Here is a 128287-nt window from a genome sequence, read left to right on the forward strand (position 1 = left end):
ATCAAGGGGTGAAAAGGGGCCAAAGGGCAGGATGCAGGGAAGGGGCATGTCTGGTGGGATGGCTTAGAGAGGATGGCAGCTGCTCTGTGATGTAAAAACACCCTCTCCCCCCGCCAAGGGAGCCTCAGTAAGACATCATTCCCAGCAATGCATGGGAAGGGGAGTGTTCTGAGAAACGAGAACTGAGGGGAAGGGAAGAGGCAGCCCCAGAAGGGAGGCCCTGTCTGGGGTTCTAGCCTCACACACATCTGGACCCAGTGGCCATGTGCCTCCCCACCTCCTGCCATTCCAGGGCCCTCCCCTGGCGAGTTCTCTGCACAGGTCTCCCAGGAGGCCCAGCATCTGCACCAAGAAGGGCCGTGGCGGGAGCCCGCCGGCTGCGGTGGCTCCTCCAGAGTTTTCTTTCTCCCTTTGGCAAAAGGGCGGAGTTGCAGCCCCAAGCTCCAGATCAAAGCCTTCTCCTATTGCATTATCCCACTTCTTATACTTAGGAACTTGGGGTAAAAACAAAATTCCTTTCTAATGGGCCGAGGGCCTTTGGACTGCCTTTAGGCAGAGGAAAATCATTCAGTAGGCATTTACCATATTTCCTTCAAATGAGTGTGATCACAAAGTGCTTGGCCATGTTAGCATAATGTAATATTTTATCTTTAAAAACTAAAGTTTTAAAATTTGAATTACTTTTTAATTTAATTTAATTTCAATAATTTTAATAATTATTTTTAAATAGTATTTTATGGTGAAATAGGTGGTATCCCCTTGACTCTGAACACGCAAAGCTACACACGCAGTGGGGGAGCAGTGGGAGCCTAGGGTGGCGTCCTGCACTTGCTCAGCTGCAGTGGCCTGGGCTGGCTGTGGTGTGGGTCCCCGGGCTCCAGCAGGTTGGGGAGGGAACGGGGAGGGTCTCAGGTGGCTGGCGTCAGTGAACACAAATCCTGTGGAGCAAAAGCTCGTGCTATCTGTAGGGGTTGCGGCAGCTGTGTGGCCTTTAGTTTCTTCAGTGGTGAAATCTGCTGGGTTTCTCTGCAGAGCAGGTTGCTGTGAGCTGGGAGTGCCCTCACTCTATGGCTGCTAATAATCGCTCCTGCTTTTCTTCTTTGTTCCTACTGTCTGTCATACAAAGGAACACACATAAGGCTATCAGCAGATTTCTCAGCAGAGGCCTTGCAGGCCAGGAGAGAATGAGATGATATAGTCAAAGTGCTGAAAGAAAGAAATTGGCAGCCAAGAACACTTAACCCAGCAAAGTTGTCCTTCAGAAATGAAGGGGAGATAAAGACTTCCCCTTACAAATAAAAGCTGAGGAAGTTCATCACCACTAGACTTGCCTTACAAGAAAGGCTAAAAGCAGTTACTTAAGCCGAAATGAAAAGAAGCTAATTAGTAACGTGAAAATATACAACACTGGTAAAGGTAAACATATAATCAGATTCAGAATACTCTAACACTATAGATGTAAATGTAAATATGGTGATGTGTTAATCACTTAACTCTAGTATAAAGGTTAAAGGACAAAAGTATTAAAAATAGCTACAACTACAATAATTTGTTAATGCATATACAATATAAAAGTGGTAAATTGTGACATCAAAAACATAAAAGAGGGGAGTAAAAGGGTAGAGTTTTGTACGAGGTCAAAGTTAAATTGTCAGCAGTGTAAAATAGACTGTAATGTCTTTAAGATGTTTCATGTGAGCCTCATTGTAACCACAAAGCAAAAACCTACAGTAGATTCTCAAAAGATAAACAGAAAGGAATCTAAGCATACCACCACTGAGAATCATCAATTCACAAAGGAAGGCAGCAAGAGAGGGAGAAAGGAATGAGGGAACTACAAAACAGCCAGAAAACGATTAGTAAGATGGCATTAGTAAGTCCTCACCTATCAATTATTACTCTAAATGTAAATGGATTAAATTCTCCACTCGAAAGACGTAGAGTAGCTGGATGAATAAGAAAGCAAGACCCAACTATATGCTGCCTACAAGAGACTCACTTCAACTCTAAGGACACATGTAGGCTCAAAGTGAAGAGAAGGAAATAGATATTCCATGCAAGTGGAAACCAAAAGAGAGCAGGGGTAGCTATATTTATATCAGACAAAATAGACTGTAGGCCAAAAACAGTAACAAGAGACAAAGAAGGTCATTATATAATGATAAAGAGGTCAATTCCTCAAGAAGATGTAACAATCATAAATATACATGCACTTGACATCGAAGGACCTAAATATGTTAAGCAAATGCTAACAAATTTGAAGGGACAAATAGACAACAATATAACAATAGCAGGGGATGTAGCCAGCCTGGTGGCGTAGTGCTCCACTTTGGTGGCCCAGGGTTCGTAGTGGATCCCGGGCACAGACCTACACACCACTCTTCAAGCCATGCTGTGGCAGCATCCCGCATACAAAATAGAAGAAGTTTGGCACAGATGTTAGCTCAGTGACAATCTTCCTCAAGCAAAAAGAGGAAGATTAGCAACAAATGTTAGCTCAAGGCCAATCTTCCTCATAAAAAAAAAAGAAAAAAACGTACACAATCTTATATGTCAATTATATCTCAATAAAACTGGAGGAAAATTTTTTTGAAAAAGGAGGAGGAGATTAGGACACAGACACACAGAGGAAGACCATGCAAAGACAGAGAGAAGACAGCCATCTACAAGCCAAGGAGAGAGGCCTTAGAAGAAACCAACCCTGTGGACACCTTGATCTCAGACTTTCTAGCTTCCAGAAGGTGGCTGGAGAAATAAATTTTCTAAGTGTGAGAAATAAATTTCTGTTGTTTAAGTCATTCAGGCATAGTCTTTTGTTATGGCAGCCTGAGAAGACTAATACACAATCCAAACTAATACCTCACCCTCTCAGCCTGGGCTTCCTCATCTGTAAAATGGAAATAATCACAAAACCCACCTCACAGAACTGTTGTGAAGATTTCTCTAAACTATGTATAAAGCCATACACAGACGAAAGTAATTATTATTTAAGACAGTAAAAACAGGTTTTAACTCAGAATCTTGAAAAACAGTTTTCAGTTTGGAGCATCAATTTGCCTATCCAAAAAGAAATCTCCACGATTCGGGAGCTGCTGCCAGTCATGAATCCTGACAATGTATGATGATAAGTTTGCAATCGTTTTACACAGTTCTTTAAAATAAAATATCATCTGATCTGATTTCCAATTTACAGGGTTCGTTACTAAGCAACAAGCAGTAGCTTTAAGAAATATTGACAAGAACGGAGAGAACCAGGCTTTGGAGAGGGGATTTTGCATATGTTGAGGGGGTTGTGCTGGGTGAGCCTGTGCACCTGCCTCCATCACCACTGGGTCCTCTCTCTTGGGGACACCTTCTGCTCTTCTTCGGGGAGGCAGTGGACTCCCGAGGCAGGACCCCAGCACTGGTGGACCATTTGCTTAATATCTGGGCCCCAATAGGAAAGTCATCCCATGTCCCCAGTGCCCCAAGACCCTGGGGCCACCTTGGATGCCCTGCCCCAGGCCCGACGTGGCCCTCTAGCTCCCAGCCATTGCTCCTGTTTCCAAACCACCAAGCTCTCAAAGACCACACTCTTACTCAGGGCTGGGAATGCAGTTTCTGTAGTGCCACCTCAAGCTGGTTGAACTCTGGTGTGTCGGGGTCCATGGGTGAGCTGCCCTCCTCTCCCTGCCCTGGGGGGCTCCCCCAGCAACAGCCCTCTCTGCTCTAAGATCCACGCCCCTGCCCAAACTAAGCTGCCCTTGTGAGACCTCCTGGTTGTCATGTGCCATGGTCCCCCTGGCATGTCATGTACCTTTCCCCTCCCCCCACCCAGCACCTTAGGATCTCGCCCCTTCCCCATGCCCGTGGGTGCCGAGTAGGTTCCCACGCAGTCCTCACTCCTCCCTTTTCAGTGGGCTGAGACCCATATTTTCAGTCTTCTTCCTCCATGGAAGCTCATCATACGTGAAGCCAACAAGACCCCACTGGGTCGCTGCTGAAGTCAACAACGGGTTCCATCAGTTTAAAAAATTAGATTAAATGAGGATGGGCCAGTCCCCTGGGTTAGACGGATCCCTCTCTTTTGCTGCCTTGCCACGTACACCAATGTGTTTATTTTCCGCTCCTGCAAAGATTAGATCCTTGAGAGCTGAGATGGCTATCCTAGCTGAAGCACTTTATCTGAAAAAGTGAGATGCTGTTCTTGGCTTCATGATGCATCTTGGATTTATTCTTTGTCACCACCACCCAAGGACTGAAGTTGGGAGAATTTCTCTTTCAAAGACGATTTGTGGAGCTCACTCTTCTTCTGTATGGCTGCACTCCATTATCAAATCTGGCACACACAGCTGAAGGATACGATAAAATGTCCCAAGTGTGATGAAACTCAAGGTGGCCCCCAATGTCCCCCATGACCACCCACACACATGCTGCCCGTACTTGGCCTTGCTCCCTCCTCTCTTTTGTCTTTTCTTCATTTCTTCCTTTATCAAACATTTATGACATGGGATTGCCATACCCAAAGCCTGGACTAAGCTTGTCTCCCACAAGATGAAAAGGTTGCACATCTCCTCAAAGATGCTTCAGAAAGGAGAACAAAACAGGTGCAGAACTCTAATAGAAAGCAGGAAAGAATCAGTGTCATATGAAGCCTAGTTCAAATCAAAACCACTTGGGTGGGAGAGGACTTATTGAAACGGCAGATTCCTAGGCCCTGCCCAGGTTGACTGAATCAAAACGTCAGAGATGGGTATTGGGATCTACATTTTAAGCAAGACCCTTGTGTAATTTTTTTGCCTGTGGTTGCACAGCACATAGTTTGAGAAAAGATCTGTCAATATTTAGAAACAAGCACTCATATAAATAGGGAGCTACTCTGGCAGCTGGTGTAGAATGCATTAAATAGAAGAGGGGTGCCGGACTGCTGGAGGAGGTGAAGAAGGTAGGAGCCCTTGCAATAATCCAAGTGTGAGGTCATGAGCGGGGAGCAGGGAATGCAAAAGAGTGGGACAGATATAAGAGATATGCAGAGAGAAGGGGCTGAAACTCCCCTCTCAATTCAGGTCTCATGGAAGCAGAGCCTGAGACAGGGATGTGGTGCCCATGGCTTGAGGGAGGGCTCAGGAGAAAGAGAGGGAGAGAGGCAGAAGAGGGCCAGGGAAATACCTGAGAAGGGATGTTAGCCTCAGCCTGGCCCCTAGGGTGCATGAGCTGTGCCATAGGCTGATCCTACTTGGAGACACGGGTACCATCGTAGCATGTTGGTTATGCCAGCCAACATGCACAGCAGCTGGGGTGTGGGACAGTGACCAGTGAAAGGACTCACGCAGGGCACCAGCAGTGTCTACCACCAGGGCTTTCAGACCTACCCACAGGCCCAGTTATGAGCCAAGATACACTCCCCAAGAGGGTGCTAATGCTGGCTGAGCGAGGCACTATCGGTGTTAGAAGGAGAAAAGGAATCAACCTCCGGAGAAGACGCTGCTTTTTCCGAGAACTGATGGTTTTGTTTCGATGGTTTTTCTTTGGTGTTTTTTCCTAAGCAAAGTATACTGGAAAATTCCACGAGAGACTTGAAAGGGACTGGAGAAGGAAGAAGAGAGAGGTGACCAATGCAATGTTTTAGACATGATTGGGAAGATAAAGGTGTCATTAACAGAAATGGAACACACACATCTTTTTTCTGTTTCTCAGATGCTCCCTAAAGCCATATCTGGCCTGTTAAGGCCCTTCTCCCAGGGACCCAATCCCTGGTGCATCAATTCACACTTCCCACCCAACAGCCTCATCAAAATCCATCACAATAGAATGCTGACCCAACCCCCATTACTTCCCATTACAAATCTTAAAATATATACAATTCAACCTCTTCATTTCTATACAGGAACTTCCAGATCTTAAATCTCATCTTCTTTGGATAAAGGTGAGCTATTTGTTGATATTTGTACAAACCTGTGCTTAGCAGAAAATTTCTAAACAATTTCTAAAGAATCATTCAAATACAATGCCAGACTCAGGAAGAGAGATTCATTTCACCAGGAGTGGATTTTCTACTTTCTTATAAACACCAACAATGTCTCCATCAACCATCCAGCCACACTCGTCCAGGCGCGTCCCCTTTTGGTTTGGAACTGGTCAAGTGAGCAATGTGAAGGCAGGACAGGTTGTTTCAGGTGACGGAAGGCCATGCATGCAGCCTGGCATAGGCAGGTGGGCTCTGATCTTTCTCCCTGTTGGGCCCATGATGGACACAAGAACAGCATAGCTGCTCATGTACCTGGTTTCCACCCAGGTAACAAATAATGTTTCATAGACAGGCTTTCTCTGGGAACTCCTCTTGCGCATTGCCCACTTATAAAACATGATCCTTTTGTTCAGTTGGTTTAGATTGGTCGGTGGTTGGTGGTCAACAAGAAAGGCATCAGCCCATCATCATCTAACTAGTCCTGGAGGGTTTTAATTAAAGTTATTAATTACTACCCACTATTATAAACAACATCAGTATTACCTGAATAAATACTGCCTTTATAACCCTTGGTTTCCATTTTATAGTTTTTATTGTAAGTTTTTCAAACCCTTCCTACATGGACTCAACTTATAAGAGCTATGATCAATGAAAAACAACCAACACATATGAATAAAGACAAATAAATCATCCAGAACCCAGCTGTCACTTGTCTTCGCCTCTGTCCTATGCCAGCTTGTTACCAAACCAAGTGGGCTCACCTCCTGGTGAGTAAAATAAGACTCTACACCATTGAGAGTTGTCTCACAGAGTAAACTGTATTTGCAGCAAATAGGAGGCCATGAGGAATCATTTCCAAAGTCACGGTGTCCTCAAACAAAGGGAAGCAGGAACTTTTATTTGGTTGGGGATTGAATATTCAAAAGGGAGAGGCGGGTATTCGCTTGCGCAGGCTCAGTTGGAGAACATGCTTCCACATAATGAGGCCTAAGCTCCTCCTGGAGAGATCTTAGCATTAAAGGTAAGGTAAAGGTCATGGGCATAGCTCTTGTGGTGAGGCTTGGTCAGTTTCAGGATGGTTGGTGGTTACATCTCCCTTGAGTTTCTCAAGGCACCTAATCGGTGACAAGCTGAGTCTCATTTTTTTGTCTTCATTTCCCTGCTAACTAAGCCTCCTCCGCCTGCTGGAGGGAGGCACATACAAATGAATAATCTGAACCTCCCATCTCATCTGTCCTCCCCTTCATGAAAACAGATGCCCTTTAGTCTTCCAACGACTCCTGGTTAAATAACATTACCACCCTTAATGCCTTCCTTCTTCAGACTCCACTTGGGGGACAGCCTGCCACACTCTCATCTGGCAGAAGTGCTGGGGTCCCCGTGTAACCTGTTTGCCTTTCCCTGCAGGCTTATTTTATCCACTACTTGATGAAAACTGTGGCTGATGGGCCTACAGAGAACTGCTTCAGAAAAGGTACAGGATGGCCATCTACGAAGGGCTGCAGAACTTCCGGGCTGAGGGCTAAGGAGCCGTTCCAGCCAGGGAAGCCCAGGCAGCCCCGCCAGGTTCCTCCCGTGCCCTCTCAGGTCTGAGGCTGGCCCCTTGGTTGCTATAGCAACAGAATCAGCACTTCATCCCATCTCTCAAGAGGCTTCAGGATGACTTCTTTTTGGGGTGTGAGGAGTCTGGAAGAGGAAAAGGTCCCGACTGCTGCCCTTTTCTGGAACTGCAAGTAAAGCCCCTTCCCCTTACATCCTTCCAAACAACCCTTACCTCTCCCCAGTGATTTTCCTCCACGAATCAGCCACATGTTCTGTACCTGCAGGTACTTACATCATTTAAGTGTCCCCAGGTGACTGTGTGAGCTCCGATTCATCACACCTCTGCATTCCTTCCTGAGCTCAATTTACTCTGAAAATAGCTCTATTTTTCCACCTGATTTGCCATTTCCATTTTTCTCTCCTACCAGAAGTATAATAAATTCTAATATTCAGCAGATACAGAAGAACCTACGGAAAGAGCAAACTACAACTAATACATTGGCTGATGCAAACGACACACGAGACCCTCAGAAACACACACGTGATATGATAATGATGGCTGCCACTTATTAACAGCTTCCTCTATGCCCGGTGCATCCCAAACTGGCCCCTTGTACTCAATTGTGCCTGCACCCCGAAACAACGTCAGGCAGGCCAGCCACGCCTGTGGCTCTGCAGCCACTTCCACTGAACTTTCGGGAAGGACCTCTCCTTACGCCACGTTTGGCTTGTTCCTGCTGTGCTGTGGGCTCAGGACAAACTTCCCTCAGAAGCTGACCACAGATTAGCCACTGGCCACCAAAGTGACACTGGCCGGCAGGGGTCAGGAGCTGATCCAGAGAGACGTTGGTGACAAAAGGAGGCCAGCTAGATGCTCCCTGTCTATCACTTCACCCCTAAAGCCAGGCGGGGTGTGGGCCACGTTCAAAGGGCTCTCAGTTTCTATCTCCTCTACATTGAAGAGACTTTTCCAGGAGAACTGAGTTGGGCCAAGGGCAGCTCCGGCAGCGTTTCTTGAAGCCCTTTGTTCTCCAGGATCAAATCTATTGATGAGCAGCCACACATGCAAGTGGTCCAGACCATCACATACTTCACAGTTGCCCCAACACCCTCGGATCCTGCCACCGAGGGTGCCGTGAACCTTCCCAGGCAGGGTCCTTGCAGGATCCACACTCTGCGAGTGCCTCCAGAGTGCTGTGACCCCGCACAGCAGCCTCTTCCCAGGAGAGGATCCTCGACTCGTCCTTATTACCCCACACCAGGCTCCCTGCCAGGCTGGCCGGTAGGGCCATGGGCTGTGTGTCCTCCCCAAAGCCTCTGCTGTCCACAGGCAGGCAGGGAGACCCCTGCAAACATGGCACCAGTGGGCCACACATCAAATACAGCAGCCCCACGTAATCTCAGCCTCAAGGTCTTCGCTTTCTCTCACTTGGTAATTCTCCCACCCAAATTCAGCCCCGTTGCCAGATCCTGCAGAGTTGCCCATTTTCACAGGCCACAAAGCCCTTTCCGGGACATTCGTCTTCCTTGGTGCCCCAGGGTGGCTTCAGCTTGGCCTGCCTGCCACGCAGCCCAGCCCTTATCCGGGATCTGAGCTGATTCCGTGGGTCACAGGGGTGAGCGCGAGACTGGCCCGAGCCCAGCAGATTACTCCGCGCTTTGTCACAGCTGAGTGCTCGTGGCAGTTACTCTGATTAACAAATTAGCCCAAAAGTTAGTGGCGGTGTAACGGAACTCAAGGGTTCGCCTTTCGGTGAGTGCAGAGCTGAAAAGCACAACCAAGACTGAAGCAGGTGAAGAAAAGGTTTGTTGCTTGCACAAGCAAGGGAGAACACTGGAGATATTTCCCGAAAGCAGTGTCTCCCGGAGCTAAGCACTGGTGGAGACTTTATACACAAGAGTGCAGAGAATAACAGGTTTGTTACAACTGTGTAACAGCTGTTAATCAGCGGGCAATCAGCGCCTGTTAATCAGCGGGCAATCAGCGCGCAGGTGTAGCAGGTAAGCAGGCCATGACGAGTTCAAGGGAACTTGTGGCGGCTTGCGGCTGGAGCGTTTTGCAGGGGTTTTGCTGAAAGCGTGCAAGTTGCTCTGCAAGATGGCAACATCTGCAAAACTTGGATATTAAGAATATTTCGTTTCTCCTTGTCTGGAAAACATCTGACAGACCATGTTAGTTACGATCAGATTCTCACTAACCCTTTTCTGGCCTGGTGCCCCGGTCACAGTGGGGAAACAACTTTTATTATATCCAAGGTGTCTGTGGGTCAGGGACTTCCACAGGGTAGGGTGGGAACGGCTGGTTTCTGTTTCATGATATCTGGAACATCAGCTAGAAAACTCAGAGGCTCACTCACTATCTGTCTGAGGGTCCATGTTGGCTGTCATCTGGGACTCAGCTCCTCCTCAGACAGGCCTCTCTTTGTCCCCTTTCCCGCTGGCCTAGTTCAGGCTTCCTCCCAGCATGGTAGCTGGGTTCAAGGGCAAGCATCCTGAGAGAGAGAGGGATGGAGGGAGATGGAGAGAGAGAGAGGGCCAGGTGGAAACCATCTCACTTTTCATGACCCGGCTGAGGACACACCTTTGCCCAGATTCCAGGGGAAAGAACACAGATGCACCTCTTCTGGGAGGAGTGCCATTCAAGTATGAGCAGGTGACAAGGGAGATCTACAACAGTGTGGCCACCTGTGACTACACAATCTGCCACAGCAATCGCCAGAGATACGAGGCAGGTGACAATAGTGACGTGTACGTAGTGCCTTCCTGAGCCCAGGCACTGTGGATGTCAGGCTCTGCACAAGCCTCACACACACAGAGCAGCTCTTTGATCTTGACAACAACCAGTGACAGGGGTTCTGCTGCTCCCCCATTTTACAGATGCTGAACTTGAGGCACAGGGAGGTTAATTAACTTGCCCAAGATCACGCAGCTTATAAGCAGCAGAGGGTGGTTTGAACCCAGGCTGCCCAGGTCCAGAGATTTCTGTGCATTTACCCATGTTCTCACAAAATTTGAGGAGCTATCACATCCATCACATACAAAAAAGAAAACAGGAAAATGTAGAATAGATGAATACTTGAAAAGGGACCAGAGAATATGAATCGTGAAAAAAAAATGTAGAAAACAAAGATATGATTGGCAAAATAAGCCAAATAATAAGGCAATAGAAAGGATGAAAAATAAAGTTTTGGGCTTTTTTTCCTAATTCCCAGGGCATAAGCACAAAAAAAAAAAAAAGAGAGAGAGAGAGGGATCAAAATTATGAAAGAAAAGAAAGGGGAGAGAAAGCAGGTGGGAGAAAGTCATACAAAAAATAGAATAACATTTCCAGAGTTGAAGGAAAGCCATTCAGATTGGAAAGGTCCAAGAGTGCACAAGGAACGACTCCAGGGGTAAAGGGCCTTTCAGGCATGAACTGTGTTCTTGAAAGGCTGGTAGACTGGAGGATGTGATTAAAGCACATTATTACTTTGTCAACAGCAAAAGCAACAAAGATAAAAACAATTAGAAACTCCAAGAAAAAAACAAAATCCTATACCACAAGGTCATGGTCCAAACAGGAAGCAAAGTAAAGCAAGTGTGATTTAAGGAGTGCAGGAAAAGTACACTGGAATTTGAATCTGGGACCATCACCCTTGGAGTGGCACAGATGTTCTGAGAGATGGCAGAGTGACTCCTCACATACTGTGCAGGTCTGTAGTGATCAACTGCTACATAATAAAGTAAGCTCTGTTTATTTGCTTTCAATATTTAGATTCAATCTAGACAATGGATAAGAGATGTAATCATTGTTATAGAATAGAAGGCAAATGTAGTCAGCCTTGACACTGTAATTGCAAAAATATTCCTGACTATGTTAGTTAGGATTAGATTTGATGACGTCTAACAAATGAACTCAAAATGAAGCAAACAAAATAGAATTATATTTCTTAGTCACCTAAAAGAAGTCTGTGTGTATGCAATTGAGAGCTCTTGTGGTAACTCCCATGAAATCACAAGGGAGCCAATTCTTTCCACCCTTCACTCCACCATCCCTGGGATATGGCCCACATCTACCTGGTCCAAAAGGGCAGCCAAAGCACCAGCCATCACATCTGCATTTCAGGCAGTAGAATGGAGAAAGAGAAAAGATGATCCAGCCTCCTTTCTTTTAGGAAGTCTCACACAACACTTCAAATTATATCTCATCAACCAGAAGAGTGACATGCCACAGCTAGTTGTGAGAGAAACTAGGAAGTGTGGTCTTCAGGCGTGGTGGCCACATGTTACATCATAAATGAGGATGCTGTTACTACAGGAGGAGGAGAGTGCGGAGTTGACAGCAACTCGCTGACTGTGTACGAAGAGGCGACTTAGGAAGAGCTGGTTGAGAGAACTGCTATTTCACCGGAGAGCGGAGAGAGACGATCTTCTCCATCACTGACGGAATAGGAAGCAGGGGAGTAATTGTTTATTTAAAGCCACAAAGGCAACCACTGGGACTAAACATGATAAAATTGGCTAAGCATCTATCTTGTAAGTGACCTTTCCTTGTATGGAGTCATTGGAGACCGTCTAATGTTGACAAATCAAGCAACTGAATTACAAGCTTATTATTTAGAATTATAGAGGTAACAGCAAAAGAAACAAAAAATAGAAAGAGTGGCAAGTGTTTGTCCCAGGGACATGGATTGGGAGGAGAAGAGGGCAGGACAAGAGGCAGTGGCTTTTCCATGTAAACTCTTGTATACCCTTTAATAACTGGACCATGTGCAAGAACTTGGGCGTAAATGTTTAAATTAAACTAAAGGCAGCCTCTGCCTCCACTCAGGGTGGAGGACAGAAGGTGGACAGAAACGCCTGGCCCTTCGCTGACAGCTGTCCTTCTCCAGGAAGCCGGGCCCTCCCAGGACTACGGGGGATGGGGCTGCGAGGCGTGGAGCCGGGCCAGTTCCCCCTGCCGGGGCCCCATGGCACCCCCAGCAGAGATGGTATCCCCCACTGCCCTGAGCACCTCCAGGGGCCCATGGCCGGAGCAGGAAGACCAACCTGGGAGTGTTCGCCTGCCCTGACCCTCTGATCTCGTGGAGAGGAGCCCAGGGACGTCTGTGAGGGGCAGCGTCTTCTCCGCAACTTCTCCCCGACTGTCGGCACCGAGCTGAGGAGGACTGGCTCCCTGACGGAACTTCACCCCTAAGCTGATCCTTCTACCCACTCATCATTTTTGCCATTTTGTCCCATTTATATTGTTCATCCATCACCTTGAAACCACCCCCGGGCCGAAGCTCAAAATGCCAAACATTTGACCAAACGCTAACAAAGCAGCATCTGAGACAGCACCTCCGCGATTCTAAACGGCGCCAAACAGTACAACTCTGCTGCTTTGGGAGGCAAGAGGACACCTGCTTTCCCAAAAGACTCTAAAACCTCCTCCAAGGGAAGAAGAAACAAAGAAGCCCCTCGCACATCCCCCTGTCCAGACACAAGGGATGTTCTTGGACTTCGCAACCTTCTCAAACGTTTGATCTAGGAACGGAGGGCTTCTGTTTGCGATGAGAAAATCCTCAGTCTTGGAGCCGATGAGCTAACTGCAGATGCCCCCTCAGATGTGTCTCTGTGTCTCCGCCATGGAGAACAGCTCTTTCCAAAGTCTAGACTACACTCGTGTGGCCGCTGCTTTGAATAGCAACTCAGAAGTGAAGAGCAGGGCGAGCCCAGTCAGCTTCAAAAGCAGGAAACGATGCTCCAGTCAGGTCTGAACTAATGGCCGGGGGAGTGGAAATAATGCTTGATTTAATACAGGAGACATCAGGATTCCAGGCGTGGATCTGGGGGGTCACTTTTATCAGCAGACACGAGGAAGCCTCTACTTCAACTGTCATTCCCGCCAGCCCTCCCGCTGGAGCCTGAGCCTCGGGTGCTCTGTTCTGTAGTCCAAGGTGTGGTCCCCAGACCAGCAGCTTCAGCATGCCCTGGGAATTGGTTAGAAATGCACAGCCTGGCCTCATCCCGTCCCACTGTGGCAGAAACCCTGAGGCTAAGGCTCTGGCATCTGTGAGTTAACAAGCCCTCTAGAAGGTTCTGATGTTCCCTCAAGTCTGGGACCTCTGCCTTTAGTTAGCACTAGATATGTTTGAGTTCATTACTGCCTGTCACTGAAACAGACCTGATAACCAAGGTGCTGACCATTCACGGGACCAGGAGAACCCTCTGGAGATTCCCCAGGAACTCTAATGTGAAGAGCAAGTCCTGTCTTCTCGCTCACTGCTTAGGCTGGTTCTCCCAGCAGCAGACCCCAAGACAATCATTCAAGTGCAAGCCGAGCACTGGGAGCTGATACCAGGACGCACCTGATGGGGCATGGGGACGAGCCAGCCCAGGGTGTGCCAGTGAGCAGGTTGGCACTGTGGGTGACTGGGGCCAGTCCCTGGGGAGCTCCGAGGGACAGTGGAGGGCATGCCTCAGAGATGTCCCGCCCAGGGCTTGGAAGCTGGGGTATTTATCCTCCATCTCCCATCTGTCATTGTTGAGGGCAGCTCTTGGGGGTTGACCCCCGGGTGGCCTGCCATGGGTGAGGCTGGGGTCTGTGGCCAGAGGACCCTCCTGCAGGAAGGAGAGAGTGGAGGGCACCCACCATCTGCTCCATGCAGCTTCCCCAGACTGGCAGGGAGAGAAAAGGTCTTGTAACTCACTTCTGAGCTCCTAAGACTCTGTGGCTCCTTGTTCAACTCCTCCTCATTGATCAAGGGCTCTCGAGTCCCATCTTCCCTGGATGCCTCAGCATCTCCAGTTTGAGAGCTGCCTCTCCAGACACACAGTGCAGCCCTCGAATCAGTTCATCACACAAACACCTCTGCTGACTCTGGGCAAAAGCATGGCCACACAGCCTGCCCTGCCCAGCGCCCAGGTGGGAGAGAACCCTTCCACAGACAACTGAAACTGAGGAGGCAGTGGGAAAGGAATCCTGTAAGGGGGCACAGAGAGCATCCGAGAGTCTTCCTAGAGGGTGTGAAGTGGCATCTCACTGGGGTTTTGATTTGCATTTCCAGAGCAGGCCGTTTTACAAGGTCATCATTCCCTGCAGACCTCTAAGTTATAGGTTTCATGCCCTCAGCTCAAAGGTCAGCTCATTGAGGGCATGCGTCAGGAAACACCTTACTCATGTGGTCAGCTCAGAGCACCCATGGCTTAACCAGGTGCACACAGGCGTCGGTACCCCTCAGATCTGCAGTCGGCCCACCTGATTGGGCATCTGGGTGTGATAACACTGGCACCCCAATGTCACCAAGGGGTGGCCTGTGCAGGACACTGAGTGTGCAGGGTTACTCAGGGGCTCATGTGGACTACTACTTACAAAGCCTGCCTCAGTCAACACCATTGTGCCCACCCACGGGCCTGGGACCTCTCACTTCAGTGGGCTCTGGCTGATTTCCAAATGCCTGAAGGTTTTTTCTAGACTTGTGGAAGAAAAACCTCTTGGCCTCTCTTGCCAGCAGGCCAGAAGGACCAGGAAATGACACCCTCCCAGCAGCCCTCAACTCTCAGGAGTTGGTGTGTGAATACCGTAGCTCCCTCTCCCTCTCTGGTCCTATAGGTGGGATCATTCGGAGGCATGCGTGTTCTATGTTGCTCTTTGCTGAGTTCTGCAGCATGGTTAGGCTCCAGCCACCCACAGTGGGAGCTGGCTGAGTAATCCACTAATATTCTAATTCTGACACCAATTCCAATGTGTGGGTGTTTTTCCCCCACACCAAGCAATTCTCCAACACCAGCTGGGTGTCCTACAATTCAACTCAATCCTGACACTATCTACCTGGAGACAGCAGCAGTTTCCACAAGACTACCCCCACTTCAGATGCCAATCGCAAGTCCAGGTTGTCACCTGTGCTTCTGACCGGCTGGCTATAAACCAAAGTTCCCACGGTCCCCTCCTTGGGTTTGATTAATTTGCTAGAGTGGCTCACAGAACTCAGACACATTTTACTTACTAGATTGCCACTTTATTATAAAAGAATATGACTCAGGAACAGCCAGATGGAAGAGATGCACAGGGCAAGGTATGGGGAAAGGGGCGGGGAGCTCCATGCTCTCTCCAGGGCACCACTCTCCCTGAATCTGCACGTGTTCACGAACCCAGAAGCTTTATGAACCCCGTCCTTTTGAGTTTTTGTGGAGGCTTAATTATGTAGGTACGATTGATTAAATCATTGGCCATTGGTGATTGAACTCAATCTCCAGTCCCTCTCCCCTGCTTGGAGGTCAGAGGTCAAGGGGTGGGACTCAAAGTTCCAACCTCTAATTACATCCTTAGTTCTCCTGGCAACTTGCCCCCATCCTTATGTGCTTCCCAAAAGTCACCTCATTAACATAACAAAAGATACCTTATCTTTCTCATTACTTAGGAAATTCAAAGTGTTTTAGGAGTTCTGTGCCAGGAAGGAGATGGAGACCAAATATATATTTCTTATTATAAATCACAATATCACATCTACTCTCCCTGTCTCAGTTCCCCACTCTCCTACCAGTGCCCCTGCACCTCCCAAATCAACAACTTGCTTGAATACCTGCTCTGGATCCCCTTCTCGGGTAATCCAAATAGACATCCACCATGCACAGGCACTTCATACACGTTAATTCACGGAACCTGCTTAGAAGCACAGAAATAAGATGGTCCTCTGAGAGTTAAAAGCCAGCAAGACACTAATTGGAGCAGACATGCAACATCATCTTAAGAGAAAGGAGGCTCAGGCCACCTGGCTATAATGTCAATGAAGGGATTAAGATATCTACCAGCAGAGCACAGAAACAGAAACGCACACAAAAAAGGGGGGATTCCTGGGGGCAAACGTGGGGGTGCTGGTGGAGGGAGCTCTGCTCAGGGATTCTGGTCTGGTCTCCCTGTGACACTTTCCCTCCTGGGAACAGATCCTTCAGGCCCCGTCAGCTCCATGCCGCTGGCCTGTGGGATCAGGCCAGCCCTGCCCTCCTTGTTCTGGCCCATGCTCAGAGTCACCTGCCCTTGCTGCTGTGGCTCCCACCTCACCTGCCCACACAGAGAGAAGGTGTTCGTCTTGCAAAGGGGAGTGTTCTAGTCCCGGGGAAACTGGTTCTGGCTGTAGATGAACAAACTGACAGCCTTGTGTGTTTTGTGACTCCTTTTCAGAGGTCAGGAAGGAGCCAGTCTCAGGACTGTGGCGAGTTCTTTGAGGGGGTATTACCTTGTAAGGCCTCGTGGGGCCCTGTCTTCAGGGTGCCCTTAGCCACAAGTGGCAAACCCAGTCTATGCGGATGGAAGTACTACCGGCTGGAGGCTCTCTCCTGCAGCCTCAGGGCAGGGCCTCAGCAGACTCCAGGGAAGGGAATGAGAAAGAGTTCTGGTTCCCTTGCTATATAACAGACCACCACGAACCTTAGGGGCTTAACAGGGTGACAATCATTTATTTTGCTCACAAATCTGCAATTCGGGCAGGGCATGGCATGGCAGAGAAGGCTCATTTCTGATCTAAGCCACCCCAGCCCAGGCAGCCCAACTCAGGCCTGGAGGGTCCATTTCCAAGGCAGCCCAGTCGCAGGCCTGCTGGCTGTCGGGGGTAGCTCAGCTGGTTCCTCTCCACACGGCCTATTCCCACGGCCTGGGCTACAAACGGCCAGGGAGCCCAGCAGAGGCTGTGTCGCTAAGTTACGTAAGCAGCGTCGTCTCTCTTTCGAACTCGTCAGTGGAGGGCTGCCTCACTTGGTCACATAGGCTGCCTGAGCCGACAGAGGGGACCTAATGCCATCTCCTGATGGGGGTGGCAAGGCAAGGCTCTGGACGAGCACATGGAACCAAAATATTTTTGTGGCCATTTATGGAGAATACAATCTGCCACAATAAGGAAGGAGAAACCACTGGGCACCAAGGCAGCCACTCCCGTAGCTCCTGAGTGTGAGTGTGTGCGTGCATCTGTCTGATTCTAGCTCTCCTTCTCCTTCTCTCCTGTCACACGGCTTTTCGCCTCTGCTTCATTATCTCCTTTCTGTGCTCACGGCCACATTTTAGCTCTTAAGCTTACGGGCCTCAGTTCTTCCCAGAACTCCTTCTCAGAATCTCCCCAAAAGTCAGGTCCTCAAGTGATCTCCCAGAAACGTAGCCTCAGCTCGCTCTGGTCCAGCTCGGATGATTCTTTTCAGGCAAGAGGAAAAACCAACACACGGTTGGTTTTGGTGGCGACACATTAGAAGCACAACAGCCCAGCACCCGTAGATCGCCTGGCTCCAAGTCACGCAGCCTCTCCTGCAAACAAATGCTGTTAGATCCTGCACCGAGAACTATGTTGACAATGGGTAAAAGCTCAGTCCTGCGTCTACAGACGTAAAGACCTGTAAGTCAGGCCTGCCTTCAGAGCTGCCAGAGGCTCGGCGTGTATGCCCAGATGTGCCCTTCCTCCTTGTACAGACTCCACACAGCAAATGGGGCCCCTGGCTCCACCGCTGCTTAAGCCAGGCTCATCTTCCAGAAGGTACCCATGTGATTTGTTGACAAATCCTACCAACTTGTCAGTACTCTCGTCCCGAGTTTGAAAGCCAGTTGGAGGAATTGCTGGCAAATAAGGAAGTTGCTGTCAATACAAAATGTCAAAGCATATCAACGTTGTCTGGATGCCTACTTTGTGTTTGCCCCTGTGGTAAGCACTCACCATGCATCCTTTCATTCACTCCTCACACCAACCCAAGGAGATGGAGATTATTACTGTCCCCGTCCTACAGACGAGGTGGATGTCATTACCGTCCCCGTCCTACAGATAAGGTGGATGTCATTACCGTCCCCGTCCTACAGAGGAGGTGGATATTATTACTGTCCCCATCCTACAGAGGAGATGGATATTATTACTGTCCCCAGAGGAGGCAGCTGGGCCTCAGGGAGGTTAACTCACTTGCCACAATCACTCTGCTAGCGCACTAAGCCACAGTAATTAAGTTATAAGTACCTTTATGTTTATGCCCAATTTTAAATGGTATTAAAAAAAAAAAGGAATTTACTAGCTCTTGAAACTGGAAAGTACAAACTTCAGAGCAGATTTGGTTCCCAACACAGCCACCAAAGGCCTAATTTCTCCCCATCTCTCCTGTCTGCAACATTGTTCAGGGGCTATTCCTCAGGGTGGCAAGACAGCAGCAGCTGCACTGTGCACACACCATGTGTCCAGAAGGAGAAAGAGAAAAGCATTTTCCCCAAATCCCCTAGCAAACACCTTCTCCAGGCTCAATGGCCCTGACTGGGCCTCCCACCCCCCTAGAACTGTGCTTAGGGCATACAGTGCCAGTGTTGCACCCCTTAGAACCAGGGATGTCTCTAAACCACACAAACTCAATGACGGCAGGGGGAATGAAAACCAGGCTTGCTTCCAAGAATGGGGGATGACTATTAGAGAGGAGTCATCACAACTAGAATGTTATGGAGCAATGATTTGAACCCAGGCCTGTCTGTTCAATCAAACAGTATCTATTGAGCCCTTGCTGTGGGTCAGGCACCATTTTAGATATTGGACACAAACCTGAAATGTCCCTGCCCTCACACCCTCCTCCTATTACCAAACACAGGTTCATTTATCCATTGCACAGGAGGGCCAAAAACTGGAAACGCCAGGCTTATGGCAAGGAAAGAGGTTTATTATCGAAAGGCAGCCAGACGAGGAGATGGGAGTTAGAACTCAGATCCACCTCCTGGAAGGGAAAAAGGTAGGGATTTTTATCCAGGGTTTTACATAGGGGAGGGAGAGCATGTGCAGGGGTTTTAGGTAAGGGAAGGAGAGCATGTACTAGAGTTTTAGGTAGGGGAAGGGGAGCATGTGGCCTTGCTGGTTGCCACCTTCCCACCAGCCTGTGTTTAGCCTTAAAAAGTGAATTTCTTGGGGCTGGCCCGGTGGTGCAGCAGTTAAGTGCACACGCTCCACTGCGGTGGCCCAGGGTTCACAGGTTCGGATCCCGGGAACACACCGACGCACCACTTGCTAAGCCATGCTGTGGCGGCGTCCCATATAAAGTAGAGGAGGATGGGCACGGATGTTAGCCCAGGGCCAGTCTTCCTCAAGAAAAAAGGGGAGGATTGGCATCGGATGTTAGCTCAGAGCTAGTCCTCCCCACAAAAAAAAAAAAAAGAAAAAACTGAATTTCTTTTCCCTTGACTGTCTGGACTTTTCTGGTTAGTTTTTATCTTCAGCCTGAGTTCAGCCTTGTGAGGCTGAATCTTGATGTCTGGGCCTTGACTTCCTGGGAAAGACAGCTCACCCATATACTAAGGAGGAACAGAAAGACCTGGTTAGTTTTAACAACAGCTGATTATGCTGAATATGCACAGCTGCAGTTAGCAAAGCTTATCTCAAACTTTTTACTCTAGTGAAGATGTTTTTAACTTCTTCCTTCTTGTTTTCACTGCTGCTGGCTCTGCAGCCTCTCAGGGCTAAAGCCTTGTGTTTTTATAAGACCTTGGAGCTGGACAAATGTTCTCCTAACCAGCTTTTCTAGGTTTGTGACTCTGTAATCTGTGGCTCTGTGAGTCCAGGCTGCTCATTTAATTTCTCTCTCTTGGCCTCCTTGCCTATAAAATCAGGAATAATAGCACCTCCCTCAAAGTTATGAGACTGAAATGAAAAGGGCTTATGTGGGAAATATAAGGAAACTTAAAGCAGCACAACCTCCAGCCTGGTGGGCATCCAGTAAGTCAACTCTCATTTTCATCCCATTAATGCTGTGATTTGGATTTTTGTACATTAAATTCTTTTTTTGTTGTTTTTGAGGAAGATCAGCCCTGAGTTAACATCCATGCTAATCCTCCTCTTTTTGCTGAGGAAGACCGGCTCTGAGCTAACATCTATTGCCAATCCTCCTCCTTTTTTTTTTTTTCCTCCCCAAAGCCCCAGTAGATAGTTGTATGTCACTGTTGCACATCCTGCTAGTTGTTATATATGGGACGGCCTCAGCATGGCCGGAGAGGCGGTGCGTCAGTGCGTGCCCGGGATCGGAACCCGGGCCGCCAGAAGCGAAGCACGCGCACTTAACCGCTAAGCCACGGGGCCAGCCCTGTACATTAAATTTTAATTTCACTGTCTCAGGCTTTACAAAGACATTTTAGTGTGAACACTGCTCCAAAAATGCTAGTTCACCCTCTCAGTTTCCAACTCATTTTTTCATACCCAAATTTTTCACCTACTTGATTTAAGTAGGGGGGTCACCTATATTAAAGAGCCCACCTAGTCTCTAAATTTGTCCTGAAATCTTAGGAATGCAAGCAAAGGCACGCCAGAGAGGAGCCAAGAAGGTATGAGTTGAATGTAGGCACACTCTAAAGATGCCACAACATCAGTAAACTTCCCCAAGCCCACAGGGCTCCCACAGTTTTGTAAAGAATATTCAGCCTCTTAGACTAGTGGTTGGAGCTGAGAATCCTGTGTCTGAAGAAATCAAATTTTTAAATTTCTGCTGTAAACTGTCCCACAACCGTTCCAAGTCCCACAACCCTGTAAACTCTAAGTTTCCCAATTTCTACGGTAACTGGTTCCATTCTATTGAACTTGTCGTTTTAAACAAAAACAGTAAAAAATCAGCCCAGGTTCCAGATTAGCTGAAATACAGCTGGTTTCAGCGATGGAGAAAAGAAAGAATCCCAATACCAACCAAGCTGTCAGCCAGAGCTCAGGCCAGGCGGTCTTCCTCGGAGCCCCTCAATTCACAAGGCACAAGATGGTAAATTGCCATCGTTTCCCTTTTTGGCCCACTTCTGTCACTTCTTATCCACATCCTCAACTCTTCTCTTTTAGTTGAGCTTGCCACTGAAAATTGGTTTTCCTCTCTGTGTCCTTCAGGATGTCAACTCCAGCGGGCTTAAACTACAAAGCAGACTGGGCAGCTCAGGCGCTTGATCTGGTCGCGTTCAATGGGGGCTCGGCCGGCTCCACCCTCTCCGTGGAGTTAACGCTCCTGGCGCCACCGCGGGACATCCTGGCGCCCCACATGCTGTCTGCTGCTGCTGCTGGCTTCCCGTGACTGCAGCAGGTCGTGAAGTCTCACTAGTCCTTAAACGGGAATCACCCCAACTGCAGATGGGCGGGGAACGTGGGCCAGGACCCTCAGCGCATCCGCCCACCGTTCCCATCCCCTCCCGCCCAGTGGCCTCCCCTCAGCTGCGGGGAGGCGGGACCTAGAAGGGTTCGTCCATCAGAGACCCCGCCTAAACAGTTGGGCTGGATCCTGTGACCCGGTTGGACCAATGAAAACTCGAGCGCGGATTGGCCGTGGTCTTCTGGGAAGGCACCTCCTCCGGAAACCACCGGCTCCTTTGAGCCACACCTGGGCGGAGTCAGCCTCCTGGGCCGCCGTCCCACTGGCTGGCACAGCTGCCCGTCACGGGGAGGGCGGAGTGCGTGGGGCCAGGCGCTCGCGTGGGCGCGGAGCGCGGCGGCGCGCGGGAATCGCGCGGGCCGGGCGCCCAGTCCCGGGCAGCCTCCCTGGAGCAAGGCGAGGCGGGGAGGCGGGAAGGGCGGCTCTCCCCGGCCTCTTCTGAGGCCAGCGGCGGGGGAGAGCGCGCAGCCTCGGCCGGCCGGCCCGCGACCTTCAGAGACGGCCCGCGCGAGGCGACTGACTGCGGCCGCCCACCGGACCCGGGACCCCGCCCCTGCCCCCGCCGGCCGAGCTCCCCGCCCCGCGGCCCCCAGGTCGCCGCCGCGCAGGTAGGCGCCCTGCCGCCGGGATCCGAGGCCTGGGGGTCGGCCGGGGACGCCGGGCCCTCCCCGCGCGTCCCCCGCGTGCGGCGAGCCGGGCGTCCTTTCCGCGTGGCGGCGGGGCCAGCGCCGGGCCGCGGAGTCGCTCTGCGGTGGGAGTCGCGGCGGGGGGGGCGGGGCGGGGGCCTGCGGGGCCGCCCCGCCGGTAGCGGGCCGCCTCTGCCCGGGTCTGGCGCCGGCGCGCCGCCGCGGCCTCCTCCGCGCGCCCGCCTCGCAGCGCCGGCGGCGTCGTGAGTTGACGGACGGGCGCGGCGCTGTGGGCGCCGGGCCGGGGGCCGGTCCGCTCGTCCTCCGGCGCGGCGTGCGCGGGCGGGAAGACCGCTTGGGCGGGACGAAAGCGGGCGCCCGGAGCAGGGGCGGAGAGGCTGGAGGGCCAGAGGAGTGGCGGGGTGCGGAGTGGTGCGGGCCTCGGGGGGGGGAGTTCCGGCAAGACGGACGGGGGCCCGCGGAAGGCAGTGTTCCAGCCAGCGGTCTTGGGACTGTGCCCTCGTGTCTTACGGGCTTGATTTCAGAAGTGCAGGGACTGAGAAAAGAAGCGGGTGAAAAGACAGCACAGTCTTGACATTTGCGAAGGCCACCACGTTCTTATAAATGATCCGTCGGGAGTATCCCGACCGTGGAGACCTGGACCAGGCCTTCTCACGTGTGAAATTGTGTCTGTCCTCGTTAGTGAAGTTGTCCTAGGAACACCCTCTCATCCGCTCGCGGGACCGTCCAGTGAGGAGTGTGGGTAAGGCACTTAGCAAACACCCGGCTCAGAGTAGGTGTTGGGTGAGGCTTGACTTGAGGTCCAGGGAGGGAGTGGAAGGACGAGCGTCTGGCCTGTAACTGCTCATTTCTGGGACCGAGCCCCCCCCTAGATTTACAGTTCTTTACTGGAGTCAGAGGCCTCCACATTTCTCAGCTCTCAAGAGTACCTTGTGGAAGCTTTTATCTATTTCATAAAACTGATATTAAAAAGAAAAGTTTTTTTGAAATGAAAAAATTATTCAGTATTTAAGTCTGTAAATCTGAAGACATCCACTGTTTTAGTAATATTGCCCTCTGTTGGATTTTTTTTTACTCATACAAGAAAGACCAGAAAACTATAACTGTTGTACCATACCCTGAGAAAAGCAAATAATAATATTTCTTTAGACTTTTGGACTTTTTTTTTTTTTTAAGGAAATGTGACATTTCAGTTACAGTTTAAGTTCTTTTTTGCCACCCCACCCCCCACAGCTTCTTCAGTTCTAACTTGTCTTTCCACTGTGGCTCACAGGACTGACTTACCTGGTGGGTGTTTGTGCTCACAGAAGCTAGGTGTCCTCCCTTCTCATTCCCAGTCAGCCAGCAGGTTTGCTTGTTAGAGCTTGTCCAGAGGGCTGTGGCCACCATGTGGTCCTGTCCTCCTGGCATTGGTTCTCTTGCCCTCTTAAGAAACCTGCCGACTCTTCGCCCTCCCATCTCCTGTTGGGAGAGCTCACCATAGGCTTTTCCAGACTGTCACCAGCTGAAAGCATATGCTGTCTGATTGGTCTTTCTTGGGCCACTGATCCCTTTAACATGGTCCACTGTCTTTATGCAGGATAAACTTTTCCTCACTTTCCAGGGGCAGTGACGTGCGTTCACACTTCCAGGAAAAAGTGGCCTTCCACAGTCAAATATATCATAGTTTATAAAATGACATTCTCAAAATTCATAGTAATAGCTGCCATTTTCTGAACATGCAGGTATCAGGGTTTTTAACCAAGCACTTGGTGCACACTGTTTGTTTAATTCTCATATTACAATTATGCCACAAGTGGTGATATTCCCATTTTAAAATGAGCAAACTGAGGCTTAGAGTAGCTGTTGGCAACAATTTGAGCCTAGAGTTATCTCTACAGTATGTGATTGTTTTGCCACCAATAGAAAAAGAGGTTTGTTCCATTGTCAGGGCAGAACAGACTGTGTCATTCACACAGGCTCTCTCCAACCTTCTTGCCCACAGCCCCAGCCCCCCTCAGGCGCAGGGAGCCCCTGGGCGGAGCCTCCTTCAGCAGAGCGGAGATGGCCTCAGTGGACTTCAAGACTTACGTGGATCAGGCCTGCAGAGCCGCTGAGGAGTTCGTCAACGTCTACTACACCACCATGGATAAGCGCCGCCGTCTGCTGTCCCGCCTCTACATGGGCACGGCTACCCTGGTGTGGAATGGAAATGCCGTGTCAGGACAAGAGTCCTTGAGTGAGTTTTTTGAAATGTTGCCCTCCAGTGAGTTCCAAATCAACGTGGTAGACTGCCAGCCTGTCCATGATGAAGCCACCCCCAGCCAGACTACAGTCCTCGTCGTGATCTGTGGAACAGTGAAGTTTGAGGGCAACAAACAACGGGACTTCAACCAGAACTTCATCCTGACGGCCCAGGCCTCGCCCAGTAATGCGGTGTGGAAGATAGCTAGTGACTGCTTCCGGTTCCAGGACTGGGCCAGCTAGTGGGGGCAGGACAGGCCTCTGCCTCAGCCCCAGCTCTGTAGGGAAATGCAGATCGCACAATGTGGGGACACAAGTCCTCTCTGTGGTTGCAGGCTACACCGCCAGGCTGTGCTCTGTGTTTGCTCGAGCCCCAGGAGCCTTTCTGAGCATATACTTGTTTGTCATAGTTGCCTTTTCAAAGTAGTAAAATTTTCTATTTTTCTATTTGCACAGTAGAGACCCTGGTTCTGGAAATTCTGACAAATAAAAACTAATATCAATGTTGTGTATTTTCCCTTGCCTGATATGTTTGACTAGGTTTTGAGGAGGGAGGAGGAGAAGGAGAGTTAAAGGCAGGAAGCTTAGTAGAAAGCACTTGCAGAGGTGTGAGGCCAGGACCAAGCACCCACCCCAGTCACAGTGTGCACACAGGTGTACTGAGCCAGGGTTTTTAGCGCTCTGCACACTGGAATCCCTTGGGACACTTTGAAAATGACCTTTGCCTAGGCCACACAGCCCACACCACTACACCCGAATCTCTGAGGGTAGGGGCTAGGCATTGGCATTTTTCAAAAGCACCCTAGATGTCTTAACACGTCATTCACTTTGGAGTACATCCGAATCACCTAATGGAGGTGGCTGGGCCCTGCCTTAGAACCTTAGCTGAGGGTGGAATGAGAATAGGTGAAATATTAGCTAATGACTGCTTATAAATGAAGCAGCCATATTAATGACTCTTGTAAAGAAAGTGAAGAACTGAGGCTGAGGGTAGGGGAGGCATCAGAATTAAAAGCTAGTTTTATTGAAGCTGAAGACCAACTCTAATTGCATTTCCCCAGTGTCAAAAAAGAGAGGGGCTGGCCTGGTGGCATAGTGGTTAAGTTCCCAGGCTCCGCTTCGGCGGCCCAGGGTTTGCAGGTTTGGATCCCGGGCACGGAGCTACGTACTGCTCATCAAGCCATGCTGTGGTGGCGTCCCATACACAAAAAATGGAGGAAGATGGGCACGGATGTTAGCTCACCTCTTTTTGCGGAGGAAGATTGGCAACAGATGTTAGCTCATGGCCACTCTCAAAAAAAAAAAAAAAAAGTAGAAGGTTCCATCATCCTTTGACCAGTAGATGAGATCTCGTGGCCACGTGGCTTCCTCAGTTAAATTTTCTTTGACAAGAGTGTGCTAGGTTTGGATTAGAGTTGTGGGGTAGGATTTGGAATGAGAAGGAAGAGGATACTCATGGGTTTGATGGCTCAGATGGCAGTTTCCTCTAATGCTCCTCCCTCCTCTAGTTACCGAAGCCCAGTGTTTAGTGGGACAAAGTACGCACCTAAAAGACGACTTCCCAGCTAGGTTTATAGCTGGGTTCCACATGACTAAGGCCTGGCCAAGGAAGTGGAAGCAGAAGGGTGGGGCTTGTGGGAATCTGCTCCAATAGACCGTTCCTTCCTCTACCTGCTGCCTGGAAAGCGGCTGTGATGGCTGGACCACTGGTTCTGGCTCAGTCTTGGGCCATGAGGACAACTCAGCTATACCCTAGAGGTGGTATTGTATTGAACTCAAAGGAGCCTGAGTCCCTGGTAATGTGGAACCACCAAAATGGTCCCAGTTTGCTTACCCCTAGACATCTTTATTTAAATGAGAGAAATCCTTCCTTTAAGCTATTACTGGTTCAGGGCACATGTCACCTTCCATATCCCAAGGAGGAAACCTAATCCCAAGGAGGAAAAAGATTTGCAGCAGGGGCAGACAGTGGGTGTGTTGTGGGGGATGGCCCTGCCATGGCACCCTGGGAAACCAGAGGAGGCCCAGGTGAGTTCCTTGCCCTCCAGGGTGTCAGAATCTAATCGGAGGCGAGACATTGAAACAGTAAATTAAGTAAATTCCATTTCAAAGCCACGTATAAAGAGTGGTCCAACCAGTCATGTAGATGTGTGCATAGCAAGTCGAGACGAGTTCAGCTGAGATGGTGGTAAAATAGGCGTGAGACACAAAAGTGACATTCAAACCAAGATGCAGAATTGTCTGAGGCCCTTGAGCGTGGTCCCACAGAGAGGGAGTGCGGTAAGAGGATTAGTGCAGAGACTGATTTGGAGGGAGATGCTCCTGGGCTTCAAATCTCAAAGCCCCCTCCTTCCTCACCTCAGGCCTGGGTAGAGGGCGCACGTCCCCTTGGGCCCTCACAGAGCTTGGAGTCTGTGAATCACTTTGGCCTGAGAAGCTTCACGATAACAGCTGTGGGTGTCCCGGTGGGACAGTAGGTTTGGGAAATAAAAAGTACAGACAGCATTCTGAAGGGCAGACCTCTACTGGCCTCCCAGTATCCATTCTCCCCTCCTTCAGGAACAAGAGAAAGTGGGTTTTTAGCTGGGAAAGCAGTCAGATGAAAGACCAGCCTTCCCGAGACCACCTAGTTAGGGTGGCCTTGCGACTCAATGCCCAGTGAAGTGTATGAGGAAGGGCTGTGACACACTTGGGGGAAGTCTCCTTGAAAGACTGAGGCAGCCAGTCTTTCTTTCCTCCTCCCCTTCTCTCCTCTCTTCCAACCTTCCTCCATCCTGCTGTTTGGAAAGCAGGTATGAGGGTTGATATTCTAGCAGCTCTATTGGGCCCTGAGGCCCATTTGGCCACATGTGAGGGATAGAGGAATTGAAAGGAGGCCCTGGGGTCCCTATCCACCTCATGGAGCCCCTCACCAGCTTTGGGTGATCCCCCTCTGACTTCTCTCAGGGGAGCAGGGAGTACACTTCCATCCTACAGAAGCCACTGTAGTTTCACAGCCAAACGTAATCATCAGTGACAAACTGGAGAAAAGTATGTGCAAAAAAGGACAGGCATAGTATTTCTTTACTATATAAAGAACTCTTACAAATCAGTAAGGAAAACAATCAATAAGAATCAGATGAAAAAAACAACAGCGCCAGAAAAGAACAGGCAAATCAAAAATACATATGGAAGAAAGGAAGGAAGTGGGGAAGAAAGGAAGGAAATGATGCATAAAGTAACAATTTATTGTAATGGACTTAGCTAAGGTCTGCAGTGGACACTGTGGTGGTGTCCCCACATCCATCGCCCCCCACACTGTGTAGCAGCCACTTAAGTGATGGCGAGGTACCATCCTCCACCCCATCAGACTGGTAACAGCCAGGAAACCCCAAACGCCCCAGTGTTTGTCAGGATGGGAACTGAGGGTGCAGACTGCCTCATAAGGGAGACAGAAGAAGGTGGAGCGAATGGGGGTCGGAGCATACTGGGGAGAGGTTTCCTTGGAGAAAGCTGCCCCCGCTCCAAGGCCCCTCACAGGGAAGAGTGTGAGCTGCCATCTCCCTTGCCTCTAGCCCAGACAGAAGGGGCTTCGACAGGACCTGCTGAGCTCGACAGGAGGCGCCTCGAGTCTACGAGACACAGTGTGAGGGGACATGAAGCCCAGGGCTGTGCTGTGCACCTGGGATGGCTGGGCGAGGGAGCGCTGCTGCCCGGCTGAGAAGGATCTCAGTCCCCTCTGACGAGCAGCAAAGTGGCCTGAACCCTGGACGGGAACTGGACAGAGGGCCAGCAGGACTGAGGGACAGGGCAGGAGGAGGGACAGTGCCGCTGGGGGAACCCTTAACTCAGATGCAAGCCCGTTTCCCCGGCTGAGACTCTGGCCGAGCAGGGAGCCCGGCCTGGGGGCGTCTCAGGCACCGAGTGATTGAGCTCCTGGCAGAGACCAAGAGGACGGTGGAAGTGGTCCTCAGGGTTCCTCTGAGTCACTAGGGGAGCAAGAGCCCCCCAGAATAGGCGGTCCTTCTCCAAGGCAGAAAGACTTCAGCAATGCTGAGGGGCCTCAGAAAACCCACTCAACTGCCCCAGGAGAGAAAAAAATCACCAGTTCAGAGAGAGAAAACTCCTCCTACCAGAACACTCACCTCCAAAGACTCATGGTTGAGAAACTCAGGGGAGATGCAGGTGGGTGCAGGGCACCAGAGGGCGCCTCTGTCCCCTCCAAGATGGCGGCCTGCCCGGCTGAGGGAGAGACAAGACACAGAGACTTCTAACATGTGAGGCTTTGGGGGGATTGAAGTGAGTGCAGGACTGTTTCATCTCGGAGCGAGCACAAGGTGTCATGAAGGTGATAGAGTGCCCCCAGTGAAGGGGCATGGAGGGCACCCCGTCCCGCTGTCAGACAGCATTGGCTCTGTGGGTCTCAGCCAGGTGGACTGACCACCCCAGTTTGCCCAGGATTGAGGGGGTTCCTGGATGTAAGCCTTCACTGCAAAGATCAAGGAAGTTCCAGAGAAACTGGGACTAGGTGGTTACCCTGCTCTCAGCCCAATTTATGCTGCAGACCAGTAAACTCTAAACCGCACTGTGGTCTCTGGAAATAGGGAAGCAGGGAGTGGGGAGAGGCTGTAGCCATTAATACTGAGAACAGGAGCGCATCAAGCTGTCTGACAGGCCCCAGCGGGTGGACATGTTTCACCAGCCACCAGGGATGCCTGAGCACTTGAAGTGTGGCTCCTGTGACTGAGAAACTGGGTTTTCATTTTACTTTAATTAATTAAAATCTGAAGAGCCACATGTGGTCGGTCCCTGTTGTAATGGATGGCACAGCACAGGGAAAGCCCTGGTCCAGCGGAAAACCGGAAATAAGGAAGTCTCGCCACTGCCGGGACCTGAGTGTCCAGAAGGAATAGGCAGCGCCTTCTTAGCAGGATTGTGTCTCAGAACCAGACAGGTTTCCACAGTGACTGTCCAGCACAGGACATGAAATGCAGATGCTCCACTTCTGTCTCCTAAGGAGAGAATGTCTCCTGCCCATCAGGGCTTCACTGAGGCAAAGCTGGAAAGACCTTGCTCCTTGACTTCCCAAGACCATTAGGAGACTTACCTGCTTCCTCCTTGAAATGTGGCATAAGAGGGGCTTGAAACTGCTCTGGGGAAAACCGCCCTCAAGTAAATGTAGACGTACTTTAGATCTAGATGTGAAGAATCTCACATCCTGTTGCGCCACCCTTGGTTAGAGCCAAGGCCCTGCTCCCTGCCTGCACTCTGCAGCCAGCCTGCTCGGGGCTTTACAGTTACTGCTTGGTTGTCATCTCGCAGTTCAGAGAGGAAGGTGAGCCAGGTGCCCAGTCGGCTTATTTTCACTGACTAGCATGAGGTGTATAAGTGATCCAATGCCCAGAACATTCTGCCTTCTCAGAGAATCAAGTGGGAGCAGAAAGGACAGAGCTTTCACCTGAATCTCCTGCATTAGCCTGAAGATGAGCTCTTTCACTTTCTTTCTAAGAAATGGGTGCACGTGTGTGAGTGTGTCTGAACTCCCGCACATGCAGGCCCAGCCAAGGCAACTGGGCCTCCCGTCCCACCAGGAAGGTGTCCCTTCCCCCAAACACTCCTCCAACCACCCCCAATCCCAAACACACAAATCTGGCAACATTTCTATTGCGTTTTTATTTTTCAGAATTTCAGAACTAGGGCCAGTTATAAAAAAAAATAGGTGGTTACAAGGGAACCATAACAAACAGCAAATTCCTCAGCAGATGGGCGGCTAATATTCAGTGTGTGAACTTCAGCACAGCATAGGGCTGCAGCAGCCAGTCCACCACAAGGAAAACGTGGCCTCCACATTACAGACCACACAGAAGGCATTCCCACCCTTAATGCCCTCCCCCACCCCAGACCAGGAGCAACCACGAGAAACTTCCTATCCATGTGGTTGGACCAAGTGAGAAGTTTCAAAACAAAGGTCTGGTGGAAGTTGCATGGTGGGCAGCAGCTTTCAAACTTCACTGTCCCATAGATTACGACAAGGACCATCATCTGGCTGTCCGTTTCTGGCTGCTTCACAGGCTGGCAGTGGACTGTGCTGACATGGAATGAGCTGGAAGCCATTGAGCTGAAAAGCTCACCCAGGGCCTTCTGCCCAGAGACTGGGCTTCCATCCCACATCAGTGTGGCCTCTTCCATGTACAGCAGGACAGCTGGTCCCTCTTCTCATCCACACTGGGGTAGTAATCATTGACAAGCTCCGTGTCAGCCTTGCACAGCTCCTCGTGGCACTTCTTGGAACTGTACAAAGAAGAGATCATCATCTTAGGCGCTGGACAAGGCAGCCTGGGAAAAGCTTCTGTCTCAGGCCATCAGGAGCTGCAAGCCAGGGAAAGAGCTTGAGAATGGCAGTCTTCAAAGACTGACCCCTATTTCTAGATGCACTCTAGAAACCTTCTAGAGCAGCGGTTCTCTAGACCATCACCTGGGCACTTGCTAGGGATGCAGATTCTCTACCAACCAAACAAGCTGTCCTTGATGATTCTGATGCTTGCCAAGGCTGGAGGACCGCTGCTTTAGTGGAAGATCCCTCCTTTTCTCTTGCTGGGAGACTGAACTGTTGGCAGAGTATGAAGGTTAAAAAACGGGCATTGCAGAGACAGGAACTGCTCAGATTTCAGCTGCTGCTCCACAGCCTCAGTTTCCTCACCTGTACCGCGGGGTAGGATTATACCTGGCGCAAGCGCGTGCAGTGTTCTTAGGACAGAGCCTGCCATGCGGGTCATGATCAACAGAAGTGAGCAGGCCCGGTGTGACCTTCTGAGCTGGGAGCAGACCACATTCAGAAGCTTCTTGATTTCCTGGCATTCCCTGAATATCTGAATCTGAATTAAAATGGTCCACCAGGGCCCCCTCAGCTTTGCTCACTGTCCATTTCACACCCTACCCCCAATTTCTCTTCTGCCAGCATGCTCTCAGTCACTCTCCTCCTCTCCCCCTCCCCATCCTCCAGGCCCCAGCACCTGTCCCTCCCACCCCTGCCCTGTCTGGGCCTCACCACTCCTCTCAGACCTGCCCACCCCTCTGCCCAGCCACTGTGGCCATCATCAAACCAAACCAAAGCCACAGAGAGAAACCAGACCTTGCTGTGCTGGCCTCCCGGCAGCTGTGTGACCTGAGCTGACCTGCTCCGGGACGTGGCAGTGGCCATCTTTCCTCTCCTCCCCGCATCAGGCTTGTGGACTTGGGCAAGAATAAAAAAGAACCCACATGAGGGGTTATTTACCATCTCAGCACAATTAATTTTTTAAACTTTAGTTTTAGAATCATTTAAAATTTACAAAAAGTTGCAAAAATAAGAAAAACTAGTAACCTCTTCACCTAGGTTTGCCTTACAATTATTTTTCTAAACCAGATTTATAAATTCGTGTTCCTTTTCATCTGTTTCTATAGGCTGCCGATATAAGCGTTATCGACAGCGTTGCTTGCCGGTTCCACTGCTGGGATAAAGGCAATGGGTGGAGGAGGGGGGAGAAGACACATACAATTCAAACTTGTACTCTCAATTTCGTGAAAAACTTGGCCTGATTGTCCTGTAATCTCAGGAATGATGGAGGTGGGGAAGACCGAATGTGGGTCCATTTCCCGCCCCTCCCTGGCTCCCATCCGCTTCCTCCAACCCTCCCCCGGTAGGGCAAGATCTCTGCCCCGGGAAAGGCTGCCAGGCAAGAGGCTCTGGTGGGTCTGGCCTGAAGGCTGGACCTTGGAGGCAGCGCACCAGGCGGGATGCGAGAGCGCGAAGTGCCTCCTCCAGGTGGGAATCCCCGCCCGCAGAGAGGAGCCCTGGCCCAATTCCTGTGCCGCGGCCGCTGGGTGCTCTGTCTGGGGGCGTCCCAGAATGGCAGGAGGAACGGGCCGGGTGCACGTGTTGGTCCAGCCTTCTGGGTGGCCGGGTCGTGGCCAGGGCCGAGCCTCCCGCCTCGCCCCGCGATGCCTACTGCACTCCCGGCTAGGTTGTGGGTGGGCACCAGCGCGCGCCCTCCCCCGGCCCCCACTGGCCGCCCTGCCCCCGTGGGGATCTGACTTGGACCCGGAGGGGGCCGGGCGTCCACGCCGCGTTACCCCCCGCCCCTCCCATGCCGCGCCTTTGCACTGGCCTGTCCCTATGCCTGGAGATCTTTGCCCAGGTGTCCCCAGGCTGCGCTGGCACCTCCTTAAATGTTTGCTCACAGCTCACCTCCTCAAGGTCGCCTCCCTGAGCCCTACCCTATCCAGGACGACGAGCCTCGGGCTGCCCTGCCCCCGACTGCGCAGGCATCACTTTCCAGCCTGTTATATACTTGCCTTTACTCGTCGTGCCGTGGCCGCTCCAGGCCAGAACCTGACCCCGCGGGGCAAAGACGTATAGCGTGCTTTGTTCACGAGGCAGGGGCCCGACACACGGGGAGTCCTGGGCGCGGGAACCCTGCCCGACAGACGCCAGGCCCCCAGGCCGCGCCCGCCGCGCGCCCAGCGCCGCGTTCCTCCGTGGACGCCCCACGCCCCGCCAGCGGCCACCGGGCGGTGTCCACCGAGGGCAGGCTGCCGCCGGGGCACAGCCGACGGCCCGGCACGGCGGGGCGCAGCCCGGACCGTCCCTGCTCCCCGAGAGGCCCGAGGTACCCGTGGGGCCTGCGCTCCTCCTTCTCCTCCGTCTGAGGAGAGAACAGACCCGAGGACCAGGCGCCGACAGAACCCAGTCTGCAGGGGACTGGAGGCACACCCCACGGTCGATTTTTAAGGTTTTGCCCTGTGGACCCAATTTCCTGCCCGAGGTCTGCCTCGAAGCGCCGGGAGGGGTCAAGCGAGCCCGCTCGTGACCAGCGGTTTGTCCCCAAAAGTCCAGCCTGCAGGACCGCAGGACCCTTAAGAGCTTCCAGCCACGCAGTTCTTCTTGGGGCAGAGAGCCCGCCCAGGCCCGGGGTGGGGGTGGGGAGGCAAGAGGAGACAGCGATGGGTCCCCTGGGAATCCCAGAGGCCGGCTGCGTGCCAGTCCAGATTTTCGTCCTTGTCTCTATTATTCCTGAAATTAAAGATAACCAGGCAAAGTATTAATTAATATTACCCTCACTGTTAAGCGTAAACTTAATGTTTGCAGCACTTTTCCAACAAAACAGCATAGCAATATTTCAAAATATCTTGTGTCTTCACTAAAGTAAAATACAGCTCACAGCAGAATGAAGATTTGTGAATTTGGCTAAGATGACGGTGTCGATGCATTGTGCTAGTCTTTGGAAATACACATGTTCGTAAAACAAGATCTCTGTGTGCTAGTGGTTTATTGTCCAAAGTGGGGGAGCCACAGGTCAAGACGGCTGGAAGAGGACAGCATAGGTTTCTGCAGGGTTCTGTGTGAGGTAACTACGGCTTCAATAATGTGGGTAACAAACATTCCCCAAACCTCAGCAGCATACAGCAGAAGCTTTTGTCTAGTTCAGGTGACATAAGGCTGAGGCTTGGCTGATCTCATTTGAGTTTGCAGGTTGGGGCTCTTCTCGCCTGAGCTGAGCTGGTTCACCTTAGCTGGCAAATCTCTGCTACACATGCCCTCATCTTCCTCCTGGGATCAGTGGGCTTTGCCATGGTAGTCTAATGGCGATGGCAGAGGTGCAGACTGCAAGTAGGTACGGGCTTGGCCTCTTGAGGACAAGGCTTGGAACTGGCACATTGTCACTCCTACACATTGCATTGGCCCAATCAAGTCACATGGCTGAGTTCAGGGTCAACGGATATGGAAATAGACGCTGCCTCTTATGGGAGAACCTGAAAACACATGGGAAAAAGGGTGGGCACATGTGGGGTGAGGAACCGAGGCCATCGATCATAAATACAATCTACCCAACCCCTAAAGCACTGGGGGCAAGATGGGAAGGGTTTCCTTCAGGATCCTGACACTGAAGCTGAGATTTAACAGGGCAACAGGACTAGAGAATCCTAAATTCCCCCCAAATTACTTGAAGATGAGTTTATCCTCTCAGATTAGGAAGAGTCTGGTAGGAGCTACTTTCAGAGTTTGTAGCCGTGGGGTCTTTGGGGAAGTTCAGAGATTAAATGCTGCTTTGGCTGACCTTAAACACCAGCCCCGCCTTCCCCACAACCTTGCCTAATTCGGGCAGTCTCTCCTTTGTAAACGGCAAACTGGAAACTGCAGAAGGTTGCTTTGTCCTCTAGACACAGGGCTGGGTCTGGGTGAGATGAGCTAACTAGGGTGCAAAAGTTAAGGAGGTGCTGCTCTCAGGGCTGTACGTACCCATGCACGAGCACCTGAACAAGCCTGAGAGCCAGCGCCTCCTTTCACTGTGCGCCTTAGGCACCCACTCACCTCACCTTAGTCTCAGCCCAGTTTAGACAGCCAACAGAAACAATCTCATGGCCAGTCAACTTTTCTACTGTCATTTCCACATGATGGGCAGGGGCAAGGTTGGGAGTGGGAGTGGAGGGAAGCTTGTGAAGAAAGAGGTGTTCATAGCATCCTGAAGGATGCCAGTGAATCTGGGAAAATATTTGCTACACAGGACAAAGATAATTTCTTTACCATTTAAAGAGCTTCTATAAATCTCAGGCTTAGCAAAATGGAAAACTTGGAAATGGACTCATGCATGCAGATCACAGAAATACAGATGGCCTATTGATATTGGACAAGATGCTCACCTCAACTTCATTTTAAAAATGCACATTACAAAGGAGGACTATAGTGGATGTTGTGGCAATTTCCCTGGTATCCCATTTGTAACCGATTTTCAGGGGATTGAACCCCTGCTCATCTCTGGGTAAACCTCCTCATGGGTCTCAGGCACTCAGAGTAACGCTATTGCCCTTGAAAGAGTGGTAGGTTCAGAGACCTGGGCCCAGCAAACAGAACTGAAGAGCAGAGGGGAAAAGGAAATTGTGTTCTTGGTGGCTTTGATGCCCTATGGGAGTAATCTGACGCCAAAGCCACCTCCAGGTCTTATGGGAATCAATAAAGCCATTTTACCATCTAAAACAGTTTGATGGGCCTTTCTGCTACTTGCAATCAAAGTTGTCCAACCAATATTAATCACCACTTTTCATTTATCATAGTGACAATGGACCAAACAGTTTTGCTGTACCCAATGTTGGCCAGGGTCCAGGAAAAGGAGCATTCCTGCTCAGTTGTTGGGGGCATTGATTGGTGCAAGCTCTTCTGAGGGCAAGTGACATTTAAAACGCACTCCTCTTATTCCTGTAGTCCCATTTCTATGTATATGTATTTTGCAAATGCAATTGCCCATATACCCAGATCTTCATTCAAGATAATTCATCATAGCAGTCTTTGTAAGATATTAGGGAAAGCACCCACCAATAAGAGATTTAAAAACTCACAATATTTCCACACAATGGACTATCGTGCAGCCTTGAAAACAAGAGGTAGACCTGTCCGTGATATGAATGATATGACACAATCTTTGAGATTTATTGGTCGTCAGAAAAGCAAAGTTCAAACTCTTTGTTGAATATTAACAACAGTTGTCACAGTCAGTGAGAACAACATCCCAAGAACTGTTCAAGGTGCTTTACACTATTTTCAACCTCATTTTACAGATGAAGAAATTGCTTTGTGTTTTTTTTTAAAAGGCTGAGATTGCACATAGGCTTGCTCTGTACACATGGACTTTCTGGGAGGACTGGCAAGAACTGATGGAAGGCTGACCTCAGGGTTTGGATTCGAGGGTTTTAATGTGAGGGCAAGGCATTTGCTGCTGTATGTCCTTAGACTCATTTTTTATGCAGTGTGCACGTCTTGCTTTTTAAATTAAAATTTCATGTAAGAATTAGGAATGTGTTTTCGCAGCCAGAAGTAAAGGGCATTCAAGTTGTGGGCATTCGCAGAGTAGCCTCACTTCTTCCCACAGAACAGCCCAACCTGAGTCTGACCTGAGCAATGGAGAAGTCTCCAGGTAGATGTCCCATTGAAACACTGGGGTCTCACAGAAAAATACACTTTAAAATTTAAAAAGTCACCAACCAACCTTGTGAGAAATAAAGTTCTGATAACTTAACCAAATTTAAGGTAGGTGAAGACGTGCTAAAACTCAAACTCTTGATCGATTCCCAAGCTACCCTAAATATGCTTAATTTGATCTACTGGAATGTAATTTATAGCATTTCAGCGCCTTGGAATTCGGACATTAGAAAAATCACCCACTAGGCGGCGACGTCGTTCCTCGGTAGAGCCCACCCTGCGCCCGGGCTCCGGGTCGCCACGGCCTCGGCCCCGGGGCTGCTGCTCTCCCGGCGATGCGCGGAGGCCGCCCGCGACCCTCAGAGTCCACAGCGCCCCGCCCACGGCTCCAGCGTCTCCGCCCAGCGGGCTGACGGAGGGTGGGCAGCCCGGCCAAAAGGGGGCATCGGAGGACTGCGGGCAGCTCTGCAGGGAAGGGTATGCACCAGAACCCTGGACCCCGCCGGCCCCCACAGAAACATTGCGACACCAAAGCTTTTTCTACCCGCGCACGCTGCACACCTCCTGGTCTCACGCAGGGAGGCTGACGTCATTATCCTGCGACCGCCCAGGACCAATTGTAAGGCTGCCTGACAGCCAATGAGCAGCGAGTGCTGCGGTCCTGCCCTCCCGTAAGGGGCGTGACCCGACTTGCCGGGCGGGCGCAGGGGGCGGGCGCAGGGGGCGGGCGCAGGGGGCGGGCGCAGGGGGCGGGCGCAGGGGGCGGGCGCAGGGGGCGGGCGCAGGGGGCGGGCGCAGGGGGCGGGCGCAGGGGGCGGGCGCAGGGGGCGGGCGCAGGGGGCGGGCGCAGGGGGCGGGCGCGGCAGGCGCTGGTGGTTGGGCCTTGCGGTTGCGCGGTCTTCTGCACACGTTGTTAGTGCAGTTTAGATTTTGATTTCGTTCTTTGCGTCTAGTTCTACAGATTTGTTTTTAAATTAGATCGTTTCCTATGTAAAATAGTCTATTCTTCTTTACTCTTTATAATCGGGTGAGCATTTCCCCAAGCCATTAAACATTTTTTCCAGCTTTATTGAAGTTAATTGACAAATAAAATTGTATACCTTTAAAGTGTACAACGTGATAATTTGATATATATATACATACACATTGTGAAATGATTGCCACAAGCTCCATTAAACATTTTTCAAGTTATTTTAATGATAATGACTGCATAATAAACCAGTGCATGGATATATCATAAAATACTCAGTTGTCTCCTTGTGGGAGAGGAGGTTGTGTCCAAATTTTCACTAATATAGTGCACTGCAGTGAACTCCCTTACATGAAAATTGTTCGCTGCCATTACTCCTTCAGGAGGGCTAAAGGGTAGAGGCAGTTACATGATTATGTGTATATGTATATGTGTATATACATAGCTATTTTTCAACTGCCCGAGACTGCATTTCCCATGCAAACTGCTGCTGCATCAAACAGTATGTTTAACTTCCGGTCAATCTGTTGTATTTGTTGGTTTATCGTTGTTTTTATGGTATTCCATTGTCTCTGCCATGTGTCGTCTTATGTGAATTGTCTATTTGTGTTCTTTGCTGGTTTTGTATTGCATTGCTCCAGTTCTGGTTATTCCTTTTTCCTCCCTCCCTTATCGAATGGAAAAGAAGAAACTGCTCATGAGACAGAAAGCTGCCGCCTGAAGCCTCCGCATGTCCTGCAGCCTCTTACCAGCTGGGCTGCTCTCGGGCTGTGACGCGGCACCCTGCTCACCTGGGGAGCCAGGGAGCGTTTTTGGTCCACAAAGCATCTTAGCTGCTTCAAGTAGTTGCTTTAAGGGACTTGGTCTCAGAGATGAGATGTCAGATATTGAGAGAGATTGTTTTAGATGACATTTGCACAGAGGAATTTGCCTCATTTCTGGAATTTGTCTGCATTGAAAAAATTGACTAGAAAAATTGCACCGAATGAGAGGGGTAGCTGAGAGACATGAGTGCCAGGGTCTGCTGGATATTTGTGAAGAAATGAGGGCAAATGGAAGGCTTGGAGTGGTGTCACTGAAGCATCAGGTGTGTGAGACTGGCAGGTCCCCACGGTCTGTGGGTCAGGGATGGAAAAAGCAGACCGGGGAAGAGAAAACTGTGGGACGCGTGTGCACAGAGCCTCATCAGCAGGGAGCAAGCTCTTGGGTGGGCATCTAGAATGCCCAGATGCAAAAGGCCTGGTGGGATCAGCCTGGAAACTAGAAATGCCTGTGGTCAGATGGAAGGGAGCGGAGGGGTTGGGAGCCGCAGCAGAGATGGTGGGCCAAGCTGCCCTGCCCTGCTAGGGAAGCCCATGTAGTCATGATGCACTCTCCTTGGACCCCAGGGCCTGCAGAACTGTGGGCAGTCCTGCACGGAGACCGCAGACAAGATCAATGTCTTCCTCTGGTCTGGCCATAGCGTGTGCAGGCAGGGTTTCTCCAACCGCCAGAGAAGCGGCGCTCCCCCCAGTGCCCTCTGACAAGAGGATAAAGTGTCCTGTCCTCTGGGAGCATGAAAGGAGGAAAACCTCCAGCCGTCTCCTCCTGTCACAAAGTGTGGTGGACCAGGCACACTGGAACCTATACCAGCGAGAAGTTCCATAAATGTGGATGCTGTTCTTCTGGTTCTGCAGAGTGCTGCCTATAACTCATGTTATGGACCACAGAGTGTGAGTGAGTGTGTGTGTGTGTGTGAGAGAGAGAGAGATACGCACACAGAGAATGAGGTCACATAAGTTATGGGAGGTTTTGTCAGGATTTTTAAGAGTTTAAACTTTGAATCACTTTGACTTACTGTTGGAATTGCTTAGTGAAGAACCAGCCAAAGTGATAAGACATTGAAATGGCAGATGGAAATATTTGTTTAGTCACTAGAGAGCTAAGATTATAATTTAATTTGGAACCTTCATGCTGGACTCATCTGTTTCGAACATTATGGTAGGTAAGTGAATGAATCATTATCTAATGTTGTATTTATTTATAAGAAGTTGAACTTGCACCAGACATTCACTTGAAAATAATAATAAAATATAAAACCCAATTTTAATAAAAACTCTATCAGAATTTTTACATTGTAATATAGATTCATTACAAAAGAAACCTCTTTCATATATAACTAAAATTTAAGTATAATGGACTCATATTTCAAGATGTATTGGTTTGGGGACTTTGGAACAGAAGAATTAATTGAGGCCATAGATTTAATAGGATTTCTCTCCTGAGAGCATATCATAGTGCCAAGAATTGTAGGATAGGATCAGAAAGTGACAGAGTTAAATTAAGGGGAAGGCTAAAGAGAACAGCTCAGGGTCAAGGCGGTTAGAGGACATAGAATGGAGGAGTCTGCCCAGGTGTATTAGCCAGGGTTCTCCACAGAAACAGAACCAATAGGATATATATATAGAGAGAGCAATGTATATGAGAGGAGATTTATTATAGGAATTGGCTCACGTAGGTTATGGAGGCTGAGAAGTCCTACAGTCTTCATGTGCAAGCTGGAGAACCAGGAAAATGGGTGGTATAATGCAGTCCAAGTGCAAAGGCCTCAGAACCAGGAGCTCCGATGTCCAAGGGCAGGAAAAGATTAACATCACAGCTCAAGAAAAGAATTTGCCCTTCCTTTGCCTCTTTGTTTCATTCGGGCCCCCATAGGATTGGATGATGCGGCCCACATTGGGGAGGGCATTTCTCTCTCCTCAGTCTATTGAACCAAATGCTAATCTCTTCCAGAAACAGCCTCACAGATACACCTAGAAATAATATCTTACCAGCTATCTGGGCATCCCTTAGGCCAGTCAAGTTGACAAAAAACTAACCATCACACCTGGGATAAGACCAGAGACTAGAAAAATTGAGAGCAAGAAAAATCTCCGTTCTTAAATGAGGATTTTGTTTTTCTGTGTAATTCATCCGTATTATTTCTATAAAGAAACCCGCTACTTGCTCTTCAGTATTTCTGCTGCTGAATTTATGGATGCCTATGTTCTTTTCTTTACCTGTCGGCCCTCCTCACAAATCTTATGTACAGATCACATATTTCCTTTCATGTTCCTTGGAGAATTTTAATCAATTTCCTCTGGTCTATCTCTGGATAATTTAAAGATCTCTTTGGTTCTGATATTCTGCAATTTCATTACATTGTGTGAGATGTGAATTTATTTTTATTTATCCTTCCCAAATCTCAGAATTTCTTTATTCAATTCTGGAAAATTATCAGCCATTATCTCTTTGAATATTGCTTCTCAGTCTCTTTTTCCTTCTTGAACTCCTATTACAGTCATGTGCCACATAACGACATTTCAGTCAACAACGAATCACATATACCACGGTGGTCCCATAAGATTAGCACCATGTAGCCTAGGTGTGTAGCAGGCTACAACATCTAGGTTTCTGTAAGTGCACTCTATGATGTTCGCACAATGATGAAATCGGCTAATGATGCATTTCTCAGAACACAGCCCTGTCATTAAGCAATGCATGACTGTCTGTTAGACTTTCTTATTCTCTGCTCTTTCTTAACCTCTCTTTCATATTTCCCATCCTACGTCTCTATTGCATTCTTGGCAATTTCCTCGGTTCTATTTCCAATCCAGTAATTCTTCAGCTGTGCCTAAACTACTATCAATGGAGCTTTTAATTTCAGTGAGTATATTTTAATTTTCAGAAGTTTTATTTAGTCCTTTTTCATATCTGCTTGCTCCTTATTCTTTCTAATATGTTTAAGTCCTTCTCTTGTTTTAAATAATATAAACATTTTTATTTTATAAGCTGAGAGTTTTACTGAAGTTCTTAGGGGTCTAACCTGCTGTTTGTTACACTGCTGGCCTCCTCGCTCTCATGCAAGCCTCTTCTTCTTCTGTTTTCCAGTTTTGAATTGTGAGTTCATCTGTGGTAAGCTGGACCCTCTGAAGCCTGAGCTGGGAGTGTGTACCTCCCTCCAGAGCAGTTTTGCATCTGCTTCTACAGGTGTCCCTGGGATGTTTCTGACCAGAGACCAGGTTAATGTGCAAGTTAAGGAGTTCCCAGTTTTCATGGGTAGCATAATTTTGCACCACAACTTGATGTGTCAGGCAGGCCCATAGTTATAAATCCTCAGGGAAAACTTTTACACCCTAAGCTCCGGGTGAGCCCAACAACTTTCTAGATTTTCTGTGCTGGTGGATAAATTTTTTATCCTAATCTGCTTTTTCACTGGGGGTGTGGTTCTTTGTGGGTCTCAGCTTTATGCAGTGATCTCCCTTGTTTCCAGACTGTGTGTGGGTGTGGAAATCCCAACTCCGGGACTATTAAGACCAGACCCACACCCCCTTCCTAGGCCAGCCACAGCTCACTCACTCACAGATTTGCTTTTGGGCCCACTCTTCATTTCTGGACCCTAGAAATTTCCCAAATTTCTTGTAAACTCGGCCATGCATTTGAAAAGATACTTGTTGTATTTAAGCTTTCATTTCTATGTGTTTGTAGCACATTTTCAAGTTATTACATAGTTGGCTCTATTGCTAGAATTCCTCAAATTTTGTTTCTATAATCTCACTTGGGAAAGATCTTTGGATCCTGGCAGGATCAGCAATTTAAAGTGACACATACCTTTTCTTTTGCTTTGCTTGTAGGAGCCAAGTGGGGCTATAATGCAACTGAAGAGACCTGGTTAGTGATTTTAGTGACCCTAATTATTACAATGTGGGAAACAAAAGACCAAGGGAGAACTGGCTGTTTAGCCACATCTGCAGTCAACATTGGGACATGTACACTCCTTGAGCACACGTTCCTTTGGTAGAAGAGAATGAGTGTGTCTTCTGTATCCTAATTTTATTTTCTTTTTACTGAAAAATAAAACACAGATACAGAAAAACCACACAAGGCAAGTGTTAATCTTAGTAAAAGACATTCTTATAACCACCAGTCAGTCAAGAAACAGATCTGTGGCCACTCCAGCAGCCTGCCATGTGCCCATCCCAGATCAACTGCTCTGCACCCAGGATGTCTGTAAATGAGCATGGACTTCTTGCCTATCTCTATGTTCTAGGATTCCCACCAAGGAACTGCCTTGTTTGGACACTAGCTAGCAAGGAGCCTGCACCACTAACCCATTAAAACACTTTCTTTCAGCTTGTCCAACACTGTGGTGAAATAGAGTGCCAGGAACTCTCAGACAGACAAATACTGACAGACTAGATGAGGTGCTTGCCCCAAATCACAGGTTAAGTAGTGGCATTTTTGGCCTAGAATCCATGAGTCTCTCATTAGCCTGCTTCCTTAAGTCCTTCTGTACCCATGTAGTCCCCCGCAGAGGACACAGGATCTGTAATGCAGCCATCACTGACCATCTCGTTCTGATGTTTATCTGGTTTCTTTTAGACACACTGTTCATGTAAATAAGTTTTTATCCACTGCAGTTAACATCTTGTTTTTCTACAGAATACATGAATCTGGACAAGACAAAAACCTCGGCCAGTGTACTGGACGATTGTCTCACTCACCAGCTGATCAGAGGCAAAAGACTACAAAACAGATACTAGACAATGCTTTATAGTCTTTTTCTCTTTGGCCATTAGGAATCTCCAAGCCAAGTCTGTATCCTCTTCTGGACATGATAGGCTCTCAGGGCATCATCTCTATACTTTCTCCCTTCCTCTCCTCTCTTCTTTACATTTAGAAGCATTTTCTGAGTTTACAATCAGTGGAAGAACCCCCCCAAAAAAGAGTGACTGATCATCAAAAACCTAAGAAAAAATATACATAATAGTTAAGACAGTGTGGTACTGACATAAGGACAGTCGTATGGATCAATTGATTGACTAGAGTTGAGAGTCCAGAAGTAAACCCTCACATTACGGTCAGATGGTTTTTGACAAAGAGGCCAAGACAGTTTAATGGGAAATCACAGTCTTTTCAACGAATGATGCTGGGACAACTGGATAATGACATGCAAAAGAATTAAGTGGGACTCCTACCTTACACCATATACAAAAATGAACTCAAAATGGATCAAAGACCTAAATGTAAGAGCTACAACTACAAAACTTTTAGAAGAAAACAGGTGTAAATCATCGTGACCTTGGATTAGGCCCTGGTTTCCAAAAGCAAAAGAAAAAATAGATTGGATTTCATCAAAATTTAAAAATGCTGTGCTTCAAAAGACACCATCAGGAAAATGAAGACAATCCACAGGATGGGAGAAATATTTGCAAATTATATTATCTGATAAGGGACTTTTATCTAGAACATAAAAAGAACTCTTACAACTCAATAATAAAAACACAACTAAAAAAAAAAAATGGGCAAAGGATCTGAATAGAAATTTCTCCAGAGGAGATATACAAATGGCTAACAAGCACTGAGGTAAGCGAGGAAGCAAATCACCTTTTTGTAATGCAAAACGAAATCATAAAATAAAAAATGATTCTGGACCTTCTTTGGGCCACAAGTGAAAATTGTGTTTATTTCAATCTCCTGGAATCATGGGATGCAAATAAAAAGATAGTGTGCCAAAGCAAAGATGCCTATCATTCATTCTTCAAATCTTGACTGAGCACCTACTTTGTGTGGGAAGCTTGCTCCTGCTGGGAGAATACAATTAAAGTCTCCCGATCCAGAAATCTTCTCCACAAAGGTAAGAGAGAAATAAAATACTTTCATTGCTGAGTAAGCATTAAACCAGAATTGGATGCGCATCACAGGCAGCTGGCAAAGGCAGAAAGAAATCTCACCCTTTCCTGTAGCCAACGAGGTACAACCCATTACGTACATATTCTCAACATAAACAGTAACTAGTCCTCCAGTGAGAGGACGTGAAAGCGCTATCGGTCCTAGTTCATCCTAACTCCACCTGGTAATTGGGATGACCATCTAGGTCAGCTATTGGTTATCCAGAGGAAAAACACACCTCTCATATCTTTATGACAAGTCTTAGTGTTGCAACTTGGAGCAAGGCGCCCACTGAAGCGAGGCTCCTACACTCCCAGGAAACGGGGAATTGGGCGCTATCCCCCGGACGTTTACATTTCAGAGAGACGGCGCCCAGGCCCTGAGAAGGACTTTTCTAGGTTCTAGGTCATAAAGCTGACACAAGGCCTAGCTAATCTCCAAAAGGATTTATCTACATTTCAAAGAGAGGATAAAGAATTCATAATGACCAGTTTCTAAATGCTCAAAGAGACAAGAGGAGAGGAAACTATTTCCAGGAGGAAGAGCTGAGCCTCCTCGTTGGAGTCTGTGTCGGTCCAGCACTCCCGGCAGGAGAGCCGAGGGCACCGCCGGCCGCGGGAAGGGGCAGTGCCCTCGCGGAGCCTGGCGGCGGAGGTCGGAACGCACTGAGACCCGGGTCTGAGCCCAGGGGTCCCCTCGGCGGGTGTGACCGGGGCCGTGTCGGGCCAGCACAGCACGGCCCTGAGCCAGAGGACTCGGACCCCAGGGCAGGAACTGTTCCCAAGGCCGCGGTTCCGGGGAGTCCCTGACGACTCGCCAGGCCGTGTGCGCGCCGAGGCCTCCGGACAATGATCCGCGCCGCGGGGACAGGGGGCGTGGTCCGCCCCTCGAGGGCCAGTCGGACCAGGTCCCGGCGCACGCAGAGGCTGTGTCCGCCCAGGCACGCCAGCACGCAGACCGCCGGCGACGGAGGCCAGCAGCCAGGCACCGACCCCAGGTGACCGCGCCCGCCGCTCACGTGACCTCTGGGGCCTGCGCCAGCCCCGCCCGCCGCGCCGCAGAGAGCCGCAGGGTCGCCCTTGCGGCCTTCTGCGCAGGCGCAGAACTTGGCAGGCGGCGGGCGGCACCACCCTGTACGGCCGGACCGACGCGCGGCCCCAACGTACGTCGGATCACGTATCTCGGCCCGAGCGGCTTCCGCAATAGGACGTGCGCGCGCAGGCCCTGCCTCCCTCCCCGCGCGGGGGCGGGGCTTCCGGAGGCGGGGAGGGGCCCGCGGCGGCCAATCGGCGCTGCCCGCGCGGGTGCCACTCCCCGCCCAGCCGGCCTCCTGTCCCGCGGGCCTGGTCCAGCGGATGCGCGGCGGCGCTGGGCCGGCTGGGAGGTGAGTGCGCTGCCCGCGGGCCCTCCCGCCCTCTTCCCAGCCGCCGCCTCCCGGCTGTCCGTGCGCAGGAGCGGCCGGCCGCGCGGGCCCCCCGGAGGGGCGGCGGGCCTCGGGGGTGCAGGAGCCGGGGCGGCCCGGGGCCGCAGGCCAGGCCCGATCACGCGCAAGCCGTGGATGCCGGGCTCGCACTCGGGTCCGCCTGCAGCGGGGCCCCGTGTCTTTCGGAAGTGTGCCGATCAGGGGGCCTCGGGGCCAGTGCGCGGGTGGCCGGGGCGGGGCGGGCGCCGTCGGAGCCGGTGCTGACTCGGGCTCGGGCCGGGCTGGAGCGCTGCAGCCTCCCCGGTGTGGAGGGCCGCTGGGAGCGCCGACGTAGGTTGATGCTCGGGACGGAGGCGACGGCCAGGGTGCCAGCCAGTTACAGTGGGAGATGCAGCTGTCACCTAGGCCGAAGTGTTCCTGTCGCCGTGATCACTGCCTTCTCTCCCTGTGGTCGGGCAGAATGGGAAACCGTGCTCAGAAACTGCTCTGCTGATTGGCTCAGAAATCACCGTCAGGCCGGCTGTGAGTCCGCACGTCTGCCCGAGGGCCGCGTTGGCCGAGGTTGGGGAAGTGCAGGGCTGCTGGTGCGTATGGGCATCAGGAGCCATCTGCGGCCATTTCTCCGGAGGCGGGCCTGGACTCCCTCACCGCCCCGCCCCCACACCACGTATCCTTTACTCAGGCTGGGTCAGTGTTTCTAGTTTACTGTGGAGCCTCCTTCAGGTGACACTGCTCAGGCTTCCTAGATCTCCTTTTACAGCTGAGCTCTCAGAGGGCAGTCTTTTTTCATGTTTTGGGGGCTGGTGGTTGGGGGAAGCCAGTTGTAGCCCTGGGTACGGAAAGAAGTATGGTGGATGGGACGGGAAAAGTCGAGAGAGGTGAGGTTGGGAAGGTGAAGACAAGTTATGCTATAGACATATTGAGTTGAGGTGACATCTGAGAGCTGGCTGAAGGAGGTTAGAAGGAAGGTGGGTACTGTGGAGGGGTGGGTGGAGATTTAGGAACCAGAGCAAACTTGAAGAGGAAGGTAGATTCAAGAGCAGGTTAGCGATGAACCTTGAGGAGAAAGCACATATTCAGGGAGTCTGAGGAGAGAGTAGAGCCAGCAGAGCAGAAGAAATGAGCCAGGATGGTATGGGGTACTGAGGAGGCCAAGGAGAGGAGGCTCGGGGTGGGGCCGGGATGCAGTCTGTGATGCCCACTGCTGTGGGAAGACCCAGGGAGTGGAAGCAGCTCTCTGCATTTGGCAAGGCTGAGGTGGGGGCGTGCTGAGCACTTTCACTGAGTCCAGAGTCCACCAGGCCCAGGCTCCAGGCCCAGCCCAACCACTTACTGTTCCCATGTGGGTTCCTCATCTGTGAAATGGGGATGATAGTAGACCCCAGGCCTGGCGCATAGGAAGCCAGTAACAACTCGCTAACACAGCTGTAAGCACTTGACATGTTTGCATTCTTTGAAGCCTCACAGTGACCTGCTAGCCTTCTGCAGAGGAGCAAACTAAGGTTCAGAGAAGTTAAGTTACTTGTTCAAGGTAACACAGTTTGTGAAAGCTGTGGAACTTGCATTCTTTCAGTAGAGTAACAGTAATTCAAATTATGAGGTAGTTTAGGAGTGTTAGAAATGGCCATGGCTTGTGGTCTACTTTTCCATGGACTTTTCCTCATGGAAAGTATTTATTTATTTGGTTGTTTTCAAAGGCAGACATGATTCTCTAAGGTTTGCTCCCAGATGGTGGAGGCCATGTGTTTTTTTTTATTATTGGATTTCCTGATCAAAGAACTAGATATTATTGTTGCCATAAATTCTGTTAGTTTTGGGATCTGTGTCTGTAAGCAAATTACTGCTTTAATGTATTTCATTAATTAAAACTTTAATCATTTATGTTTATCTGGGGGAAATCTTAGTAACATTCTATTTTTTCATGCACATATTGTGAGGGTGCATCAGGAATTCACTTAAGAAAACTAGAAAGTGAAGTGTGATTTGAATGCTTACATAAGAAAAGTTAGGTTTAGGTTGTTAATCAGTTTGTATTCTCTAAAGATCTGAAATAATCCTCATACTTTTTTTTTTATAATTTTATTTATTTATTTATTTTTTCCCCCAAAGCCCCAGTAGATAGTTGTACGTCATAGCTGCACATCGTTCTAGTTGCTGTATGTGGGACATGGCCTCAGCATGGCCGCAGAAGCAGTGCTTCGGTGCACGCCCGGGGTCCGAACGCGGGCCACGAGCAGCAGAGCGCGCGCACTTAACCGCTAAGCCATGGGGCCAGCCCTGAAATAATCCTCATACTTTTTAATCCTTTTACATCAGTGATTGCTCATGCATGAATAATTCTTGGTTTTGTTTTCAAAGCTGTTTTAGGAAAGAAGAAACATGGAAAGCGGTGCAGTTCTGCTGGAATCTAAATCCTCACCATTTAACCTTCTGCATGAAATGCATCAGCTACGTCTTCTCGGTCACCTGTGTGACGTGACTGTCAGCGTGGAGTACCAGGGCGTCCGAGAAGAATTCATGGCCCATAAGGCGGTGCTGGCAGCCACTAGCAAGTTTTTTAAGGAAATGTTCCTTAATGAGAAGACCGTGGATGGCACTAGGACTAATGTCTACTTAAATGAAGTGCAGGTTGTTGACTTTGCTTCATTTCTTGAGTTTGTCTACACTGCAAAGGTACAGGTGGAAGAAGACCGGGTGCAGCGAATGCTAGAAATGGCTGAAAAGCTAAAATGTTTGGACTTATCGGAAACTTGTTTTCAATTAAAGAAACAGATGTTGGAGTCGGTACTTTTGGAGTTGCAGAATTTCTCGGAGTCTCAGGAGGAGGAAGGGAGCCGTGTCTCCCAAGTCACTGTTGCTCCTGATGCTCAGGCAGGTGCACCCGCTGACAGTCCTCTTGCCAATGGCTGTGCGGATTCCTCAGCTCCCCCAGTGGAGAGAATTAGCAATGGCATGTTGCCAGATATGCCCCTGAGGAAGTCCAAGGACAAACCAGACAAGAAAAAAGATGTAGTTAAGCCTCCCTACCCTAAAGTCAGAAGAGCTAGTGGAAGGCTGGCTGGAAGAAAGGTATTTGTGGAAATCCCTAAAAAGAAATACACAAGAAGACTCCGAGAGCAGCAGAAAAGTGCTGAGGATGATGTGAGGGACTACAGGGGTCCCCAAGACCCCAGCCCAGACACTGTGGGAACAGAGATGGAGCCAATTCCCAAAACCGCGGATTACAATGCTGGGGTGGAGGTGGAGGAGGTGCTGCAGAAAGCAGGGCAGGGGGATGAAGAGGAGGAGGAGGATGAGGAGGGGGAGAAGAAGAAGAGCAACTTTAAGTGCACTATCTGTGAAAAAGCCTTTTTGTATGAGAAGAGCTTCCTGAAGCACATCAGGCACCACCACGGAGTGGCCACGGAGGTGGTCCACCGCTGCGACACCTGCGGCCAGACCTTTGCCAACCGCTGTAACCTGAAGAGCCACCAGCGCCACGTGCACAGCAGCGAGCGCCACTTCCCGTGTGAGCTGTGTGGGAAGAAGTTCAAAAGGAAGAAGGATGTCAAGCGGCATGTGGTGCAGGTGCACGAGGGCGGGGGCGAGCGCCACCAGTGCCAGCAGTGCGGCAAGGGCCTGAGCTCCAAGACGGCCCTGCGGCTGCACGAGCGGACGCACACGGGCCACAAGCCCTATGGCTGCACGGAGTGCGAGGCCAAGTTCTCGCAGCCCTCGGCTCTGAAGACCCACATGAGGTGCGGGCTCTGGGCGGAGGGGTGTCCTGGGAAATATAGACCCTATGAAAATATTTTTTTTCTAGAATGTGGCTTATTTTCTTGAATGCGTGTTGAGAAATTGAGGTGGTTCTAGGATTTGGACCAGTGTGGCTACGTCTCTAGATATTTCACTTGTTAACTTGTTCCCTCCAAAAGTTGGGAGGCTATTTGAGACATCTTTAAATTCTCTGCGTAGAGATGCTGAGAGATTGCTCTTCAACGCTACAAAATCCTGTAGTGTTCCTACAGGCCTCAGGCCCATGAGGACCCTCCCTCCTCCTATCCACATTCACACATGGACGCCTGCACACAGCACCTAGCGTCCCCACCGCAGTGGAGGGCTGCTGTAAACGCCATGCGGCGCAAGTCTCGTCTGCAGGCCAGGGCTCTCCCCTCCCAGAGTAGCCTTTGGTGCTTGGTTCCCGCCGTACTTGAGGAGTTGGGGCTAATTCCCTTTATTTCTCTCCTCCTGACTCTTCATTTAGAACTTGGGCCTGTGACCACCTGGGTTCTACAGTCCCATTAAAGACCTCAGTGAAATGACATTGAGGGCTTTGGGACATCTCTCTGGTCTTGTCTGTTTGTTCTCAGGCTTGGCAAGTGTGTCATTGGTTAGTCTAAACTCCAGAATTAGGACGGTGTTTTCTGTGGGTGACATTAGCATTTATGCTTGAAATCCAGACAAGCAGTCTTCTACTCTATTCTAGATCTGCCTTCACACCTGGGCCAGTTGTTGGGGTTGGGGTGGTAGCATGGTGTTCATCATCTTTTTACTCCCTGCAAGTTTAAAAACTTGGTGTAGGAAGTGCTCAGTAAATCGTGGTTGATGGCTACTTCATGCTAGTTGTGAAATTAAAATGCTTATTCATACTCCTCAGAAACCAGGTTTCTTCAGCATTTTGAGAACAGTTCTTTCTAGACTGGTTATGTTGTATCAGGAAATGATAGTAAAATTTTTGATCATGTGTTGGTACTTTGTCAGCAATAATTCCTAAGGTGTTTGTAGTTGATTATTCTGAACGAGAAAGCTTTACACATAGCACATGGTGCTAGTTAGTGTTTTAAAAAATATGCAAAGGCGTGGTCTTTGCCTGCTCCTGCTGTCCAGCATAAGGCAGATGTGGGTGGTCATTCAGCGTCTCTGGGAAACATGTCCGTTTTTGGCCTTGTGCAGAAACGGATTTGGGGATGGAGACTATGGGCCTCTTCACCTTTCACTCCAGTCATTCTCGTTTGGTCTCTTGGAATAAACTATCTTTGCAGACTAGAGTGGAAATTGTATTGCAAAGTGAGGTTTTAAATACATCCTAAGTTATCATCTGAATGTTGTACTTTCAGAATTCATACAGGGGAAAAACCTTTTGTCTGTGATGAATGTGGTGCAAGATTCACTCAGAACCACATGCTGATTTATCATAAAAGGTGTCACACAGGTAAATACTCATGCTGTTGTGATTGAATGTCTTTCCTAGCTGTAGAAGGAAACTGCAATTTATTTAGAAGTTGGCATCTCCCAAAGTGGTGCAGGTTAGAACCATGATATAGCTTTTCCATCTAGTAAATGAGCAAAAATGAATAAATAAAATATGCCCACTGCCTCCAGGGCTGGTGTGCTTGTGGCGATGGCCTCTGCACACTGAGCAGTGGGAACTGGCATGTGCGACTTACGTATCAAGAGGTATGAAACAGGCCCTACTGTTTTAGTCCCAAATTCCATTTCCAGGAATCGGTCTAAAGAAATTGTTCAGAATATGGAAAAGGCTATATGCTATTATCCCTCTTCTTGCTTTTTCTAATAACAAAGCATTGGAAACAACCTGATTGTCCAACCAAAGGAAGTGGTTCAGTAAACTGGTAAATCCACCTCCTCCTGGCTAATGACCTGGCTATTCCTAGTAAGGGCTCTGAACAGTATGAAAAACACCTGTGCTTGGATATAGACTTGAAAAACACACAATTAAGCATAGTTAATCCCAACTATATTGAAAACCTGCACATAAAAGACTAGAAGAAAATAAATTACGTGATGTGTTAAGGTGGTGGAATTGTCTCGTTTCTGTTATCCAAAATTTGGGGGATTTTTTTATGTGAGGGGGAAAATTTAAGTTGGCTTTCTTTGAGTTTAGAACCCTGTTGTATATGGTACAGAAGCATACAGAATCTAACTGTTGAATGTAGTTATCATACTAACCCAGTTCCTTCTTATTTGCTTGCATTTGTAAATTTTTACTTCTAAGCACTATCATATGAGCCTCAAGTTCAAATGCAGGCAAGACAGAGATGAGGCATTTAATGACATGAATTACTAGACTAAAAGGAGCTGAATTGGTGTCTAACAGATGCTTGGGGGTGGAAGTGAGGTTAGGTCACACTGAAAGATTGTTAGAATTGGTCATTTGGTGAAAATATTAATATAGTCAGATTTTACTAAAGCTAGTATTTTTATTTTGATGTTGGTGAAATCAGGGGCACACCTAATAATCAGATGAGTTTGATTTGTGGGATTAAAGGACTCAAACTACGTAATGTGAAATAGTATTGAAACATTTTTTTCTTGTCTTGTAAGCCAATCCAGGTGACGGGGCTTTGCTATTCTGGAATAGTCATGCACATATATCCAATGTGAACCTCCTTTCAAGAGGGACTTTCATTCCGATAAAGACCCACAGAAGTACTTTGAAAAAATCCAACAATTCCTCCAAACAAGTTGTAAAATTATTTTGTTTGGAATGACTAAATTTTCAAATTGTGAGCTGCTGAATGATCTTTAATTCTAGTCTAGTGGAATCTTTCTTGAGATTTCAAGGATATTTTACAACAGCTTTCAGCAAGTAGTAAGCATCTTACATGAATAGATGTTTTATGCTAATTTTTACTAGGAAATGTAACACACTGCCCGTCAAAAGCACTTTTGAGTTCATATGGGTTTTAAGAGTGTGGACCCACTATTCTGGTGTGTTCTAGTGCCTGTATCATTTCTAACTTTTTGTTTCATCTTTTCACGTAGGTGAAAGACCTTTTATGTGTGAAACATGTGGCAAGAGTTTTGCTTCTAAGGAGTATTTAAAACATCACAATAGAATCCATACTGGATCCAAACCCTTTAAATGTGAAGTTTGTTTTAGGACTTTTGCCCAGCGGAATTCACTTTACCAGCATATTAAAGTCCACACAGGTATGGCTGGAATGTTGCCAAAGAAGGGAGTTCAACGTGGCAAGAAAAATTTCCCAACGGTTTTTGATTTACTAGAAAATTACGTGGAATTTAGCTTTAGGAAAGACCTTCGGCCAAACTGTGTGTGTCATAATAGCATTTTTAAATTTTTGAGTTTCTGGCTCTAAGAAACTGAAAAGGTTTGAATGTTTGAATATGGATGTGGATATGTGAACATTTTAACATTTTCCCATTAGAATTAGGCATAATGATTTGTACATATTAGGTGTATTAGGTACATATTAGACTATTATACACAGATGCATGCACATTCAGTTATTATGCGACTTGGGATTTTATATTCCATTACTGTGGAAAATAGGTAAAATTTCTATAGGTGTAATACCAGCTGCCTGCATGGGTGTTGGCCCTTTTTTGGTGTACAGCATAAACTCCTGGTATTATAATGATAGTAGATTCGTGCCTGTCAGTTGACCCTTGAATCGTTCCCAACATAGCCTTCCTTATGGTGGAAAGCTGATGCTTTCCAGTGGTTTACAAACAGCATTATTCCAGAGTGTAATCAAAATAAGGTACAGTAGGCTAAAGAGACCAACCAGTAGTTTTCTCTTCTTCTTGTCTCAGGGGAACGTCCCTATTGTTGCGACCAATGTGGTAAGCAGTTCACCCAGCTCAATGCTCTACAGCGCCACCATCGGATCCACACGGGAGAGAAGCCGTTCATGTGTAACGCATGTGGACGGACGTTTACTGACAAGTCCACTCTCCGGCGGCATACCTCCGTAAGCAATAGTCTGGCTTCTTTAAGAATGACAAACTGCTGGTCCTTAGGTACGCACAATCCTACACAGTCAGAAACACCTGTCACCATTCCATAAGATGGTTATAGAAGATGACAGGTCTTTCCTCAGCTTTTCTCTGCAGTGAGTACACTCACAGTGTGAAGTGAAGGACCAGGTCTCAAAGCGCAGGAAGGTGCAACCTGTGATAAATACTTTCTAACGGTGATGGTGGTAAAAACATATTTGACCATTAGTGAAAGGGCATTTTGCTGCAGTAGAAACTAAATTTGTTGAAGAGAGGCTAGTGTTTTTTTTTTTTTTTTTGTGAGGAAGATCAGCCCCGAGCTAACATCTATTGCAAATCCTCCTCCTTTTTTTTTCCCCTTTTTCTCCCCAAAGCCCCAGTAGATAGTTGTATGTCATAGTTGCACATCCTTCTAGTTGCTGTTATGTGGGATGCCGCCTCAGCATAGCTGGACAAGCGGTGCGTTGGTGCGTGCCCGGGATCCGAACCCAGGCTGCCAGTAGCACAGCGCACACACTTAACCGCTAAGCCACGAGGCCGGCCCCAAGACTATTGTTTTATTTTTTTTGGTGAGGAAGATCAGCCCTGAGCTAACATCCATGCTAATCCTCCTCTTTTTGCTGAGGAAGACCAGCCCTGAGCTAACATCTATTGTCAATCCTCCTCCTTTTTTTTTTTTCCCCAAAACCCCAGTAGATAGTTGTATGTCATAGTTGCACATCCTTCTAGTTGCTGTATGTGGGGACGCGGCCTCAGCACGGCCGGAGAAGTGGTGCGTCGGTGCGCGCCCAGGATCTGAACCCGGGCGGCCAGTAGCGGAGTGCGCACTTAACCGCTAAGCCACAGGGCCATCCCCCGAGACTATTGTTTTAAAAGACGTACTTGTTAATAAGTAGCTGTGAATTGGGAGATTTACAGATACTTGTTTAGAAACACATTAAGTGACTGTTGTTTTGTGTTTGATTTGTAGATACATGATAAGAATACTCCATGGAAGTCTTTCCTTGTTATTGTAGATGGCTCACCCAAGAATGATGAAGGGCACAAGACTGAACAGCCTGATGAAGAATATGCATCATCCAAACTTTCAGATAAATTGCTGTCTTTTGCAGAAAATGGCCATTTTCACAACCTGGCAACAGTCCAAGACAGCGTATCTACCGTGCACGAGAACAGCTCTGCAGACACGGCCTGCAAGTCAGATGATTCCATGGTGTCCCAGGATGCTCTGCTGGCCACCACCATCAGTGAGCTTAGCGAGCTGACTCCACAGACAGACTCAATGCCCACACAACTTCACTCTTTGACCAACATGGAATAAGAGCTTGAAGTTACCTGCCAAGCAGGTCTCATCCTGTCTCTTTGCGTGTGATAGCTGTACACGAGATAATGTCAGGGGCTAAGAAAAAGACTGTCTATGGGCAAAGAAGTGGGCAAGAACAGCTTCAGCAGGTTTCTCTGAATTTCTGCTAACTTGCACGTCTTTATCAAAGTGTTTTTAAAGCTTTCCCTTAAAAATCCTGATCTGCATGATCTCAGCTACACTTTATCAACAAACAAGGCAGTTAATGTAACCTCACTTACTTGTGGTGTAGTTGTATGCGTTAATCATTCTAACGCTTGATTATCTTGATGTTTATGAAGTTTGGACAACTGCTTCATCTTAGTACACAGCATTGATCCAGCTCATGCAATTGCTTTTAATGGTCTCCCTGGTGTCTCAGCCTGCCTTATACTTCCATGTGGGTTTATTTCTCTGATACTTTTAAGGTATTTTTCTACAAAGCTGAAATAAAATTGGGGCCATGTATTTTCGGCTGTTTCTTTCCTGTTGAATTGAAGCAAATCAGATCTGCTCTGGGGACCCTTGAATGGGACTGAAGAAATGGATTATTGCATTCATTCCCTTCTACCCCCCGGTTTGTAGGCGCTAAAAAAAGAATGAGAAATTGAACACTTGTGAAATAGCTTAGTATAATCTCTACTCACAGCACATATGCAGCAAGGAAATTTGCCACAAAATAACTTTGGAAATGAAACGTTTGGTTTCATTCCTAAAAATCTGATTAGGTAAAAGCTGTCCTACCAAAGATTACAGCAGCAAACAGTGTGGTTTTTGCAAAGAGGTGTGAAAAATTAAGCAAGAGGCTTTAGAATACTTGAATCATCGTGTAGTCCTTTTATTCATGAGTAGCAATGAGGTGATTGTGGCAAATCTCAGAACACAGAGTATTAATATTTTTGCTAGGTTTTTCTGACTTAATTTCTGTAATTTTCAGAAGTGCAGAATTTCTCATTTCCACATCAAGAGCCTGACACAGACAAGTAATCGCCAGACATTTGTTTCCTTGGGAGCACGTGAGAATACAGCTGAGGGGACCGAAAGCTTTAGCACTCACCTGTGATGATGCCGCCTTAAGAGTGCGTTATGAGGAACCGATGACTTTGTCTTAAATGCTCCTTTGTCTGTCTCATGCTGGCCTTTTGCTCAAAATGAATTTGCAGTGGAAAGATAATTCTGCTGTCTTTCCTAATCTGACTCTTGGTTCCAGTGGCTTGGGTATGTTGCCGCATGCAAAGTGCTTTGGCTCACGTGTAACCCTAAACACATTAATTTAAAAAGAGAACCTTGAAGGAGGAGAATTCTTTTGTTCACTAGTTGCTTTTTTCCCGTGTTTTAATTTATTAATTAAACTTGCTGTGAAAACACTTTTGTTTTCTAAGAGAAAGGTACTTTCTCTGTGAGTTCCAGGATGAAGATACAGCTGCACTATGCCAGAAACTAATGAGGGAAGGAGACTTTCTTCATAAATGCTTATTTTGTTCTAACTTGTGACATGGTCAAGTGAATACTCAAGCCACTCTAAGGTGTCTCAGGTGCTGATAACACGTTTCACACTTGCTCTTGAAGGTAGCAGTACTGAATTACTTCAGATTCAATTATGACAACATATCCTAGTTGTGTTTACAGAACAAAACAGTGACTGTCAGACAGCCATTTTATTTTCCGTGAGAGAATGAACCTGCCCAGCTGATGTACTGTTTCAAGGAATAAAGTCATCCCAATGAGAAGGAATTTAAATAATAGATTATTTTGTTACCTACTGGAAGAATTTTTGTCTTGAATTTCTTTTAGAAATTCTACAAAAAATCATTTAATGTGTTAATAAATGTTTGCTTTGTAAAAATAGTTTTGCAAGTGTATTTCCATTATTAGAATTTAGGCTTTATAGAAATAAGGTTCTTAATTGAAACAAGTATAATTTCCTTAATTTCATGGATAATGAAATTTAAAATCAGGGTCTATAGTCCTAGGATTAATCTATTAAACTATGTGGATTGCACTGCACATTTATTCAGAAGTGAGAGGCCTGGTGATGAGTAACACTGACCTCTGCTTACGCAGAATAACCTGTGCAGCTGGAATGTGGAAGTGGACTGGTTCCTTCAATGTAATGTTAAAGTCTGCATCACAAAGACTTCTCCAACTATATCCATTTCTGTGTCCACTTCCTGGGGGTTACGGTCAGGCTGCCCCTGAGAACAGAGAAATCCAAACACCCTGCAAAGACTCATCACAGAGGGATTTGTGGGCATCTCCCTCTATTTCTCTTAATCCATGTACAGCCTCGTTGAGTGACAGCAAGGCTACCCTGAGTATGTCAGTCCCCAATCCAGGATTAGGGAAGTACCCTCAGTGGTGGCCCTGCTGTGCATCAGGAAAGGCCACTGAGGAGGTGATTAGTGCCTTCCAACCATTTCTGGGAAATACTCTCAGCCCAAACTCCAAAGCACTCGCTGCCTTGGGTTTTACCAAAATTTGTTGTACAGAGTAAAAATCCAGGGGCCATATGGCAGGGGAAGCCTTTTATTAAAAGCGATTTTAACAGAAATGTGGTTTTACATAGGTAGTTTAATTTAATTCCAACCTGTTAAATTTTATACCTTGCCACACCAGGGACATTTTTTGAGACCAAATGAGTGCTGTCTCCTTAACTAAAGGATGGTGTTCACATCACTTGAAGTAACAATGTTATCTCGGGGGGAGGGGGGGCATACCCATGCAGAGGGTCATTTGTTCACATGTACCAAGATGGGCAGATAGAACTGAGCAGGCTACAAACATGGGTCAGAGGGCCATCTGTCATGCCACCCTAGCCAAGCCCCAGAAACCACCCACTTAACCTTTGCCAATCTGTACAGAGACTCTTACCAAGGCTGGCAAAACCAGGTTTTTAAACCACCATGGTGGCTTCTGTTAGGAAATAATGATTCTGAAAAGAGACATTTGAATGATAAACTAACCTTAACTGGTCAACAACTTCTCAGAATTCCCAAATTGGGATGGCCTGTTCTACCATTCTTTTTTTTTTTGGTGAGCTAACCTCTGATGCCAACCTTCCTCTCTTGGCTGAGGAAGATTGGCCCTGGGCTCATATCCGTGCCCATCTTCCTGTACTTTATATGGGACTCCGCCACAGCATGGCTTGACAAGCGGTGCGTCAGTGAGCGCCTGGGATCTGAACCCACAAACCCTGGGCCGCTGAAGCGGAGTGTGCACACTTAACCGCTGTGCCACCGGGCCGGCCCCTCTACCATTCATTTTTTAAAATCTGCTTTGAATTACCTTTAAGTTGCTGTGAATATACTTACGGACCTGAACACTGTTCTCTGATGGGATGAACCAGCCTGGACTTCCCCCACACAGCCTCTTCTTCCTCCCCCCGAATCTGAGGCCCAAGTGGCCAGTGGGCTCCACCCTCCCCAGGGGCACGCGCCATCCCTGAACAGACATCTGAAAGTTAAATAATGCCCTCACTGCCAACAGAGTTGAGTTACTTCAGGGTTCCTCGCCCCGCAACTCTCACAACAGTCTTCTAGGAACCACTCCTCCCACAACTTTCCAGGTGACTGTAGACTAAAGATGCAAGCAAGATTCCTTAATGGGGCATCAGGAAGAGATGAGAGTGAGGCTTCAGAGATTGTGTGCAAACTTGCAGTCGATAGGCTGTAATCACGGATTCCTTCATAAACCCTCTGCCTGCAAAACGGTTACAGTGTCCTGAATTTCCACCAAGTAATGGAGGGTGTAACATAGTCAAACTCATGCTTAGATGGATATTCAAAGAGCCTAGAGAATGTTACTGTCCATTGCCTCAAACTTAATGGGAACAACTTCAAGGAAAGGAAGCTACTCTTGGTCTGTGTAAATTTAGCTAGGAAAGACCCATCAAAATATTACTCATAATTTCCACTTTATTTACTGTACAGGTTCACATAAAACATACATACTCTTTCTGCTAAGGCAGATTTATCATCACATGGTTAGTTTTCATAACATAATCCTCTGCCCGAGAGCATATGAGAGGAAAACACCACAGTGTCCCACTCAGAACTTCACAGGCAGGAACCTGCTCCTGATCACAGCTCACATAGCAGGTAGGTGGGTCACACGCAGCATGCTGTGCTGCCAAATCCCCCGAAGAAAGCCACAAAGGTTTGCATTTGGACATTTTAAATGCACGGTATCAGAGGAAACAACAAATGCACACACTTTGGTTACAGAGATGCCATCACACATGGTCATGACTGTGCAAAAACACTGTTTTCAAAGTATTAAATAAAAAAGGAATTCACACAAGCTATAAAAACAATGCCACAAGAAGTAAAGCTTTCCCGTAAGAAATTTTAACTGACTTGGACTATGAACTAACCCCAGATTTGCTAAAATACAAGAACTGTAACATAAAAAGTCATTATGTTTTGTTCATAAACAACATTCTATAAATCCTGAAACCCTAACTCAGGCCTCTGAGACATGGTACTGCTCCACAGAGAGGAGACATTTCAGGGAAGGAAGTCTGGATACCGTTAATGGGACTTTTTTCCTCTCATTTTCCTTTTATTTTCTGGCAGCTCTGCTCTAGCCATTACAATAATTTTTACTCTTTCCATGTGAAAATATTAAAAACAAAAAATTCTTAACTCAGACTCTGAGCCCAGTGTTTATTTCAATACAACAAGCAACTCTTCGACTGACTGATGTAACAAAATGTTGCCAATACTATTTTTAAAAACCATACCTCTTTCTTCAGATGGGTGTTTGTTAGGGGGTCATGATGCAAGCTAAACGGAATTGCCTTAAAAGAAATCATTAGTTTTTATTTTAAGTGGTCAGACCAGAAGGTTCTTTTAACAAGTGGAAACAAACTTTCTAGACTAGTGACAAAGAAGCCTGCTGGCTGGCTAGGAGTTAAATGCTCTCCAGATGGAAGAGATTACACCCAGGGACACAGGCTACAAGCACTCCACACACCTCACTTTCACAAAAGTGCATTTGGTTGTGGACTAGATTAGGTATAGCAACAAGAATCTACTTTTACCGCTCATCTTTTTTTTCATAAGAGATTCCAACAGGAAATGAAGAAGTACCAAACGGGCTCCATTCCAAATTGTACAATAAGTGACAGCCATCTTTCTTTTAAGCATCCCAGACCCTCCGAAGGAAGGAAGGAATTCTTATCAGATTCCAGGGCCCAATGCCAGAGTATCCATGTCTTCTGGCCCATTCCCTTTACCCTCAGACAACACTACGACATCACTGACCTTCCTTCCCACCAGTCCACCTTGTGCAGGTGATCCCACAACTACGGCCAGGGAATCCTCACAGCCACCTGAGGGACAGCCTCCATAATTGGGCCTCAGCTGGCCCTTTTCAACTTCCTTTCCTGCTACTTTCTCCTTCATCCCAGACTGACCTATTCACTGTCTCCAAACCTTCCTTCTCGGTCAGCCCTTGGCCTGGGCACACCCACTCTACTCCTGCCCAACAAAAGCCTACCAATCCCAGCTAAGGGACATCCAAAAATGAAAACATCATTCAAATACTAGTTACTATCTGACAGAACATGGGAAGTTTCATTATCTATCACTAATGACAGCAGCACAATTTAGAAAGAACCACATGCTATGTCTGGCAACAAATACACACCAAACATAAATCATTTAAGCCTAAAAATATGCACAGAGGAGATGCCGACCACATCTAAAGTACAATGTCAGCGTGTAACATAATGGGTAGGGATCAAGTTCATAAATCAATAGAGCACATATCATGTCAACCAAAATAATAGGACAGAGTTCAAACACACAAGCTAAAACAATTCCATTAGCTAAGAGAAAAATCAAGTCCCCTCGGAAGCTAATTGGGGTTGTCCCCCCAACTGGGCATATAGTAAACCTGTGTAACCATACTTACCCTGCCTAACTCATCATGTTCAATAAATGGATAAAGTTAATGGCATACCTTCTCAAACTTCCCCTTAGATAATCTCCAGGCCCTGAGGAAGATTTACATGATGGTGGCACAGAGGGCAGCATCTCAATGTGGGAAAGTGTATGAACGTGAAAGTGAAGAAAAGGGATGTGCCAGTTACAACACCTTTATGTGAACATAACGAAAGGGATTTCCACCCCAACTAAAAGTGAAAACTATCACCAGGAAAAGAAAAAATTCTGTTTCTTACAGATCTTCTGTGTGTGTGTGTGTGTGTGTAAGTACAATCCGTCAAACCCATCTTGACATTCATCCACACACAGAACTAAGCACTGCCAAGAAGCTCCCTTTTCGCACAACGTAAGTGATGCCGGCAGACCCTGGCTGTTCTGAATTTTCACATGCATGTTAGCACACAGAACATAAAAAGCAAAGAGACTAGCCACTAGCACCACCAAAGAATCACAAGATCACACACACACATCAAATTTCTAATGAGGAAAGTCATAAACTCATTCCTAACAACCATCCTAAACACATACATTTAGAGAATACAACCAGATGCAAATTAACAGAGAATATGCAGAGCATTTATCAGAACATTTGGGTGGGGTACTTAAGTACAAGAAAAAGGATATAAGAACATGGCAAAACTAAACATGGGCTCTGCAAATATCAAAATAACGGGAATACAATTCTGCAGTAGTTCTCAGAAAACTCTGGGAACTCTGAAAAGCGTGAAATAGCCCATCACATCCACAATATGCACAGGAGCTTCCCATCTGCCCACATCACAGTGACACAAACAGTGGGAGCTTAAACAACAGACAGATCGTTTCACTCATGTGCACAAAATTAAGCCATTAAATGGGCATTCCATAAAGATCACTTGGCCCTAGGATGAAACTAAAGAGGAGTTTAGCTGCATGCCACAAAGACAAAAACATTTCACTTGAGGTCTCCATCTCCTTCTCCATCCCCTTGGATGGACTTTTTGATACGCAGCAACATGGTAGTAAGCCACTGATCCAAACGAGATATTGAGTCAAACTCCTTCACCTGATTTAAGGGAAGAGGAACAGGAATTATTCCAAGGAAAACCCAAAACAACAGTCCCCCAAGCTGTTTAAACATTTACAGTGATAATCTGCCAACTTTTCACTTAAAATCAATTCATTCCAGTTTATAACTATCTTCATTAAGAATTGTTTATTTTTTCATTATCCTGTGACTATTTTGATGGAGCTAGTGACAAGTTCCTGTGCCTTTTTTTTTTTTTTTGGTGAGAAAGATTGTCCCTGAGCTAACATCTGTGCTAATTTTCCTCTATTTTGTATGTGGGACGCCGCCACAGCACGGCTTGATGAGTGGTGTGTAGGGCCACACCTTGGATCCAAACCTGCGAACCCCAGGCTGCCAAAGCAGAGCGTGCAAACTTAACCACTACGCCACTGGGCCGGCCCCCCTGTGCTTTTTATATTGCTCTGTATGCCAACATGTGATGGCAAAAATTAATAACAGCCTTTATCATTGGAAGAAGAGCACATTTAATGTGACAAAGGAAATGAGACTCTGTATAAGAATAAGAAAGGAACATGGAAAATTGATACTGCTCCAATATTCACTGAACATGACAAAATGAACTTACAGAGATAGGATGTGTGGAAACAGAATTCCTTTAACTTATTTCAATGCGTTACCAAAGAATGACATTTCAATAGAATGAAAATGGTTTGGCAGCAAAAGTTAAATGAGAAAACATTCCTTTCCACCATGGCTTCAAAGCCATGATGAATATATTAATGGAGGATACTGAGAAATTTGCTTGATTCTAAACATAAGATGGCAAAAGATGGGAAAACAAAAAACTGATGAATGTAAAGAAAAAATCTTCCATTTATTTTATGTCAAGAATATAGCAAACTCTCACTGCTTTGTTTTCATATTTTAAATTATATTTAACTGATTTTACTTGACACTTATTTATGTTATTTTCAAAAGAAAACATTCAAACAGCAAATTGTAACAGTATCTGATATTGTCTCTTGAATTTGCCTCAGCTAAATTCAGCATGGCTAACAGAACTGTTTACTTGTAAAGGTTTGTGAGATATAAAAAACATGACCTTTGGAAAATACAACTTAGGTATACTGGAATAATGTTCAAATAAATATTCAGCATTTACACAACAAAAAGGACAAGAAGTTTCTATAATTTAAACCTTCAAAGAATGTACTATATCATAAAGGCATAACTTACTGCTTCAGTGTAAGCTTCACTGTTCTGTTCTTCATGAGCTTCTAGAAGTTTCTGGTAGCATAAATGTGAAAAATTAGTTTGGTGGGCTAAAAAGTTCCATTTATGAATAGATACTTTAACTACAGAAATAGCCTTAGTATCACATTACTGATGTTGCCAAATACTTTACAAAATTAGGGAAATATTCAAATACAAGTCAAGAATTACTCCAAGTCACAGATCCAGTTTCTGCGCTAACATTTCTGCATTTCCTGTTTCAGAACACAAGGCTTATGTCCCTGACTCTAGTGGCATTTGAGACCTATTACGCAAAAGCAACAAAGTACCAGGGGTTCTCAGCAAACTTCACTTTATACCCAATCCCACCTGACAGCAAAGGCTTTATTTTCTTCAAGGTTCTAATATTACTTACTTTCAATAATTTACATTCTCTTGAATCAGTAAATGCTGGAAACATTTCCTCATATTTCTCAAGAGCAAGCTGAGAGAAAAAAAGCCACTTGTTAATGTCTGACTCAACGAAGCGTTGAACATTCTATTGACTTCAGTAAGATTTATCTATATCCTACTTAAATGTATAAGAAGTATGCTGTTAAACTCAACATCAAAATCAACACAGAAAACCTATTTATTTTGAATTTTCTATTTCAGTTAAGAATAAATTTCTAAAACAATTTTTCTAAATTAAACTGCTATAGAGAAGACAATGTGAACCAAATCTAATTCCTAAAACCTCACAGACCAGATATCTGTGTTCATCCATTAAATGTGGAGAAGCTCTTCCTTAACACTGTCCAGATTCCAAACAAATCACAGTTAGACCACTGCTTGAGGCTGGAGGGAAGAACGCTTTTCCTCTCAGATGCTTTCATTCTGCCCTTCCAACTCCAGACACTGACAACACCAAGGCTGCTCAAGTCTCACCTCTTGTCGCTCAGCTTTCACTTCACTTTTCACTTTCTCCCCAATCCTCATTCCAACTGCATTTCTGAGTTTAAAAACAGGATGTTATTCTACTTGTATTATCTCCCACTTAGCCTCTTAATTTCTTTTTTTTTTTTTTCAGGTGAGGAAGATTGGCCCTGAGCTAACATCTGTGCCAATCTCCCTCTATTCTGTATGTGGGATGCCACCACAGCATGGCTTGACGAAAGGTGTGTAGGTCTGCGCCAGGATCTGAACCCGCCAACCCCGGGCCGCCAAAGTGGAGCACGTGAACTTAACCACTATGCCACCAGGCCAGCCCCAGCCCTTAATTTCTTTAAAGCAAAACTACTGAAGGAAACATGGCTACAGGGAACTTTAAGAGACCAGCTTTGGCAGCTGTTACAAGACTACAGGTGAGACACACATCATGGTATTATTATTACTATTATTATAAATGTACCCAGTTTAGTCTTGCTACTAACGAACACGACCCAAACGAAATGATATCAAGAACGACAGTTACCTGAAGCCTGTTCTGATAGGTAAGGTGTATCAGAAAACTACCGCTGAAGGACTCCTTACCTTGGCATTCAACTCATCCACTATGAAGTGACAGAGGGCTGCTTTAAAGAAGTAATCCTTTGCACTATACTTCAACAAAGGATTATCCATGGTGTTGGCCCCAACCTAGGCACAGAAAGCAGTGTTAGATTTAAAAGATTTGCCTTCTTATATTAGGCAAACTGATTCTCATTTGCTGCCCTTTAGAAAATACTTCTTTCTCTTACATTAGCTTAGCATGAAATATATTCCTTTAAGCCAATATCATATACTAGAAAATTTTACTAGACAAGAACCAGTACATAATGCTTAAAGTGCTGATCTGTTAAAAATGACTTGGAAGACTTCTACTTCCAGAAAGATGGAATAGACATACTTTCCTCTACTCCTCCTGCTAGGTACAACTAAAAGCCCCATTTTATAAAAAACAAACATAAGAAGACTGAAAGGTAGAGACAAGAGAGCAGACAAGCTAGGGACTTTGAGACACAAGGGAACACACAGCAGTGAGTTCCCTGGGTTTTTTTTTTCTCTCATATATCTCTGACTTGAAACAGAAAAACCCAGCAACCTATAAATGGCAGTGGGAATAGCAAAAAAAGAGGATAGACAAAAGTCTGCTCTCTCTAGCCAAAGGACTAGGAAAGGGGCAGCCTAGCAAGACAGAAAATGTTTAGATAATAACTCTTCTACTCCAGCCAAACACCACAGGAAAACTGTGGCCCTATCCCCACTCACATCAGAAAAGACTGAAGAAGGAACTGAGACATCCATCCTTTCAAGACTGCAAGGAGGAGCCCAATATTCCTGTCAAGGTGGCTTCAGAGAAGGCCAAGTAGGGAGGCAAGCCTTCACCCCTGTCAGCTAGCAACAAGCCCACCCTCCACCCCCGCCGCTGAGGCAGCGGAGACCACAGGGGGAGCATGGATTCCACCTCTACCCAGCAGGAACAAGGCACCCCTCATCTCCCAGAAGAGGCCTAGTGGAGGGTTAAGACTTTCACCATCACCTGGCAGTAACGAGGACAACCCCAGCGTGGCACTGGTGGAGAGCAAGCAGGGGCTGGAATGGCCACCTCCGCCCAGAATTAAGAAGGGTCTCCCCCTAGATGTCAGTGGAAGCGAAGTGAGGAGCCTGAACTTTGAAATCCATCTAGCAGTAATGAGGTGACACTCCCCTTCCTTAGAGCAGTGTCAAAGAAAACCAGCCGACAGAGTAGAATTCAATAAGACCCAGTCTCACAACATAATACGAAAATGTCCCGTTTTCAATCAAAACTCACTCATCATACCAAAAAAAGAAAAGATCTCCAGCTGAAAGAAAAAAGACCACCAATAGATAGACTGCTCTGAGATGACATAAATGTTAGAATTATCTAACCAAGATTTTAAAAGAGCTCTCATAAAAATGCTTCAATGAGCAATTAAAGAAACACTTGAAACTAAAGAAAAAACAGAAAGCATCAACAAAGAAAAAGAAATTTCCAGCAAAATATCCCAGAAAATATAAAGAGGAAACTAACAGAAATTTCAGAACTGAAAAATACAAAAACCAACATAAAAAGTGGATGGGCTCAACAGCAGAATGGAGAGGACAGAGGAAAGAATCAGGGAAGTGATGATAAAACATTAGAAACTACTCAGTCTGAACAACAGTGAGATGAACTGAAAAAAAAAATGAACAGAGCATCAGGGACCTACGTGACTATAAAATAAGGTCTAACATTCAGGTTGTCTGAGTCCTGGAAGAAGAGGAGAAAAAGAGAGGGGCTGTAAAAGTACTTGAAGAAATAATGGCTGAATAGTTCCCAGATTTGGCAAGTAACATAAACCTACAGATTCTAGAAGTTTAGTGAAACCCAAACAGGATAAAAGCAAAGAAATCCATGCCAAGCCACATAAACTTCTGAAAACTGAAGACAAAAAAATTTTGAAAACGGCCAGAGAAAAACAACACCCTACTTACAGGGGAAAAACAACTTGAATGAGAGCAGACTTCTCATCAGAAACAATGGAGGCCATAAGTGGCACACATTTCAAGTACTAAAAGAAAATAACTATCAACTCAGAACTGTACACCCAGGAAAATATGCTATATGAATGAAGGAGAAATCAAAACACTTCCAGGTGAAGGAAAACTAAGTGAATCTATCACCAGTAGACCTACCCTAAAAGAATGGCAAAAGGATATTCTCTAAATAGAAAGGAAACAATGAAAGAAGGAATCTTTGAACATCAGGAAGGAAGAAAGAACACAGTAAGCAAAATATGGGTGAATACAATGGGCTTTTCTTCTCCTGAGTTTTCTAAATTATGTTTGATGGTTGAAGCAAAAATTATTAACACTGATATGGTTCTAAAAGTAAGTAGAGGAAATATTTAAGACAATTACACATTGAACGAGGAGAGTAAAAGGCCAGAAAGTAAGATAAGATTTCCGTATTTCACTGGAACTGTTAAAATAATGACACCATTAGCCTGTGATAAGTTATGTAAATATAATACCTAGAGCAATCACTAAAAAAACTATTCAAAGAGATATACTCAAACACGCAATAGATAAGTAACTCACTGGAAAGCAGGAAAAAGAAAACAGAGAAATAGAAAATAGAGCATAAACAAGATCAAAAAATAAAATGGTAGACTTAAGCCCCAACATATCAATAATTACATTAAATGCAAATAGTCTAAATACACCAATTAAAAGACAGAGATTGGCAAAGTGGATTAAAAAGCATGACCTAACAATATGCTGTCCATAAGAAACTCAATTCAATTATAATGATATAGGCAGGCAGAAAGAAAAAGGATAGAGAAAGATCTATCATATAAACACTAATCAAGAGAGCAAGACAGGCTATATTAATATCAAATAAAGTAGACTTCAGAGCAAATAAAATTACCAGTGACAGAAGGGAACGTTATGTAATGATAAAAGGGTCAACCCACCAAGAAGACATAGCAATCCTAATCATGCAGTCAGCAAACAACAGAGCTGCAAAATATGTAAAGCAAAGACAGAGAGAAATGAAAGACAGATAATCCACAACTACAGTTAGAGATTTCAACTCCACTATCAACAATGGATAGAAATAGAAAATCAGCAAGCATATAGAAGAACTCAACAACACCATCAACCAGGAGGATCTAATCAACATTTATAGAACATGCCACCTGCAGCAGAACCACAGAACATATGCAAAGACAAAACCATATTCCAGGCCATAAAACAAACCTCAACATATTTATAAGAATTGAAATTACACAGAGTGTGTTCTCCAGCCACAAAAGAATCAAACTAGAAGTCAACAACAGAAAGATAACAGAAAAATCTCCAAACACTTGGAAATTAAACAAAACACTTCTAAATAATCCACAGGTCAAAGAGGAAGTCTCAAGGGAAATCAATAAATGCAATGAAATGAATTAAAATAAAGATAAAACAATATAACAAAATTGTGAGAGACAGTCAAAGCAGTGCTGAGAGGAAAACTGATAGCACTAAAAATGCGTACACACAAAGACGAAAAGCAATAAGCTAATAAGCTTCCACTTCAACTCCCTAGAAAAAGAAGAGCAAAATAAATCCAAAGCAAGTGGAAGGAAGGGATAAAGATAACAGTGGAAATCAAAGAATTTGAAAACAGAAAAACAGAAGAGAAAATCATTGAATTCTACCAAATGTTTAAAGAAGAATTAACACCAATCCTTGACAAACTCTTCCAAAAAATAAAAGAGATGAGAATACTTCCCAACTCATTCTATGAGGCCAGTATTACCTTGCTACCAAAGTCTTTGTCTGCAAAGACATCAGAAGAAAAGAAAATTAAAGATCAATATCCTTTATGAATATAGATGCAAAATCCTCAACAAAATACTAGCAAATTAATTCTGACAACTTACAAAAAGGATTACACACCATGACTATGCAGTAAAGGATTAATTTTGTACAAAGTGAGGTCTGGCCTTTGCCTGTGGCTCCTGGGACGTGATCTCTAAACCCTTGGAGTGTCCTGCTTGAAAGAGTGTTCTTATTTACCTGGGGGCCTTAGGCATTGTGGTTCAGCTCAACCTTTGGAAAGGCTGGAAGGAGTAGAGAATAAGGTCAATCATGTGAGTGGCCAGCCATGTCTAAGCGACTAAGCCCCAGTAAAAACTCTGGACAGCAGGTTCAGGTGAGCTTCCCCTGTTGACAATACTCTATGCATATTTTCACACGTTGTTGTTGGGAGAAGTAAGCACTGTTCACATGACTCCACTGGGGGAGGACAACAGGAAGTTCCACACTTGGAACTCTCCTGGACCTGCCCTATGCACCTCTTCCGTTGGCTGATTTTAATCTGTTCCCTTTTGCTATCATAAACCATAACTGTGAGTATAACAGCTTTCAATGAGTTCTATGAACCCTTCTAGAGAATTATCGAATGTGAAGGTATTCTTGGAGACCCCCAAACTTTGTAATAATCAAGTAGGATTTATCCCAGGAATGTAGTAAGGTTGGTTCAATATATGAAAGTCAGTCAATGGAATATGCCATATTAATAGAATAAAGGACAAAAATCATATGATCATCTCAATAGATGCAAAAAAAGCACTTGACAAAATCCAACAGCTTTTGATGATAAAAACACTCAACAAACTAGGCAGAAAAGGGAACTTTCTCAAACTGATAAAGGACATCTACAAAAAACCTAGAGTTAACATCATACGTAATGGTGAAAGATTGAAAGCTTTCCTTCTAATATGAAAACAAGACAAGGATGTCTGCTCTTGCCACTTCTATTTAACACTGTACTGGAGGTTCTAGCCAGGCCAATTGACAAGAAAATGAAGTAAAACATATCCACATTGGAAAAGAAGAAACAAAACTACCACTATTTACAGATGACAAGATTTTGTATATAGAAAATCCTAAGGAATCAAAAAAAAAAAAATCATTAGAGCTAATATACAAGTTCAGCAAGGTTGTAGTATATAAGACTAGCAATTAACAACCTGAAAAGGAAATTAAGAAAATAATTCCATTTACAATAACATCAAAAAGAAAATACTCAGAAGTATATTTTAACCAAAGAAGTGTAAGACTTGCACGCTGAAACTATAAAACACTGTTGAACTCAATTAAAAAAGACCTAAAATAAATGGAAAGGCATCCTGTGTTCACAGATTGTAAGACAATGTTGTTAAGATGGCAACAATTTCAAATTGGTTTACAGATTCAATGCAATCCCCATCAAAATCCCAGCTGGCTTCTTGGCAGAGACTGACAAGCTGATCCCAAAATTTATATGGAAATGCAAGGGACCCTGAATAACCAAAACAATCTTGAAAAAGAAGAACAAAGTTGGAGGACTCACACTTCCTATAAAGGAACTAATTTCAAATTTGAAAACTTACTACAAAGCTATAGTAATCAAAACAGTGTGATATTGTTACAGAATAGAATAGACAGACATATAGACCAATGGAATAGAACAGAAAGCCCAAAAATAAACCCTTACATATTGGTCAAATAATTTTTTTTTTTTATAATTTTTTTTTTTTCCCTTTTTGTGGGCAAGATCAGCCCTGAGCTAACATCCATACCAATCCTCCTCTTTTTGCTGAGGAAGAGTGGCCCTGAACTAACATCTGTGCCCATCTTCCTCTACTTTATATCGCAAGCCACCACAGCATGGCCTGACAAGCAATGCGTCAGTGCGCACCCGCGATCCGAAGCCGAGTCTCCAGCAGCGGAGCGTGAGCACTTAACCGCTATGCCACGGGGCCGGCCCCTCAAATAATTTTCAACCAGGGTGCCAAGACTATTCAATGGCAAAAGGACAGTGTATTTAACAAATGGTGCTGGGAAAACTGGATATCCATATGCAAAAGAATGAAGTTGGACCTTTACCTAACAGCATATATGAAAATTAACTCAAAATGGATCAAAGACCTAAACCTAAGAGCTAAAACTATAAAACTCTTAAGAACAAAACACAGGGGGAAAGTTTCATGAGCTTGGGTTGGGCAATGATTTCTTGGATGTGACATGAAAAACACAGGCAACAAAAGAAAAAACAGACAAACTGGACTTCATCAAAATTTAAAACTTTATGCATCAAAGGACATGAATAATAGAGTAAAAAGGCAACCCACAGAATGGGAGAAAATATTTGCAAATCACGTATCTGATAAGAGATTAATACCTAGAATATATAAAGAACTTCTAAAACTCAACACCAAAAAACTAACAACCCATTTAAAAAATGGGCAAAGGAATTGAACAGACATTTCTCTAACAAAGATATATAAATGGCCAATAAGCACATGAAAAGATTATCAACACCACTAATCATCAGCAAAATGGAAATGAAAAACACAATGAGATACCACTTCACATTCATTAGGGTGGCTATTATCAAAAAAACGAAAAACAACAAGCATGGGTAAGGATGTGGAGAAAGTGCAACCCTTGTACATTGCTGGTGGGAATGCAAAATGGTGCAGCCACTGTGGAGACGAGCTTGACAGTTCCACAAAAAGTTAAAAATGGACTTGCCACATGACCCAGCAACCTCAGTCCTAGGTATATAACCAAGAGAACTGCAAACATACACCCACAGAAACCTGAACACAGATGTTCACAGCAGCTTATTTATAATAGCCCAAAAGTGGAAAAAACCCAAAAGTCCATCAATTGATAAATAGGATAAACAAATGACAGGCATAAGTCACTTCTCTGCGCTTCGCTTTGCTTCGCAGATACTGCATTTTTCTTACAAGACCCTCCACCAGCAAAAATATTATGACTTGTTAGTCAGTTAGACAGATGAAGGTTAGCATTTTTTAGCAATGAAGTATTTTTTAATTAAGATATGTACATTGTTTTCTTAGACATAATACTATTGCACACTTAATAGACTACAGTATAGTGTAAACATAACTTTTATATGCACTGGGAAACCAAAAAATTCACGTGACTCGCTTTATTGCGGTTGCTTTACTGCGGTGGTCTGGAACTGAACCCACAATATCTCTGAGGTATGCCTGTATGAAATATTACTCAGCTATGAAAAGGAATGAAGTATAAATATATGCTAAAGCATAGATGAACCTTGAAAAAATTAGCTAAATAAAAGAAGCTAGTCACAAAGGGCCACATATTGTATGATTCCATATATATTAAAGACCTAGAATAAGCCAATTCTTTGAGACAGAAAGTAGACGGTGGTTTCCAGGGACTGGGAGGAGAAAGGAATGGGGTTTCTTTTTGGGCTGATGAAAACATTTTAAAATTAGGCAGTAATGATGGTTACACAACTTGGTGAATATAACTAAACACCACCGACTGCACTCCTTAGAAAGATGAATTACACGATGTGTGAGTTATTTCTCAATAAAAAGAAAAATTAACTAAAAACTTTAATTTAAAAAAAGATTCAGAATGACTTCTACTCAAAGTTGAACAGACAGCTCACCTGCTCATAGATCTCAATGGCTTTCTGGTACTGCTCAAGCTGGGCAGCATATGCTGCCACCTTCAGCAGACACTTGTTAGCTGAACTGAAATCAAGGACCAGAGCAGAGTAAATATAACAATCTGATAGAACAACAAAAAGATATCCCAGTACAACTCCATTTGGTCCAATACACTCAGAGAGTACAGTAAAAGTTTGTCTTTTATCATGTATAACAAAACCCATTTAATTATATTAAGAAAACTAATACTTGCCTGTTGGATTCTTCTCCTTTGTAATAATCAGCTGATTGTTCATAATGTGCAATAGCCTGAAAACACACATATATTTTATTCAAGCTACTTGTGTGGAGAGTTGCATTTAAAAACTACATTTGCATAGGTATTTTTTTTCCTATAAATAAACCTACTCCAACAGCAAATCTTACATAACTTGGCCTACTTTATTTATGGAATACAAAAAAGCACGCACCTCCAGAAGCCTAGGAGTAAAATGCTCCCTGTCCATCAAAATCTCTTCTTCCCTTCCCCCATGGCAAATTCCCAGCTGCTCCACTTCCCCAGCCCCCACTGCAGTTAGGGGTAGCCATGTGACCCGTTTTTTCCAGTAGAATGAAACAGACATGCAATGGGCTACTTCCAGTCTTGGCCCATCCATCTGACTTTGCATCCTTCTCCAAGCCTTTTCCCCTTCCCATGAGCTAGAATGGCAATGACCAAGTCTAGAGTGACATTTCACAAGTTGAAGATGGCAGAACTTCTATCTGGTTCCTAAATAACTACAAAGGGCAGAATGTACCCCAACCCCCATGTCCCCACCACTGCCAAACCCAGGACGGCTACACTGGATTGTTATTTTAGAGACATATGAAGCTCTATTGCATTTTAGACCTATGGCTCACTACAGCAGCACAGACTATGCTCACTAACACCTTAACTGTTATCTAGAATAAGGGTGATGCCTTCCATCTAAAATGTGTGGTGCTGAATTAAGAGTCAAGTGGAGAGGAAACGGGTTGCAGGCTGGAAAGCTGGAAGGCCCTTATCACTCTGTGGCATAAGATTTGGTGAAATCAACCATGTGACAATTTGGAAGGCAAAACACGTGCCTAGTGGAGCCGGAAACCCGATGGGAAGAATCTCTATACAGAGCCAGATGATAGTTTGGATTACTGTTTTCAGCAAGGTTTTATGAGAAAGAATCAGCCTGTTTGTAGGCAATTATGAAAGGAAGCAGATCAAGTACAGAAACAGAGCCTCATAAGATGGAAAGGCCAACGGCTTCTATACCCCAAATGGCAACAGAGAAGTCTGAACAATGTTTTAAACCAGTCCGGCAAACTTTTCTGTAACAGGCCAGATAATAAATATTTTAGGCTTTGTGAGCCATATGACCTGTTGCAACTACTTAGCTCTCCTACAGTAGCACAAAAGTGGTCACAGATGATATATAAATGAATGACTGCGGCTGTGTTCCAATAACCTTTATCTATGGACAACGAAATTTCAGTTTCATATAATCTTTATGCGTTATAAAATGCTTTTTTTCCCCCTCAATGATTAAAAAATGTGAAAACCATTCTTAGCTTGAGGGCATACATAAACAAGTGGTGGGTTTGTAGACCTCTGCCTTAAGTTTCAAGATTTTCCCAGTAAGCCCGTAAGAGGGAGGTAGTACAATGCAAGAATCAGATTACAGGTGCTGTCTTCCCACTTGAGACTATCAGTTCCATGACTTCAAGGCAGCCCTAATGAGTTAAAAAAGAGGCCCAGGGACAAGAAAACAACAAACAAAATAAAACAGGCTAGGGAAGTATGTTAGAAAACCACTGTGGTGTGGTTACTGGTCAGGGAGCAGACTGGAAACAAACAGACCTGCCTGTAAAGCCTCAGGCTCCCTGTCCTGCAGGTGGTAGTGACCATGACCAAGAGAGCAGAGCCACCTCTGAAGCCACAGGCTGAAGGGGGCAGGGCCAACATTAGCCTAGTCTGGGCTGTAGAGCACCGCGGACGGTTTGTGAAAAGCAGACGCTTCTCTGTTCGAATGACTATGTTTTGCGTCTATTTGTTTCAGTCATTTAGCCCACCCTGACTACTATGCTCCCCCCAAAATTTTATCAGCATTATTTATAATCGGAGAAATCACAGAAACAATTTAAGTGGTGAAATATAATGGGCTAATGTGCTATGATTAAAATTAATGGAGGGAAAGCTCAATATGGAAAGTCCTTCATGAAATATTAAAATTAAAGAACACTATAGTCTCTTTTAACAAATATACTATACTAGACGCACCCAGAAAACGCCTGGTAGAATATATTCCTTTGGAGCACAAGTCAGAGCTGTCACATACATACATGTGTGCAATTATCTGAGGAATGCACATCTTCCCCTACTAAAATGTTAAGCTCTGTGAAGGCAGGTCACATGGCGGTTTTGCTCACCATTATGTCCCAGAGCCCAGCACAATGCCTGTCATGTAGTAGGTGCTCAGTAAACAGACGCTAGGTGAATGAATGCAAACTGCACTTCACATGAGGGTCCCCTATTAACTACTACCAATATCTTGGTTAATTTGAATGCCCCAGAAAGAAAAGTTAGTCAGTGAATTTATGATTAATCAAAAATAATCTCTGAACTGTCCTCACTCTCCCCAGTATTCAGCACTCTTTCCCACTGCCATAAATGGTAAGGTATGAGAAACGTGACCAAATCTTTCTGCAGAGTATCAGATTATACAAGCTCTCCCCAGAGAGGGAGCATAGCTACTTATCTTCCTAGTTCTTACAGCACCAGAACTCAATGAATAGGGTTGGCTTAAACCATATGTAACTGCTGTTTTGGGGGTTAAAAAAAAAGGTCAAATGTCACTAATTTGGTTTAACCTAACACTTATTAGATAACGGTATCGCTTCATCAAAATGTTATAACTGTAAACTATAGCTAAATTTATCACATAAAAGAAAAACTTAAAGTTTGGTTTTTAATAATGCTAATTAAACTAATAATCAAATTTCATGGTTGTCCCAAGTTCTGTCAGAGACCAAAGTTGAAAGGAAAGCTTATCTACAGCCTTAACAGAGAAGTTTCAGAGAAAACAGGTTGGCCTCAGGTTATCTTTGCATGTCTACACCTAGTCTGAACTTTTAACATGTAGTGAAACTTACCAGGCACAAACAGACACTTACACACTAGAAACTGGCCTGCTGTATCTTACAATTTCAAGGATAGCAACAAACATCAAAAGTAGAACACAGCCACCAATAACAACAGCACAATAACAATAAATCCAGACATGAAAACCAGCCTGATTATCCTATTATTTAAGTAGCGTGCCAAAGGAATTACAATATTCCTCCTTGGGGAACCTGGTTAAGTGTCACGATGCTGGAGAATACACGGATCCTGAAATGAGACAAAGCTCTCTAGGACTACAGTCATCATCAGTGTCTTAAAGCAAATGCAATTTCCAGGGCTCAAGCTTAACAGTTCATTTTGTGGATGAAATAACTTTCAACAGCCTTCCGATGGGATCAATTCTTTTAGAATATATACCCCTAGAGAGGAACTAACACGAACTTGCCACAGACATCTATCCTACATTGTAACAAACAGTATGAAGTCATGTTCTCTAGGGGCTAAAACACAAATGGGTCATAGTTCCTCTGGATATTTTAAAAGACCATTTAAAAAGGACCCAACTATTATTTGGTTCAGTGTTTTACTTCATGAAGTCAAGTAATATGAGTTTAATAAACTTCACGCTTCATGGTTCACTAGCTAAAATCTGTGAATGAATCAGAGAACATAGAGTGGCCAGTATTAACAGGGATGAAATTGATCTGTAATAAATAAGATATAAGATACCTTGGTGTGTCTGATTTTTCTAATTTAAACTTCATACACCACCTACCACAATACAGTGAGTCCAACCAGGGAAATGACGGTGATGATGTTTCTAAACACAAGAGCCCAAACATCAGGGAATATGACAAGTTAACCCTGTGTGTGTGTTGAGCAATATTCTTAAATTGCTTTAAAAGAACACATCATATCAATGAAAGAAGATGCCACCTACTGGCCAACTCGCAGAATGGCAGGAACACCAAGGAAGGGGGGCTTTAGAAGCTGCCATGACAAATCAATTTTTCTAAAAAAGGAGGAAAATAAGAGTGCGCCATAGATTATTTTACCTACCCTGCATTTTAAGGAGACCCATGTGGTGAAGTGGCTGCCCGAGACCATGCCCTGGCAACAGAGATGACACAGTGCTATGGGCTCCCACCTTCAGAGTGCTCTTCTGACCACCATGGACAGGGAGGTGACAAAGTAGACTCAGCTGGCAAGATGCTCTGCACATGAGTGCTGATCTCCCCAAGATGATTCACCTTCAATAAAGATATTGTGCCCACCCAAGACACCCTGACCAAATAAATATCCCAGCCACACCAGACCTGTCTCCCTCCTATTCCTTCATCAATTTTACACCAGGGAACAAAGAAGAGCTCAGATCTGGGCTCATCATCTCCCTGCAGGATCTGCAGATAACCTCTCCAAAAAGAAGGTGCACATGCCACTGTGCTTGGTAGCCCTGATCTAGTCAAGATCAGAGAGAGGGTAGCCTTGGAAAAACACGGCATATTATGATAAAAATGGCCAAATAATGAATTTTATGTAACAAGTCCGCAAATTTTGTGCTGTATAACAAAAAAAGGTGACAAATGAGCAAAAACCTGAAGCACAAGGGGAAGTCAGCCACGTGGACATCTAGGGAGCTCTGCAGGCAGAAGGAACAGTGGTGCAAAGGTCCTGAGGGAGGAGCTCATCTGGCATGTGTGAGGATCAGTAAAGAGGTCAGGGTGGCCACGGCAGGGTACAGCGTGCGGAGAAAGGGGGAGAAGAGTAAGAGGAGAGGTCCGAGAGGCACATGGGTGAGGGGGCAAATTAGTGGGCAGTTGGAGGCCATCTGCAAGACTCTGACTGTGCCTCTGAATAAAGGGGAGGGCCAATGTCAGGTTGCAAGCAGCAGAGAAACAGTCTGATTTACTGCCTACAAGGATCACTAGCTGCTCTGCTACATGGTAGCGGGGCAGGAGTAAAAGCAGAGAGGCCAGTTTGGAAGTTACTGCCGTAATGCAGTGAAAGCTGAGGGACAACAAGGTAGTCAGAAGTGCTAAGACTCAGGAGCTTTGAGGACAGTGCCCACAGAAATTGCTTACAGACTGGACATGGAGAAAGAGAACGCAAAGAGGCCTGTGGTTTGCAGGGGAACACTGGGTTGACAGGCAGGACGAGATCAGAATTCAGGCTCAGACATGCTGGGTTTAAGATGACTGTTGGACGCAAGTGGAGGGGCTGGCAGACAGGGGGATACGGGAATGTGATATTCAGGAGAGGTCTGCACTGCAGACAGATTTGCATGTCACTGGCATACAGATGACACTTAAAGCTGTGATGCTGACTGCGTGCAGAGAGAAGTACCAAGGGGCAAATGCAGAGTGAGAAAAGACAAGGACCCAACCCTGGGGCACCCCACACTAGAGGGGGAGAAGAGGAGGCACCAGCCAAGGAGCTGGGAGAGAGCGCTCAGTGAGGTGGCCACCGAACCAGGTGGGGGCAGTGTTCCAGAAGCCGCTGAGGGAAGAAGTGAAACAAAGAGGAAGAGTGACAACTGTCTGATGCCGCAGCAGGCCCAGGGAGTGCCATGACCATTGAGACAGGATGGGACAGTAATCTCTACAAGCACGCTTAGCGTTCATTAGTCTGACAGTAACTAGCAATGATCTCCTCCACTACTGTCTATCTGTCTGACTCACATCTGTTGTCTTACACAGTACTCAGGAGCAGTTTTACATAAACATCTGTCTCCAGTCTGAGCTAAGGCAGCCTCTGGAGCCTAACAAATGTGTTTTCCTCACACTGAGATACACTCCAGCCCTGCTGGTGATCCCATGACTGAGAAGTCAGCGCGAGACAGGAGAAAACTCAGTGCTGGGGCCAGCTTTACATCAGCTCCACTGGTTCCAACCTGAGTGATCCTAGGCAGTGCAACCCTTCTGAGCCCTAGTTTCCACACGCATAAAGGGGCCGCCAGAGTTGCAAAGCTGAAATGTGGTAAGATCCATGGCATGGCACCAAGGACAAGGCCTAGGCCTGGAAAACTGTAGGTGCTCAATAAGTGTTTCCTCCTTCTTCTTGAAATCGGCAAACAGTTAGCCATTGATGATTAAGCAGCTAGTAACTACGGGGGATTGGATTTGGCCACCTCAAAATATGTCTCTGCCTGAAAGACACTGTGGCCCTCACCCCCACTAACTGACCAAAAGAGTTTGGGATGGGAGGCCTGTCCCCAAAACAGGCCATGACCATAGACATCCCTGGGTATCTGGGAGGGTCCTTGCTAAGCCCATTCTTAGTTCTGGTTACCCTTTGTAAGACACATTTACATTTGTAAAGGAAATCTCCATTTGTAAAAGTATCTTCTTCTGTGTACCAGGAAGAAGGTGGGGAAGGCCTTACCCAGAAACTTATCAGAACGGAAGGCAAGGACTTAAATCTGCATGATAAACTTGCCCATTGTTAACTGAGCTGTTTAGGCAATATGCTATCTGACTCCCACTAGGTTCCTACAGATGACATCTCCCTGGAGCCTGGGTCACCATGATAATGGGTGTTTGAGCTTTTTTTTTCCAGGAATTGGAACCCACTGTCCACTTCAGGCTGGGCTGAGACCACCTTGAGGGCATGATAAGGCCGCCATTCTGTGAACATGCATCCTATGAACAGGCATGAAGCCTGACTCCATTTGTGCAGATCATCAATTACCTCATCTCTCCTCACCTCCAATCACTTCAGATCACCTTGCCCCCTACCCCATAAATATCCCTGAGTCCCTATTTTCAGGGAAGTGGATTTGAGATTCATTCTCCCGTTTCCTCACTTGGCTGCCTTGTGATTAATAAACCCTCTCTCTCTTTGCAATCTTGTCTTCTCGGTGTTTGGCTTTCTGGGCGGCGGGCAAAAACAGACCTGGTGCGGTAACATTTTCTTTTGCTACTGTGGGAGATCAAGATTTGGCCACCCTGCAATCTATCTCTTTACCTTGGTTGTTTTCTCTGAAGGATATTTGACCTCCCCCACTAACTGCCTAAAGAATTTGACATGGTGGCTCCTTCCTAGAACAGATCTATCATGACTGCTATCAAGATAATGTAGGATAGAGGTTACAATAGAAAAGGCACCAACAAGCCCATCTTATCCGGACTTCTGTCTCTCTGGCCACATTCTTTGGATGACCCTGCGAGGCGTTGCCAGACAATCATTCACATTTATAAGGGAAATCTCCATTTGTAAAGGTATCTCCCTCTCTGTTTTGAGAAGAGACCGGGATGAGCTCATTTCTAGAGACTTATCAATGTGGAAGGTGAGGCCTTGGGGCTGCATAATGACCTTACTCTTGTTTACTGTGCTTTAGTGGTAATCTCCTGTAACTGACTCCCCCCACCCCCAAAATCCTCCTTTGTCATTGGCTGAACATGGTATTTAAGACGAGAATTTCTGCTATTGTGTTGAGAAACGCAGTGTCCCTGCTTTCTCCCATGTATACATGTTATTAAACTTGGTATTATTTTCTCCTGCTAACCTGTCTTGTTAATTATTTGGCCAGCCATAAGAACCTTAAGGGAAAGGGAGATTCTCCCTCTCCCCCCCCCCCCCCGCCCCGACAAGTTTTGGCGTAGTCGGCAGGAACCACACTGGCTGGCAAGTTGCCTCCTCTGGCTGGAAGACCTGCCTTCTCCCTGGACTACTGCAGACGATGAGATACGGGAACACCTGACGAAAGCCAGCAAAAAGGTAAGACTTCTTACCACGTCAGCCTCCCGGAATCTCTATCTGCGGGGTCCGGCGGAAGGAAATGGTGACCATTTTTTCTCTTTCTAAATTTAGATTGGCAGGAGAAAATATTTGGGAAACTAGTTTCTTGGGCTTTTAGTGACTCTTGGTTTAAATTTGGTAGAGTACTCTTGGTTTCGATCTTGATCCCTTTTCCTCCCAGAGTAGTCTCTGTCTTGTTCTGTGTCCTGAGAACTTGGCTTTGTGACCAGTGAGAATCTTCTCCTTGGTCTCCACCACACGGAAGGTGCATTTACTGGGGTGCACCTTGGTGGCCAGTCAAGTAGACTGGGGTTCTGAACTGTTTCTTTGTCCGGCTGTGCCAAGCTCTCAGGGGAGTTTGTCATAAAGGGCCCAGTCCATAAGGGCTTTTGTCGTCTTAACCTTCTTTGCTTCTTAGTGCTGGAAAAATCCCACTCCAGTATCGCCTGCCCGGTGTCACAGATTAGCGGGTCTATGACTGGAGGCGTCCCACACTATTGTGGGAGACCGGAGACACCATCCTTACCGCCTGTGCATGTGCAACGAAGGTCTTTACTTGCTCTGAATATCTTTGGGAGTGAATTCTGTGGATGATGGGGGCTACATCATCTGTGGCCTCACCAGGGATGCCTCTTGTGTCCATGGTAAAGATTTATTCTAAGCGTGGAAAGTTACCTTCAGGTCTTTCCTTAAAAAGGCTTATTGATTCGAGTCACTATTGGAATAAATATACAAATGAAGATCCTACTCGTCAATGGCCAGACAATGGATCCTTTGAATTGGAAAAACTTCTAAATTGGGGGAAAAAAAAATTGTTTTGAGAGCTCTCACATAATTGTTTAATTGGTACCTAAGAAAAGGCCAGAAAAAAGGAAGGGAAAAATTTGACTAACCTTAAGACCTTGACTCAGGTTACAATTGAATTGAGAACATGTAAAAGTGTAAGTGTCGATAAGATTATAAAGGTTGGAATGTTTGAGCTAATTTTATATAAAGAGGTTACATCAACTTTGCCTGAGTATGTTTTAAAATGTCTGACTGGGAATGCTTCCCTTGTCCAAAATTAGAAGACCAAGACCTATTGATAAAAATCTTAATGATAACTATGTTTAAAGGTATAAGAGGTGATGAAATTTACATGAAATTTTGTAGAAAAAAACTGATGTTATTTCTATTATGGAACTGGTTAACAAAAATAGTAATTTAAATGATGGCTAATTTTATCTGATGTCTTATGAAGTCTTGTAGGCAATCTAAATAATTATTGGGAATAAGTAACTAAATAGTTGTGAAAAAGATGAATGTTGGGTGAACTTTAAACAATAATTATGTGTTATGGTGGTTACAGCTTCCAAACTCTTTTTGGTGACTTAAAACTTTAGAGTTTTGCTAAATTTTATGATAAAAATTCTCTGAGTAGATCATTTCCAAATAAGATAAGATATTAGACATTAATTGCTAAACTTACGTTTGTCTACTTTTGGCTTTTCATTACAGGAAAACTAAAAGATGTTTTGGGTCTATTGGTAAACATGTGTTTTATTAAAAGATTGTACTATAAAGTAACATATTTCTAGAAGTTATGAAGTGTTCATAAATTTTCCAAGCCACAAGATACTAATGTAAAAGAAAATTTATAATGGTTTACTTAGTTTTTACTTACAAATTAAGGTTTCTAAGGGTTAAAATTTCTAATTAGTATATGTGATTGAAGCTACTAAAAATTAAGAAAAATATGTCTGGGTACAAGGAAAGTAAGATGTATAAAGGTACAAAGAATGGAAATGTTTTGTTTGGTTGATTAAGAAAGATAAATTTGTCCTGAAGTACTGGGAGGGAAAAGAAAGACATGGGACAAATTCTGAATGTAAAAAGAAAGTTATAGAAGGTTTGTGGAAGAGGAATTCTGGAAAAGGAGTTTTTGCATGGTCAAGTTGGCTAAGATTGAAATGAATTTAATTAAGTAAATGAGTTTTAATAGCAGAAGTAAGCTGGTGCAAAATTGAAATTTCTCGTAAAAGGATAATTTGCTTAAACTTGATAAAGAGGTTATAAAAGATTTTTCTTTACCTTTGAGTAAGCCTACCCAAAAAAAAAAAAAAAACTGTTAAAATAATTTCCTACATTCAAAAGACTGAGGTCTCTCTATTAAGGCTTTTTGGACTCTTAATGCTCTGTTTGCTTTGACATTTTATATTTTTGACAAGCTCCCCAAAATTCATATCTTAAATAAAGTCTTTTTTTTTACTTTTTTTCTTTGAGAATTTTCAAAGGGCCCTGAAACTTCTCAAAGAAATTTGCTCTCTTCCTATAAGGAGGAAGACAAAGAAATTTGCTCTCTACCTATAAGGAGGAAGATACTAAACTTATTAGGCTTATTCAGTATGTTAAATTACATAGAAAACATTGTGAGACAAATGATGATAAGCCTGCTTAGGTGGTATTTTATGGGTTAATGTTATTGACATAGGTGTTTTAAAATTGTATAACATTACTGAAATGCTGATCTGTCCTGATTATCAGTCATAATTCTGGTTATTATTATTTTAAAGTGTTGTATGTCACAAAATTAACCAAATTTCTTTGTCAATTGCCATTTTGAGGTCTTGTTGTTTACAGACTTATTTCTTTGCTCTAATGCTTTTGCAAAATGTTTCAACTTCAGAAAAATTCATGGAAAGGACTCTGACATTTACACTAAACTACAGGCTTCTGATAAACTTTCTGATCATAAAACTGAACTTGGTAAAAAATTACCAAAATCTGATGGAGAGACTGATAACTTCATGAAGCTGCTAACAAAAAGATTGGGATCAAGAATGGATTACACACGACTGAATGAACTGATAAGGATGATTATAATTTTTATGATTTTTCATTTGAAGTACTGCTGAATTTTTAATGTTTTGTTTTTTCAGATTTAAGGAAAACTTTTTCTCTTTTCTCCCGAGATAGCTACGACATAACAATTTGGTAAATGATACTTTTGTAAGCAAAATTGAAAAATTTATCTTTTTCTCTCTATCTGATCCCCCGAATTTAGAAACTCTTAGTAAGTGAATATTGTTGTTTTCACGGCAATATAGTTATTTGCATAAGTTCAATAAGAATCTGTTCTCCTTATAACAGGACACAATTGGAAACACTGGTTATATTACCAAGGTTGTGACTGGAACATCATATTTGCGATATAACCATACAACTTTTGAGGAATGAAGATTGGAATAAAGCCACGTGGAAATACTGGCCTGGTACCTTATGTTCCAAGCAGCACTTACCAGGATAAGTAAAGAATGTCACTTATCTGGCAGGTACAAGGAACCTTGAAATACTTTGGGGGAACCTCGGAAGAGAGGAATTCACCCAAATCTGTAGGTATTGCAGGCAAAGTCTGATGACAAAATCCTTGGCTTGGCTTTCCTGGCCTCGAGAGGCTTTTGAAGTTCAATGTGAGACTCCTTACAAAAAGTTCCAGCAAAGCAGATTTAAAAGAGCCTATGTGATCAATTGCTATTCCTGCTGTACTTATGTAAATAATTGGGCCAACTCTATTGGAACTAGACTTATTTTGCAAACTAGTTTTAATTTTGCTATCTTAATAAAAATGAGGGTGATTTTAGAGAGAAAAATTATATTTCAGTAAAAACTATAGTATACATTTGCGGATATTAGATCCTAGTTTTGTTAATTGTCTTTTGAGGTTTTTGTTTTATATCTGTTGACTGGACTGGATCCTGATTTCTTCTAGTCTCCTGAAATATCTGGCTACAGATATCCAAACTAACGTTTTTGATTTTTTCCATCATTTTCATTTAAAATCACTGAGAACTGAACCTGCCCTTTTTCCTGAAGCCTTACAAACTGAAGCTGATGGACTTGATGTAAACTTGAGATGACCTGAAGACGCCATCAGAGACATTTAAACTGCAAAAGATGCTTTGACGCTGACATCTAAAACCTTAACTGGCTGTCCTCTAACTCAGAAACTGCTTTACAACTTGCTCCAACCATTAACCTTGTTTTTCTTTTGTTTACATAGAAATGCTTCTATTAAATACTTGCTTGCTTGCTTCCATAATATAGGTGTAACCTTGAGAGCCCACCTGCATCACCACCTTCCAAAATGAACTTAATTGAACTGATCTATTATCAGGACTAAGAAATGTGTTCAGTGAAAACAATCTACCAACTCAGCTTCTGTACTATGAAACTTCTTTAAGTTTCAAAAGGACTGTGAAACTTGTAGTTTCAAAGGCGGGACTGTGGGAGATCAAGATTTGGCCACCCTGCAATCTATCTCTTTACCTTGGTTGTTTTCTCTGAAGGACATTTGACCTCCCCCACTAACTGCCTAAAGAATTTGACATGGTGGCTCCTTCCTAGAACAGATCTATCATGACTGCTATCAAGATAATGTAGGATAGAGGTTACAATAGAAAAGGCACCAACAAGCCCATCTTATCCGGACTTCTGTCTCTCTGGCCACATTCTTTGGATGACCCTGCGAGGCGCTGCCAGACAATCATTCACATTTATAAGGGAAATCTCCATTTGTAAAGGTATCTCCCTCTCTGTTTTGAGAAGAGACCGGGATGAGCTCATTTCTAGAGACTTATCAATGTGGAAGGTGAGGCCTTGGGGCTGCATAATGACCTTACTCTTGTTTACTGTGCTTTAGTGGTAATCTCCTGTAACTGACTCCCCCCACCCCCAAAATCCTCCTTTGTCATTGGCTGAACATGGTATTTAAGACGAGAATTTCTGCTATTGTGTTGAGAAACGCAGTGTCCCTGCTTTCTCCCATGTATACATGTTATTAAACTTGGTATTATTTTCTCCTGCTAACCTGTCTTGTTAATTATTTGGCCAGCCATAAGAACCTTAAGGAAAAGGGCAGAGGGAGATTCTCCTTCTCTCCCGACAGTTTTGGCGACCACGAAGGGACTCTAACTGGCTGGCAAGTTGCCTCCTCTGGCTGGAAGAACTGCCTTCTCCCTGGACTAATGCAGATGATGAGATACGGGAACGCCTCACGAAAGCCGGCAAAAGGTAAGACTTCTTACCACGTCAGCCTCCCGGAATCTCTATCTGCGGGGTCCGGCGGAAGGAAATGGTGACCATTTTTTCTCTTTCTAAATTTAGATTGGCAGGAGAAAATATTTGGGAAACTAGTTTCTTGGGCTTTTAGTGACTCTTGGTTTAAATTTGGTAGAGTACTCTTGGTTTTGGTCTTGATCCCTTTTCCTCCCAGAGATAGTCTGTTTTTCTCTTTTGTCTGTGTCTTTTGTCATAAGAAAGAAATACCATAGGGTAGGACGCAGGCATAGGCCCTAGAAGCCTGTTGTCCGGGCCGGCCCCACAGACTGGTGAGTTTGCGGGTCTCATCAGACTGGCATCTAGTTAGACAAACTTTGCTGTGGGTTAATATGCACATGAAGTGAAGGCCATTGCCAAGGCATCTTGGAAGCCAAAAAGGCTGCAAATTTGGTGGGCACGGGTCGAGCAGTTAAGAGCCATTAGGGCACTCGCCACTTTCAGAAGACTCCCGTGACAGGATAAGTTGGGTCACAGAATGGGTTAGATGACACAGGTCCCCCCCCAACTGCAAGAAAATGTCCGTGCAATGACGAGGTACTCTGTAAAGCACACAGTCCCCAACCCCGCAGCACCTCCCCCGCTAGGTATTATTCTGGCTCCAAGAGACCTAAGGCATGGCTAAAGCTGTCATTGTGCACATAAGAAAAAACCGGATGAGGTTTTTCCTTCTGTCTTGTTCTGTGTCCTAAGAAAACTTGGCTTTGTGACCAGTGAGCATATTCTCCTTGGTCTCCACCATATGGAAGGTGCATTTACCGGGGTGCCCCTTGGTGGCCAGTTGAGTAGACTGGGGTTCTGAACTGTCTCTTTGTCTGGTTGTGCCAAGCTCTCAGGGGAGTTTGTCATAACGGGCCAAGTCCATAAGGGCTTTTGTCGTCTTAACCTTCGTTGCTTGTTAGTGCTGGAAAAATCCCATTCCAGTATTGCCTGCCCGGTGTCACAGATTAGCGGGTCTGTGACTGGAGGCGTCCCACACTATTGTGGGAGACCGGAGACACCGTTTTCACTACACCATCCTTACTGCCTGTGCAACGAAGGTCTTTACTTTCTCTGAATATCTTTGGGAGTGAATTCTGTGGATCATGGGGGCTACATCATCTGCGCCCTCACGAGGGACGCCTCTTGCGTCCATGGTAGATTTATTCTATGCGTGGAAAGTTACCTCCGGGTCTTTCCTTAAAAAGGCTTATTGGATTGAGTCACTATTGGAATAAATATACAAATGAAGATCCTACTCGTCAATGGCCAGACAATGGATCCTTTGAATTGGAAAAACTTCTATATTTGAAAAATATTTTAGAGAGCTCTCATCCCAAGCAGCTGCCTTATTGGTATTTATGGGAAGATCAAATTGAAAAGAAAACCCAGAAAGATATAACGCCTAGCCTTAGCGAATCTCTTAATAAAATGAAAAAACAAAAGTCGGAGTTAGAACAAAGATCGAAAAGCAAATTTACTGAAAATTCCCTTTCTCCTCCCTCCTACACTCCCTTATATCCCCAACTCCCTGTCCCTGACTCCCCAGAAGATCTTTTGGATCTCTGGGCCCCTGATCCAAATCCTCCCCCTCAAGACTTAGCTCCTCAGCCAGTTCCCTTAGGTCCCAGAACTCCAACTTCTCCGAAGGGCATTCAGCTGCCTGTTTTAACTTCTCTCAGTGTTGAAGACCTACAGGGGGCGCTTAGGCCTGACCTCCAAGCGAGGGGCATACAGGTTACTTGTGTAAATTCTGAAAACCAAGAAGTAAATTTAGTAGAAACACCCAGGAAGGGCAGGAAGGTTTGTTTTGCTGTGTCTTACAACTCCTCTTACTTTCCAGGGCTCTGTAATCAGGCTCTGTCAGCGTCAGACATTCCTATGCAGTGTCCATTGCGGATGTATCCTGGACCTCTGCTGCAGAGAATTCATGTCCCCTGGACAGCAGCTGATCTATTAAATTATAAAACTCTCCTGCCTCCATTGTCAGAAGACCCTACTAAATTTAGAGAAGAATTAGAAAGATTAGTGGCTATTCATAGCCCCACCCACCGAGACCTTGACTGGCTGCTAAGGGGTGTTCTTCTAGCCCATGACTACACTCTAGTTATCAGACAGGCCAGAGGGCCCCTTGGAGAAAACCCCCCTCATAGAAGAAATAGATGGCCAGACCCTCTCCCAGGCCCTCCTGCAGATGACCAAGAAGTGGCACAGCTAGAGGCTGATATTCAAGGTTTAATAGGAGCGATTCTAGAGGCGTTTCCTCCTAAAGTTAATTGGTCAAAAATTCAATTATGCACTCAGAACAAGGGGGAACATCCTAAAGCTTTTGTTGAACGGTTTATTCAGACTTTCCAAAGACACACTGCATTGAATCTGGAAGCCCCAGAACATAGGAATCTCCTAATTTCTGCTTTAGTTGGAAATTTTCTGCCTGATATAAAGAAACAAATTCAAAACAGTGTGGTTGGTTGGGCAGGGCAACCATTAAGTTTAATAATGGAGGCTGCTACATAATTCTTTGAAAATTGTCAGCAAGAAAGCAAAAGGAAAAGAGAATTAAAGACAACTCTTCTTGCTTTGTAAATTAAATCTTTTGGAAAGCAAAAATTCAACCCTGAAAGTAAACTAAAGCCCACTCAGAGGTCTCCCTATTTGCCTTCGGACAACTGTAGGTATTGCAAGAAACCAGGGCATTGGAAAAGGGCATGTCCCGCTCTTCAGAGAAGGGAAAGTTTAAAAAATGTTCCCGCTTGGCCCCAGCACCCCCAAAAGGCTCATTTTTCTCCACCTGAGGGGCATTTCTCCCTCAAATGATGGGGTCAGCCGATCCTCAGTCTCACCCCTGAGCCTACAGTTAAACTTAAAATAGAGGATCGGGAACCGGATTTCTTAATTGACACTGGTGCGACATTCTCTACTATCCATTCAAAGGATATATCTCTACCTGTTACCTCTGATTCTATTCAAGCTGTTGGAGTCTCTGGACAGCCTATTTCACTGACCATATCTAAGCCCACTCCAATATCTTTAGGCCCCCTTAACACTCATTATGCTTTTTTAGTCTCTGACTGTTCACCAAATCTCTTTGGCCGAGATTTGTCATGTAAATTCAATGCCACTATAAATTGTAATGAAAAAGGTGTTTTTATCTCCTTGCCTTCTGACCAAGCCCCAAGTCTCCTACTTTCCATGATGGAAACTCAGTCCTGATTTAAATCCTTCTGAGGAAGATGAGTCTTTAAAGAATGTCCCAATCAGTCTCTGGGCTACACATGCAAATGAGGTAGGATTGCTGCTTAGTGCTGAGCCCATGCATGTTACTTGGAAAAAAAATAAACCGTTTCCATCAGTAGCCCAATACCCGCTCTCCAGAGATGCCGAGCGAGGAACTGAACCCATAATAGACTCCCTTTTGCAACAGGGTGTACTAGTTTTTACTTCCTCGCCCTGTAACACTCCAATCTTGCCAGTAAAAAAGGAAGGCAAATTTGACTCAGACGGGAACCAAATCTATAGATTTGTACAAGACCTCAGAGCCATAAACTCTTTTGTAATTCCTCGGCATCCTGTGGTCCCTAATCCAGCTGTCATCCTGACCTCAATACCTGCTGATGCAGTCTGGTTTACAGTAGTTGACCTCTGCTCAGCTTTCTTTTCAATCCCATTGCACCCTGACTCACTATTTCTTTTCGCATTTACATTTAAAGAGAGACAATTAACACGGACTCGAATACCTCAGGGATATTGTGAGTCCCCCTCAATATTTTCCCAGGTCCTTAAAGTTGCCTTGGATTCTGTAGTCTTTACTCAAGGCTCCACTCTTGTTCAATATGTTGATGACCTTTTACTCTGTAATCCAACTAAGCAGGGAGCTCTTACAGATTCTCTCATTCTCCTGAAAGCCCTAGCTGAACAAGGCCATAAAGCCTATGGGTCTAAACTTCAGTGGGTGCAAACGACTGTTAGCTACTTAGGGCATGAAATATCTCAAGGCATTCAAAAGCTAACCCCCAAACGCCTTGAGTCAATTTTATCCAGCCCTCTCCCCAAAACAAAGAAACAGCTACATAAATTTCTAGGAGCTGCTGGTTACTGCCGCCAATGGATCCCTAATTTTGCAGCCCTTGCTAAACCTCTGTATTCTCTTCTCCCAGATATCGCCCCAGAGCCTATTTCCTGGCCCTCAGAGGCATTAAACTCCTTTGAGGCCTTAAAAATAGCTTTGTCCATGCCTCCGGCTCTTGGCTTACCTAATTTTGACAAGCCTTTTCATCTATACTGTCATGAAAATAATAGAATTGCTGCAGGCATTCTAGGACAATCTTTTGCCTCTCAAATACGTCCTATAGCATATTTCTCATGCCAACTAGACCCTGTGGCATCAGGCATGCCCCCATGCTTACGTGCGGTGGCTGCAGCTGCCACCCTGATTGATAAAGCCAGTACTCTTACATTAGGCTCTCCCATTCACCTCTATGTCCCACATTCTGTGTCAGCTATTTTGCAAGTTTACAGGACACAACACCTCTCTACACTGCGACAGACCACCTATGAGCAGGCTCTTTTAACTAACCCTTCCATCATCTTACATCGTTGCAACGCTTTAAATCCAGCTACTTTACTGCCCCTTCCTGATGATGGAGAGCCCCACTCCATTCCACATGATTGCCTTGCAACTATAGAAATGGTCTCGAAGCCACGAGAGGATCTCTGACATCCCTTTAGACAATCCAGACTTACTTCTGTTTTGTGACGGCTCCTGTAAACGAAATTCCCGGGGAAGCATAATAACTGGTTATGCCATAGTTTCCCCACATGAATCTCTTGAAGCTTATTCTTTGCCCACCATAAGATCAGCCCAAGCTGCTGAACTCATTGCTCTTACTAGGGCCTGCACATTAGCAAAAGGAAGAACTGCCACTATTTACACAGACTCCAAATACACTTTTCGAGTCTGCGATGCTGTTGGCACAGTTTGGAAATCCCGTGGATTCTTAACTTCTACAGGAACTCCTATTGCTAATGGACACTTAATTGCAACCTTATTACAAGCTATTCACTTTCCTTCAAAAATTGCCATTGTTCATTGTTCAGCCCATACTAAGGAGACTGATGTCATATCTTTAAGGAATGACAAGGCTGACAGAGCTGCTAAACATGCAGCTCACTATGGAACCCCTTATCCGTTTTCCACCCAATTTTTAAACCTGCCTTTATCCCTGACTGATGTTATTAACTATCAGACAAATACCCCACAATCTGAAAAAGACAATTGGATACAAAAGGGTGCCAAACAATTATCAGATGGATTATACATTGGACCAAATGGACTTCCAGTAGCTCCATTTCTTTTGACTTTTTGGTTTGCACTTATCTCCCACCAAATGGGACATATGTGCAAACGGGGGATAGTTAAAGAACTAAAAGATAATTGATTTTGCCCTGGCATCCATAAAATTTCTGACCAAATCACCTCCCAGTGCACAACTTGCAAATCTTACCAAGTTTCTGGGAGAAATTGGTGTGCTCCAGGAAGTCCTCCCAGGCCCACGCTGCCCTTTGCGGCACTCCAAATGGATTTTATAGACTTGCCCTCAGCTTTAGGTTACTCTCACTGTTTGGTTATTGTCTGCATGTTTAGTGGATGGACTGAATGCTATCCAACCAGACATGCAGATGCCACAACAGTGGTAAAGAAATTAATAACTGAAGTTATTCCTCGCTTTGGCGTTCCTTTATGGATTGAATCAGACCAAGGAACTCATTTTACAGCAGAGATAAACCACTTGCTTGCAAAAACTCTAGGGTACTCCTTAAAATTTCATACCCCATATTACCCTCAGTCATCAGGGCAAGTGGAATGTAAAAATCTAGACATAAAAAGAACTCTAGGAAAAGTCTGTCAAGAAACGGGACTTAAATGGTCAGAAGCTCTGCCCTTGGCCCTTATGAAGATTCAAAATACTCCAAATAGAAGGCATGGACTGACTCCTTTTGAAATAGTTTTTGGACATCCGATGCCTACTGGCACCTCTAAACCTTCAATTCCTGTATTAAGTGAATATTATGGGCACTTAAGTGAACAATTTGATGCTATGACTAGTTATATACAAAAATTAACTAGTATACTTGAAGCATATCGTCAACAGGTAAAAGAGGCGTGGCCCCCACCTTCTGACAAGCCTTGCCATCCCTTTCGACCAGGAGACCGGCTGTACATCAAGGTCTTTAGAAGAAAACACGCACTGTCACCTCGCTGAGAAGGACCTTATGAAGTCTTACTGACGACCTGCACTGCCATCAAAATAAAGGAAAAATCTTCCTGGATCCATGCAAGCTATGCCAAAATAGACCCAGAACATCGCTCTCAAGACAACTGGGAGATAATCCCCACAGGTGACCTTAAACTAAGGATTTCGAGGGCCAAAACCCAGGCCCCAGAAGCAGCCGACATCATGAAGTAGACAGCTTTTCCCAAGACCACGGATCAAGAAAATCTACTTTGACCCATTTTCTCCCCCTTGCTTTAAAACTCCCTATACATATACACACTCACACACACACACACTATTAGTGGATATATATATATATTTTTAATCATTTATTAGAAAGCTGACTGGAGAGTGCTGGTCTCTATCTGTCCCTCTTCCCCTCTCTAAGTCTCCGCTATGGGCTTTTTTCCGATCTGTGTCTTGCTTTTACTAACCCTCTCCTTTTAAACAAGTCAGGCACAGACCAAACACCCCCTATGCCAGTTTACCAAGCCCTAGCCAGGATTGGGGGACTGGTTTAATGGAGTGTGGGGAAATGTGCTCCGATTTGTTCTTTTCTGCTTGTTCATCCTCATTCTAATCTACGTTCTTTTCTCTCTTTGCAGACTTCTTATCACTCAGATACTAATACGATTTCTCTCTCCACAGTCACCAGCTCAGCTTTTAATATGTGAAACTTCTAGGGAAGTTTCAGAGGAGGGAATTGATAGTGCTGAGGGCAAGTTACCCCAGGAGGCACCACTCTGGTATGCGGATTATTTAGAGCTGAAGACAATAAGGACTCAGAGAATTCAGGAGGAATATTTGAGTTTCCCCTCCCAAACTGCCTAAAGAATTTAAAACAAAAGATCTGTTTCAGGAAGGAGTTATTAGCATGATGGCTGTAAAGATAATGTAGGATAGAGGTTACAATAGAAAAGGCACCAACAAGCCCATCTTATAGGAAGTTCTGTCTCTCTGGCCACATTCTCTGGATGGCCCTGTGAGGAGTTGCCAGACAAACATTTACATTTATAAGGGAAATGTCCATTTGTAAAGGTATCTCCCTCTCTGTATTGGGAAGAGGGGGGATGACCTCATTTCTAGAAACTTATCAATGTGGAAGGTGAGGCCTTAAATCTGCATAATAACCTTACTCTTGTTTACAGTGCTTTAATGGTAATCTCCTGTAACTGACACCCCCACCCCCAACATCCTCTATTTGTCTTTAGTTGAAGATGATATATTTAAGACGAGAATTTCTGCTGTTGTGTTGAGAAACGCAGTGTCCCTGCTTTCTCCCATGTATACATGTTATTAAACTTGGTATTATTTTCTCCTGCTAACCTGTCTTGTTAATTATTTGGCCAGCCATAAGAACCTTAAGGAAAAGGGCAGAGGGAGATTCTCCCTCTCTCCTGACACTAGAAAAGGGAGGGTTTTATCTACCTGCTTCGCATCAAGTTTATGAGGAATCACGTTCACTGCTTTACCTTCTCAATGTCTACAAGTTCAGTCTCATAGATCTCAGCAATTGTAATGTGGTGCTTGGCCGCAATTGTAAACCTTCCCTGGGGAGGAAAAAAAAAAGACAGTCATATTCCTGTTTTATCTATCTAAATGCCAATCAGTTCGGAAACCAAAAAAAAAAAAGTACAACTCTAAGCCATCTCAAAGACTCCACCCCACAGCAGCCGCTCAAGCAAGGCAATGTCTTACCATGTCTGTGTAAATGTCGATGGCTGCATTTAAGCAGTTGATAGCCTCTGAAGCGAAGGCATTTAAGAAAAACAATGAAAAATCCATTCAGTCAAAGAGGGTTCAGGTGAGCCTGTCTTCCTGGCTGTTACTAGAATGTTAAGGAGGCCCCATTAGGGGCAGAGGGTGGGCAGGTTAGTTAGTGAGAAGCAAATACAAATCACCAACAAGTCCAGACCCCTCAGCATGCTCTGTCCGCAGCAGCTGCAGTGCAATTTAGAGAACTGGAGCTGCAGCGGTATGGCTCAGTTACTCTTAACCTGACAGTGAGGACTCCATCCAGGGGAAAGACTGCATTATAAGAAGACAAAACCATGGGGGTGTCATCAACACTGATCAGCTATATCTGCTAAAACATAAACGTAAATACATTCTTCATTGATATCACGTATATACATTAATTTTGGAAGATAGTACTTCACAAGAAAGATCACTCCAATAGACTACGCTTCATACAGCCAAAATCAAAAGCACTTTGAAATCCCTGTTCAGACAACTCTTAAGCAAAGTCAACATTTTGTACAATGTTAAAAGATGCTTTTAACATTTGGTGTAGGAAGGAAGAAAAAAAGCTAATAAATGAATAGTGCTAATAAATTATATTAATTTTCTAAAACATCGAGCCAACAAATTTCTTGTCACAAAATGGTGGTGTTTAAAATGCTAGCACATGGTTGACAGCTCCAAGTTTACTGCTTTTCCTTTAAAAAAGGCAGCAAAGTGAAAAGGCCTGACTGAAGAACTAGAAAAGTAAGTAGATTAACAAAAAGTAAAAGCAATTTTCTCCTAAACTATATAAGAAATGTGGATTCATTGTTACACCTTTAAAAATTCAGAGAAACGGGCTGGCCCCTTGGCATAGCGGTTAAATTCAGCGCATTCTGCTTCAGCAGCCCAGGTTCGCAGGTTGGGACCTACGCCTAGGCATGGACCTATGCCACTTGTCAGCCATGCTGTGGCAGCAACCAACACACAAAATAGAGGAAGATTGGCACAGATGTTAGCTTAGGGCTAATCTTCCTCAAGCAAAAAAAAAAGAGGAAGACTGGCAACGGATGTTAGCTCAGGGTGAATTCTCCTCAGCAAAAAAAACACAAAAAACAAAAAACAGAGAAACAAAAAAATAAGCTATCCACAACCCCACTCAAACCCGCTGTTAGTATTTTGACGTACTTTTCCTTCCACTGTTTTCTGGATGCAATTCTGTGTGCAAAAACTTTTTCATGAATTTGAGGTCTCAATTCTCATGTGGTTCTTTAGTTACCATGTGAGCATTTACCAGGTCATTGAAGATTCTCTGAAACCAGGGATTTTAATGTTTGCATAATGGATTATAATTTTGCCATTCTACTCTTACTGCTCATTTAGGCTGTGTCCTGTTTTTCACATTTGGAAATAAACTGTGATTAGCCCTTGAAATATCTATTTCTGTATGATATATTCATAAAAGTTGAGATTTCTGTGTTAAAATGGACTGCTAAAAAGAAAAAGGGAGACTCCATAGCTACCAGTGCCATGTGTGGAAGGGAAGAAGAAATTCATGCTTTTAATCATTAAGTGTACAGTCCTCTAACTAAGAAAGAAATACTATTTGCAAAATTTTAACATTTTAAATACCCAAGTTCATTCTTTCCTCAAAACCAATTCTTTGAAAAACATGTTTTAAAAATTCAGATAAATACTGTCTGAATAAGTTGTTTTTAACTATTCGATATTACAATCTCCCATTAACTGGATCTTACAACACACCAGGTACTCAGGTACTTAGGAGTAAGGGAACATTAGCTTCTTTTAATGAGCAATATACACATTCATAAAATTAAGAGAGAAGAAGTCTTAGATAAAATTAAAGCCAATTTCCAAAAAATTCTCCAAAATGCAACATAAATGGAGTTTAAGAAAATAGTGTTGACCACTAAACAGCCAGGATAAATTTAATATATTTTCTTCTCATAAAAGCTCCAATTGATTAAAGAAAAATCCCTAAAGTTACCAAAATCTCTGTTATTCCAAAGTGCAAAAATTTATTTTTACCAGGACTCAAAGGTCCAGCAGTGTCACCTGTGGAAAAGGTCACCAACATCAGCCCTACTGTCCTAGTTATGCAGAGACGGAGGCGTGCCTTACCTTGAGGGTCTGCCTTTTTGTAAGCATTCCCAGCATCCACAAAGCTGGTAGCAGAATCATGTTTGCTCTGAAGCTGCATATGGAGCTTGGCTGCCTGACAAAACGCATTTCCTGCAGCTGAAGAAGATAAATTACTAAAATTAAACACAGAGGAACAAGTATTCCCACAGAATGACCCATGCTCTAAGTGCTGGACCTACTCCTAGGAAAGTTCCAGTTCACTGAAAAGAAGCATTCTAGTCAGAAGCACAGTAAATGTGATCAAGGGCATCTTAGATGTATATAAAAACAACCAGAATCAAGTCAAACAGTGATAAAAGCTTCTCTCAGCTCCAGGAGACCTGGCCTCCATTCAACAGCCAAAGGCAAGTCCCGGGCTGTTCCATTCTGTTCCCCAGCATACACTAAACACTGACTGGGGGCTTCAAGGTACAAATGTTTAAAGAAAGTAAAACACTGAGGTCAAGGATATTTATTTGCTTGTCTTTCTATCTTACAGTGTCCACTGAACTTAGTTGTCATTGTTGAAGAAATTGCTAATGAAGGCTTCATGGACAAAGTAAATTTCTCAAAGAGTGAAAATTAGGCCCATACGAAGTTTTTTCTTAAGTTCATAACAAAATCTGATTGAAATTTATATGAGGTTTAACCTGTCTTTATTTCACTTCGTGTGAACACTCGCACACTGCCCCACAGAACTACAGATGGGTTTGGTTACGGGGTGCTGCCCAGGTCTCTGCTGGGACACAGCACAACATGCAAGTTTACGCACTAAATTTTTTCAGAAAAGGTTTTGGATCAAGGACTGTGGATTCTGGAGTAGCAGGAAAGAATGAGGGAAGAAATCCCTAGCAGAGGAGTCACATGAACAGGGAACAAATGCTTGAAGGCAAGAAAGGGCTAGAACTGGAGGCGAGTGACAAGCCTGTGCTGCCTGTAGGAGGAGGAATGAACGTGCTGGGGCAATGGAATTGAAGGCTGAAGACGCGCCAGGCCCGTCAGGGAGGCTTTAAATGTCAACACGAGAAACGAGGATGAGGATGAATCCACTTCATCGCGAGGTTCTCACTTCAGAGAACACCATGGCAGTCCTCCGAAAAATGAGCCCCCCAGACCGGGGAGCATGGAGGCCTCTGGAGACGCAGCTCAGTAAGGTCTGGAATAGGGAAGTTAGTACCAACAGGAATGGAGGGGAAAGAATTTGCTCCACTAGGAAAAGCACGATTAAGGATATCACAAAACCTTTCGTACTTAAAAAAAATTTGTCATAAACATTCAGAAAAGTACAGAAAATAGTGATAGACACCTAAGTACCCACTGCTGGTATTAAACATTTACTTTAAATTTCTTTTTAAGATATAAAGCACTCAATTCCACTAAAGCTTCAGCTGCCATCCCTTGTCCCAACCCCTCTCCAGAGGTAACCCATAATTCCCATTCAGGTTTCTGGGTTTATCTGAGGAAAAACAGACAGGACAAACTCCCGAGCCAGCCTGCCCAGATTCAATTCTTGTTCTGTGCAAGATAAAAACAGTGCTCAGGCAGTTTTGATAATATTTAACCACCAGCATGGCACAGGCACTGACCAACCAGAGAGGACACTGGCCCCCAGCTGGAGCTGGGACTGGAGAACCCCTGCCTGCCAGGCTTTAACCGTTACATTGGTGAACCATGAGGTTGGGAGTCCCAGAGGAGGGGCCAAGGCCGCTGCCAGGGTAGTGGACAGGCACCCAGGGTACTTGGGGCAGCAGCTAACTTCCAAGTGGCAGTTCAGGAATGTACCAGCTGAATCACGGTTCTGATGGGCTCTGCCTCAGAAGAGTGTAGTAATAACTTGGACCTCCCAAGTAAAGTACTTAGAATAGCCTGGCTCTAGTTACGCATGTTAGCCATTCTCATCATTACATGCAAATCTATCCTTAGATCATACCTGTGGTTTGGCATGTTTAAATGTCATCCCTCTTCCACCAGTATTTCATTTTACATAGTTTATCTGTGTTGACTATCCCAGAAGCAATCATGGTACATCCATTCCTCACTGAGTGTAATACCACAACATCCAGGCTCTCTCGGGCTAGCTCCATTTCCCCAGACAATATTAAGAGCTTTAACGTGGCAATTTCGTGATTCCGCCTTCCAAAACTAACTGCTGGCTTATTTTCTCACTCTGAGCACTCATTCCAGTCACTGCTAACAAATGCCAGCTCAATCTCGGAAGCATCTTTAAAGGAGCGTATTTTAAATTAGAGTCACACCACTTATCAGGCTCAATTTCCTCGACGGTAAAATTGGTCTAATATCTGCCAGGATGATCTCTCAAAAGCTGAATACCATGTGAATTAGCTTAATCTTTATAAAACAACTTTTAAAACTATAAAGAGATGCAGTGGTGGTATCATCACCATCATTGCAACAAGGAAGTAATTTTAAAGAACCTAGTATTTATTCACTCACTACACAAATATCATGAGCATCTACTGTGTTGCAGACACTAGTCGAGGAGCTGCAAGTATAGAAGAAAAGAAACACAAAAACATCCCGGCCTTCTAAGGTTTACATTCTAGTGAGGGACAGCACATAATAAAAAACACATAAACAATATAAATGAATAAATGTATTTCATCTACTTTTGCTAGATGGTGATAAAGACATTGGAGAAAAGGGAAAGGGGTTTCCAGGAAGGAGAAGATTGCTATCTTTAAAAGGGTTGACCAGGGAAGACCTCACACAGAAGATAACCTCTGAAGAAGGGCCTGAAAGGAGCAGGGAACTAACCATGCTCTATTAGGAGAAGAGAGTGCCAGAGAGACGGAAGAGCACGTGCACAGGCTCTAAGCAGGGAGCTGGGTGAACCAAGGGAGTGGGCAGGACATGAGGTTAGAGACCGGAAGGGATTGGGGAGATCAGGTAGGTCCTGGAAGGCCACTGTCAAGGACTTGAGCTCTTATTTGAAATGACATGATCTGACTTATGTTTTAACAGGATTACTTTGGTTTCTTCATTAAAACAAACTAGAAAAGTACAGAAGCATGGAGATGTCAGTCCAGGCAAGAGATGATTGGGGTGGGGGGTACATACAGAGCCTCCTCGGTTATACAAATATTAATGGCCCCTCCAAAATGGAATTTCCAAAGGTTAGAACATCTGGTCACCAGATAAAATAGATAAGTGGTCTTTTTAGATAAGATCACTTTTTACCTATGATTACCAGAACTGAACAAAAGATGGGAATGCTGAGACAATACTCTTTTCTCCTCCATTTTTTTCAATACAAGTCAGGTAAGTGCATTTTAAAAACATAACATATCCTTTTTACCTAAAATTCAACCTATAAAAAGACTTTTGGAGCCAGAAAGCACCTTTCAGATTCATCTAGTTGAACAGCATTTTCTTCATTGAAATGATTTTAAAGTGTCAGCCTTAAAACCAAATGGGTTAATCAACACATTGTACACCTTAAACTTACACAATGTTATGTGTCAGTTATATCCCAATGAGGCTGGGGAAAAAAAAAAGCAATGAGGAAAAGGCCCCGTAGCGGGCAAGGGCCCAGCTTTAGATCATGCAGCAGGTGCAGGCCCGGCTAGAGACCCATCCCTGCGCTGGTTGCAAGTCCTCTCCATTTTCATACAGAAATACCCTCTCACTGAGCCATGATAAGCCTCTTTTTCCAGGGGAAAGGGATGAATTTGTTTCTCAAATCAGTGTTAGAAAGAGCCATCCCCTCTCAGACCAATAAAAAGAATAATTCTGTTGATTTTTTCATGTGTAATTTCACTGAGTAGAAAGTATTACTTTGAAAAATGACGACAAATCTTGTGGGGTTTATATAAATAACACCCCCCCATCACATTTCTCAATGGAACCACAATCAGTTATCACAGAGCTGTTCTCAGAGTAAGGAATGGTTAGATATTCTCAACCAATGTTTAGGTAAAGAAAAGCAGGCATTTCTATTTACCCCACTTGTTTTCAATGAGTTTTACTATGATTTTCATTCCTTATGGTACTGGATTTATTTGAGCACATTAAGAAGAAGCAAAGATTATTCTTCCTAATTTCAAGTAATTTTAACTCTTTTTAATTACCACATACCTACTGTATTAAGTGGTTTATAGAAACTAAAACAGAAATGGTCTCTATGTTTAAACTTTAGTCAGGATTTCAAGTTTTGTTCATTTAGATGAAGGTCCTTTTCTCCCAGCCCACAGTGACCACACCAGTTATTCAGCACTGATACCTGTCTCAGAGCCAGAAGTCTTTTTCTAAGGGAAATGCAGACAGTCATTTCCTCCTTCAAAATGATATTATTTACCTGAAAAGCAAACAAACAAAAACTTTATACATACCACTCCAATTTTTAGCCATCTTGAACATATTTGCAGCTCTGGTATACATTTCACAAGCCTCTTCTATTCTCGTGTTTCCTCTAAGAAAAATTTTAAAACGAGGTTAAGTTTTACCATAATAACCATCCATGTCCCTAATCCTCCCGCCCTCAAATCACAGACATTTAATAGGCACTTACTATGTGCCAGGTAAGCGTAACAGAATCTTAACAGCTGCTCAAAGGAAATGATATTATCTCGGATTTCCAGATGAGGCATATGAAAGTAAGGTCACATGGCAAGGATGCCACATAACTGAGACTCAAATACAGATCTGGCTGACCCCACAGCCTACACCCTTAACTATAGTCTTTTCCACACATGAAAACTGAAGTTTTATGTCAGTCTGAGAAATCAGAAGTACATTTTTCAAAGGAGATTAAATTGTGAAGGATAAAGACATCTTTACCTTGTTAATTTCCAAGAGTTTAGCAATATGTTTATTCAGACTTAAAAATAAAAACAAAACCTGAAGCCAGAGCATAGGAGAAAGCACTACGCTGTTCTACAGTTGTATTATCTGTTGGCTCTGGCAGGGGACAAGCCCTTCTCCAGTGTGGAAGGGGCCTCAAGGTCCAGCTCCTCACCCCAGGTGGAAATGCATTTTTCAACATCCTGAGAGATGTTGCCTGAATACATACTGTTCTGGAAAGTTCTTCACCAGGTAGGTGATTCCACTGATGGACAGCTTTAGCTGCTTAGAAATTTCTTCTCACATAAAGGCAAAAATAATCCTCTGTAACTTCCACCAGAGTTTTTAAATTCAACCTTGTTTTTACTAAGCTAAGGCCTCTCTATGAACAATATTTCTCTATCTTGTCTATCTACATCATAAACATAAAATAACCAAAGAACCAGCACAAAGTAGACTGTGCAGTACACATAATGAAGAACTCAGAGCAGAGTATGGACATAAGGACTAAGAGACAGGAGAGGTCAAGCCTGACCCTCGAAGAGTGGGCACGATATGAATATGCCGGGAACTCACACAGCCTCCAAGCTTGAGCAGAGGGGCATGCACAGCTTTGAGTCCCAGCGCAGCAGGCCTGGGCATACTTTTAGGCCCAGGTGTGACTCTCGCATTAGGCAGTTAACTACTAATTGACCCTTGGCTAGTTCTTTTTTTTTTTTTTTTTTGTGAGGAAGATCAGCCCTGAGCTAACATCCATGCTAATCCTCCTCTTTTTTTTTTTTTGCTGAGGAAGACTGGCTCTGAGCTAACATCTATTGCCAATCCTCCTCCTTTTTTTTTCCCCCCAAAGCCCCAGTAGATAGTTGTACGTCATAGTTGCACATCCTTCTAGTTGCCATATGTGGGACGCGGCCTCAGCATGGCCCGGGAAGCAGTGCGTCGGTGCGCGCCCAGGATCTGAACCCGGGCCGCCAGTAGCGGAGTGCGCGCACTTAACCACTAAGCCATGGGGCTGGCCGTAGGCTAGTTCTTTAACTTGTTTGGGCCTCCGTTTTTGCATGTGTAAACTGAGGATAATATGACCTATATTTCTGGGTTATTATGAAGATCAAAAGAAAAAATCCATACACAGTTTGCAGTGCAGGGCTTAACCCAGATTAGGGACTCAATCAGGATGGTTATTATAATTATGTATTGAAGGCATAAAAACTTTTGGGAATATTTGTACATCTGATAAGGGACCTGTCTGATAAGGGGCTTGTATCTAGAACATATAAAGAACTCCTACAACTCAATAATAAAAAGACTAATGACTCAATTAAAAAGTGGGCAAAGGATCTGAACAGACATTTCTCCAAAGAAAATATACAAATAGCCAATAAGCACACGAAAAGATACTCAACACCACTAGGCATCAGGGAAATACAAATCAAAACCACAAATGAGATACCACTTCACTCCCACTAGGACGGCTAGAATCAAAAGACATAATAACTAGTGTCAGGAAAGATGTATAACCCAGATGTATAATCCTCCTACACTGCTGGTACAAATGTGAAATGGCACAGCCGCTTTGGAAAACAGTTTGGCAGTTGCTCAAAGAGTTAAACATAGAGTTACCACATGACCCAGCAATTCCCCTCCTAGGTACACACTCAAGAGAAATGAAAACACTATGTCCACACAAAAACTTGTATACAAATGTTCACAGTAGCATTATTCATAATTGTCAAACAGAGGAAACAACCTAAATGCCCATCAACTGATGAATAAATATGGTATACACATACAATGGAATATTATTGGACAATAAAAAGGAATGAAGTACTGATAGATACTACGACATGGATGAGCCTTGAAAACATGTTAAGTAAAAGCAGCCAGTCACAAACGAGCACATACTATATGATTCCATTTATGTGAAAGGTCTAGAATAGGCAACTTTATAGACAGAAGACAGATTAGTGGTTGCCTAGAGCTGGGAGTATTAGAGAAAAATGGAGACAGAGGGAGGGTATAGTTTCTTTTTGGGGTGATGAAAATGTTCTAAAATTTATTGTTGTGATGGCTGGAAGCTCTGTGAATATGCTAAAAATTACTGAATTGGACACTTTAAATGGGTGAATTGTGTGGTATGTGAATTATATCTCAAGAAAGCTATATCTCCTTCCCCTCAAAAAACAACTGTGGGGGCTATGTCACACAGTGAATGACAGGATGGCAACAAATCACATCAACGATAGTGTCAGAATAGCCACAGCCTTCTCTCATACCTTCATGTCCCTTTTTCACAACTTCAAATTTATATATTTAAAAAAAAAAAAAAAATTAGCTAATTTCCCCAATGGAAAATTCCTAACATGAGAAAGTTTTCAATCTTAGTCATAGCTCCTTAGAGCTAACAAAGGTTTGCCACTTTCTTGTGTCTTCTTTTTCTTAAGTATACCAGGAATCTTGAACTGTAATTATAGTGCAATCATTCTTATTAAAGGTTTCCAAATAAAACTAGCTTAATTAAAATGTACTCTATCCTATTATTTTCAGAGACAGATTCAGCTAGGAATAATAGAACGCCTACATTACGCTAGGTTTTATGCTGGATACTTCCACATACAACAACCATGAAAGACTGTCTCCATTTCACAGCATCTGGTGGTCAACGGTTTATCCTAGGTCAACCAGCCAAGGTCAGTGGCAGAGCTGACATCTGACTTCAAGTTCAGTGATCTTTATATAAAAATAATGAATGAACCCTGCTAGACTCAAGACCCTCCCCTCTACTAAAAGAGAATCACCAGAAGTATTTTCATTTTAAAAGCACTAGAGAAACTCACTTTTCATAAACAGAACATAACTTTAACAATTCACGAAAAAATGTACTTTTGACATTACTCCAAATGCATACTGTGTTATATATTGTGACAGTTAATTTTTATAAGTTTTAAGGACAAATATTCAGAATTCATGTTCAAATAATTCAACTGATTGTTATCCAGAGCCCCCATAGTGAAGCAGAAGATCTTTGAAAACAGAAACAAGTTTCTGTGAGGGAATCTACATTATAAAGTGATACAATGTAAGTACATGACACTAAATTGAGCCAAATTATTTTGGGGAATTATGGTATCCTCACCTTGAAGAACAAAACACTTTCTTTACCATGAAAGAAAACTGTCTAAGAATCACCAACCTGCATAAGAACCACCACCATCACCACCACCACTTCTGCACCCCAACCCCCGCCACAACCACCACCACCACAAACTCCCCCTCCACCACGCAGCCCCAGCTGACCCCACCACCCCCAGCAATTCTAGGGGCAAGGCCAACACTCCCGTTTTCTTGGCCATGCTTATTCAGGAAACATTCACTGAGATCAATACGTGCTAGAAAACACTAAGTAAAGAAAGTTTTTGCCCACGAGGAGATCAGAATGCTGAGGAAAGAATATTAAACTTCAGGGTTGGAAAAAATGTGAGAGTGTCCAATCCGTACCATGTTCCATTGAGGAAACCTGGTCAGAGCCACAACATGTCCCATCAGGAGCAGGTGAACAGCAGAGCTGTGCCCTTGAGCCTGGTCTGCAAGTCCCTGCCTCTCTTCACTATCCCATCCTGCCTATTCCCATTTAGGTGCCTGGGGGGTGGGGGGGTGGAGGGGGGAATCAACCCAAGAGAATTATAGCCCATTTTTTTCAATGAGCTCAGATGACTTAGACAAGTCACTGATCTTTTACAAACTAATTAATCCTTGGGGCGGGCCCCATGGCTGAGTGGTTCAAGTTCTGTGGCTCTGCTTTGGTGGCCCGGGGTTCACTGGTTCACATCCTGGGCGCAGACCTATATGACTTGTCAAGCAATGCTGTGATGGTGACCCACAGACCAAACAGAAGAAGACTGGCACAGATGTTAGCTCAGGGACAATCTTCCTCAAGTAAAAAAAGAAAAAAAAAGAGGAAGACTGGCAATGGATGTTAGCTTAGGGCAAGTCTTTCTCAGCCAAAGAACGAAAACAGAAAACAAAACTAATTAATCCTCAAATAATCAGAAGTCTTGCTTTTAAAATTGTTGATGGGAGTGAGACAGGCACCGGCCTAATGAAATAGGGTTGTCTGCAAGGCCCCTGGCCTAGCAAGATAAGGCCCCTAATCAATCGGCAAGCTAAGAGAATCAGAGAGAGACCACCAAGATCCACCTTCCACAGCCTCCGGACTTTCCTGGGCTTATGCACGCACCCTAGCACCCAGGAGTTGGCTGAAGGTGACCTTAGCCCCATTACTGTAGTAAAAATCACACCCAGGGGTGGAGAGCTAGCATGCTAATGATACGTGCAACACATGTGGCGGCATGTCAAACAGCACAAGCGCAAGCACAACCCCACCTCTACACACCATGACAAGGCACTCCTCCCCAGCCTTTGCCTAATAAAAGCCCCACAGTCCGGCTCCCTAACAAGATGGTCACCTGCCCCTTTCCTTTCCGCACCGTCTCCCTTGTGCCTCCCTTGTACACAAGCTAATAAACTTTTACTTTTCTACTCCCATCTCTCTTTGCCATCTCTCTTGATTTCTATCCCGGGGGACAACAAGAACCCAATGCGCTGGTAACAGGAGGAGGGAGTCTTTAAAGTAGATTTTGTGAGGACTAACAGTGCACACACACATCACGAGATGTTCCTGAAAGAAAAGGTGACGACTGCAGAGAAAGAAAGCTGCTTCTAAAATCACAACACAGTAGAGTAGAAATATCATAAAAAGCGACAGTGACAGTGCTGTGATGATGTGAAAGCAGAACTAGAGACAAAACTCAGCTCTATCATCAGAATACCCTGAAGGGATGTCAAACTATGTCAAAGGACTGAACACAGGGATGGCTCATTTTAGTAGTGCCCAGGACCCTCAGGGGAAAACCCCATCAACTACTCGAGCTCCTTCTCATTATTTACACTTTAGCCACTAGACTGATGCTCTGAGGAGAGGGACCAGCACAGGGCCTGGCACACAGGCCTCAATAACAATGCTGATTGCTCAGTGTCTGGACAGAAGAAACTATCCACATTATGGTTTTTAAAAAGTTTTCACATGTGTCACTCAAAGCAAGCAAATACATTTAGAAAGCGTCCAGAAAAGGAACGAAAATTTCAAAATCTGTTTAAAATACCTCTACCATTAAAGGAAACATTGTTTCTCTACTCATAACACTTCTGACACCAAATATGTGGATTTTCCACACCAAGATATTCTCCAATTCCCTGTGGTCACCAGCTAGGCATCCTACAATTAAATTCAATTCTGACACTAACTACCCACAATTACCGCAGACGCCACAGGTTATCGGCTCAGTCCCACAAGACTGCCCCCACTTCAGATGCCAATCACATCTAGTGAGTTCCCGTGATACTCACATATCTAACTTGGCTACAATCAGGGGTTCCCACCAGCCCCTCCTCAGATTCAATAATTTGCTAGAACAGCTCATAGAACTCAGGGAAACAATTTACTTACGGTTACCGGTTTATGATAAAGGATACAACTCAGGAACAGCCAAATGGAAGAGATGCACAGGACAAGGTATGGAAGAAGGGGCACAGAACTTCCATGCTCTCTCTGGGCACACCACCTCCCGGCATCTCTCTGTGTTCAACAACCTGGAAGCTCTCTGAATCCCATCGATTAGGGGTTTTATGGAGGTTCATTACGTAGGCATGATTAATTAAATCATTGGCCATTGGTGATTAACTCAACCTCCAGCCCCTCTCCGCTCTTGGGAGGTTCGGGGACCGGGCTGAGTTCCAACACTCTAACACAAGGTTGATTCCTCTGACAACCAGCCCCTATCCTGAAGTCATCAAGGGACCCAGGAAGAGTCACCCCATGAGCATAAACTCAAGTATGCTTATTATATTATTATAAAGAAGCTGGTTATGAATAACAGAAGAAGCTTCTCTCAACCTTAGCGCTCAGGATTACAAGGGTTTTAGGAGTTTTGTCCCAGGAACTGGGGATGAAGAACAAATATATATTCATTATATCACAACATCACAGTCATATGGAACTGTTTGATCCCCAATATCATTTTTTTACCCTCCATACGCAACTAGTTTTCATCTGATACTTCATTTTTGTAATCTCCAGAGTCTAAAATCTTGAAATTTTTCTAGATAAACTTACCCTTTCAAGATTATTTTATTTCTAGGTTTAATATACCTATAAACACTCCAACTTCTTTCATGTGATGCAGGAAGCAGAGATATCTGCAGCAGGGGAGATACAGAGGCCCCAGAGAGAGACTCTTCAGAGAGCTAATTTGAATTCTTACACCAAATGCCTGTAACCACTAGATTGAGGTCCTTCGTTTTTTCACAAACCAGTAGCAGGAAGCGTAGTGGCAATGATGCAGGCTTTGGAGTCAAACTACCTGCAAACGTTGATTAGCTGCATGCTCCCAGGACAGAGCAGGCCACTCCTCCAAGCCTGAGGGAAATCCCACCAGAGCAGCCTGCAGACTGAACAGGGGGAATGCAGTCTCAGTGCTCTCTGTCTTGGACCCTAGCATTCACTTTTCTAAGAACTTCTCGTTTTATTTCTGCTTATTTAAGAAAAAAAATAGTCATAGATTCTCAGACACAGGAAACAATTGGAGACATTTAAGGAATGCCTGACAAAAGTATCTGTGTTTAAGCATAATTTCCTGAAATGAAGTTTATGAGAACAGGTAGAGCAAAGAAAGCTAGCTGGACTTTATTTTAATAATTGTTCCAGTGCCTCAACTTGATATGGGGAGTCACCTTGCTTATAGGGGGGAGATATTTATAGATAGGAACTATTAATAAAACAAACCAAAATACTTAAATACAACTAAAGCTAAGAGTACTAATTATTGGATAAACTCAGAAATGACTCACACATGACTTGCCAAGGTAAGTTTTTATATTTAATTTGAAGTTTAAAAAAAATTCAATCTTTAAATTGAATTTCAATCTTTAAAAAATACTGACGAGACTTGTGATCCCCATAGAATAATGGTAGCTGCCTAAATACAAACTTGTCCACACATCCTCCAAAACCATAGAGATCAACAAGCAGCAGATACAACCCCCAGTAATCCATGCTGACAGCAAAACTAGAAGACAGAACTCAACAACACTCTATTTAAATATAACTAGAGAAATAAAAACCCCAAACTAGCAGAGCCGGTGACACAGCCCCCGCCAGAAATGAGGAGGGGATGCCTGGACACAAGAGGGGGTGCGGCAGGGTCCTAACAGCAGCAGCTCACGTGGAGCAATACCTTAGCAAGGAAGGGCCACAGAGGGCCCGAGCATCAGAAGTGGAGAGGTGGAAGGGGGGCTTGGCCAGAGGTGGCAGTCTCCAGAAGACACTGCTTCTCGGGGAGGAGGAGGCCTGGTAGTGAAAGGAAAGAAAGCAAGTGGTAGAAATAAACTAAGAGTCTTACTGAAACAAAGAAGTATCACAGAACTGGAAGTCATATCAAGCTCCTATCCACCCCTCCATGACACTATTCGTCACAGAAACTGCACTTAATAGTACAGATGTGGGGATGCTGAGTCTCGAGTTGAAAAAGAATTTTCAGATACCAGCCGCTCCTTCGTGCACCTTTCTTTTGGGTTCAGCATGGGGACAGGACCCATGGGCAGTAAAGAGCTGTGGTGCAAGAGTCTGTGCGGGGCCGTTATATACGATTTTAGCTATTTTACTACTCTATAGAAATGTCAAAGGAAAAAGTATCAGGTGATCTGGTTAGCCTTAAAGATTAGGGCATGGGGGTGGATGAATGAGATGTGTCCTTGCATTCCAAGGTACGATACGCCTCAAGGAACACATGGGCAGGAGATTCAACTCATTGATCACTTCCTGAGGTAAATTCCTTCGCTCCCAGCCAGAGGCGATTGAGTAAGTAGGGGCATTCGAGAGACCATCTCATGGAAACTGTGTAATGAGTCACAAACAAGATTTTGACCATGTCAGTACCAACAGAAGAGAGCATTAAAACTAATAAACCTGTGAAGCCACCCAAACCCTTTGTGAGTGAAACTGGGAACTCTTTCCCTGGTCTAACAGGTGAATCTAGCAAGCAAGCTGCATAGGCTTAAAGTCAGTACAGAAATCCATACTGTACTGTAAAACAGCCTTGCAGGCCTCAAAAGCCTGTGTTAGAATGACCTTGCAACTCCATACCTCATGACTGAAGACGCCAGCTGGAGAGATCCACAACAGGAAAGATAAAGGGTACGTTGCTCCCACATTTCCCAGCTGCATTTCTTAGAGATTGAAGGAAAAAGTAACGACTCTGGTCCTTGCCTCCCTCCAAACGTAGAGAACACCGACATTCCAAGCCTTGTTTGACATACAACCAAAAAGCTCTTGTTCATGTTCTCTTTAACGTTTATGGCTATTAGATGTGTAAGCCCTTTCCTGCACCGACACTACTTAGTTACAAAGTATATAAACCGCACTCAGATCTGTAGACCTCGGAGCAGTTCCTCAAAACACTCGGTAGTCGAGTTCCTCACTTTGATTATCAAATAAACTCCTTCAATCAACCTTTACCCAGACTCTTTATTTCAGTTGATACCCTCACCTCCCATCATAGAAACACATGCTCACGAAACTCTAAATTAAACAGAAAAAGGCAAACAGCATCCATACAAAACTACTATATAAGAGGAATAAAAATTTTGTAGCTGACAAAAATATGCTTCCCAAAACAACCAGAAGGCAGAGGAAAACAATCCCATATAATCTAAATATTATTAAACAAACATTTACAGATATGAAACTGTCACCAACTAGGCACCTGGAGAAACTCAAGGGTGCACTTGGAAACAATGAACTGTTTCTCCACCTTAATTTTTTTCCTTTTGTATGTTAAGGAGATGTAACCACCAACATCCTGAAACTGACCAAGCCTCACCACAAGAGCTATGCCCATGACCTTTACCTTACCTTTAATGCTAAGATCTCTCCAGGAAGAGCTTAGGCCTCATTATGTGGAAGCATGTTCTCCAACTGAGCCTGTGCAAGCGAATACCCGCCTCTCCCTTTTGAATATTCATTCCCCATCTGAAATAAAAGTTCCTGCTTCCCTTTGTTCCAGGACATCATGACTTGGGAAATGACTCCTCATGGCCTCCTATTTGCTGCAAATACACTTTACTTTGTGAGACAACTTCCACTGGTGTAGAGTCTTATTTAACTCACCAGGAGGTGAGCCCACTTGGTTCAGTAACAAAACTACACCATAAGTTAGAAATTCAAAACTCAGAATGGAAGAGCATGCAGGGAGCTAGAATATGCCACCTCAAAACATGCCATTTTGACATAAGGATTATTTTGAGCTGGAGGCAAATGAGAATCAACAGATGCAGAAAGACACATTCTCAGTGCTCCCTCTATCTGATTAAAAGCAGAAACTTCTGAGAAATGAGGACGGCCATTAATCTGCTCTCCTGGGGAAGTTTTATGGTTATGAAGAAGACCGAAAGTTGGCACAGAGATGGACCTGCACAAACAAACCTTCTTCCATTTGTTTCCCACAGTTTGCTGCCTTTGGAAGCCTAAAACTTTTTGTCTTGACACTTCTCTACAAATGTACTGTTTTTGTTAAGATGCTATATAAGCCCAAGTCCTAACCACCCCTTTGAGATAACGCATCACTGCAAGTGTTTAATAAACTGTTTTTCTCTTGTTAATCTGTCTTTTGTTGGTCTAACTTGTAGGACCCCAACTACCGAGGAGAATCTCGGACAGTAGAGGAAAAAGGTTAAGTTTTTCCTCCCCTACATGCACAAAAAATAAAGCAATGAACTCTTGTTTCAAATTCGAGGAGGAAAGAAAAAGACAAAATCACCTCAGAAATGAAATCTTAGCTGTAACATATGTAACGGGAGAACAGATTCTACTGATACTGAGGAGAAAAATGAAAAAAGTCAAGAGGGTGAAAATGAAATAGAGGAGGGAAAAGGATCAGAGAAAATGTGATATAGAAGATGGGCAAAGAACCAATATCCATGTAATTGGAGTCTCTAAAGAAGAGAGGAAAAAAAGCCATTGAAACAATATTTAAAACAACAATCTCCAAAAATTTTATGGAAACAATGCTGGAGGAGGTCATTGAGAGGACATGACCACCAGCTGACCTGTGAGCCCCATGCAGGTAACTGGAGGCTCCTCATTCCTTCCTGCCCTTGGAATGTGCGTTCCACTTGCCTTCCCCGTGCTAGAGGCTGCCCAAGGACACAGCCTTGAGATAGTAAGGTGTAGTTGAGACCACATGGATAGTCTAAGTGACTGGACTCAGTCTGGCAGGCGCGTGTGGAGATCTACTCGTCTTGTGGCCGCCCAAGACAAGCCTCATAAATAAGCGCCCTTGCTTATTAAAACTGCCACCTACCAGTCTGGAGTGGTTTGCCTCTTTCTTTGGTTTCTCCTGCCCTCAGTGTACGGGGACTAGTTTCAGATTACACCGGGTAAACTCTCCAGGTTGCAAACTTAACAAATAGAAAATCTGAATCTAAATACTGAAAGGACCTATCATGTACTGGGAAAACTGACCCAGAATGGTCTACTGTGAACACAGCCTAGTCAGATGATCAGATTTTATAAATAAAGAAAACCTCTAGGCTTATAGGCAAAAAGGTAAAGTCACTTACAAAATGAAGAAAATCAAGTAAGCATCAGACTTCAACAGCAACATACAAAGCAAGAGAAAAGAGGAACAACGTTTTTCAAGAAACTCAAGGGGAAAAAAAATGTGAGCCAAGGATTATTTAGCCAGCCAAGCCATCCATTATCCACCATTGATAGAAACAAAAACTCAAGGAACACAGCACTAACTTCCAACTAAGAGATGACTAGGGAACATCAGTAAAAAGACTAGTGGTGGTAGCACTGAATATGTTTTATTATAGATCCAAGACTAAAAATGTAGAGATGAGGGTAGAAAAATGATGCAAAAATGTTTTTTATGACAAAGTACAAATTACTTAACCTCCTCCTCCCCCCCTCCCCCCCCCACACACCTTGGAGAAAGGGGGAAGTAGAACATGCTCACTGACTAACACACAGGTAATGAGTGTTTTCCAGAACAGACAAAATACTAGGTGCCTAAGTAAAGAAAAAGAACTAAGCACATTAAAAAAGATTCATAGTATAATGGTAACCAGTAGAACAAAAATATAAAATTTCCAAAATAAAAAGCAAAGAGATCACGTGAAGAAAAATTGCAAATAAAATGTAACATACATAATATAAATACATAATAAATATATAACAAAGATGATAGAATTAAAAACCAATCATATACCAGTCATACCAATAATATAAATGAGCTGAAGATTTTTAGATTTGCTCACAAAACAAAGCCCAACTCTGTGCTCAATACAAGAAATTGAGAGAGACAACTAAAATAAAGCTTTTCTGAAAGGCTTAAGATAGAGAGATGGTCAAAAGTATACCAAACATATCAACCAGCTTTTGTTAGGTTTGCTGCGGCCAAAAACACCCCAAAACTCCCCAAAGACTCCTCTCTTGCTCACTTTACCTGTTATATATAGCAGGCTGGTTGTGACTCTGCTGGTTCTTTCTCCATGGTCATCCTTCTCTATTCTGGAACGCAGCCCCAATCTGGGACGCACTCCTCTTATGATCAAGAGAAAAACACCACGGCAGAAGCACAGGATGGTCCCTGCAGCTCAGATAGAGCCCGCACTGCTTCCACTCACACTCCTCAGTCAAAGTCAATCATAAGCAAAGACGGACTCAATGGGGAGGGGAAGTACACTCTCCCAGAGCTGGGCAGCACAGGTCACACGGCAACTGGCAGAATGTATAATCCTCTTACATAATACAGTCCTACAGCAGACAAACGCAAATAATAAGAAAGCAGGGACTGCTACTCTGGCATCAGACAAGGCAGAATTTGGGCTCAAAAGTATCAAATAAGGTAAAGAAATTCACTTCATAATGCTAATGATACAATTCATAATGAAATTATATTAGTTGTGAATATCTATGTACCAAAACACAGTAGCCATCTTTATAGAACAGAAACTACAAGACATGCAAAAAGACAGAAATACACTTATAGAAGGAGACATTAATATACCTCTTTTAGTCCAAAGCAGGTCAAGTGGACAAAAAATAAACACAGACATGAAAGACCTAGACAATATAATCAATAACTAGATCTTAGGGATCTCTATTAAGTCATACACTCTGATAAGAGAAAATCCAACTTCTTCTCAAGGGCACATGGACCATTCATGGACACCAATCATATATTAGGTGGCAAAGAAGACATCAAGTAAGTTCCCTGATTATAATGAAGTAAAACTAGAAATTAATAGTAACATACAAAAAAGGCCCTTCCACCTGGAACAACACCCTCAAACAACTCTTAGGTCAAAGAGGAAGCCAACTAAAATAAAAACACTATATATCAGGATCTATGGGATATAATTAAAACATTAATACAATTTTAAAGGCAAATTCATCCATGAATACTTGGATCCATATAAATAAAACAATGCAAATAGTAAATTAAATACCACCCCCCACTACCCCCAAGAAAGCCAGAGGGAAAAACAAAAGAAAGCAAAAAAGGTAAAAGCAGAAATTAATAAGGCAGAAAACTAGTAGAACTAATAAGTCAAAACACTAGTTGTTTGGAGAAAAAGAATCAAAAGAATCAAGAAAAGGGAAAAGCACAAATACAAAAGAAGTCACAAGAGGGAAATAACTACTTAAATAAAGAACTTTTAAAAGTCATAAAAGACTACTTTGCACAATTCTGCAAATAAACACTTGGATGAAATGAATAATTTCCTAGGAAAATGCAATTTACCAAAACTGACCTCAGCAGAGAAAGTGTAAACATTACAAATTCAGAGAAAAAAAGGGAAAGTTATCAAAGAAATACCCACCAAAAATCCTGAGATAGTTTCATATAAAAGGATTTTACTTAAACCTTCAAAGACCAGGGCACAAGAAAAAAGAAAAACTTGCAAATTCTTTTCATGAGGCACCTTTAACATCAATACTTCAATCTGATGAAGACTATACACAAAAGAATTATAAATAAAAGAATCTGAAATAAAATATTTAAAAACAGAATCTGATAGCCAATTAAAAAATAATACATTATAAATCCAAAAGAGTTATTCATGGAATGCAAGGACAGTTCAATATCAAGACATCCATTAATTAACATATGAATAACTAAGGAGAAAAATCATGTTTATCTCCACAGATATTGAAAAGACCTTCAAAATACAACTCTTCATTCAATCTCTAATGAAAACACCCATTAAAACAGAAATTGACAGATGCTTCCTTACCTTGAAAAAATACTTTAATTCAAGAAAATATTGATCCATTAATTTGTTAGATTTTAATCAAATTACCATTACTTATAATAAGCTCCATTTAAATACAGAAATGGTTAACATTCTGAAATTCTACTTCCCAAGTTTCCTTACTGAACTCTAAGTACCAATCACTGAAAATTCTTTGCAGGTACAAAAGCTTTGCTGATTTTACCACCTAATCAAATGAACACCAAGTGAAAGCATAAGGACAGAGTATGAAGTCTCCTATCCCTAGAATGATCCTGTGTCCTGGTTGCATGGACACTCTTGGTTTATACCCATTTTCTTGGCATGTCAAAAATATCCCAGTTTGGACAATATATTCATGGCCACTCTATAACTTACAGAAATAGGGAAATATTTGAGAAAATTTGAAAGTAGAATTAGAGGTTTAAATATGTTATTTACATATAAAAGGTAATATTCAGAGATTGAGAATTAGGTAAAGGAGAAAATGCAAGGCCATATAAGCTTCACCATTTTTAGCAGAATTGATAGATACTGTCTAAAATTAATAAATCAGGAAGGGTTACCGAACCGTGTTCCTTTTTGCCCATCACCTGGAAAGCCAAACACTGAGACGACGGGATTGCAGCAGACAGAGAGTTTTAAGCACAAGGCAGCCAAGTGAGGTAACGGAAGAACGAGTCTCAAATCCGTCTCCTCAAAAAATGGGGACTCAGGGATATTTATGGAGTAGGGGACAAGGTGGTCTGAAATGTGGAGATAGATGATTGGAGGTGAGGAGAGGTGAAGTAATTGATGATCTGTGCAAGCGTAGTCAAACTTTATGCCTCTTCATAGGACGCATGTTCACAAAATGGTGGCATTAGCATAATCTGGAGTGGAATTTTTAGCCTCTTGACATCAAAAGGTCACTTATCGGGCATCTGTGAGGGCCTAGTTGATGAGTGGGTGGTCTCAACAGACCTGAACTGGACAAGGGGGTCCTAATTCCTGAAAAAGACCCATTACCATGGTGACCCAGGCACCAGGGAGATGTTATCTGTAGGAACCTAGTGGGAGTCAGCATATTGCCTAAGCAGCACAGCTAACAATGGGCAGGTGAACAACTACAAGCTATAATCAGTAACTGCAAAAAAGAAAAACGACTTTAGTTAATAGCTACCGAATCATCAATGGCTGTTTACTGGTTTCAGAAGTAGAAGTATTCTAAAATTATTTAGAATTATGGTGGTAACCATCAGAAGAATTAGGATGAAAGTTAGAAACAGTTACTTCTGGGGAAGATTTAGGACAGGCAAGACTGAGGGAAAATTGCACTTTTCAAGTGAAACCCTTCTGTACTCCTTGCATTTTTCTACCCTGTGTAGCTGCTACGTTTATAATAAACACATATTTAAGTAAAACACAGAAGAAAGTGACATGAACTCCCCTTCACTTTGTTGCCTTTGCTCTTGAAAACTAAACAAAAGAGGAAAAAAAAATCAGCATTTGTATTAGCATGCATCAGCTCATTCTCTCCACCAATATTCACTAAGTGCCTAGTGCCTGCCACGCGCTGGGTGAAGTGCTGGACCACAGCCATAAAATCAGACCGGCTCCCAGGAGCTTACATTCTAAACCTACACACCACCACTGGGCGCTCCCTACCTCTTCTAAACAACTCTGCACCTCACAGGGCTCACAAGAATGAGAGCATATATGGTGAACAATGCAAAAATGCAATCAGAAAAAGGCCAATCTGGTAATAGTTTATCATTTGATACATAAACTGTAACTTGATACTAAAATTAGAAAACCAAATGATTATAATTAACAGTAATATAGCTGCGTAGCTTAATAAGCATTCTGACACCTCATTCAATCCTTACAACTCTGAAAAGCAGATTCTGTCCCCCTGCCTGTTTGAAAGCTGAAAACACAGAAGCTCCAAGTATGATTTACTTGGCCAGGGTCACCAAACTAGTAAATGAGAGAACTAGAGCCTGTATTTAGTCTTCCTATATATAATAATATATATTATTATAGTTCATTATATACGAAATAATTATCCAATATATAGGTTCCTTTATTTCTTAATTATATAATATATACATGAAATACAGTCAGTACATACATTTTCCTTATACTATAATACCGGTCTCTAAGTAAATTTGAGCCTAATGATTTTTTTAAAGTTCAATCTGCATTTGAGTATCTATCGTAACTGAGGAAGACCTAAATGCTTTATAAACGCTATTAGGTGTCCCCACCATATTTTGGCAAAACTTAAACACAATCTTCATTGAAACAAAACTGAGTGAAGAATACTGATAATTAATGGCCTACAATGCTTAAGAAATAGTCCCAATTTTCACAAATAGCTAAGAAATTATAGATTCACAATTATTTCAAGATAACCCAATACAGCCTTTCATTAAATTTACTTTGACCCTGCCAGATTTATGGTTCTTCTATAAGCTTTGAGATTGGGGAACATTCAAAAGCAAGAGACGATAGCATTAACCATCCAGAACATCTTCCCACTGTCATTCTTAAGCTGCCACTCTCTTTGATGTGCACTGTGCAGGTTATCCCCAATCTGGTCTCCTAGTAACAAGATGGAGAGGATAGTGAGAGAGGCTTTCACAATTCACAACTATCTTACTGTCAGACCCAGGCCAGTTTAAGACAATATAGCAGTTCATTAAGATTCTAAATTAGAATTTGAAATTAACTACAAAATTTGATAGCTCATCGCTGGAAACAAATGAAATGAAAACCTATTCTTTTTGTGGCAGTTTTACTCTACTATGCTAAGCCCTTTAGAAAGAGGAAGTTTTAATTTAATTCCACAACTACAAAAACACAACACTGTCTAACAGTGGTTCTCGTGATGCTTTGGTCCCTCAGCAGCTCTTTTCCAGCAGGGGGGATTCCGGGAAGGAACACTGACATCTTGCAGACAAGCATGAGACCTGTGCCTTACACACAGAAGAAATACATGACTGACCCTTTCTCAGAAATATACAATGCATATTTTCATCTAATTTTACTGAAAGCAACACAAAAGGAAGAGCTACAGAAGAGTAGTGAGAATACAGTATTGCCACAAAACCAGTGTTGGATGGTGGATAAACACTGAGTGAAGGAGATGAATAGGTTTTAATCTGCAGTTAGGATGCTGAGAATGAGTCTGTGATCTGAAATATCTGCAATATGCTGAGCAGCTTTTAATGGCTGCCACAGCCTCAAAACAGCATCACCTGTCCTCTTGAAAGCACTAACTGGTCAGCTCTTATCAATATATGGGCTCAGATGATACTTGGTATGTATGTTACTTTGTTAATTCAGGAGTCTGACTCAAAGAGGGTCTACCATGGTTTAAATAAAGGATAAAAAGTAGACGATTAGCAAGGAAAATTCTATAGCTAAGGAAATGGGGGCAGGGGAGAGTAACATGCATTCCAGCCTAGAAGGGTGATGACAGGTGCAAGTGACGCCAGATATAATATAGGATTCTAAACATCTAAAATTGATACAGAATCTATCTTCCCATTGTAACTGACAGAGAAACTAGGCTTGGTTTTTGGCTTCAAATAATTATATAACACCATTAAAACTCACAGAACTCTGAGTATTCTTCTTCCCCAAGCTTTGCTGGACCCAAGTATTACTGAAAATAACACAGTCCTCCATAACACTTCATGGTACCAGGCTCTTTCGGATATTTTATTTCATTAAAAGACCAATGATCCAGTTCAAAAGGTCTTTGGCTCTGAAATCCTGGAAAAGTCAATCTATCTGGCTCTCTGCTTCCTTGATAAATAACTGAGGCTGACAATTTGGCTGAATATACTAATTAATATTTCATAATCACCAGCTCCAACAGTACTAAACACTTCACAAGCATAAACTCACTGAACCCTCACTATGAGAAGTACTGTTATTACTCCCATTTTATAGCAGAGGGAACTGAGGCGCAGAGAGGCTAAGTAACTTGCCCCAGGTCCCAAAGCTAGGATAATAAAATGACCTGCTATACCAAGGTCTGACCTAGGATGCAATAACTTTGCCCAAACTGAGTGTGAATGGTGAAGATGCAAGTCTTCTTATATGGCCTGTCAATGAAATAGGTGATCAATAGTCAAGGAGAAAAGAGACGCTTCTTTCAAAACAAAAAGGCTTTTCAAAATCCTTTTAGAATTATTGGCTCAAGATTTGGCCTAATTTCACAAAACCAACAACGCAACACCTCTTCACAAAAAGGAATGTTCCCCTGAAACAAGCATCAAGGACTGTAATGCCTTCCTCCTCTGTCTCTTCCAGGGAAGCACATCCTGGCTTGAAATACGCTGTGACATTAAGATCACCTCCTGGCTTGAGGTACCATAACACTCAATTTAATCTGAATAAATTTAAATGTTTTGTGAATCGGAGAAATAATCTATTTTTAAGGATAGCATCAAGATTAGGCAGCGTTCCTTATGTAGTCATTACTTTGAAAAGGAAAGAAACTTAAAATTCACTGCTATATTCCAAACCACACATCACATGAGAAGTACGGAAACCAGCTGGGATAAATGCCTTCTGAGAGGTTCTTGAGGACAAGGACTCTTACGTTTATGCATCTTTGCATCCCGTACTACTGTGCACTGCATGAAACCTGCATTTAAGCATTTCCAGCAGATGCATCAACAACTGTAAAGTATTATAACCAAAACAACGAACGTGGCAAAACAAGCAGATTCCACGTTGAATTTGCACAGAAATAAAACTGTGTCTAATCATGGTATGGTTAAGTATGGGCCACCGGTGCTTCTCAAGAACGAGAACACGCTCTTGGTGTCGACAGAGGATCTTTTGCTTTCAAAAGGAAAAACAAAAACCACTACGAAATTTCTGTCTCTCATCCTAAACAGCTGAATCATTCATTCAACCGTCCATAATTCTTCCAACAACTGCCACTGCAGGCTCTGCTTCTGGGGAAGTCCGAATTTAAGACCTTCCCTAGAGAGCAGGGAAAAATTATAGAAAATTAACGGGATTCCCCCAAGGACGCTGCCTTCAACAGGCGCCGCCTCATCCATAACCAAACAGGAGGCCCTGGCCACGACACCAGTCTCCGGTGAAGGAAAAATACTATGCCGAGAAGACGCATTCGTTCACCCACGACAATTCACCAAATGCCCACTCGGCGCAAGGCACACGGCCCCTGACCGCTGGAACGGGGACGCCGCGGCCACTTGCCCCTCCGCGGGGACGCGCCCAGACGCCCCTCCGGCGCCCGCGGGGCCGCCTCACGCCCCCCGACACCGGGCCCCGAGCAACGCGTCCAGCCGCCGCCAGAGGAACACCCCGGCCGGGCACGGCGGTGAGGGCCCGCGCACCCCCGGCTGCCGCGGGCCCGCGAGGCCGGGGACCCCCGCACCGAGGGGGACAGCGCCGGGCCGAGGAGCTGGGGGGGAGCTCTGGGGCCCTGGAGGGTGCGTGGGGCTGAGGGCCCCTGGGGCGTTCTGCGGGATCCGGGGGACCCCAAGGGAGGCGCGGGGGGCAGCCAGCCAGGGAGGGGCCCGGGACAGAGACCCTCAGGGCACGCGCGGTCTGGCGCTCACCCAAACAGCCCTCGGAGGAAGGAGTGGGAGGCCTTGACTCGCTTCTCAGCCTCCGCCATCAGCTGCACCGCCTCACGCTCCTTCCCCGCGTTGTCCATGTTGCCCGCCGCCGCCGCCGCCACCAAAACCTCCTCAGGCGGCTTGGACGCGGCGTCCAACGCTTCCCTCGCCTCTCGCAGCGGCGGGGAGCGCAGGCGCGGCGCGCGGCCTGACGGGATTTGTAGTCCCGGGTCTGGAGGCGGGGAGCGCAGACGCGGCCGCGCGGCCTGACGGGATTTGTGGTCCCGGGTCTGGCGGCAGCGAAGCTCGCCGGTCGACTACAGTTGCCAGCTCGCCACAGAGCTGGGCGTGGTGGGAACCGAGCGTGGAGACCGCGGGCGCCCGGGCAGTGTGACCCTCTGTAGGGGTCCTAGGCCAAGGTAAATTTTAATCGTTTAGGTATGCGGGAAATGGAAAATGACCCCTGGCTTCCAGTAATCATCAACTCAAATACGCAGCATCACGTTGGTTCAAAAATCCCTGCTCGTCAGGATTGACACATGGCAATGGGATGGATGAGGAAGCGGATAACAGATTGGAACGCTCAACCTATGCCCCAGCTCTGCAAAGGAGCTAAAGCAGCCTCCGAAAGCAATTTTATTAACCTTGTGATGCCCACGCACTCACCAGCAACAGCTCGCAGAAACAGCCATTTTTATCTCCCGAGCAAGACGTTTAAGAATATATCATTTTCCCTAGTATGAATTCAGAGTTAGTTTTCAGTCTCCCCATATTGTACCTTTCTGTCTCTCCTCTCTTCTTTGGTTGTTAATGAGTTGCATTAATGACCAATCTACTCTTTTTATTGACTGAATTCTTTTCAATGGATGTGAGCCATTGAGCTCTCTTATCCTTTATATAATGGTGACCATAGAGAGTGCATCTCCTGGGATGCAATTCCTGCCTGCCAGGAAGACGTCTAATTTTCTAGGAGAAGTATCCATAGATAGATGCTCTCGGGTTCTAAGGATTTCCAGGCCTGTCCCAGAGGGAGTTATTTTTTAATACAAACTCTAGACCATTTACATTGGCAATACTAAAGCAGAGGTGGTGAAGCAAATATGAAAATCACTGCCAAATGAGAACTTGTGACAATTTCAAACTATTAATAAATACACTGTGGGCTCTGGCACACAAAATATATCTAAGAAAATGAATCCTGTCTTTAGACAGCAAGGGAAGAGGGCCAGCTCCTAGAAAGAAAGGTAACTAAAGCACGTGTCACAGAGTCCACGCATTGCAGGCACTCTAGAGAGAGAAGGAAGTCTCACATCTTCAGGCAGAGTTTATTTACTCTTACTACATGCATTATTCTAACTTCCAAAAGCTATGTGTGTGCTTTTGGAGCAGTATGGGGGAAGAAGGAGGCAGAAAATTAAAGGTGGCAGTGATACTGAACCTCTTAATCTCCAGTTTGTGTGCCCAATGTGAAATAAGCCGATCACTCAGACACCAGTGCTTAGAGATGGAGAAAGTTTTATTTGAATGGGCCAAAGCGAGAAGGCAGGACAATGGATTCTCTCAGATCCACCTTAACAAAAGAAGAAAGCAGGGGGTCTTTGTAGAGCTAAGAGGCTTGGCAGGAAGAATTTTAGAGAAACAAAGGGGAAATCCGTGTTTCTTTCACTCCAGATAAGTCTTTGGGCAGCTGGACTTCTGGGTGTCAACAGCAGCTGGGGCCTGGTTATCTGGTGATCGTAACCTCCTTAAAGACATTGTTTTTCTTCTGCAAGACAAGTTCATAAATCCTTGTGACCCTTGAGTCACCCCTCAGGTTAAACAAGAAAACAGCAAGCTGGCAAGATTAACTTCTTTTCATCTATGTCTGTGTTGGGAACAAGATCGAAGGGTAGTCATGATCTTATTGAATATTTACAGTAACCCTCAGGTACCCGGCTTCAGCAATAAATGCAGGAGTAAGGAGATAAACTGCAAAAAGTGGACATCAGCATTTGAAAAGCAGAGCAGTCTATGGGGATTTAATGGAGTTGGGCCAACTTGAAAGCTCCTATGAGCAGCATCAAGATGTTGATTAAAGCAGTTCCCAAAGCTGGCTCAATGCAAAAACTCTAAAGGATGTTCAAGAAATACTGATTCCTAAGCCACCAGCTTTTTGTATCAGGATCTCCTGGAGTTGCGGTCTAAGAAGTGCACATATTAAAAAGAATTCTCCACCACTATTCTAAAGCATACAATTTTAGATTCTCAGATCTATAGTCAGCTTAAAAGGAGGTAGAATGGACTGTCTCCTCTAAGCTAGAACTTGCAACTAAGGGTGGCAGGAGTACATCTCGATGTTTTTGATATTTCTGGGTATTTCCCTCATTTTCTTTATCATGGGCACTCCTCCTGTTCCCCCGATCCATGCTCAGTTGGGAGAAAAACTTCAAACCTTAATTATTGTGTACAGCGTGTGTTTTCTTCTCCCAGAGTCTAGGTGAGGGGATTTGGCAAAGCAGAGAGACAAACCTCACAGAATAAGGACCAACTAGGGGGACAGATGAGGCATTTTTGAAGGGTGAGAGAAAAGGAGACCTGCTCTGGTGTGGACCAGGGAGGGAGTGAGGTCCTCGAGTAGGAGCTGTCCAGGAGTAGATCAAAAGGACCTGTGGCCTACACATGTGCTGACCAGGATGGTGGCCACTTGCCACAGGTGACCATTTAAATTTAAACCAAATAATATGAAATAAGGTACAAAATTTTGTTCCTCAGTCACACTAGGCACATTTCAATTGCTTGATAGCCACAGGTAGCTAGTGGCTGCCATATTGGACTGCACAAATATGGAACATTTCTGTCATTGTACGAAGTTCTGGTGGACAATGCTGGCCTATACACACCTTGCCTTTCAACGGCTCTGGACACTTGGAAGAAAAGAGGAAAAAGGCTTCAGACTGCATTTCTGGGAAGATGAGCAGGAAAGGAGGTGCCTGCACCCTGAACAAGGCAGAGCCAAGCAGAACCTGCAGGCCTTTCCTTATGAGCAGGTCAGAGTAGATGCAAAGACACTCAGACTGAATGAACGCATGAGGTTAGATTGGAATGTCGAGTGTCCAACTACCCACCCTGAGAGGTGGCCTGCAAAGGCAAGGCTGAAGCCATTTGAGAACAGCCAGCTCTAAGAGAAGCAGGGTCAGAAAAGGACCCATGGGGAAAACAAGGTGTGGCCATCTGCGTGTGTTCATAGAAGGGGGTGTGGCATGCAGAGAGTCCTGTGTGGAGTCCGGCACTGCGAGAGAGTGCAGCAGGCACAAACGCAGTGTACCTCCAGGATTGCCTGGGCTGGCCTCCTGACTGGCTAGTGCAGATGCCTAGTGCACTGGTTGAATAACCGCCATGCAGCTGAATGCAGCTGCTCACACTACTCAGGGTCCAGCAGCAGCTACCAGTTACTAAGGTCACTTAGTGTCACCCACTTCCCTTCCCTGTAATTCCAAAGTCAGTTGGAAACTGCTGATCATGACTAGCACTTAATATTCACATGCTTGCTGGTCCCAACTACTGTCACCTGCAATTCTCCTGGGGGTTCTCTTTGGCATTCCAGCCTGCTCTGCATGAACGCTGGAGGAGTAGGGGGATTAATTAGCTTTATTAATAGAGGAATTAATGCCTCTTTGTCTCCTGGGAGCAGCCCTCAATCAATGACTGTTGGGAAGTGGAAGGATAAATACCCATCTGGTGGGACAACTGAGGAATGTTCTATACTCTGTCTTAGAGGGCCCCAGTGGGAAGGAGCACCAGCTACCTACAGTAGAAGGTCATTTGTTCTATACCCTTTATTGACTTCCTTCCTTTCCCTGCCCCCACACCCCACTGGTGCTGCCTGCTGATGTCACCTCCCTATAAATTGCTTTCTCTAGACTCCTTGTCTCAAGGTCTCCTTCTGGGAGGACACAAACTAAGACAGAGAGAGTATGCGCTGAGGACCAATAGGTGTGTTCTGGTCCCCATGGGCAGTCATGGTGTTCATTACATTACAGATTCATAGATTAGCATTCTCATCCATGGATAACTGTATACTTAGGGTTCTGCTTCCCCACTTCAACTTAGTGGTGTAAAACAACAGTCATTTATTAGTATTATCGCCTGTGGTTTTAGGGGTTTTAGGGACTGGGCTCAGCTGGGGGGTTCTCAGTCAGATGGTAGCAGAGCTGGGGCCTCTTCTTCCGGCACATGCCTGGTGCCTGGGATGAGAAGACTCAAAAGGCCAGAGCAGCCACAGATCCTCGCATCACTCTCTGGTCTCTTACATGGTGGCCCGGGCGTCAGAGGTGCTGGGGGGAGGGGGAGCCAGGTGGCGGGTGGATCACCTTTATGATCTAGTCTCCAAAGTTCTGAGCCATCACTCCTGCTTCCCTGAAGCAAATCACTCAGGCTCACCCATATTCAGGGGGTGGGTCTCGAAGGGTTTACAGACATGTTAAAACAACCACAGTTAGGTTCAGGGGAGCCAGTTCCCACTCTGGTCCACTCCAGTTACATTGACAAAGCTGTGAAGCTGGAGTCTCCCTGTGGGGGCTGGGGAGCAGCCCCTTACCTCCAAGGGCCCTGGAGCCACGAGGGGCCCTGCCCGGCCTTCAGCTCCTCCTCCAATGACATCTCTGCCTCGCTTCTGTCTGCAAAATAAGAGTGGCTCAGAGGCAGCTGGACAAGGCCAAGTCTGTGCAGTGTGCTCCCCTTTAGAAGGCAGGGAAGAAAGAAAGCCATTCCAGTAGGCTCTTCATCCAAAAGCATAAAAGTAATGAATTCATGAAAATGAATGTTCTCCATTCCTGGTGTTGAGGTGGGGCTTCTGTACTTTGTGCAGCTTTAAGGACAGAATTTATTCACTCTGTCTACAGTGGTTCTTTTCCTTTTCCTCATGGACTTGCAAAACTCGAGAGCATTTGAATGGGGAACTTCAGACAAATAATTAGATAAGTGCTTTTCATTATAATTTTTTTTAACTTTTCAAAACAACATTGGTTTGTGTATGTGTGTGTGTGTGACATTACACACTATGTCAAAATTGCTACAAATATTCCCAAAGGCAGCTTTGTTAATATTATTTAACATTTCCTTAAGAAATTATCCTGTAAAATTTAGACCAAAGAATTAGAAAAGGTAAAATTAAATATACACAAATATCTGTTAGCAGAAACATAGAAAATGGTAAATTAAGTTAAAATAAATGTGAAAAAATAATACTGTCATTAGTTAACATTATTCTTTTGATTAGTTGATACGAAATTCCACAAACACATTTTGAAATTAACTTGATGCTTTTAAATATGGCAAATGGGCATAAAAACAAAGATGACACAACTTTTATTTATATGATATATTCTAAGACTTTTCTTCTCTATGCTTAATATAGTTCTTCTCAAAGTTATGGTTCTGAGCTACAGGCACAATGGCTTAAAGGGAAAAATGGTTTATTTCTTGGACTGTCTTTTGCTTTCCTATCACATTATTATTTAATATTACATTAAAAGAAATTTTAGGAAAATTTTTTCTTCTATATTTTTACCTAACCAGACTGTTTTCATTTTTTATGTATATGTGTCCTATCAAATCTTTATCTATCAGACTTACAAATGTGTAGGTATTATTAGGATATATATTTCTTTGTATTTTGTTTGTTTAGGAAACAAGCATTTTCTATATTGCTGCAAATCTTTGTGATCAATTGTTGTTGGATAATAGTTCAATGCACCAAATTTTACACATTGTGTAAATTGTGGCAGATTTGGGTTCCATCATATTTGTCTATTACCAGAATATCTAAGTCTGTCTGAAAAAGCAAGAAGGGTCTTCCCATCAGTGCCCACACTGTCGCAGGCTGGTTCAGGGTGTGGTGCCTGCATCTCTTCATGTTCAGTCTGAAAGAACCGCATCTTCATACGCCCACTCTGCACTGTGGTGACTGGATTTGAAAATACGGTTGATGCTCATTATTCATGGACTCTCTTTTTGCAAATTTGCCTTTTTGGTAAAATTTATTTGTAACCCCAATATCAATACTCATGGCAGTTTTGTGGTCATTATGGACATTTACAGAGCAGTGAAAAATTTGAGTGGCATGACACACAGGTTCCCAGCTAAGATTGGACAAGGCAACACTGCCTTTTTTTTTTTTTTAGCTCTCATACTATAAGTGTCCTTGTCATGGTCTATTTAGTGCCACGTTTTTCACATTTTTTGTGCTTTTATTTTGGGTGGGGGGGTGGTGAGGAAGATTGGCCTTGAGCCAACAACTTTTTCTGCTTGAGGAAGATTGTCTCTGAGCTAACATCCATGCCAATCTTCCTCTATTGTATATGTAGGATGCTGCCACAGCGTGGCTTGATGAACAGTGTGCATGTCCGTGCCCGGGATCCGAACCTGCAAACCCTGGGCCGCTGAAGCGGAGCGTGCAAACTTAACCCCTACGCCACTGGGGCGGCCCCACATCTTTTGTACTTTTTGTTGGCAATTTTGTTATTTAAAATGGCCCCCAAAACAAAGTGCTGAAGTGCTGTCTAGTGTTCCTAGGCACAAGAAGGCTGTGATGTGCCTTATGGAGAAAATACATGTGTTAGATGAGCTTTGCACAGGCACGAGTTATAGTGCTGTTGGCTATGAGTTCAATGTTAATGAGTCAACTATATATGTCAAATAAAGTGTCTTTAAACAGAAATACATATAAAACAAGGTTATGTATTGATGGGTTGACAAAAATGTGACCAGAGACTCACGGGAACCAAACCTTTATTTCCCTTAGGTGCAATGGTTCAGTATTTAATTCAGTGTCTGTGGTGACTTTATAGAACATAACTTCCTCAAATGATGAGAATCAACTGTACATTGGGAGGGTGTCTGGACAAAGAAAATGAAATGAAGCCAGATCATAGAATCTCTATTTCCCAATCCCTCAAAGAAATGATCAAGAAAGTGAAAAACTAGCAATTCCTCCAGAAAATTAAGACAAAGGGAAAACTCCCTGTATCAGATCACGTTGCTCCCCAGTTCCACCCACTACCAGTCTTTATGCTGCTCTTTGGCCCAGGACGCTGACCTGTATGAACTCTGTCAGTGGGGCTCCCATGCCCTCTGACTTCCTGTTGTGTTTGGCCAACGAGATGCCCAGCATGAGGTGGGGGGACAGAAGGTGAATAACGTCATGGCATTTGTTCCCTGGACCCTTCACAGGGTGGCCAGCTGAGGCTCCCTGACATCTAGATTGCCTCCCCCATCCTTCAGCAGATGATGGCCCTGTGACTGCTCTGGGGTTCCCCTGCATCTGCAGAATTGTAAACACCCTGTAAATGAACCCCCCTGTGGTGAGTGTGCCTCTGTTTACTGTGGGGACCCTGACTGATGCGCTCCCCCCTCATTGTATGAGGCTGGGATAACCCTGAAACCCAAACCAGAAAAGGCCGGTAGGAGAAAGGACAATCTTGGGCCAGTCTCAGGAAAGTGATACAAAATTTCTGAACACAGCATTACCATACATACCATGCACAAAGATGTTACGGACATAATGTGAAATGCTGAACTTTAAAACTTTTAAAAGTTTTAAATGAAAATACAGGAAAGTGGCTTTATGACCTTGATTTCCTAAGTAAGACATCAAAACTGCAAACTGTAAGAGAAAAAAAATTGATGCATTCCCTCCATTAAGATTAAGGATTTCTTTTCACCAACATAGCATAACTCAAATGAAAAGACAAAGCCACAAGCCAAAAAAAGATATTTGCAGCACATATACCCCAAAATAACTATTATTAGGGATATAGAAATCCTGCAAATCGGTGGAAGACAGATAACCAAAGAGAAAAAATGGGCAGAGGACTGGAACTTGAAGGTGACAACGAAGTCTTGGCCCTTTTCAGCTTTTGCTGCTCATTCCTTCAGGAGGACGGCTATCTGCTCACAGGAAAACAGAAAGATAGCAGGAGAAAGCAGAAGCAGGGGCACAGCAGCCTGCAGAAACTATGTGCTTTTTATTTGCTTTCAAAAGGTGACCTGCTGGTTATTTAACTGGAGTGGCCTGTGCACGGGGCTGGCAAACCAGCCTGCATTATGGAAAACAGCTGCAGAAGGACACCAGCGGCTGTGTGAGGATGGTGGCCTGCTGACAACACTCCCCCACCCCCTGCCCTTCTGCCATCCTTGATCCCAGGTGGAAGTCCTATGGAGTCAGTGAGAACGCTTGGCCTCTTGTGACATCTCTGACTTTCTGAGCCTCATGATTTCTCGAGTTTCTTCGTCTGGAAAGAGAAAATGTACACTAGATCTTGTTTGGCGAGGCCAGCTCGGAGCCATCTGTAGCACCACCTCATCGTTGTTGCTTCTGCACCTGCTGCTGGCCTGCTCCCCGGGACCAGCAGGCATTTCCAGCCAAGGTCAGCCATGTCCTTCTGCTGCAGCCCCAGGGGCGAGGGCTCAGGGTCACAGTGGGAGCTGCCACTGGCAGCCTGGGCAGTGCTCCTCTGCAGCCTCACTTGGGAGAGTACTCAGGCAGGTACCCATACTGTGGATTGCTCCTCACTGGGCTGGCTTTGAAGGGTTGCTGGCAGCAGGGTGGGCCTCAAACAGCTTTGCTTTCTGTGTGGGTGATATCCAGGTCAGCAGCCAGTCCAGAGTAGGACTATTTAGGGGACAAAGATGAACTTATCAAACAGTGCTACAAAAAGAAAACAAGAAAAGAGGGTGGAGAGAAGACCCCAAATGAGATCAGTCCTGTTGTTCGCAAGGGCTTCTTTGTTCGCCCAGAGTGAGGAGCAGATGCAGAATAGCAGATGGAGGCTCATGAAGAGGGTGTCACCTGTGACCCATCTCGTGGTCCTGATGCTGTCAGTGGCAATGAAGATGGAGGGAGGGCTGCAGGGAGGACTTTACAGGAAAGCCCTGGGGCAGTTCCACCAGTTTCATCTCCATGGCTGTTGAAGGAGGTTTCCCTCCTTATTGAAATAGCCGACATGATTGAGCCCTGTGCGCCCGCCCTGTGCCGGGCACTTCTGTGCCTCTTGTAATTTAATTTTCACAGTCTTCTGAGGTATTTACTATTATACCGGTTTTACAGATGAGGAAACTGAGACTCAGAAGGTGAAGCAACTGCCAAGCAACAGTGGAAAAACTGCCTCCTTCCCCGCGTCTGACCCTACTCTGCAGCTCTTGCACCCCTCAGAGAAGCCCCAGGCCCCACAGTGAGACCAGGACTGACCAGCCTGGATGTCTGGACTCAGCCTGGCTGGGAAGAGGATGCTCTAGCTGGCGACCTGTCCTAGAACATGCCTGGCATCCTTGGGCATGGGTTCCCACCTGTTAGATGACCTCCAGGTCACTTCCTGCTTTGGGGAGCAAGGGTACCCCACTTCATGTTCCCAATCAGAGGCATAACACCATGAGCAGTGGTTTTTGACCAGACTGATGCGTGATTTGGGCAGGCCTGAGAGCTCAGGTCAAGGAGGAGCCTGAGAAGTTATTCTGGGGTGGGGGGACGGGTAGTAATGACAAGGTAGGACAAGGGAGTGAATTAAAAGCCACAGCCAGGAAATTCCTGGTTTCCAGACTCCTCAGCCTACACGAGCAGAGCATGCAGTGATAGGACACATTTGTCCCTTTGTTTGTTTCCTGCCTATTGTCCCCTGGGAGCAAGCCTCACAAAGAATTCCCAAGCATGGTTGGCAACAGGCAAAACCAGGAAGTTGTGCAGCCTACAGAGGGCCCCCCTTGGGCCCCACCACTTCACCCACACACCACATAGCCACGGGCTACCCTAA

At 44.7% G+C, this 128287-nt stretch overlaps 3 protein-coding genes and 1 long non-coding RNA gene across 20 annotated transcripts; 3 read left to right on the forward strand and 1 right to left on the reverse strand.

Moving 5' to 3' along the window:
- Positions 1–22003: 22003 nt before the first annotated feature.
- Positions 22004–24943, forward strand: NXT1 (nuclear transport factor 2 like export factor 1). 3 transcript variants are annotated; one of them, XM_087445695.1, is made up of 3 exons: positions 22004–22173; positions 22895–22954; positions 24197–24943. In XM_087445695.1, exon 3 carries the CDS (start codon positions 24256–24258, stop codon positions 24676–24678), a length of 423 nt encoding a protein of 140 aa, XP_087301821.1. In that variant the 5' UTR covers positions 22004–22173; positions 22895–22954; positions 24197–24255; the 3' UTR covers positions 24679–24943. The 3 variants fall into 3 exon arrangements, with proteins under 3 accessions (XP_087301821.1, XP_087301820.1, XP_087301819.1); XM_087445694.1 differs by lacking the exon at positions 22895–22954; XM_087445693.1 differs by lacking the exon at positions 22004–22173 and having other exon boundaries at positions 22663–22954.
- A 20371-nt stretch (positions 24944–45314) lies between these two features.
- On the forward strand, positions 45315–56380 carry GZF1 (GDNF inducible zinc finger protein 1). 9 transcript variants are annotated; one of them, XM_087445700.1, is made up of 7 exons: positions 46044–46117; positions 46910–46981; positions 47809–49187; positions 50547–50641; positions 52216–52383; positions 53008–53214; positions 54207–56380. In XM_087445700.1, the coding sequence occupies exons 3-7, from the start codon at positions 47830–47832 to the stop codon at positions 54509–54511; spliced, it is 2133 nt and encodes a 710-aa protein (XP_087301826.1). In that variant the 5' UTR covers positions 46044–46117; positions 46910–46981; positions 47809–47829; the 3' UTR covers positions 54512–56380. The 9 variants fall into 9 exon arrangements, with proteins under 9 accessions (XP_087301827.1, XP_087301823.1, XP_087301822.1 ...); XM_087445701.1 differs by lacking the exons at positions 46044–46117; positions 46910–46981 and adding an exon at positions 45315–45411; XM_087445697.1 differs by lacking the exons at positions 46044–46117; positions 46910–46981 and adding an exon at positions 45464–46034.
- A 2048-nt stretch (positions 56381–58428) lies between these two features.
- NAPB (NSF attachment protein beta) lies at positions 58429–118672 on the reverse strand. Of its 2 annotated transcripts, XM_004441939.3 has the most exons (11): positions 118503–118672; positions 99108–99187; positions 94759–94875; positions 92593–92639; positions 92367–92444; positions 71927–71982; positions 71673–71757; positions 64235–64339; positions 63138–63206; positions 62726–62776; positions 58429–61525 (listed from the first exon to the last, which is right to left on the reverse strand). In XM_004441939.3, exons 1-11 carry the CDS (start codon positions 118598–118600, stop codon positions 61415–61417), a joined length of 897 nt encoding a protein of 298 aa, XP_004441996.1. In that variant the 5' UTR covers positions 118601–118672; the 3' UTR covers positions 58429–61414. The 2 variants fall into 2 exon arrangements, with proteins under 2 accessions (XP_004441996.1, XP_087301832.1); XM_087445706.1 differs by lacking the exons at positions 92593–92639; positions 99108–99187 and adding an exon at positions 98999–99073 and having other exon boundaries at positions 118503–118663.
- Positions 79554–92485, forward strand: LOC147914310 (uncharacterized). Of its 6 annotated transcripts, none has more exons than XR_015555670.1 (3): positions 79554–82857; positions 83630–84595; positions 90827–92485. It is a non-coding gene; the product is annotated as an uncharacterized LOC147914310 (long non-coding RNA). The 6 variants fall into 6 exon arrangements; XR_015555667.1 differs by having other exon boundaries at positions 79555–84173; positions 84417–84595; XR_015555671.1 differs by having other exon boundaries at positions 79555–84173; positions 84471–84595.
- Positions 118673–128287: the final 9615 nt, after the last annotated feature.

This window comes from Ceratotherium simum, chromosome 21 (assembly GCF_057802395.1).
Source record: "Ceratotherium simum simum isolate JZ-2026a chromosome 21, ASM5780239v1, whole genome shotgun sequence".
In the NCBI taxonomy this organism is placed as follows: domain Eukaryota; kingdom Metazoa; phylum Chordata; class Mammalia; order Perissodactyla; family Rhinocerotidae; genus Ceratotherium; species Ceratotherium simum.

Coding starts and splice junctions, on each gene's coding strand:
- NAPB (XM_004441939.3), bottom strand. CDS start 118,600: ATGGACAACGCGGGGAAGGAGCGTGAGGCGGTGCAGCTGATGGCGGAG. Junction 92,445..92,592: donor TCGACATTTACACAGACATG/GTAAGACATTGC, acceptor TTTCCTCCCCAG/GGAAGGTTTACAATTGCGGC. Junction 71,983..92,366: donor AACTTGTAGACATTGAGAAG/GTAAAGCAGTGA, acceptor GTGTGTTTTCAG/GCTATTGCACATTATGAACA.
- NXT1 (XM_087445695.1), top strand. CDS start 24,256: ATGGCCTCAGTGGACTTCAAGACTTACGTGGATCAGGCCTGCAGAGCC.
- GZF1 (XM_087445701.1), top strand. CDS start 47,830: ATGGAAAGCGGTGCAGTTCTGCTGGAATCTAAATCCTCACCATTTAAC. Junction 49,188..50,546: donor GCTCTGAAGACCCACATGAG/GTGCGGGCTCTG, acceptor TTGTACTTTCAG/AATTCATACAGGGGAAAAAC. Junction 52,384..53,007: donor GCATATTAAAGTCCACACAG/GTATGGCTGGAA, acceptor TTCTTGTCTCAG/GGGAACGTCCCTATTGTTGC.